Here is a 119,757-nt window from a genome sequence, read left to right as displayed (position 1 = left end):
CTTTGTCATGTGGTTTATTTTGAGCTAAGGTCATTTGAGCCCCTGAACCCTCCTGAGAGGCTTTTACTATTCCCTTACCTACCTAGGAGAATATAAATTGGGAGTCATGCCTAGCATTACCACCAGAAATAACTATCTGTCTGAACAACCTCCCTAGATGACTGGCAAACATCTAATTACAGAGTTTCTGTTCTCCATCTTCTGAGTCACCCTCTCCTCATCATGTAAGTTTCTTTCCTTTCTCCTTGAAGCCCCAGCGCCCTTTCCCATTGCTTTGGCTCAGGATATATACTCCCATTTTGCTGTCTTTGGAATATTCAGTCTATGTAGATTTCCTTTGTGTGTGTAATTATTTTTTTCCTCCTGCTGCTAAGTCTAATGTTGATTTGATTATTCTACCAACCTGAGAAGAACAGTGAGAACTTGTCCCCTTCTCCCCCCACATCAAGATTGTTGAGGTACAAAGGAAATCGTCCCATACCCTACTTTTCTCAGGCTGGACAGTCATCAAGACAGCCTCAAAGGATTAGCAAAGGAAAAAATAACATAATAACATACAGATGGAGAGTTTGCATCATTGTAAATTCTAAAGAATAACAGAATAGACAGGATATTTATCCTGTTTTTAGGGCCCTGAGAATTCAAATAGGTGGACTTTACAGAACAGATAAGAAGGGTTCCTCATTCTGAGAGTTAAAGAGTCTTAGGGGCCTCCCCGGTGGTGCAGCGGTTGAGCGCTGGGTTGTGAAGCTGCCCGCAGCCTCTGCAGCACCGGTTCGATCCCCGGCTGCTCCCCGGCCTCCGCCGGAGGAGGGTCCCATATGGCGCGCAAACCTCTCCTGCCGCCCGCTGTACCCAGTGCTTGTATAAATAAATAAATAAATAATCAATCTTTAAAAAAAAAAGTCTTAGGAGACGACATGTTCACTAATATACCTGCAACCGGATGAGACCCTTCTCCCCTCTCCCTCCCTGCACCCCTGCAATCATAGCCCTTTAGGGCAGAAGTTCTAGCAAGGGAGGCTCTCATCTTCAATTAGGGAGAAGCAATAGCTTCAGAGGGTTTCGTTGTATTAGCTGAACATATCCTAAAAGCCAGAGGGCTGCATCTTGAGATGAATTCTGAGAATCTTGGGGTGGTCTGATTTAGACACCTTCAAAACTATTGTTAAAATTATTTCAAGAGGAAGCAGTATGAACCTAAGACCAGGAGATGGTGGTAGTTCATCTACCAAGGTAGCTGCACCTTCAGTCACCTGGGGAGCCTTAAACGGCACTGATGCCTGAATCCCACCCTCAGATTCTGATAGTCTGGGCAATGGGATTAAAATAGTTCCCTTGGAATGCAAATGGCAGCCTAGATTGAGAATGACCATGCCGCACTTTCTGGGGATGATGTTGGCTCCAGGTACGTCAACTATTATCTAAATGCAAGACTGAATTCTGCTACTTAAAGTAAATTCGTGTGTGTGTATGTGTGTGTGTATCAGTGCCACCTATTGTTTCAGATGCTAAGCTTCATCCAAAATTTCAGAGCCAGTGTCTTCTTTGTATGATGTATATTCTCAGAGCCTGATATCCCTAGACAATGGAGAAAAAAATTTAAGACCTGAGTATCTCCATCTCACAAGAACAGGATCTTAATAGCCACTGAAATTTTTATGATTATTGATGCATTAAATCCTTACTACTGGACTGAGACATCAAAAGAATACTGTCTCTGTAATTTCAGACTTTTTGTGAATAGTCTAGGAGGATGAATAGTGTAAACAATTTTACCTGATCTCTGCTAACACAGGTGTCTCTGCCCCCATTTCCATGACCCTGGGGCAGTGAGCCTGGACAGTGGCTCCAGGAGTAAGCACAAAAACATTGAGGCACATCAGCTTTGCTGACTGCTACAAAAATTGCACTTGACTCCACTCCAGTATAATCATCAACCATTATCTGACTAGTTCTGCCCTTGTGGCACCTGGTGCTTGGACCAGTTTATTCACTGTCATTTGCTTTACAGTTCACTTATCCTTACAGGATTTAAATGAGTCATTTTACAACTTTCCTCCTAGATGGGTCTCTTTTTAACACCTCTGCAGAACTGACCTCAGTCTCTACCCCACAGCACTCCCACACACTAACAGGTGAATCGGATGTATTTCAGTCAGCAAAACCAGTTTTTTAAGGTACAAGAAAGAAAATACTTGCTGTATTCCTGGCCATAATCAGGAATTACTGGGTGAACAGATACCCATTAGCACCTTTGCAATAATTACTTTTGAAAACATTCTGAAGTTCACTTTCTTCATCTCTTTGACCCTTGCCCTCTGCTCATTTCAAGGGTTTGGACTGTGATAGCAGTTGGCCCCTATTTTTTGGTCTAAAGGAACTGCCTTTAATCTTTTACTTTATGCTACCCAACTCTTCGAACATGCCTGTTTTCTCAGTGCTCAGAATCTGCTTAGGTGGAACCCAGACACAGCATTCACTCTTTCTTCTTTCCTCTATTTAAACCAGATTGGCCAACAATCCCAGTTAGCTTCCTGTCTTTCCACATAGTCCTTTCGTGGGTTGGTGTACTAGAGATCAGTTTCTCTTTGGATATTTTCACTTAGGATTAAAAGGTTTGGACTTGCCCTTATTTCTGGGCAATTTAAAGCATTCCCCACCAACATATACCTCACACTGTAGAATGTTCTCCAACACAAGGGCAGGACGTAAGCCATGACTGTCCGTGACCCACTGTGAGGTCTATGGCATGTAACCTGCAACCAATAAGCATCAGTGTTTGCAAATGGATCCAAGGATATCCCTATCATACTACTACCTTCACTCCTAGGAATTCCTGCAAGACTTTTTGAGAGAGAGAGAAGGAGAATCACAGGAATTCTACAGAGCACTTCCATCACCTGCAGTCCAGGTCATTTATGTCACAGCCTTAGCCAAACCACAATAACTGACACTTTTACTGGTTATGGTGATTACACATGATTGCACAGATTCAACCTGGGTATATCCATAATGGCTTTGAAAGGTTCACAGCCATTGGCTCTTCATTAAAAATTGCCTATCACACATTTCTTGGGGGTGGTTATACCTATCTGATCTTTAAAGAGAGAAGAAGGCTAAGACAATATTAATCAAGTACATCAGAAAACTATTACCTAATAGACATATAATACACATTAGGTTGGACATGTATTCAAGTAGGGATGCTATATTGTCTGGACACTATGTACATGCTTTATTTCATTAAATTGTGACAATTCTAGCAACATTTCATGAAATTGCTTAAATCTAAACAAAATCCTCTGGTGAAGAAAATATTTCCTGATCAGTCAATTCTGCCAGTCCTGGCAATCAATATGACACATATCTCAGCTAAACTGCTCACATGCAAAGTATGTCCTAGGACAGCAACTCAGCCACAACAGCTTTCATTCTTCATGTATAGTACCACTAAATGATACCCCATCCACAGAGACATAAACCTTTGAAGCAGACAGATCAATGCAGACAGACAACTCCCAATTTGTCAATACCTTGAACAAGCCACCTAAGATCATTTTCTTCTGAGCATCGACTGAAGGGCCAAAGGGAGGGAAAACCCCTCATCACATGTGCATTGCATTTTGGGGGCTGCTAGTAGCTGTGATTATATTGGATACTAATAATAAATAAAAACATTGAAAACTTTAGTTTGGCTGGATGAAATGAAAAGGCAATTCAAGTTAACATTTATAATTTTAGTTTGTTTCACAAAGACAATGCTGTTTTACTAAGCAATGAACACTTTCATAAAAAATTTATTTCACACTTTTGTACAAATATCCACAGGTATTTTCTAATCATGAAATAACTTTACAATGCTAGTTAGTATAAAAATGTATCAAATGCAAACAGACCAGTGACTTGACTTGAGATGACATTTTTAACAATTATAAAGTTAACCACCATTACATTCTTTTTTCCTGTTGTTAAACCACCCTTCTACCCCTGCCCCACCCTCCCCTTTTCAGGACATTCATTTTTTAATACAGGTCTATAAGCACTTTTAAAATATCAGCTTCTTGGCAACCTATAAAGCCAGTGCATTGGGTTCCAAGTTACCTAAGCAAGAAACTGAGATTTTAAACATGGTTTATAAGCTGTTTTAAGAGAAATTCTTGTAAACAAAATAACATCTGTAAAATTATTTTTGTGAATGAAAAATTCAAAGTACAACTACAATAATGTCCTTAGTATCTTAAGAACATAAGATTTCTATACAGAAAAAATTAAAACTCCAAGCAACAATGGCACATATAGCTGAATTTTGCTCCTTGAAAGATCAATACACTACTTACACTAGATCCAAACAAATTAGCACCTGTTTGCTGCTGCTTCCCACATAACTTATCATGAAGCACAACTGGCAATTTGGCTTTCATACCTGTTCAGTCTCTATTTAGACTATAAAAATCATGTCTTCCTCCCTCCCCCTCCATTTTTACAATTAAAAAAAAAAAGTCAAGATTTTGTTAAAGTGGTCCCAAAGGAATTTTGGGAATAAATTGGGAGGGTGGGGGAACAAAGCAAAAAATAGAACACTGACACTGATTAAATGGTTCCAATAATATCTAAAAACTTAAAAGCCGAGACATTCTATCTGACTTTTGGTATCAGATAGTCAGTAGTCTTACACTGGATGGGTTAGGAGCCACCAGAGGCACTCACCACTTCTTTCAAGTCCTGAAAATACAGTATCTGCAGCAGTGGCTACACTGTACTAACGTTCAATAAACAAATCCCTTGATTCCAAGAGTTCCTGAAAGTGATAACAGGAGAGTCAGAAATATCAGAGTTTTAAACTCTAAAATATCCAATGTCTGTTAAGAATTAAATATCTTATGGTTAATCCTATTTCTTAAACAAAGCTTCGGGGTTTGGAGGGAGGCGTCAAGGCTCTCATGAAGGTAGATGTTCTAATAACTTAAATGCATCTATAAATGCTGACAACTCTCTGGTACATTTATAAAGAATAGTTTTCTTTTTGCAGTAAATAATTTAGGTCAAACCAATGACCTCCCACATTCTAATTCTGATGTTTTGATCCAACCTGAAGGGGTAAAGGAGAATCTTTGGCCTGTTAGTCAATAACAAAATTATTTGTAAAAAATAAAAAATAAATACCATGTACAAATAAGTATAACTAGCATTGAAATCTGTCGTGCCTGTGTGTTTTAGTGAAAAGGGAGAATGAAACCTCTTTGTGTTTGGTGTGAGCAAGTATTCACACATTTAGGAAATGGAGAAAAATGGCAGGATGGCAGCCTCACCTTCTATTGCACATTTAATCAAAGAAAGCTCTTGCAATTGACACACAACTGCCCCGATGGCATAGTCTTGCGATGTGCAACAGTTAACCAGCAGGTGCTCCAGTCCTACAGAAAGAATGTTTGCAGAGGAAGTGACGAGGTTAGCACGGTCACTCTGTTAGTGCAGTGATTGTGGGTTCCTTCTTCAGCTACACTATCGGGAGGATGTCACATGAGCACAACTGGGCAGGCTGTTCCCCAGCCACACCAATAACAAAGGCAACCTGGCAAGTTAAATTAAGGCAGTTAAAGAAAAATCCATCCAACAGTCTTAAATTTGGTTGTGCAAAACAAAGGAGCCTTAGGCTAAGTAACAATGTCCACAGATAAAACTGTAGGTTCGTACTGTGTGTAGTCTGTCTGAAATAAACATTCAGGTACTGAACGGGTTTATAAATCCATTTGAATTTCTGAGCTGGGAAAAAAAAAGTCGGTTTGGGTATTGCGTAGCTTTTTGTTTTTCCTCCCCTATGAGTAGCTTTCGTTTTCATTCCACCTTGTGATCCACTGTTTTTTTTCAAGGTTATCATTAAACTTTTCATCTTTGATCTCTCGCTCTTCTTTTCGGATCCTGACAGCATGGTACTTGGGAACGCTATCATCGTACCTAGAGCGTTTAAAGAATCCACACTGGAGAAAGGGAAAGAAAAACAGAAAACAAATTAAATCACCTCAAAAAAAAGCAAGTGCACGAAATGGGAATGTCTAAGCTTTCTGCTCAGCTATACCTACCCATGGACTAAGAAAAAAAAAGACATGGTTTTCCTATAAGAAAGAACTAAGAGGTCAAAAAGAAGGGACCCACAAAGAGCGGGGATAAGGGTAAAAGAAGAACAGCTGTAAAACCAGAAGAAAAGTCTGTTTTCATGTTGTCTTTACATTTTACACCAATGTGAGCTACCTCTTCATGACTAACTGAAGAGTTTATGAAACAGTGCTTCCATTTTCAGTAGTCACAAGATTATGTGTAGAAGACCTAATTTTCTGATGATCAGATTACTTTAAAGAACAATCTCTTTAAAGCTCATAAACCAAAGATTATTTCATGTTCCTCTTTCACTAACAAAATGGAACCCAAGTCCCATACTATTTAAATTTGACAGTTTGTTCAAATGGTCAATTTAAGAATCTTCTCTGAGTCTCCAGCACACATCTCTCATTAGCTAGAAGGCCATTTACATTACCTGGACTTGCTGTTGTGCTTCCAAACTAGGCTGTTTCATTAGTGAATCATGTAGTAACTGTGTCCTACAATAAACTCAATCATGTACTGAACAGAACTGAGGAAAGCATCACTAGATTATTTCAGAGCACCCTCTTGTTTTCTATTCTGCACAAAGACATTACATTGAAATCATTGATGAATATATATTTTATTTTAGAAAATATTCAATCTGACCCAAAGTAGATTTTTATTGAGAATATATCTGGAAATGTTAAAATCAGATTGAATTATTTTAATGAATAAAATATATATGCCTTTTTAGAAAAAGGGTATATTTTAAATTTAAAGATGCTGATAGAAGGGTGAGAAAGATACTTAGAATGGTAAATTAATGTGATTATTATGTGACATTACCAGGAACAGAAAATATTTATGTTGAATGACATGTCATTAAAATATCAGGGGGCACAATAAACTTACGTACATAGTTATTAGGAATGATGGACAATAGAACCATCATTAGGAATCAATAGGAATGATGGACAAAGAAATTCTATTCTGAGACCATTTCTACCTGAAATCGTTTATTATTCTGCCACCAAAAAAGGCAAAATACCTACAGAATGTTGACTCATTCCCTATTTAAACAAAGAAGGAAGTCAAGTGTGATATTGAAACTGAAATGGAAATGTTGGGATTCGTCCTGACAGTGCCATGTAGGGGATTACAGGAGTAATCCTCTCATGCCCACAGAAATGGAAAAAGGAATTGCTGCCAAATTCCTGTTTCCATGGATCTACAAATAAGAGAAGCAAAACATGAACTTAAATCAGCTGAGACTCAAGGTTGAATAAAATTTCTAGCACATGAAACAAGGCCAAACTCTATTACAACATACTGAAATTAAAACTGCACAGAATGTTTCCATACTAGAATTTTGTATATTGAGGTCACTTTGGTAAAAAACCATCTTCTGAAATTGCCCATAATGTCCATCATGCCAATAGTCATGGTTTGTTGTAATGGTCTTTGACCTGGAGTAGAGATGCAGGAGAAGGAGGTTGCATGCTTAGCTAGCAAAAGACAATTTCTGAGCAACAATAAAAGCATTTCAAGCCTTCCCCCATCACTTTATAGCAAGGAGATAAAAGATAACAGTGAGAAAGCCTCCTTATCAAGAGAAATGTTTTAACATGCAACGGGTTAATTAGGCAGTTGACACAAGCTTCTATCTGTGGGAAATTCCAAAATGGACAAGAAATCTGGAATGATTTCTCATGCATCTTTGAAATTCCAAGTGGGGTGCTATACACTGGTTTAACAACATACAGCAACTGGAGGCTTAAATCCTCCTTTTGTGTATACAGACTGTATTTTTCTTCATAGCTGTGGGTGATGTTTAACAACACAAAATAACTCACCTGCAACAAAAGATTCTTTGTGGATTAAAACACACACACATACAACTGAGATTTCAAGTGAAATAAAATAAAATCCAAGCAAGGCAAGCCAGTGTGGACATTTGGAAACATCTGTTAATGGGACACACACAGCAAGCGGTTGCTCTGAACGTTAGCCACCACAACCATAGCAGGTCCCACAGCTAGCAATTAAAAAACATTGATCAATTACCAATTACAGAAGTAGATCAATACTATGCATCAGAAGTAAGCCTCTCTTTATCAGATGGCTGAGCATGGATCTCAGCCTTGTGATATGTGGCATCATAATGATCTTTCTTATTTCTCTTGAAGAAACCACACTACAAGGAAGCAAGGTATTTAGTCAGTTTTACAGTTTTGTGTATAAGAACTAAACAAAAGAAAATCTCAGATTTTAACCTGTTTTCTATTTATAGCTTGTTTGTAAAGAGGCCACTCTGGAGCAAGCCAAAATGAACAGTCACTATATCATGTTCACTGTTATGAACAATCAACCCACCTCTGTAATACCTGGGCTCTCTGGTAAAATATTCATATGGATGACTACTGCCAACTAATTGACTTTTCTAACAAACATTGAGGACAAAAATCATCCCCAAAGGGGAAAATATACACATCTGATTATAGCTTCAGGTGATTTCTTCTTGCAGGAGAATACAGACTCTAAAACAGGCAAAAGATTGAATTCCACAGTTTATTGAGACAAAGGTTGAAGAACAAAGTCTCCAAATCCAAATAAAAAAGATAATAAATTTTTCTGTCTTACAGGAAATTTTAAGGAACAAATGGCATTTGCTTGATGTCCTTTGGAGATTTGTAGTGTAAATCGCAACACAAATTCAAACACAGCATCATGACAGGATGATTGTTGTCATTTTCCCAAATTCTGAACCACCATCTAGCCCTTAAGTGATATGAACCTATGCCCCTCAGGTTAGGTCACTCTAGACGAGTATAAAAGTCTAATTCCATTTCTACTATAATTTCCTTCATTCAATGATGGAGGACATTTTCTACTTACTTTTATCTAGTTCGTAAGACCATGGAACTGTCCTTTGAAATATAATCTGGTCAAATAAATCTCTGCCACCCACTCTGGTGATGCCTGAAGGTAAAAGTCCAGGTCTGCTTGGTATAGTATGGTAGCCACTAACATCAAGTTAATTTTAATTTAAAATTTAATACCTGAATTGTACTAGCCTTACTCAAGAGCTCAGTAACCATATGTGTCTTAGTCACTATTCATACTGGACAGTGAAGCTTAAAAACATTTCCAATACCACAGAACATTATACTGGGTAGAGAAGTCTAGAAGTTGATTGAGAGTAACTTAATGATTACTTGTGACTCTCAAATAATTGATGAAAAATACAATTGACATACCCAGTCAACTTTCAATAACACAGTCTAGTAAATAGGGTGGGAAAAGGAATGAACCAGGGACTGAGAATCCTGGTCCTGTCTGCAACTTGGTAACATTCTTAACATCCCCTGGGCATGAGCATCAAAATGAAGTGAAGCCTGGAGGATTTTTCTCTTTTACCTACAAACAAAATCCTATACAAAATCTCAACATACAAAGTAGAGACGAAACTGTTCTGGTGGAAGTGGAGATAGTGGTCCCAGCCCCACATTCCTGGCTTAGTCTTGACACCTACATAGATGTACAATATCTAGTTAAAGGCCACTGAACTAAGGGTCCTTTCTGAACCTATAATTCTGTGGTTTTAACACCAAAAAAAAAAAAAAAAAAAAAAAGATTGCAATTCAGAAAGAAGAGTATTAATAAAAAAAAGTAATTTTACGTGGGGGTTACAGAAGTTGTCTTCTATTGTTTTAGAGAGTACACATGTGAGTCTGGATGTTGTAGAGCTTCCAAAACACAACAAAACACAAGATCACTTAGTCTAAGCTACTCATTAAACAGCAAAGGTAAACCAATGCCCCAGGGAGGTAAAATGATTTCCCAAGATTACACAGCTTGGGTTTCTTGATTCTTAACCCACTGTTATGCTCATTCTCATTAAAGACTGCCAATGAGACCTGCTTTGAAAAAGGTCATCCTAGTGACCTCTTTTAGAAAGCTCAATTAGGCCATTCTCAATTATCAAACCTCAAATCAGTTTCTGATAGCAAAATTAATTTTCAGGGCATCTCCTATATTAGATGGCTGTGTGCCTGCCAGGGAAACCTTCTCAGAGGTGAAACTGGCTAATATGCCAAGCAAGGAGGAATTGTGGCATGACAGATACCAAGCTTCATACACATATTTGGAGACTAGGAGAAAATTATCTCAGACTGGCAAAAGAATGTTTCTTAGGAAAATGAAAAAGAGGTCCCATATTGGAAAGTAAGAAAATCCTTGTTCATTACACTTTGATTCCAAGGAAAGGATAAAGATGGTTTGAGGCTAAAGAATACTGCTTGAGGGTCATAATCCTTTATCAAAACTCTCAGAACACAACATGTTTGGAATCCCAGAATTTTTGGTGTTTTAAAAAAGTAATATGCTGCATACACTATGCCACCGTGATCAAAATATTAATATTTTTGCAGTGGAACTAATGAATAAAGGATAAAGATTATAAATAGCCTCTCTTCATACCATGTCATGTTTTATTGCCACATAAATTACTACAAACATTGTTTTCAGAGATTTTTGGAATTTGTAATTAGAGAGAAGAGACCGTAGACTTCCATTATTTACTGAAATAATCGTAAATCTACAGGTTGTAGTTTTTGCAATAGAAGTATGCATTCATCTTATAGACACTTTTTTGAATGTAGCCTGCTTACAAATAAAAAGCAAAAAGAAGAGACTGCATTTTATTTACAGTCAAAGGACCAAATTCCAATGAATGTGATATTGAACCCAAATCTTTCTACTGTTTCACACAGGCTATGACTCCTTTAAGATGGTGTTATTCACCTTTTCTTGGTTTTCTATCCCAATCCAGCTGTACCTATAACAAACTTAATGGCTAGAGAAGATTTAGCAGGGTTATAAGGGTTAACATGATATCCAACAATTTGATTTAGATCCAGAATTTGATTGAGATGAAAAAAATGCTATTCAAGTATTAGGTTGCTGGAAAAGTCATGACGTAATTTTTCTGTTTTCTATGCAAAAATGTGTCAATACTTTTCTGACAACCCAATAATAAAATTTAAAAAATTGTTATTTGTCAAGCATATTAAATTATGTGCAAACCAACAAAATTTTTACACTTAATAAATTTCTTATACAAACAATATGCTTTTAAACAAAAAGTATTAAGTCTAGGTGTTCATTGTACAAATTCTCAATTATACTCTAGGCTGGAAAAGTGTCCCAATAAAATAGGGGTAAAGAAGCAATAAAAATTAAAGGACATACACTATCAGTGTTAATTAACATTTTTAAAACACGAAATAAACTTTTTATCACAAAACTCAAATGTCAGAGATGACTTACCTTCCATAGTAAAAACACCAATAGAGCAAGCATCAAAATGCCAGCAAGAATAGCCACTAGGATGATCCACCAAGGAACTCCTGAATATTGAGCTGCAGTTTTTGAGGGAAACACAGTCACACGAACCTGTGGGACAAAGAGAGCAACGTCATCAAAAACTTCGGTGAGAGTTAATTTAAAATGTTTATTGTTCTAATTCTGCTTCCAGAAAATTTGGACAGTGCAATCCATGGACAAATGAAATGCCGTTTTGATGCAAGATCCTTTCCCTTAATAACAGAATATTGTTTCAAGATTCCTGGGAGATCTTTTTCCAGAATCTGGAAAATGCTGGACTGTGTTTTGACATGGTATTTCTTTGCTAACTTACCTTTAAAATTTTTTGTTATCAGCAAGTGTACAGAAATTTATATAGTGAGCCATTACTTATCACCAAGTTTCAACAACTATCAGTATATAGGCAATCTTGTTCCAACTATATAGTCTGTTCTCTTATTGGTTTTGGGCAATGGAAATAAAAGAGCCAGTTTATGCATAATTAGCTTACATTTCTCACTCAGCTTTGAAAGATACTGTGAAATATAAAAACAGATGGAACAACATGACTGGAACCATTTTAACTTTTCCTTAGGAAATCAAACTAAGGGCCTTAGAAACAACTTTCTGAAATGGCCTGGTGCCATCTTCTACAATGACATGCAAACTGGCCCTGAGATTCACGTAGAAGCAGCTTTGAGCTTTCAGATGAAGCGGATAAGAAGTTTAAACTCTAAGTACAGATAGTATTTATTCAGAAACCCAAAAGGTTTCTTACGGCAGTTCATAACTCAGATAATAGCTGTTCAGAATTCAGGTGGATTTCTGTGATGCCATGAGACTTTTTCAAGCACATAAAAGACCAGGTGATTACTATAAATGTGACTTTATAAACTACACTGATTGAGACCTACCAGTTTAAGGTTTCTGATATTTCTGAATTAATATAAAAAGTAAAATGCTTAGAGGAAGCACTTAATCCTGAGAAGTCAATATTCTATATTAGCACTGAACCCGAAAACACATCTATACGAAAATCTTTTTTGTTATCTCCTTTGTGCTTATGCAACAAAACAGCTTACCAAACTCATTTTATTTCTAAAAATAGCTAAAAGCAAAAGAACTGCCTTTCTTTAACCATTTCATAGGAAGGAATTCACATTAGTGCTTTCAGCACAAACACCTTTACCAGCAGCTGTGTTTCCTGTTATTCTCTCAGAGGCTGCCTTCAGGCCCCCACCCCAGCCTGGCTTCATGGCTCACTTCCCCCCATCGGTGTCCCAGGTCTAAGCCAAAGCAGCCCTTTCTTAAGATTACAAGGGTATCCATTAAGTAGAGAAGAAAGAATGGTGAGCATATACTGAAGAAATAATATAGCTGATGTGATGGGTAAGCTGACTGTTCTAAAACACGAAGAAACTTTCAATTGGTCTTTGATGTGGTTCATTTAACTTTACTTTCCTAGTATCAAGCTCAGGAGGCACATGGTAAGTCCTTGAGGGCAAGATGATGAAATAGGAGGGCTACCCTAACTTGCAGGAATAAGTTCTGATAAACTTGAACATACAAAGTAGAAACTGATGTGTGGCCACGGGAATGAGCCTTATAGTAACACCATGTACCAGAGCTTTTTAAATCTCTAGTAATTAGGGGAAAATCATTCCAATAAATGGCTGCAATCCAACAGACTAAGAAAAGAACAAGGTAATTTTTTATTTTGCAACCTGGGGCAGAAATACACCAGACAGGTAGAAATCTAGCTTTAATTCTAGAGCTTTAAGTACCTTTGAAACCACAGCCTGGAGCTTTTTCAAAACTGTAAAACAGGGCCTCCTAGGGGTTAAGTCTCAGTGCTATCACAACTATGCCCGAGTTTGATCCCTGGCCAGGGAGCTGACCCTCATGGCACAGCAGACCTCTCCTGTCTCTCCTGCTGCTCCCCTCCGCAATGTATTTCAGTAGATCTGCCTGTTCTGCTCTCCACTCTGTCTCTGGTGAATCCTCTTACCCACTGCATCTCTGGCTTACACCCTAGTTCTTCTACTCAATAAATAAACCTTTAAAAAAAAAAACTCCCGTATAACAACTCAGTGGGCATCGGCCAAATGACTGACACCAGGACCTGGGCTGGCCATCCACTGGGCAGATGCACTCTGCAAAGCCACTTCGTGAGCAAGGCCACTGTCTGTGGTCCAGGACAGAGAGAGACCAGTCAGCCAATTTATTGTTTGTTTCCTTAAACTGTCAATTGAAGTTTTTGGTATGACTTCCATTCTCTTCTGCTGGGGCTGGAAATTAGGAGGAAGCTGGCCTTAGAATCAGGGGAGACCCAACGGTGAGCTGTGGTTCCCGGAGTTTTAGGAAGCCTGGTCATCTTGTTATAGCAACCGTTACTGGTGGACAGAGACAGGTTAAGGGGAGCAGAAATTATATCAACATTTTTTTTTCCTGTTTCATTAAAATCAAGGCATTTCCACAGAGCTGATCTATGCACATGAACTTCATTTGTTTTGTTCCTGCAAGGGGAAAAAGTGCTTCAAAAAAAAAAAAAAGCTCTGTGGATGCATTACATTCCATCAGCAACAAGCATTGCTTAGACCACATTAGCTTGCTGCTGTCAAAATCATTTCCAAAATCACTCTGCTCTTATTGAGCAGCTAAGAAATCACCTGATGAAGGGATTTTCATGTCTTTCAAAAAAATCTCTTGTAAAGACCCCATTGCCAGAGTGAGTTCCCCTCATATCAGAAATCCATTTTATAAACGGATCCATGTCTCCAGTTCTCTACAGTTAGAGCCAAAAACAAAAATCTCATTCCCCTGAAGAATGATGGCTCTACTTTTGCTTATTATATTCTCTTTTTTCCTCTGGTAAACCAGGAAGCTTAGATGCTCTCTCCCTGCTTCCTTAGGAATGAAGTTGGGCATTATATCCAACCTATAAATAATCCTCCTCTGCCTCTAAGCCCTTGGCTTAATTCAATAATTCTCTCCTGGTTCACTGTCTCCTAGCCACAAAATTCTTAACAATTGACACTGTATCTTATCAAACTTTGTTTCTCTAGCATTTGCCAGAAAAGATTCAGTGTGTCCTTATTAAGTGCTTGTTAACTGGATGGACTTAATTGAATTGATGCTAAAATGTAATCATCTTATCTGGTTCAATTAGGTAATTAGCTCTCTGACTTTGTTATAACAATGTCTTCTAGACAAGTGAACACAAAGCTTGTGATTGGTTAGGTTATAACAAAAAGCTTCTCTCTCTCTCTCTCTCTCTCTCTCTTTTAAGACAGGATTAGAGTAAAAGCAATGGGAAGAAGTTTCAATATTAAGACCAAAAAACAACACTGAATTGCTTAGTCTCCTTTGTATCTATCTCCAAAGAAAAATGATAAAATGAACCAAGATAAAGATGACATTGAAATCTGTAGTAAGTTGAGGGAGTAAAAAGGAAAGCATCCTAACACTGGAATTAAGTTCAAACCTTTATGCCCCCCCAAAGTGGGCCTTAAAACTAAAGAAACATATTGACACGCTATCTGAGCTGTGGTATCTCGGAAATCACAGCTAATAGAAAAGGCATCAAAAGACGAGAGATAAGAAAATGTCACCTTTTTTTTTTTTTTATATCAGGAGAATGCCACATTTTTTTTTAAAGATTTATTTATTTATACATACAAGCACTGGGTACAGTCAGAAGCACGGGAGGGTGAGAGAATTCACCAGAGCCAGAGCGGGGAGCAGAGCAGGCAGAAGGACCGAAGTACACTGCTGAGGGGAGCAGCGGGCGGCAGGAGAGGTCTGCGCGCCATGTGGGACCCTCCTCTGGTGGCCGGGGAGCAGCCGGGGATCGAGCCGGCTCTGCAGAGGCTGCGGGCAGCTTCGCAACCCAGCGCTCAACCGCTGCGCCACCGGGGAGGCCCAGTCACCTTTTTTTTTAAAGAAAAATGGGACCTGTCAAGAAACTAGTAATCTCATAAAAAAATCTAACATTTATTATGTAAAGCAAATAGGATAGAGCAAAGTTCTAATTCCCATTAGTAGTCATAAGTTCACCAAGCCCTAAGAACATGAAATGACCAAGAGACACAGCCACTAGATTGGGCAGCAGCCTCCCCCCGCCCCCAACCCCTGTTCCATCATCTTCCTGAAAGTAAGAAAAATTGCAGGCCCAAAGTCTGCCCAAGGTCTCAATGCCACATACTGGTCCTAGGACCCTGAGGGAGACACCTTCTTCTGACTCAGTATTCTCACCTGCATTTTAGATTTGGGGACTTGACGAGGGTCAAGTCAGATAGCAGCTTAAAGTCAGACAGTTGCAGGTTCCATCAGGACCCCAGTGCCCTCTGTGCCTGACTTTCTTTTGTTTGTTTATGAAATGTGTATAATGTCTACTTTGGCATTCTTATGAAGTTTAAATGATAGTACATAGGTAGAACATCTAGAAAATTATAGACATTTCATTAAAGCTTTATGAATGTTAGTCCCTTCCCTCCAAAGTGCTTATTTTCTTTCTGGCTCTAAAAACTGATTCTCTCAGTTACTGATTTAAAGTTACAGAAAACTATTGCAGCTATCTTCAGTCAGAGAGGTAGAGAAGATTCTTGGGGGAGAAGTGGTTTAGTTGGCAGTCCCTTATGGTTCCCGATGATATGATGCAGAAAGCTGGGCTGAATGTGAGGTCAGGGTGACTAATGTGCACGTGAGCCTGAGGCTGGCCAGATTTATCCCACTTATCCCAGACCCCACCTACTTCAGCATCTGCTCCAGACAAAGGTATTCTGGTTTGGATGATAAACTGTAATGCCAAGCTCATTATACTTTAGAAACCAGAGTGAACGGGGCTCCCTGGTGGCACAAGCAGTTAAGCACCGCACTATGAAGCAATCCGCAGCATCTGTAGCACGAGTTCAATCCCCGACCAGCCAGGGAGCAACCCACATGGCACAGCAGACCTCTCCTGTCTCGCCCGCTGCTCCCTCAGCAGTGTATTTCAGTCAGTCTGCCTGTTCTGTTCCCCACTCTGTCTCTGGTGAATCCTCTCACCCCCTCATCTCTGGTCTGTACCCCAGGTCTTGTATGCATGAATAAATAGATCTTTAAAAAAAAAAGAAAAGAAACCAGAGTAATCAGGGAGACTCACTGAATTTTTAGCTGCCTAAAGGACTAAAACCAGAACATTTCCAGAAGCAGATCAGCAGATGAACCAAAGAACAGTGATTCACCATCTTTCTTTCTCCTTTCCATCTCTTTTGCAAATCATCCCCATCTATGACAGGTAGTCACTTTACCTCAAGTGTCTGATAAGAGCCCCACTGGGCTCTCAACCCCCAGAAGAACCCCTCACTAGGGGTACACCATAAACCTCTGTTCCTAGTCCTGTCAATATTTTCAGTGACCTGATTGAAGACGTAGAAGGCACACTTCTCAGTTTTGAAAAAGATAAAGCTCGCAAGAATACTAAGATTAGAGAGAACAAATGACCAAGGCTCAATAATTATATCATGAACTGAAACAACAGACCAAAAGCAAATCACATAAAATGTGGACATACATTTAAAGACATGTATTTAGATTTTTTAAAACTATTCAAGGATGGGATATGGGAAATATAGCTCAACAACAAACCCTGATGAAAACACTTGGCAGTTTTAGCAGAACACAAACACCAACCGCTAGAAAGGTAAACACAATCCTCAGTGAATATTTAAAAGCCAAACATGAGGCTGGACTGACAGGATTGGGGGCTGAGTTGGTGGGTGGTATGGACCCAGGCTAAGCCGACCTGGGGATCACACAGGAGTTTCTCTGCCCAACCCAGAGTCTCTGTGCCCAGAGTCTCTGTGCCTGAGTTAGGACTGGCCTGTGAAGGGAGAGGCCTGAACCAGTGTGGCAGTGCTGGCATGGCTGATAACTGAAAGCATGGTGCTGAGCTCTGCAGAGAATAAGAAAGACAAGTCCAAGGAGGCCTAAGATTAGCCTCCAGTTATTTCCATGGCTGCCACATAGCAGACATGGACTTGTTCCAAAAGAGAACTAGGGACTGATTTGACAAAATTCAATTGTGGATTCATATATAATGAGATCTCATAATGGCCGCTGACCACACAAGGCACTTGCGACCCCACAATGCAGTGAGGTTACCATCTTTGGGAGCACTCCAACAATGGCTCCAGCATTTATTAGGGCAATAAAGGCTTGGGGGTTCCTCAGAGCTGGATGTTGTTCTATTCTTTCACTGAGCCAATAACTCTCAAGTCTACCATGTGAGCTGCAGAGCTAGCTGACCCCAGATTTCTTTCTTCGGTGATTCTATTAAAATACAGTTTGGGCTAACTGCCCCTAAAAGACATGATTCTGATTTCTCTTTCATGAGGCTAATGGCAGCAGTGAGGGAAATGAATGCCAATGAAACCTGTCCTCAGGCCATGCACATGGGGAGAAGGAAAGAATGATTTGCTATGAACTGAATGAAGATGGGCAACCTCTCACTTGAGTGCCCATTCAGCCTCTCACCTGAGTGCCTGCATTTGGCAGTTTGATATTGTCTGTGGCAGCAATTACATCAATGGAAGCCCGCACAAGAATGTCCAAGTAGTTCATTTTGGAATATTCCTGTTTTGAGACAAAATCAGGAAATGCATGAGGGAGTGACACATGCTCTCGGAGATGGCAAATGACTTGTAAGGGACAGTCTCACGCAGGGCCACACCTCCAGAAACGTGCTGTTCCATAACCTGGAGCGCAGAACCACAGAGGCCTTGCTGTCCAGCCCCCGCAGTGGGCACTTGATGGTCACACAGTTCACGTTCACAGTACAGTTCTGGATAGAAAAGGAAAAGCAGTAGTTACAATGCAACAGTATGGGGAAGACCTACTCCCATCCTCTGTCAAGAATTCACAGCTCTCAAAATAGTACTTACAAGGGTCTGGTATTTTCTTTCAGAAAATAAAGAAAATTTTCTGATATCATCTATCTGTTTTTCAGCAATTTCCCGTTTTTTTCTTGTGTTGTGAGACTCCTGAAAAGAATTATATCCGAAACAGTTCTACTTAATGTAATTTTGTCACTTCTATACAAATCTCTTGCACATAACCTCTAAAATGTCACATTCACATAATCAATAATTAATATTCACCCTTTATCCATCACCAAAAGTGCATAAATAATTTAAGTCTAAAATCAGCAAGTGTTATTACAAAGCTCACTTCAACTTCACTATAGTAATTTATCCCCATCTTTGACCTTAACACTCAGGGAAAAAGAAAGGTGCTTTCTTTGGTCCAGTGTCACCCCACCAAACTATGAGCATCCTGAGATCAGGCCATCAGATCTCAGTCACTGTACCCCCAGCTCAGCACCCAACATATGGTTTAAAAAAAAAAAGTCAGCACACATCTTCAATTCAAGTGACAGTAAGAACAGGGAAAGAGGCAAAAAGAACTAGCTTATGTGACTTACTCAAAATAGAGTACTGAAAACTAAATCACATAAGATGTTTTAAAATTACATTTTCCTTAAAATAAGGATTATAAATAATAGGTCACCTTGTTTTTCAAAGATGATGGCTAGAGGATCATATCTATCCATGCTACTTTGTCACTAACTGTGAAGTAGTCACTATCACTACATGATCATACTAGTCAGCTTAGAATTTAAAATAAAAGAAACAGACATGTAACAACAAAGCAAATCTTCATCAAACTGGAGCATAAATGATAAGCCAGTTACATAAGCATGGAGCAGTAGAGTCCAGGCAGAGCTGCAATTGAATGCAGAATCTGTCTCTTCACTTCTAAGTGATTCCAAGCTAGTTAGTGTCTCCGAAGCTCACTTTTTTTCATCTCAGAAATGCTAGGGATATGAAAAATACCTCATAGGACTATCAGGAGAATGAAATAAGCGATGTGGTGAGCAAGCGAAGAGCTTACCACAGTGCCTGAGACACAGTAAGTACTCAAATATGTACCATTAAAAAAATAATAATGAAAAGCTTTCAATGTCACTTGCTAAAAGGTCCCAGCATCTTCTGTAATGAGCTAGATTTCCTGGGAGTTAATATTTGGCTGGCCCACCCCCAAGAGCACAGTGCATTCCTCCTATGTCATAGCAGATCATAAAACTTAAAAAAAAAAAAAAGTCATTTATTTCAAGAAGCACTGAATAACCTTGACTTAGGTGCCATAATGGCTGCTAATCAGAATTCCTCTCTGACTTGATTCATTGAGTAATAAAAGATAAAGTGTCTCCCAAAGAAAACATAGAGGAATATTAGTTTCCTGACAACAGCAATGATTTTTTCTCCTTCAAAGTTAGCTTCTCCTATTTATATATATGGAGACATGAGGTAAAAATCTGCCAACATACCTTTAACTTCAGGAGGTTTATTTCACTTTGTGGCTCACAAGCTATCTTTTCCAACCCTGTGGATTCTACTTTCACCAAGTAAAGCAACCATTTGCCATTGCTAATTTCTTTTGGCCACTGTATATTCAAGGTTGCTGTGCCGAGTCTTTTAAGAGGTTTGCCTAAGTTAATTACCTGTTAGAAAATAATATGATTATCTCAGTGTAATACTCTTAATGTAAAATTAAGCAACAGTTCCTATTGCCAAGAGAAAAAATGTCAAAATATCTGGCATAAAGCTATAATGAAAGCACAGCCTCCAAAAATGGACTATAGAAAGAGTATATAAAATAAAGATTTGTGCTTAAATATACTTGTCAATAAAAAAGTAAGGGGGAATAAAGGTCAATGTGAACCAGTTGCTCAGTCAGCCCAGGAGTAACTGCTGTGAGCAGGAGGATTTGCAGTGTAGATCCGCTGTGCTCCCAACATGCTCAGGTCACATCTGTGAAGTGCTCTGTGACCTCCTGTGTGGCCGATGACCAAGCCTGTGCCAGCAGGGTACCAGCAACCTGCTCCTGAGAAACCCTACACACTTTGAAAATGAAGCTGCTTTTGTGCTCTCTACCCAGGGGAGACTGGGGACAACAACTGAGAGATTCTGCGTAAAACCATTACAGGAGCCATGAAAATGTGATGCTAACCTGGAGACAGAGTAATTTCCTGCAGCAGAAGGCAAAAGAGATAAGGACTCTGTGTGGAGGACTGCTCTGGCACCCACAGCCTTGTCTTTCAGCCACACTTTTTTCAGGCATCATGAACACCATCACTACCTGTGACAGCTGTGTTTGTGATGCTAAGGGACACACAGACGAGAATTCAGTCTCTCCTCCTGCTGGAGTCACGTGAGCCTCTTCTTGCCATTTTAGACTTTCAACCTCAACAGTCAGTATTTAGGAACATGATTTGAGGTTACAGGGCTTGAACTCATGAGTGAGTTACAAGTCAAATGTGTACTATGCATTTATGTATGTTCAAGTGGTCTTAAGAGTGCTTGTAAATCAGGACAGCCATTTTAGAAAGCAGTATGGAGATTCCCCAAAATATTAAAAATTGAAATTCCACATGATCCAATTATCTCACTTCTGTGTATTTACCCAAAGAATATGCAATATTAATTCAAAGAGATGACATGCACTCCCATGTTCTTTGGAGTGTTATTTATAATAGTGGAGAGCTGGAAACACCTAAAAGCCCACTGACAGACAAATGGATAAAAATGTGCTATATCTGTATATCTATATCATATATATATATATATATGATATATATATATACACACACACACAATGAAATACAACTCAGCCATAAAACAAGATGAAATCCTCCCATTTTCAAAACGTAGATGGACTTGAGGGACTTATGCTTAGTGAAGTTAAATGAAGAAAGTCAAACACCCTATGATTTCACTCACATGTGGTACATAAAAAATGAACTAAATAAAAAATAAACAAATTGGGTTTATGAAAGGTAAGAGAACATTAATCACAAACTTTAAGAGAAATGACCTTACGAAAGAGGAAGAAATCAACCATAACACACTCTAAAGTCAAATATCAGTTGCTTTGAGATTTTATTTGTTTTATGGCTCTGGGAGGGGGGAGCCAAGTGCTGTTACTCTGTCTCCACACTGCATATATATACACATTCTTTAATAAGAAAAAAGACCAAACAGAAGTGGACTTGAACAAAGATTTATATTGAATGTGTAAAGAACATACTATAATATTTTTGTGGACATTTATCATAATTATATTACTGATTAAAATTACATATTCAAGATAATATATAGTATATGTTACCTCTGGTATATTTAGTAAACGGGCCAACTGCTCCAACTTACCCTGAATTCATACTCTATTAAACTTCCCACTTCATCTTCAGATGTCATAGCTTGCTCACCAACAACTGTACCTCCAAAATACACCTGGGAAGGTTTAGCAACTCTGTTAAATTAAAAAACACCAGTTTTAGTGAGGATTATAAATGGTCCTTTCAAAAACTGATTTGTTATGCTAAATACAAACACTTACCCAGAGACCGATAAAAGCAGTTCAATAACCACTTTTGCTCTAGCTGTAATTGAAGCCAAATTATCTTGATTGCTTGTTCTGAAAATGAAAAGGAAACAATAGGGTTTTATTTTAACAGTCAGTTCTCTCATTACAATTACACTTCTTTTATGATTTAGATCAGGGCCAATTCATCGACTGCTATGTTTTCATGAAATAATTCTGAATGGAAAGGTTGAAGTAACTCACGTTTCCAATTTCAGATTAATATCCAGATCTGTGGTGTCAAAGGTGACTTCAGTTGTACTTAAAATCAAATAAAAAGTGACCTAAAAAGTAGATATACCCGTTAGCACAGGTCATGCATAGCAACACTGTAATGGTATTTAAAACAGTCAAAGACAATATTTGGCGGCATCACCTACACTGGAATTTCTTTTAAAAGGGTTTCCAAGCTCACAGTCAACTTGTGAGCCATTCTGGTTGGCAACACAGCTCAACTGTTTCTCCTGTAACAGGAAAGCACACTAAGTCATAATGTGTCCACTTAGCACGCTGTTGGTTTTCCCTCCCGCCTGGTTTCTAAAGCACTTACAGGGAAAGATCTCAGTTCCCTATGTGCAGAATACGTCAAGGTATCTGGAAACGTTGCAATGAGTTTAGCTTCGTGAGCATCATCACCATCCTTTGTGGGATCTGCTGCATTGGAAGGGCTGTTTGTCACGGTTATTTCTAAGGCAATGTCCTTCTGATCTTTCAGAACTAGTTCAGGTACACCTTTATGACTATAAAAAACACACACCAAAAAAAAGGAAAATGACTGAGTCCTGAAAACATTTCAAAAAGCCACTGCAAACCCAGTCATATTTGCTAGTGCTACAGAGTGAATCTTACATTGGTAAATAAGAAAACTTGTCTTGATTTGCTTCTCGAGTACAAAATTTGTATTCTAGTTTAAGGTTGCTGTTACATACATTGTCATCTCCACATCCCTCTTTTAAGAAGTGCACCTGTAGGAAAATAAAATGAGGGTAATTTGTGCCACTTAGGTCTCAGAAAGGCATCTAAATAGGTAACTGGCTGTTTCCATACAGTTCATTTCCCTGTGTGACAATAACCATAGTAAAAGTTGAGCTCCCAAAAATACTCTGCCATGTATCTAATCCCACTCTGCCCTTTTACAACTTGTTTTAGGAACTTTGTGGCCAGGGCATGGAACTAGGGTGGTGAAGCAGTGTGAGCTGGTAGCCACACACATCTATGTTCCAAACCTGAACCTGACATTCACTTAGCTGTGTGGCTCTGGGAAATTCACTTAACCTTCAGAGTCTGAATTTCCTCATAGGAATATGGGGATGGGCCTCCCCAGTGGCGCAGTGGTTGAGCGCTGGGCTGCGAAGCTGCCCGCAGCCTCTGCAGCACCAGTTCAATCCCCAGCTGCCGGCAAGGGTCCCACATGGCGCACAGACCTCTCCCACTGCGCCTGCTGCTCCCCTCAGCAGGGTACCTCGTCAGTCTGCCTGCTCTGCTCCCCGCTCTGGTGAATTCTCTCACCCTCCCGCGCTTCTGACTGTACCCAGTACTTGTATAAATAAATAAATTTTTTAAAAAAGGAATATGGGGATACCACCACCCTACCCTACGGATTACTGTAAAAATGACCAGTAATAATAATGATGCTACTTTAAGACATGATTATATATTTTGACTCACTTAACCTTCACAAAAGTCCTATGAGGAAGATACTATTATTAGCCCTGTTATACAGATTAGAAAAACAAGTTTAAAGTCAAGAAATCAAATGGCATAGTGTACCTATCTAGCACAGTGCCAAATGAGAGCTTGATAATCTCACTGAGAAATAATTTCCTGTTATGTTTAACATGGCTACCGAGCTGGGAATACAGACAAATATTCATGTGATAATGACATCAGAAGTATAAAAAATATAAGGGACTATTATTAGTGACAATTAAAACTGACAATGTGTGAGGCACCAGTTTCTAACCTTAATGCAAGTGTCACTTCTGAAAAGCAGTGGCCAGCAGAACCAGAAGACTCACTGGGGACACTCCGGCATCAATTGCATTTTGATATCAAGTGCATCACACCAAATCAATGTCACAGATCCCCAGTCTAATAGTACATCTCATCCTAAATCTTGCAGATAGACCCTACCACCTTCTGTGAGATATACAGAAAGCCATATAATATAGATTTCCTTTCCTAAGATTGCCTTGGCTACAACAGGTGATAAATAACTATTTCATTGCTGATATTTATTTGCCTTGATGAATTTTTGTATTTGTTGATTTTAGTGTTCAGATTAACAACAGTTTGGTTTCTACTTTAATTATCTCAGTTGTAGAATGCCATATATTTTTCTCTCTACACACATCTAAAGGAGTAACTTGATGTGAGACTAATAAGCTCTGCCAATTACAGTCTCAACAAATAGCACCAACCAAAAATCATGAAGAAAATACTCTGGTTTCAAATTCTATTCTATAGTCATTGCGAACTTGGGAAACAAATCTTCTCAATTTTTGCATATATTTTAAGGAGCATATTTAGTACAAAGGGATGGACTTTAAAGCCAATCACTAGTTCTACTGCCTTCAAGCACATCTGATTCAAAATAATAATGTGGTAAAAATTTTGGCAAAACAAAAAAAGTCAGAAAGTCTTACATCTGTCTGCACTGTCTTGGGCTCGTTTGAATTCAGAATTGGAAGAACTTCTGGAAGTGAATTCACTCTCCTCCGAGCATTTGACTCCTGGATCTCCACTGAAGCAGTTATGGGAATGGGACGCAGTTTATCTCTGATATTTTCCTGAAGAGTATGTGGAGATATAGTTAAACATGGTATAAATGCTACTGAGGAACTCCAAAGCCATGTTTCATTTTTTATTGAACAAAGGTTGCTAGCATTAATTTCAAGTATGCACATATGAGCCATAAAACCCAACTTCTGTCCCCTTAAAAAAAAGGGAATTGACTTTAGCCTTCACCTGTAGCCAGAGGGTTTCTTCCATGCATGCCTTCTGCTTCTGCCTGGTCAGAGTTAGTTCTTTAGTGTATTTGGACTCAGAGCCATAGTTTTGAAAATGAACTCGTGAAGACAGCCCAGATTTCCTTCTTTCCTTTTCAGCCTCAAGTGTGCCCACAATAGCTAGACAGAGAAAACAAAAAACATTTATCTTCATATTTCCTAATCATGTACTTGTTGACTGATTTATGATGTTTGAAATCAAGCTGTCCTTCCCTGCTCATTGCTATTACCAATGCTCTGAAGGCAAATTTTCATTGGGCCACCTGGGGGAGCTCGAGAATAAGTCAAAACCTCTGAGCAGCACAGACGATTCAGTTTCTGGCTTACAGAATATTAAGGATATTAAGGATAACAGAAGGGGATCAATACTCTCTAAGGGCCTAAACTGCCTTTTCCCCTCAAGCAGTCCGATGTTTGAATGGTCTAGTGCTTGAAATTCAAAGCAGGTTTCTAGAGCCAGCAGCTCCTGAGGTGATAAAAATGCAGACCAGGTCCTAGCTAACCTACAGAAGCAGAATCTGCACTTTAACAGAATCACTATATGGTTCTTATACACATTAGGAAGCACTGATAAAGGACAATTGTCTAAAAGAGTAATAATATTAGAAAAATGTGGACAACAGGATGAGACTTGTCACTCCAAAAAAAAAAAAGGTAAAACATTCCTTTTAGCAGCTTTGGGCCCATTTGTTCACAAATATAGCTCCCACAAGCAGAGTTCCAACCTTAAGGCCTAGAAGGCACCTCATGATCCTGATTACCTACACTAGTGGAGATTGGAGGTGAGCCAGGATTGGGATTATCAAAATCTCATTTTTGACTTCAGAATGCTTTCTTTGTTGTTCACTGGAGGTAGCTGCTAACGATGTTTTTTAATGGGCCAATACTTAAATTACTTACATTCATTAATCACTCACTAATCATCAGAAAGGAGAACAAACCAAAGGGCATAGAGGGCCAGAGAAGGCAGGCTCAAGGGGAAAAAAATATCTGCTCCAGAAAACAGAAAATGAACAAACCAGGTCCTAATATTCACACTAGATTTGGAAGAGACCTCTTGAAAACATCCATTTTAATACAGTCTTCTTGTAGATGAAAAAATGGAGCTCCATAGAAGTAGGTGACTGGCTTAAGGCCATACAGTGAGGGACAGAGGCAGTGCCAGCTTCCAAGTCGCTGTCATAATCACAGAAGAAGACGCTTTATAAAGTCTCTTCAATGCTGACATTCCTGCTTGCTTTAGCCTCTGCATGAGTCACTCTCTCCCTCTGCCAGCTGGAACCTCTTCCTTCTCCTATCTCCCCCTGACTAGCTAACTCTGTTCCTTTCAGGTTTCAGCATGGACATCACTACCCCCAGGAACCTTCCTGAGCAACCTCCTGGGGGGACCCAGGGTATTCCATTTCTCCAATCAGTACACCTAGCCAACTGTGCTAAGCCATGGACAGGGACCTCAGCGGCTGTTCATCACCATATTCCCAGTAGCAGCACAACACCCGAGAGCGATATGATTTGAAGACGAGCGATATGATTTGTAGACTCCTGATCAGAAGCAGGAATGACCGGCAGCACATCAACTTACAGATCAATGCATATTTGTACACACACACATATGCATGCGTGTGCACGCGCGCACACACTCACACAAGCATTAAGGTATTCCTAGGTGAAACGATAGCTATTCAGATGTATAAGACCAAAATTTAGAAACACTGACAGTTTCAGTAGTAATTTCTGTGTCCATCTGAAGAATTCTTAAATGTCATGGCTGCCAAATGGAACACTCCTCCATCTTAGGCCCTCTGTAGCCTTGACATCATCCATTTAACAGTGACCTGCTAACTTCACCATGAACCAGACGAAGGCTCACATGCTGAGTGCCCCTCTCGGCAAAAGTAAGGGAGGGTGTGGGTGCATTAAAACCGTTTATCTACCAAACCCACTCTAACCTTCCCTAACCCTCCAGACAGTTCACATCATCTTAAAATCCTTGCAGGCCACCTTTGCTGACCTTTTGAGGGGCAAGCCAAGTAGAATACTCATTAAGGCTCAATTATAAATATCTGTATGTATGAAACACCACACTGAATTAAAATGGCCTGGTCAAACAATAAGCTCACATTCTCAGACACTGGGAACAGATTTTCCATGTATTAACTTATGCAGCTTTGTGGAAGTTCTGTTTAATTTTATTTAGAATTTCCCAATAGAGTGGAAGTTCAGGTAATGAAAACAGGTTTTCTCTAAATGTCTTCAGAGATAAAAGTTCCATCCATATCAGACCATCAATAAACACTTGATTAACAGCAGTCACATAATATAAAAATCAACACATGTACTGTAAGCACATAATTAAAGCTAGAAGAAAGTTTGTGATTTATTTCAAATAATGATTTCAGGGGAGACAAGGAACACTCACAATTGCGATGAGACTGCACGTCTGTAGTCAGACTGAGAATGGTTTGAGACAATGACAGACTAATAGAATAAAAATGTTTTTCCATTTCCTCTCTGTGCCTAGTCCGAGAATCACTTTACCCTTGTCCTACAGTTCACTTCCTAACACAATTGCAAAAGGCCAGGCATCCAAGTGGACAGATGTAAGATTACATTTGGGTAAAAATAACACAATCAGCCCTGAAAGGAAGACAGATCCCGAGAAGTCATAGAAGGTATCTACTCATCATTGAAAGCCACACAAAGAACTGTTTTCTATACTATAAGATGCCAGCTGTGTCAAAAAGCAAAGTGAAAGGCCACCATGCGCTCTATGTACCGCGTTCTAATACAAGACCCAAAGCACAGTTTGCAGACCCCCTGAGGGAGGCCGCACAGGAGAGGGCCCAGGAGAAGGCACCTGAAGAAGGTCAGGGGGAGGAAGAAACCACCCAAGGACAGTCTGAATCTCAGGGTGATAAAGGTTAAGTGGGTCTAATACAGTGTAAATGGGATGAAGGGAGGCTTATTTGCCAAATGTTGAGATAGTCAAAGGGACATCATTTAAATAAACAAGGGGAAACCTTAAAGAGAACCCAGTACCTCCAGGTAGAGAAAAACCTGGGAAATTCTTAAAGGACAGAACCACTTTGTCCCTCAAAAAAGCAAAGCTGCCTGAAAAATGACCACAGCCTTACCCAGACTGCAATTCACCCTCCCGGTCTTTGCACTTCCTCTTTGAAGTAAGGTTTATTTTAAATTCCCATGCCCCATTTTCACTCTGGGCACATGGCTCACACCTGAAGAGGTGTGGCTGGAAATAAAACTTACCAGAGAATGTCTTGGTCATAATCAGTACTATTAGAGTATCATTAGCCCTCAGCCCTGTCAAAATTTGTGGCAAAATCCTGTTTGAATAATAAAGAAGCAAAGCAGAATAATACCTTATAAATGACAAACTGCTTTCACCACATTATTTCATGTAGTTTCCCATCACAATCCTACTAGAGGCAATTTTTTGCTGATGTGAAAATAAAAGTTCAAATTCTAAGAGACATGCTTTTGCTACGTTGTAGGGTTTCAGTCTACACCAAAGCTGGAAGCAGGCGCTGAGCCCAAGTGTCTGAATGGCCAGGGCCAGACTTCAAACCCTCTCAGGGGCCTGCACTCAGGCACACAGGCTGGGGGTTCTGGGCCACAGAGGCCCCTCTTGGAGGGCACCAGAGAGAAAGGAAAGTATAAACTGGCGATTATTCTGTGCAGTACTCCGGCTCCCGCAGTCACCCAGCTACAACCACCACCCACCACCTTACAACCACAAAACCAACTTTCCACACTGCTTTTCAAAGACAGAAATAGAGGAAATGATTGTGGTAACAAATGAGCCCTTTTCCACGGCAGTCTCTCCTAAACCATCTGCTCTGGAAAATTCAAATGGGGACCAAATGGAGAGTTTTCCCTCATGTGCTGTTTTCTCCTGATTAAAGAGAAGACAGACACACTTAATTCTTTAAATAAGAATTTGTGGCCACTTTGGTCATTGCAGTTTTATTTTTGTTATTTATGCAGAACTCTCAACCTGGCAGACAGAAAAATAAAATGTTTTTAATGTAGAGGTACTTACTTATTGAAGGATTATAACCAGTGGGTTTGGCAGTATATTCAAAACAGGCCTTAACCTTGAGGCTGTATAAAATCAAACACATATTTCTTGAAAGATGCATTATTACAGTAGATAAAAAATAAATATGTTTCCCAGCTTTCAAATACCCCCACTGCCCACTGGTGAGTAAAATGCTGGATAGTCACTTAACAGATTCCCCTTTTTCCTTTGCCCATTTTTCTCTTAATCTTCCCTGTGTCTCCTCATGGCAACAGGGTCAGCACAAAGAAGAGGTGTAAAAGCGACGGGATCACCAGAACACAGCTGAAATGCTCACCATATCCCACTTGGGGCCCGGCAGGATGTCTTCTGGTGGAGGTCAATTCTGTTAGGTGTCACAGTGACAGTCTTCTGAATATTAATCACGGGCCGGGATCTAAAGACAAAGGAGTAAAATCCCAGCTCAGCTTTTTGCCACTTTGACTATATAAGAGGAATTTCATATCCTAGACAGCATCTTAAAAACCACAGGGGACAAAATGTTCCCATGTGATTGCCCCCTGCAATGTTAAAGAAAATGACTGTTAACAATAATAATTTTAAAACTAATTATATGGTAGATATTAGAAGTGTTTAATATAACATGTATTTAAAAATATAAGATATTTTGTAGTTTCAATATTTGAGTTTTGAAATTGAAAGTGTATTATCTGTAATACGTAAAAAATTCGTTTGTGGGCAAATATTATGTCCCTGTCACCAAACTCCCATAGCCTTGTATATCCTTCCGGATATATATAAGTCTGTGTTTATGTTAAAAATATCGACAATTATATATAAAAATACACATATAATTTTTCAATGTAAGCTTTTTATGCATATTGTTTGCATTTTTCCCTCACTTGTTAATATTTCAGAGGTCTTATATCAATTCAGAGGAACCTCATTGTTTTTTACAGCTTTGTATTGCACCATACCAATGTAATATCATTTACATAATCAGTCCCTAATCAGTAGACATTTATATCATTTTTAGGCTTTCTGCTCTTGTACATATACACAGGCATCCTGTGTACACACTCCTTACACACCTAGGCATCCTGTGTACATACACCTATCTAAAATGTAGGAGGAATTTCTAGAATTTTTGAGTCAAAGGATATCTGTAGTTTTACCAAAATGTCCTCCATAATAGATATATAAACCTGAACCCATAAAATACTTAAAGAACAGGGAGAGAGAAAAGGCAGTAGGGATTTGGAAATAGAAAGGACACCAGTACTGGAACTTTGGTGGAGGGTGAGTGAAGTATGTGCACACACGGAGGGGTGAAGTAGACTCTCAAAATTATATAGTCAGGTAAACAACTGCCAAATAATAATGCGATAATAAAAAATCAAACAAACCAAAAAGCAAAACACTCTCCAAAGAGGTCACACTAATACCTATCTAACACCTGGATGCTCACCATCAGGATTTCTACCAACAATGAACTTCAGTAATGCAGGTCATCCGAATGTGTCCATCTCACAGACCTGTATGCTCCCTAGCCCCCCCTCAGAATTTCCCATTCCCGACATGAAGTCATTGTCCTCTCACTGTTAGAACTGACTAACTGCACCCCTCAATGTCTCTATAAGCAAAAACTTAACCCTTAACTCTTCCTAGCTACATTCTGCCAGACCTCAACTAACCTCTCAAATACTCAAAAAGTTGGAATTACTCATCTTTAACCTTTCTTACCATTTAAAAACATCTTTGCTCTCCCTTACATATATTATTGCCTACTCCCCACAGCCAAAAGGGTCACAGTGGGCCTTTAGCCTAACTCCTGCCAAAGTCAAAAAAAAGTAAGTCTGTAGTGGCTGGGGTGAGTGTGGAATGGGGGAGATTGCACTTCTCTCTCAGGCACTCCTCAGCCAGAACTCAACGGGTTCTGTGGTTTTAGGACCACACGGATTCAGTTAGACTGACTGCAGTGGGCTTGAGATAAAACTGGCCATTCTAGAGAAGTGTTTCTATATAGGAAAACCGCACTCCAAATCCCAAATCCCTAGCTAGCTTGAACTTCTGGAATCAATCAGTAAGCAGTAAGGGCACAAGTACATGCATGTGTTCTCAGGAAAATGTAGGCCATAAGAGAGCAAATGCTGCCCACATTCCTTCTTTTTCCTTCATTTCAAATATTTACCTTTCTATTGTTATTTTACATGTAAACTGCTCCTAGTTTCTAAGATACTAACTAGACACATTCTTAACATTTTAAGAGTATATTTAAAAGGCAAAAATTCAGAAATATTTTAAACCTGTCGTTACCTATACTGGAGTGTTTTACATATCATGACATTAATGCCATTGCGTGGCATAAATCTCAAAAGGAAACACTAATACACTAATAATGGGGTCTGCTTAGACCCCATTTTTATTTGCTTTTAGGCACTCTACATATACACACAATTTTGAGTGCACAGTACAAATGAATCATGAAAAATATGCTTTAACTCATAATGACTCAGCGGTCTTTTTTATTTACTTACTAACTTTATTTATTTACTAACTACCCCAAAGTCTAGTATGTTTTAATGGGAAAAACTAAAAAAAACTAGGATTTCCTAGGACAGCAGCTGGGATCCTATTCTAGTAGGATGCAGGCTTAAAAGTTCAAGCAAGTCCTGGGCTTCCATTTCTTCATGTGCAAAACAAGGGAGTTGGTCCTTTTGAAGTTTACTTGTACATGATTAATAAGGAGGAAAAAGTTTACAGGGTTCACAGCCAACCCACTCATAACGATAGGAAGTAAAGAATATTAAAATAGCAATTACACACAGAGGCAAATATTCAACTGATTAAAGATGTGCTATCTGTTGGAGAAAATTAGTAAGTAAATTCTGGTATAAGAAGTCAAGTCTTGACACTGGAGGGTCACATTTCAAGATAGAACTATAAGTTCAAATGCTTTTTGATGGAAAACTTGCTAAAATAATTAAATGCTATATACTCTTCTATCTTTTGAAAATGTTTTCTATTTTAAGGCTAATACATATATAAACAGAGAGGAATAGGCAAAAGCACTATTTGTGGAACACCAGATAGAAAATAATCTGAATCTTTATTTAACTTAGGAAGGTACACAGTGTGACAGCTCAGGAGATAGGCTAGTTTCCAGGACTAATACTTATCAACTCCAACACAAACCACTACTGGTCTATCATTTTTTCCTTAGCTCTTTTCCCAACCATGCACATGTTATTTAGTTAACTTTATTTTTTTCACTTTTTCCTCTGATCTCACTCATCCCAGATAAGTTTTTTCCCACTTATTTTCACTTGTTCTACTTTCACATCTAGGTATTATAAAATGACAAGGTTATAAGACAGTATGTACATCCTGGCCTCAATTATGCTAAATAAATATATACATTCACAGAAAGTAAAAACTAGAAGGATATAAACCCAAATTTGGAGTTTAATAATAAATGATGCTAACAGGGAAAATTTATTTCTCTCCACATAGTCTTTATACTGTCAAATTTTGTTTTTATCAAAATAAGTTTTAAAAATATATCTATGAAGTAAAAATTTGTACCAATTCTGATCTATCTTTTCCTCTGTTCAAAATTAGCAAATTTTATAAAATCTTTATACTATTACACCACTTATTTTCAAAAGAAAAATCTTCAAAATTCACACAAGCCCTTGCCTGTGAAGCACAGACATTATACATTTCAATTCAAAGGGTCAACATTTTAGTGTAACCTCACTGCTGAACACGCTTAACCAAAGTCAAAGGCAACGCACCTGAAAACAGTTACTGAGTCTGAGAGGGAACCAACAGCAACATCAGGGTAGGAATTTCTATCAAGGTCCATATTTCCAGCAATTGAATATCCAAAATAAGGCGTTTTACCCTCGAGAACCTGAAATAAACAAGTCAACAAGATGGACACATACAAGTTTCTTTTACACTGACACTGACATTTAAGATTTCACTCATAAATAAGTTATAATAAACTATAAGCAAATTATAAACATGTGATCCAACACTTCAGACATTTTATATCTTAAAAACAATCTAATTTATATTGCATCTCAAAGGATAAAAAAAAATCCATTTTGATGCACTAGTTCACTACATTAAGTCAGAGTTTTTCCAAAACATTTTTTTCTATCTTCCCTCCAAATGTCTTATTCTCAAAAACAAGGTTTAATTTTTGGTGTTAAGTTCACCACGCAGTTACAATACTCTCTTCCATTTGTCCAGTATCATCTACTTTAACATGTTACTAAAGGAAATTTATCACATTTCCATCAACTTAAGCTGTCAGGGTAGCATAATTTCTTTGGAATACCTTGATTCCTAACTTATCTGAGAAATATTTCAATTAAAACAGACAGGCTGTTGCATTTATATCTATGTCCAAGCTATTTTCTAATAATGTTTTTAAAAGACACAAAATTCATACTATTGTAGATTTATTAGTAAAAAATGATTTGTGTGAAACTTCACATAAGCCTAAATAGTCAATCAAAAGGCAAAAAGCTGAGACTGCTATTGCAGAAATCCAGGTTACTTAGTTACCTGCGTAGGTTTGGTGTTGATTCCACTCGCAGACCCGTGATAGATAAATACCTTTCCCATGTCATCATAGGGAGCACCAACTGCAATATCTGTTAACAACATCACATTTTAACAAGCATCACATATTTAAAACATTCCAATACAACATTTTAAAATAAGATGCATAACACTCACTATTGCAGATAATCAAGCAATCTATAAATATCATAACCATCTCACAGTCTGCTACGTACCTGGGTAGCCATCTTGATTAATATCCCCAATATTTTTGACAGCAATGCCAAACATAGAATCTTTAGTTCCATTAAGACGGATTGGCTTGACATTTTTCCACCTGCCTTGCTGGTTAATGTAGATATAGACTGCACCTCCAACTTCTCCATCTCTATCAAAATACTGTGGGGCTCCCACAATTAGATCTTGCCACCTAAAAACAATGATGGGAAGAACTGAACCACCAGCTAAAGTATCAGTGAGCTTAGAGGAAATATCACTAGCCCAGGTATTAAGAACATAAAAGAGAGATAATAGAAAGGACCGCAAATCTGGAATTGACATCTTATAAACTACAATTTTTTTTTTAATTTTAAAACTACAACATTTTTAAAAACTAAAGAGGCCTATAATAAGTTGCCCAAAGTAAGATACTGAAGAACTAGAAGTCAGTTTTCCAAGTTAGAACTACAGTGCAGAGAGAATCTCAGTAAAGACCCTCCCCTCCCACCTCAATTGGCATCACACATTTACGTTGTGACTTTGCCACTCATACCTACTTTTAACACAAGAGTCTGGATGCTCCAACAGTCCCTTAAGAAGCCACAGAACAGAACCATATAGGTGTCATTTTTCAAGTAATTCCACCCCCACTTTAATTCTCACAGACCTATGATGCCAAGACAGCAATAAAAACTAAAAACTGAAGGTACAATCCTGAAGCCTGGGCAAGATGATGAGCGTCTACTGTCAAAGTAGAAGTGATAAAAACACAATGGCATGGTGGAAACCTGGCAGCAAAAACAGTCTTTGAATCAACTAATCTGAAAGAATGGCTTTTCTCAAGACCTACAGAAACCAAAACTGCAATGACATCTTTGTAAATATAAGATAATATGGGATACTTACCCATCTTTGTTAAGGTCCGCCACTGCCACGTCATAGCCAAATGAAGAGGCCAGACCTTCCCCATCAAATATGTGCTCAGGGAGAAGATGTGCAGACTTTTGGTCTCTTTTTAGCAAAACCACAGCTCCACTGTGATTGGCCCTTGGAGCACCAGATACAAAAGTAATCTCATCTTTAGAAACAATACCTTTCCCTGAATCCAAAGAAAAGCCTAGAAAAATGAAACACAGTTCACATCAAGCCTGTATTTCAAGAGGTACCCAATGCTGGTAACTCCATTGCTATCTTCTCCCTTTGTCTCCCACCCTTCCCTTTCTATATATATATATATGTATATGAACAAGAAAGAGTCACAGAGCTAAGAGATTTGACACAAGTACCAAGCAGTAGGCTATTTCCATTGCTTTCTATGGATACTGACTTTATTAAAAAAAAAAATCCACGTTATTTAGCATTTGTGTAACGTGAATTGTGAAGCATTCATGCATCTAAGAATCACTTCTAGTCTCATTTTAATACCAGAATTGTGCTAAAGGAGATCAGCTAGATACTGAATTACGGTAAAGTCACATCATATACACAGAGCTACAACCTCACATAGCAGAACTGAGTGCACAGACAGCATTTCATTATTTTAGACCAACACAGTTCTCAGAGACAAACATGCAAACAAAATCATGATTGATGAGCCAGTATTTGAGAACCTGGTATAAACAATAGAGGTGAGCAAGTCGCCATCTATATCAATTATGGACTTGTTCAGAGGGTAGAAAAACGAAGAACACTCAAATATAAAATATCAGGTAGGATGTCAGGTTACAAAAGCTGAGATTTGGTAGCAAGCAACTATAAATGCCCACATGAAAACCATTCAGATTAAGTAGCATCTGTCCCTATACAGGTGAGACAGACACACAAGAGTATAAGCTGACTCTCCTCATTGGGCTTTATTTATGAAAAGCTTCACCACTACTGTTGCAGTTCTCAAATTGTGAAGTGAGTTGAAAAATATGAGCTTCAAGTTTACAACAGAATGATATAATCGAATCCAGCTCTGAAAACCACCTGGCAGCAGAGCCTAACTGTGGCATGCTTTTTATGTGTGCTTCACTTGAAATGAAATAGAAAATAAAAAGATTTATGCTCTGTATGGATCAAAAAAATTTTTAAATGACCATGACCAGGACAATTTATTTGTCATCTCAGAGGTCACAAACCTAGGTAGCTATTCATCATCACATCGGGGGTTGTGTCGGGCTGCTCCCTGGGAGGCTGTGTTTTATAAACAAACTGATCGGGATCTGTATAGGAAATGCTGGTCAAAAACAGCAGGCCTGCACACATGCATGGGGCGAAGAGATGGAAGAAAAAACAATTACACTTGGTAAGAGGCACAAGGGCTACTGCCTTTCTCATTGTGGGATGAGGCCAAACCTGCATCTGGCCAACGCCACCTTCTGTGCCAGCTTCCAAAATCTCGAGATCATTTTATTCCTAAAGCCCACTGATGTTTCAAAATGACAGATTCACAGATCGTATGACCATCTGAAATGTAATATGAACTTGATTTTTTTTGTGTGGCATCCACATTAGAGGAAGTCCGTTCTAAAAGTGGCAATAAAAAAATATTCATTATTTTCAACTGTTCCAATAATAAATATTGTTTATTTGATTAGTGGGTACATAAGACCAAAGTCCTGGTTTCTTGACCAGGATCATTAAAAATTAAATACTTCTCATCATAACTAATCCCTAAACGACTCATTTGAAAGAGATTGTCTGTTAAAATATATTTAAATGAATTACTGGTTTGTTGATAAGACTTACCTTGTAATGGATTCTGCTTGAAAAACCATATTTGAGACTGCAAAAGACGGTGGTGTCCCCTTCCTGTCTTGCAAGGCCACTCACACCATTCATACACCTAGCTGCTTCCCACCCAGCTCCAGTCACTCTCATAAGAATTTCTTCCCTTGGCTTTATGAGTTATGTGGCCTTGGACTAGGAAATTAATCTCTCTAGACCAGTCTTTTTCATCGGCATAAAGGAGATAACATACTTATTTTATAATATTGTTGGGAAGATCACATAAGATCTGTAAAACAGTATGTAAGTACTTAACTTACAACACATGGCAGATGCTTAACCCAAAGTACAAATTTTCTCTTCCCTCTTCTATGCTTTCACACAAGTTTTAGGCTTACGGGGAGGGAAGAGTGTCTGAGAAGTTTTTTTAATTGTAGTACTATTATATATTTTTATATATTTATACATGTAAACATTTATATACAGTTAGAATGCCGTATTATAAGAACTTTCTAAGTATATGTTTACTAACACATTGTTTAGTATTATTCACATATGCAGTCATGTATACACACACACAAACACACCTTTTTCATTTTTATCTTCCATTGTTCCAGCATTATCTCTTGCATATGGGTATATCTCTATTTTTTTTAACTAGGTTACTATTTAGGTTTAGAAGATTTTTTACATTTTTTTCCAAGAAATGCACAGTAATTATTCTTTATGTCAACTCATACCAAGAATTAAAGCTTTTAAAAGCCTTTGTGTAATTACCATAATGCACATGAATAATTTAGGACACCCATTAGTAATGCAAACAAGCCTTAGGAGTTAAGGAATTGGCACTTAGACACAATCTGGGTGTCCTCAAAGCTGCTTTAGCAGTTCTGCTCAGCCTCAGTTAGAAAGCCCCTTGCCACCCGCCAGGGGCCCTGTGACATGGGAGCCCCAATCCAGAAGCCCGTGTAGAATGGTAATCACAGAGGAAGGTCCTGGAGGGCTTGACCTGCCTGCCACTTAAGAATAACTTCATAAATGTAGCTCTTAAAAGTATCTCTAGAAAGAAACACTAAAGGGAGAGGGAGGCAGTTCAGTTTACAGCTAACTTTCATGCATTTTTCCACAGCTGCATGTATGGCCTGTTTCAGGTGAAGGAGGCTGACATTATCTCAGAAAACAGGCTTCTGAGCAGGCAGGCAGACAATGGTAGGAGAGAATAAATTCGAGGGAGTCCAGATCAGAAGGAAAGATCCCAAGGACCCGTCAGGTCACCAAGGATCATCAAGACTTAAAAGCCCATTCATGCAGCCACAGGCCCCTGGCTCCACCTGGCCTATTATCGACAGGGAAGTCCAGGCTCCTGTGAGGGCAGCATTACAGAGACATGGGAAAGACAGGCATGACAGCTATGCTCGTTCCTACCTAAGTAACTGTTAGCAGGAACAGGAACTAGACTTTCATCATGGTCAGTCTCTCCACCAACTTCATAAGGCCCATCTTCAAAGATGTTCATGTCAAAAAAAGTATTATTCTTTTGCTCTACACGAACAATCCCTAAAGGAATCAAATGATAAAAACAACCAAAAAAAAAATGAAGATGAAACAAAGTAAAATAGATGGTTCTAATGAACATTCCTCATGCTATTACTAAGTACAGGAAGAAAAGTCTTGAAGAAGAAAAGGCAGAAGAGAGAGATGATTTTGGGGGTTATTAAAGTTAAGAAGCCACGTTCATGTAAAATTTTAAGTCAAAGACATTTGTTCTAGTAATCAAAAAATTCCTCATGCATTTTCATGAATTACCTTTAAAATGCCATGAAACTAGATGGAAAATGGAATGTTTACTTAATGAAACTTTTTTAAAAAATTTTAAATGATATGGACCTGATATATTTTATATTCTCTATAATCCTAAACCAAATTAGCTTCTTTACTATAGGGTAAAAGTGAAATTAATCTTTTCTTCCAATCATTTTCAGATCTTTCAAACACTCCTAATTAGTAACTAATTGAACACAAAATCACTGTATGACTTTTTTAAATAGTAACATTTTAAGTCAGGCTTTATAAAACAATAAAACTTATTTCCCATCCATTAAATACACATAATCAGGGTCTCCCTGGTGGCGCAAGTGGTTAAGATGCAACCTATGAAGCTGTCCGCAGCCTCTGCAGCACGAGTTCAATCCACCCGTCAGCCAGGGAGGAACCCACGTGGTGCAGCAGACCTCTCCTGTCTTGCCCACTCCTCCCCTCAGCAGTGTATGTCAGTCAGTCTGCCTGTTCTGTTCCACTCTGTCTCTGGTGAATCCTCTCACCCCCCCACCTCTGGCCTGTACCCCAGCTTTTATATGCATAAATAAATAACTCTTTAAAAAGATACACATAATCGGTGTTTTTTTTTGTTTTATTAAATATAGCATTCTAGTTTTGCTACACTAAAACTTTGCAAATTCAATGTGCAATTTCAATTAGGTCAAATAACCTATGTTGTGTCAAAATAATTGTTATGTTCAAGATTTGGATGGGAGGTAGAGGAGGCTGAAGAAAATTATTCCAAAAGGTTACTATGGCTGACAGTAGTATGATCTCGAGGATCATTTCTGATGGGAATTAAAACTTAGAAAATTTTTAATAGAAAAGGAAAAATTTTCCTGACTGGTAAAATGTTGTGTAACATAGTATTTAATTCAATTTCTCAAAAAAAAAAAAAAACCTTATGTCCAAATCAGATGCATTTCTTTTCATTGTAGATTAGAGTTGGGTTACCTATCCTTTATAGTACAGTGGTTTTCTATACATGCTTAATTTCTTCTGAAATGCTAAACTTTTATTATGGAAATTGACCAGGTTCATCTAGTCCAAAAAAAGGTAATTTTTCCCCCTCCCTAGGTCCATCCCCTATTACCTATATCACAGTAACAATAAAACAACTTTTCCAGAAGTTATCTGAAATTATCTCAAATTCCCTAATTTGTCATCTGCCCTTCTAACTTTACTGCTTCAACAGAATGTGGCCTTTTAAGAAAGATATACAATAAATATTTACATTTATACACTTACTTGTATTCAGTACCACTCAATTCTTCTCAGTTTTCAAATTACTACCTTAAAATTTAATCCTTCAGCTTCATGAAACAGGCCAATGTAAAGTAGCGAAAACTACTAATATTAACATTTCCTCTAGAAAAAAAAAGCTAACTACTATATCAATGTAAATTACTGGTGGAGGGGGAAAACAATCTCTTACAACACACTTCTATCCTTACTTGTTTTTAAAAATCACAATTTAAGAGATTTTAATATTCCACCCAGCTTCAATAACATACAAGTGCCTTACAACACATTTTGTCTTAACTTGAAACATACTTAACAATTGTACATATAAAGAAATTATATAGTTATTCGAACTTCTATTTCTATAAATATTCACATCATACCTTTCCAGTTATATGTGCCTGGGGCTCCAAACACAATGTAATGAAAGTCTTTAGTAAAAGTAGCAGCTACACCTTGCTGGCAAGAACCAAATTTCTCATGGCCTCTCAACCTGCCATCACAAAAACTCCAGTCTCCTCCATCCATATCATCTTCAATCTTGAGATTCTGACTCAGGACATAACACCGTCCAAAGATGTCCCTGGATTCCTGCTTTGTATTAACATGCTGCCTTTTTTCGTATCGATGAGCACATGTCTGCAAACAAGTAGAATAAAGTAACCCATTCATGTCTACAAACCTTACATTTTTTTACGAATTTATAAAATGATTAATAATAAAGAGGTTAACTCTGCATCCAATAATTAAGCTTGTTCTCATCCTGGCATCTTCTCTAACATGGCACTATCTAGCCATATTAGGAGGCCATTATCTAGCATATAGAAACCTAGGGCTACTGTCTTCTTTTCACCAAGAGAATAATGCTGAGTCCAAACACTACCTGTCAATCTGTAATCCATAGGCACATATTTATCTGTCACATAAACAATGGGGAATACCTTATTCCATTTCCAAATCTAATTTTTTTTAGTGGTTGTATAAATCTTCATATCAGTGTGTTTGTGAAAACAAATATATTCTGGAAGAAATAAATCATGGACATATTTTCACAGGTAAAGCAAGCACAGCTAATGCAAGGACATGTTCCTCTTAGCCATTCTATTTCCTTGTAATCAGTCCTAAATTACATTCTAAACTCAAGATTATATCCCTGAATATGTTTATTTTTAAAGGCAAAAAGACTTATACTGCTGGAAGAGATGAGATGTTCTCTACCATTTCTATTCATGGCTACCCTCCATGTAACACAGGCTGAAATATTTATAATAGCCAAGACAATTGCATAGTTCACCCTTATTTTAATAAAAATTCAATGTTCAATAAAACACTGATTTCTCTCAAATTCTATATAAATTTGTTAGAGCAACCAGATTTTTAAAGAGACACCAAAAAATCATCATATTCCAGCTTAGAAGGCACTTTCAAGGCCATCTAGCACAATCCAGCTAGCAAATTCTCTTTTCTTTGCTACCACTTCTACTTAAAGCGGTTCGGGAAAAAGAATTTAAAATGATCTGATTAAAAAAAAAGAAAAAAAAAGATCTGATTTTACGTTCCATGACCATATCCATATTTCCCATAACTCAGCTATGAAAGCTATACAGTTCTTCAGACAGAAACCATGTCTAGTTTTAGTGTTGCTTTCTCAAGGCTAGACTTGTAGTGATAGTCAATGTTTATTAATAAGTTATTTAAGTCTGAGTTCTACAAAAAAGCAGGTTGTATGATTGAAATTATATCAGGAATCACAGGAAAAATAATGCTTTGATTTCTTCTTGACATCAATTCCAGCTTTAAACTTCTTGACATCAATTCCAGTAGGTTTGCTAGACTGTATACTCCATGCAGGCAGGGCCTCTGCCTTCTTTGTCATCGCTGTAAGTCTGGTGCACATAAGAAGCACCAAGCACTGCGCAATCATCATTTCTCTATACTTACCACAACTTTGCCCCCTGGACCCTGACTCTGGACAGTGACCCCCATCCATTGATCTTCCTTGCTTTCGGATAAAGGGTCAGCTGTGGAGAGAAGCACAGGTAACACAGTTAAAACTTCAGTGACTGATACAGATTATGAACTAATAGATGCACAAAAATCATTCCAAATTGCCTTGACCCCAAGTTTGGCTGCTCAGTAAATTTCTTATCCTAAGAAAATAGGTATGTGACTATTGGTAAGACTCTTTCATAAAATTCTTTATATAAAACACAAAGTCTACCTGCAGATTTGCTCTGATACCCAGGGTCCGGAGGACAGAGGCATTTGAAAATTGTAAGACTAAAGTGTAGCCTTCTAGTATATTCCTTTTATAGTAACTACGTAAAGTAACCAACTACCATCCAAGCTAATAAAGTGGGCATATACATATACACACACATACATACACACACACTCCCAAATTATTTATATAACAGCAAGAACTGTTCTTTCCTTTACTAATATGGGAAACAAGGGCCTCCTATTCACTTTAAGTCTCACAACTGGCAAGTTATACCTACCAATGCCAGAAAGAATGTGCTGTATCCATTTTACCCTCTTTGTCTCCCCTCCCCCAAACAGAAACTACAAATACTAGCATCTGCTTACTTCAGTATCAGTTCAAACCCCTATATGACCCTAGATCCAAATTTTTGCCTTCTACAGTGGGAAGCAAAGCAGCATAGGATGTATCCCAATGTGATTTAGAATTTCAATCTTGAGTCATTTAAAATATGAAAAAATAGGGCCTCCCCTGGTGGCGCAGCGGTTGAGCACTGGGCTGTAAGGCTGCCCACAGCCTCTGCAGCTCCTGTTCATTCCCCAGCTGCCGGCGAGGGTCCCACAAAAAAAAAAAAAAAGAAAAAAGAAAAAAATAAAGAACTTTAAGCAGAAGAAAAAAATAACAAAATGCTAAGTAAAGGGTGATTATGTCTAGATTACCATGGGTTTTGTTTTTTTTTTCTTTATAGGTCTATGTGGTTAACAAGTTTCCTATAATTAGCACATGCTATTTTCTGATCAGTAAAAAATTGAAAGCAAGTGTTATTTCTGAAAGATGGAAAAGATAAGAATATCAACATGAATCGCAACTCTGCTTAGACCAAGCAAGCCCAATTAGGTCTGGTTGCTCAGTAATTGCTGTACCCAATATACCACGTTCTCACCAAAAAAGCCTGTTTCTGAGACATTAAGGCAAGTTTAATCCATGTGGCCAGCTCTTATTTCAGAGAGATCTGATATTTAAAAGAGACTTTCAGCCAAATATTTTAACAGCAAGTTAAGACATTTTGCTTCCTGAGTATAAAATATACATTTTCAATTTTCTCTGAGGGCTAAATTCAGGTTTTCTACAACTTCCTGTAGAACCTCAACATGTCACTAGGTGGCAGCATCAACTCACCATATCAGTTTAGAAACCACAAGTAGGAGAGGCAAGAGGATGCATCCCAATGTGATTTACAAAGCAAGTTTTCAGAGCCAACCAAAAACCAGTTAAAACGGATGGAATTAAAAGCGGCCCTCTCTCCAAGAATAAATGTTTCTATGCCCTTTCCTTCCTCATGCTAAGGGCAAGAGGAGTACTGACGAGCTGGTGAAGAGAACGCAACGAATGCAAAGGAACGCACCATCGTTATCAAATTCGATCCTCGTGCATGGCCCCCGGGAGGTGATATCACAGCTGTACAAGCCTCCCGTTCTGTTGGCCCTCTGCAGTGGAAGGGCGACTGCCCGGGGCGCCCCCACGAGTAACCTGTTGGCAAAACAGAAAATTTGGAGATTTGAGTTTAATATATACTTAACATTTCCATTTGGTTAGAACCAAGAGATCCCAGTATTATTTTTTGCCAGGGAGTCCACTCGCCCCACTTAGGTGGGAAGGTAGAGTTCTGTGATCGGCTTATGCAACACACACAACTACACAAGCAGGCACAAGAGCAGTACTGAAAGCAATTGCCATTGCTCATTGTATCAGCAGCCCTCTACTGAACCTGATCTTGGGGTTTAAGGGACACACTCTTTTTAAAGTGAAGGACAAAAGTAAACCAAAAGAAACCCTTAAAATCTGACGGCAGAATTGAGACCACTATGGGAGTCAAAGAGCCCAAAGGCCTATGGTGGAAGATTATGGGGGCACTTGAGTGTACTATCCCACCAACACACCAATAACCCTAAAACATACACAGTGTTGGAAACCAATGTAATGCAATAAAAGAATCACAATTTTTTAAAAAGACACTTTTCATAGAACATGACCCCTAAGCCTAAGCCAAGGTCATCACATGTAACTCAACAGGCAGAACAACACACATTGCCACACTAGAGTGGAGAAGGGGGTCACATGATATTGATCAAGTGATCAACATCTAACACTATGACTTCCTGAGGTTTTTATCAAGGGTACTTTGATAGTTCAAGGGTAGAGAGATTAACGGTTTATATACTATTAAATTAATTGAACTAGTAAGCCATCAGACTGAGATGCCTCTGCAGCTGCCTGGTTAAGATGTAGGCAAACCAAACTCTAACCTGTAAATACCTGAAGGTTACAAAATTAAACCCTAAAGACAACCAGTCACAACCAACGAGGCCTTAAGCTATAGCCAATCAAGTAATTTCTTTTCTTTGCACATTTTCCCCAGCTCCAGTCCACATAGCACTTCTAGTCTAGTATTGCCAGATTCAAATCATCTGTGTTCAAATAAATTCCTAAGATTTTTTTTTAATAGAGGCATGTTTTATTTATTTATTTGTTTGTTTGTTTTGTTTATACATGCACTGGGTACAGTCAGAAGCACGGAAGGGTGAGAGAATTCACCAGAGCCAGAGCAGGGAGCAGAGCAGGCAGAAGGACCGAAGTACACTGCTGAGGGATGCAGCAGGCGGCAGGAGAGGTCTGTGTGCCATGTGGGACCCTCCTGTGGTGGCTAGGAAGCAGCCGGGGATCGAACCGGCGCCGCAGAGGCCACGGGCAGCTTCGCAACCCAACGCTCAACCGCTGCGCCACCGGGGAGGCCCTCCTAAGATTTTTTTTTTAATGCCTCAGTTTATTTTTTCACTCTAGTGATTTTGAACCTAATCTTTGCCCAAGGGAACTCAGCTAACTGTTATCTTTTGCAGCTTCAGCCTCTTTCCCAATATCAATTCTTACCTCTGGACACTCCTGTCATCTCCAACACGCTCCTCCACTATCCCCCAACCAGTCTCACCTAAAGGATTCACGAAGGGTCTGTATAGTGCCCCTTATGTACGAGGCATTATAAATATTTCTGCTTCCCACCCATTATTCCCAATATTCTTGTTACAGTATGTAAGACGAACCTTATCCAAACCCATGATCCTCAACGTTTCTCACCCAAAAAGGATCTTAGGGACTTGTTACCTTTCTGCCAATGATCTTTACTCACCATCAGTTTTATAATCTCTAGAGTCTGTTCACTGACATAACGAGGAAAAGAAACAAAATGGACCTGCCCTGGCAGACCCAGAGAAACCAGGCAAGAACTGGGAAAAAACACTAGGTATAAGACTGTCAGCAGATAACTCCACAAACTGAAAACAAGCCACTGCTGGCCTTGAAGAAATCCACAAATCCTCAGATAGAAAAGCAAAAACAAACAAAAGAAAAACCCACAGACAAAACAGTCCCTTCCACCTGTCTCTGATATGATCCCAATAAAGAATTTAGCACATTTTCTTTACTTTAATTTTTTAAACGTATTGTTTTTTTAAAGATTTATTTATTTATACAAGAGCTGTGGTACAGGTCAGAGGTGCAGGAGGGTGAGAGGATTCACCGGAGACAGAGCGGGGAGAAGAACAGACAGACCAGAAACACTGCTGAGGGGAGCAGCAGGTGAGACAGGAGGGGTCTGCTGCACCATGTGGGAATCTCCCTGGCTGGCCGGTAATCAAACCCATGCTGCAGAGGCGGTGGACAGCTTCACAGTGCTGCGCTCAACCCGCTGTGCCACTGGGGAGGTCCCAGCACATTTTTTAAACCAGTGCAACCCAGCAAATGCACAGAGAAACAAAAATACACTCAGAAAACAGAAAAGGGAGTCAAATTCTGTTCAGGGTGAACAGAACAGAACAATTGTGCCGGTGACACAAGGTGCCACAGAATGGTGGGAGAACACTGTCCTTGCACTGTGATTCCCCCCAGGCTCCTGGACGGTGGCTCAGTCAACTTCCACTTCCAATACTGCCCACATTTGAAGCACACACCCAGGTACATAACTTGGATGGGGACTAAACAGGATGCAGGCAGGGTCCTTGGTGCCTCAAACTCCTGGGCAGAAGACAAACACAAGGTCAAGGGCACCAGGATCACAGGACCAGCCCACACCTATCGCAATTATTTGTCCCTGATCCCAGGGCCTGGCACAAGTATCTGAGAGGTCAACTAGTCTGAGTGAAGAAATTCAATGACCTGGCAGATTCAGGGACGGAACCCTGTCCCAGGTGCTGGAGGGAGAAGCAAGGTGCAGGGGCAGAATCCACAGGAAACACCCAAGTTCATCAAGCCTTTCACGTTCACACATGAGGCAACAGAGGCCTGGGTAGGAGGGTAATTCCTCTGCCCCTAAAATCTCACAGCTAGTTAGCAGCCAGGACAAAGGATACCTTGGAGCAAGGTTCTGTACATGCCTTTAAAATGCTGCCTAGGAAATAAACCTGGGGATTTTAAGGCGTTTACAAGCTAACTGAAAGGGCAAAACCCTACACAAATGAAACATTGAAACAAGAATTGCTCTAATGGATCTAATGGTGGAAGGAAAGGTTGAGGAAAGGTGGAGTCACAGAATTATTGCAATGGGTGGAGTGAAGGGAGAAGAGAGTTCCAGTAACCAACTTGGGGTGGGGGGCGCAAAGAGGGCCCTAATGAGCAGCCCTGGAGTTCCAAGGTTATTACTGTGTCTGCTCTAACCACTTCCTCCCCTAGTTCACACCCAAGGAGGCCGGTGTGTTGCTACTCAAGGCAGGTATTTGTTATTTCCTGTTTACTATCTCACCCATTCACTCATTTCACAACATTCAAGAGACTCCTAGGAAGAACATGAATTGCCTGTCCCCTTTCCACAAACTCTGGCCCCCCAGGGACATGGGAGGCAGGGAGGACAGCTCCCTAAGCCGGTCTCTAACCACAGGAGGTAGAGGTAGAGAGGGCAGGACCGAGTACTGTCCAGAGGAGGGCGCCATAACCTGCCCGGAAGAAGAGGGACCCCAAGAGAGGCAGTGGCGCTGGAGGTGGCCAGGTGAGGGTGGCCGGCATGGACACAGGCTCAAGGGGAAGCGACCAGAGGAAATGGAAGAGTGGGAATCAGGATGCAAAAAGACAGGGTCGGCGATGTCTTCGGGTTCCACTCCTGGCTGGAGCGGGAGATGTGTACCTGCTGAGCCACTGGGACAGCCACTGGGAGCTACTGGGAGATGTGTACAAACACCCCCACCCTCCCCCCATGCTTCCGCTACCTGTTGTGCCCCCAGAGGACCGGTGCTTCCTGTTGTTTAAAAAGCTGCTAATATTGTTCCATTTACACGGACGTTCCTACAGAACGGCCCCTTCCTCCAGCCTCTTTCTCCTGGCTGTGCGGTAGGGTCTCTCCTTCCTGTCATTTCCATCTCCCACTTATTCCCTTTCCCCTTAAAGGGTAGCTCCTTCAACATGCTGTGACATACTTAGTATATAACTGCAGTTTGCTGGCTGGTGTTAAGGGCTATGGCAACAAAATTTCGCATGTGTTAAACATGCCAAGCTCTTGCAGAAGTCCTCCTGTTTTACTTGTGGCGGTTACTCAGATGAAGCTGACCATACAGTAGGATGGAAGCAGCAGGAAGGTTGGGGAGGGGGGTGTGGCAGTGGATTCAACACATAGGAAGAAAGAACACTGCCAAGTCAGAAAAGTGCATCTCTGGAGAATCTTAGCTGCCACCTGCCTTCCTGTGGGCCCCACCCATAATGTTTCTAATACTGTCCTTCCCAGGTCCCTGAAGAGTGGGCACAGGAAGCCCACTTCGGAATCTGTCCTATTTCGAAGGGAATCAGGGGTGCTCTGTAACCCTTGGCAGATCTCTGCAGTCTATTCCCTAAACCACAGAAGGAAATCAGACATGGAAAGGGGGGCACCTCTGCTTCAGCTGCACCCCATTCCCTGAGACCACACCTATAGGAAATCATGGAGATAATGGGGAGGGGCATGCAGAGTTAAGTTGGTAGATTCAAGTCATAGAAAAATAAGGAAGCACCTTGGCAGATAACATGGTAACCCAAATCAAATTCAACAATCGGCAGGTATCTTAATCCTCAAGGTAAAGCTGCCCTCTCCGGTTCAGGAAATAAACTCTCTGAATTCTGCCTGGAACCAGCAGTAATCATAGGTGGTCACAGCCTATTAGCTGAGGCTATGTCTGGCAGGAACAAATAATTGAAAATAGAGCTTCCTCCAGTCACAGCCAGTGTCCCTGGTACAACCCACTACTACCTAATCTAAGTCCTTTAGGCCCTGGCACTGGTCTAAGCCATTCTGAGGGCAACTAGCTTCTAAGCCAGCAGAGTAGATGGCGCTTTAAGAGGGCATCTGCATCTAGAGGAATCTCCCATCACCCCCAAATCAGGGTCTGCTAGAATCCCAGCTTGTCCCCTTTACCCATAATGTCCACTGATGCTGCATTCTCTGTGAGCTGCAGGACCTCTGGGCACTGCAAGTTCTAGTATCGAGGCAGCAGCAGTCAGGTTGTTCAGTTCAAAAGCAGGGACAGCAACTGCTTTTATTACTGACCAGTCCAATATGCATGGAAGAATCCCCAACTCCAGTAACAACTCACATTCAGAGGAACAGGGCCAAGTCCCTAAGTTGTGGCCTTCAAAGGGAAAGCAACTAACAGAATGGGGCCTAAGAGGCCTATTCCCATTATTAGGGCAAAGGAAGAAAAACTGTATGAAGGAAGGATGGGCAAGAATATGGATTCAAATTAAGACTGCTTGACAAAAGAAGAGGGAAAATTACTGTCCAAGTTGCTTCCCAAAAAAACCATGGACAATCACCAAATATTTTGATGTGGCACAGAGGGAAGGAAAAAAAAAAAACCTGCCAGGGAATTCCAACAGATTGGAACCCCACATTTATAATACAAAACTCAAAAGTTACTGAACTACATACACTACCTTCTTTAAAGGTGAGAAACACAATTTGAAATGTTAAAATACAATGTGAAAGGCTAATTACACAAGTGTGACATTAAAGAGGTGTTTGCAGGCCAGATCAAACTTCTTGGCACAAAGACACAAGATCCACTATTGTGTTATCAACCACAGGTCATTTCAAGTAGGTCACCCGAGTCATATACTCCAGTTCTCCCCCAAATAGAGCTGGCAAAATTTGCCGAATACCTTCAGTCAAAAGTCCTAAACACTGAGGACACTTTTAAAACTCTAAGGACAACAGCAGCTTTGCTTCATTGTTTTTGGCAATAATTCATTTCCTCAAGGATTAAAGATTCTGCCTCTAGCTAGGCAACTTTGTCCCGGGAAATGCCAACTATTGCTTCATTAGAACAAGGACACTATTATTGCTTAATTTGAAACACAGCTTTATTGGTTTGTCCAAAGTAAGTCTTAAAAAGTTAGCAGATGGCATTGCCGTGGCCATGTGTCACCTCTATCTTTAACACATCTTCAAGCCCAATTTTCAAATTTTTTTCAAGTAACAAATACAAATGATAAATCAAGAAGAAAGAAACTATAATGGACAAAGCAACAGATTCTAGACTCATCTGAAGACCCCATCTCTGGACCAATCTCTTTCATGGTGGATTTGCTTCTTCATAGCTTTAGACATTATGCTTATATATTATTTCTTGATTTATCAGCCTTGGCAGTAACTGTTGATTCCACAATAAGATAAGGAAAGAATTTAAACTACTTGCTTACTTTCCCTCCTATGTTTAATAACTGTATTTCTTCAATTTTTCTATTTGCTACCGTTTAAGTTTTCAACAGTGTATTTAAATCTCTATTTTCCCTTCGACTTTCAATCTCAGTTGGTGAGACGACACTACGGGCACCATCACCCTTTCTCCCAAATCCTCCTCTTGCTTTCCCTCCCATCCATTAACTACATGTGTACACTGTCACCAGAGTTATCACTGCTTACATTTTGTCTTACAACCACATCCGGTCATGTCTTCTTTTATGTAGCCAGGTAAGTAATCTTCAGTGCTGAACCAAACGACATTGATGCCATCCTCTTTCTATCTGGGACCACCACCAGAAGTCTTTGGCCTCAAAAGAAACTGTTCTTCATACCAAGGTCAGAGAGATTTGCTTTTCTTGCATCCTACCAATTGACTGGTGTACTTCACATGTGGAGTATGACTATCTTTTTTTGGCATTTCTCGTTGCCTTTTTTGTTTTTATTTGCCTTTATTCTAAACCTCAATCTTTTCTACACAAATGGACGCAATCACGCTTTGTATTAAATCAAGGGCTCTTCTTTGCTCAGGACCCCCCAGAGCCCTTTGACCATCTGCTACTATGTAGCCCAACTGCACCTTCTGACCTGCTGGACAGGGTTATCCTAGGACTTCTCACTGGCCTTCCGGGCAGATTTGCTTTTACCTCGGATCCCAGGTTCTCCTCTTATTTGAATTATTTTCTTAAACAGCATCCTAAGGAACAATGCGTGGTAAGTAAACTGAGTCCCCTCATGTACAAAAACACCCCCCTCTCCCCTTGACCATTAGTTTGGGTATAGGGCTCTAGGCTGAAAAACATTTCCTTCTAAACTTTCATGTCACTACTCTTATTCTAGTATCCAGTATTGTCAATGAAAATCCTAAGTCCAATTTTCATTTCTTTGAGGCAAACTGTAGACTCTCCACTTTACCCTAGGTATTCTACGCAGCACAGCAGTTTGTCTTTATTCACTTACTGCGCTCTGTGTGTGCTCTTTGAATCTACAGACTTCAGACATTATCTCCAGGAAACTCCTACCATGGATTGATCACTTGTTCCATTTTATGTTCTTTCTAGAACTTACTCTGTTCACTATCAGGTATTGGACCTCCTAGATTAATCTCTCTTTCTCTCATTTTCCTTACCTCTATGATTCTGGATTTTTCAGCTTTATTTTCTAGTATCTGTACTCAAATATTTTAAACTTCAGCAGTTATATTTGCAATCTCCCTTTGCCCAGATCATGCCTTTTACATAACAATGTACTCAGTTCTTACCTTGTGGATTTAGCATGTTCTTGAATTTCTGAGCATCTTACATAGAAGTTTTTCCCTCAAGTTCTTTCTATTCCTGGATTATCTGTTTCTTTCAGTTTTTCCTTTGGTTTACTTCAGCCATTCCGTTTTATGCCACTAGTTCTCATCACATGCTTGGCAATCCTTGTTCTCTTGTTTTGCTGTTGTCTAAAAAGGTCCATTTCTGGCTCAATTTTATCCTGAGCAGGCATTCTGAAAGGAGTCCTGGGTGGGGCCTGCTGACCGCAGGATTCACTTTAGGCGGAGTGGGGTGAGGCTAAGTGGGGCCTGTGGCCAATCTGCAACACCTCTCTTCAAATGCCAGGGAAGGAAGGCTTAAGTCCTGGGGTGTCCACAGTCACACTGTAAGGCCTGGCCTGCCCTCACTACCTTGTCTACCTCTACAGGAATACATTCTTTTTCATTCCCTTTTTTTTTTTTTAAAGATTTATTTACTTATGCATACAAGAGCTGGAGTACAGGCCATAGGTGTGGGGGTGCGAAGTTTCACCAGAGACAAAATGGGGAGCAGAAAAGGTGGATCCACTGAAATACACTGTTGAGGGGAGCAGCGGGCAAGACAGGAGAGGTCTGCTGTGCCATGTGGGCTGCTCCCTGGCCACTGGGGACCAAATTCATTCTGCAAAGGCTGCGGACAGCTTCACAGTGCTGCACCTAACCCCTTGTGCCACCAGGGAGGCCCTCTTTTTCATTCTTAATTATGCTGTAATTCATTTAAACTTTATAAAACATTCAGTGTGCTAAAGGTTTTATGTTTTTGGTCTACGTGCTAAGTGGCAGCCATCCATATGCTGGATATGAGGATTTCCAGCGGGGCCACAGAGCAGACCATCTCCCTCTTCCCCAGGCACAGAATGATGGACTCCAGATTGTGGCTCCTTCCTTGTTAGGCAGACCCCATCTGCTTTCTGCCTTTTAGTAACCACTCAGCCACAGTGGATCCCTGAGGAGCCTGGACGACAACCTGTATACCCAGTCAGCCATCTGGAACCCAGTCAGTGCTTGAAGGAATCTGACTTTCAGCCTAGTCTCCCTGCAGTTTGAAGTAAACCTCTTCTCCCAGCTGTCACCACAGTGTCTCTATATCATCACTTCCACCCGAGACACCATCTATGCCCACATATAAAACTCCCTGCATGTTATTTTTTAAAAGTCTAAAAGAGACTTTGGGTCGATTTGTCTGTGTAAGCTTTTATGAATGTAGATCAAATAAAAACAGACATTTGATCATTTACGTAAACATTTAAGACATGATGTTAAAACATTCATTGAACCCTTTGCACTCCGCTGTCCCCTCTCAGGGGACATTGGTAGCCAATGTCCAGAATGGTTCGGAATGCAAAGGGTTAAAATAATAGTCTTACATTTCATGAAGCCATTTTAAATCCGATTCCACATGATTCTTTGACAGTACTCTCTGGAAGCAATGTTTCTAACCCAGTTTTCCAGAGCATTTCAAGGACATTTTAAAGTTTATACTAACATCCAAAACTTGTCATGAGGATATCCAATCCTAAGAATTACTACTGGAATGTGAGCTGCACTTCTCTGCCTCCTTCTTTAAGTCAATTTACTTGATTTTAAGTATTTTAAAATCGAATTTGACCTCTATCAGCATCCACAATTAAAACTGATTAAGGTCCTTTTAGGCTAATGTGTTTATAACAGAACTTTTTTTTTTTTTAAAGATTTGTTTATTTATGCATATAAGAACTGGGTGTAGGCCAGAAGTGCAGTGGATGAGAGGATTCACCAAAGAGAGTGGGAGCAGAACAGGCAGATCTACTGAAATACACTGCTGAGGGGAGCAGCGGATGAGACAGAAGAGGTCTGCTGCACCATGTGGGTTGCTCCTTGGCTGGCAGGGGATCGAACTTGTGCTGCAGTGGCTGGTGATAGCTTGATAGCGCTGTCTTTAACTCCTGCGCCACCAGGGAGGTCCTATAACAGAACTTTTCTGTTCAAAATAAAATAATCAAGGGGACAGCTCCCATAAGAACAATTTTATAAAGACTCAGTTATAAGGTGGAACAATTTGAGGGTGGGAAATATATTTTGCCTTATAGTCAAGGGTATACAGAAAACTATTCTTCAAGACCTCCTAGTGGAAAAGCTCTCTGTGCTGTGGACAAACATCTGAGAAAAGGTCCTTGGGACACTCCATCCCTCCTTCTTGAAAGTCCAGGCCCTTCCACACAAAAGCCATGTTGTACTGAATTGTTTGGGTCATCAGACAATCTACAAACGATTAAAGCTTCAGCCCTAGGCCTGGCTGGCCACAGATCCGGGTGCCCTCAACATGGTCCTAGTTCACAGCTATTGTGTCCTGGGCCGCCTTCCTCTCCAAAATGTCCTAGTTTGGAAGACAAATTCTCTGACCACCCAGCCTGAGGGAAAGCTAGCAGTGAACCCTGACTAATGCAGTGGCCTAAGTAATGCCATGCTTGGTGGTGGGAGAACTACGGGGACTATATCTGAGGGGAGAAATCAAATCCTGTCCAAAAATTAACAATGAAAGAAAATAAATATGAATTTAAAAAAATTTTGCAAAAGGTGATTTGGAGATTTTTAAAAATAATAATAATGACATGCTTGAAATTCCAACCATGTGGTTGGATTTGACTGGGCTCACAGGCACACCCGAGTTGTTTGGGTCTGGGATAATCTGCATGATCAGGCACCTGAGGGCCGCTCCACCTGCCCTGCCCGGTAAAGGCCCATCTCCCTGCCCATGCTGACTCTCCAGGGAGTCACTGATAGAAGCACTGTCCCTCCTCTGGCTGCAGAAGCAAGCGCCTGCTTTCCAAGGGCCAGCAGGGAACATCCACACATTCCACAGGAAATGTCCACACCCCGCTGCCATCCACCACCCTCTGGCCACCAGCAGCACACAGGCCCGCCCACCTAGGAATTTTGCCTTTTTCTCTGTTCTCTTTAAAGGACCCTCTTCTCTTCCCTTCCTTTTTCCACCTAGTGAGGAAAAGAGGCGGCGGCATGAAAGCTTGCTTGTGGCCTCTGCTGGGCCAAATTCCTCGCGGGAGAAAGGGCCTGCTTCTGTCCTCTGCACTTAGAAACCAGTCATCACACGAATACCCCACGACAGCTTTCCAATCAAAAATATCCTTTATAAAGTATGCTTTTATATTTTATATTACATATTTTGTATGACTGTCATAAATATATATAAATTTTTCCAAGTTTGAAATATTTTTAAAGTTTGAAATGACTTTCCCTTATTTTGGCAACTAGTTAAAGATCTAAAAATATGCCTGAGGACTCTGCACTCAAACAAATTTATATCGAACAGCAATGAGCTATGTATTAGCAAATATTACTATATTTATGTGTCCCATTGTATCCATCCTGAAGAACATTTCAGAACAGCCTAGAAGGAAAACTTTTTAAAGATAAATACATTGAGTAAAACTCTAGTTTTCCTACTGGGAGTTAAGAGAGGAAACTGACTTCTTTTTCAGGAAAGTCATTGCTATTCACAACCATCCCCCAGGTCTGGCTGGGTGCTTGGCAATGAGATCTCCAGCCTCTCCGACCCTCTGTGCAGAGGGCTGTGATGCACCTAGAATGAAGGTCCACGAGGACATGTGCATCTTGTTCTTTTTATCCACAGACCCAGCCAAGCTTCTACAGCAGGCTCCAGCACATGGCAGGTCCTCAAATAATTACTGAAGGATAATCATACCTCAACCACCTCGAGGGTATGAAGCCTGTACTCCCCACTGCTCTGAACAGTCAAGTATCAGAGGTCGTCACTACCAAGTGACTCCGAGGCAAAAGCCATCTGTACAACTGAACCTTGAGTTGGCCAGGTGCATTAGTTTTCTAGGCTGCTATAAAAAGTTTACAAACTTTGTGGCTTAGAACAGAAACTTGCTATCTTTAGCTTGCTATGGTGCAAAAGTCCAAAATGGGTCTCAGTGGGCTAACGTCAAGGTGTCAGCAGTTCCTTTCTGAAGGTTTTAGGGGAAAATCTGTTCCCGTGCCCTTCTCAGCTTCAAAAACTGCCTGTGTTCCTGGACTCGCAGCCCTCCTTCCAACTGCAAGGCTAGCACCCAAGCATCCTGAAATCTCTCCTTCCCTCTGCTCCTTTCTGACACTGTAAGGATGCTTGTGATTACATTGGGCCCCCTGGATAATCCAGCACAATCTCCCAAATCTTACTTAGCTGATTAACAACAATAATCCATCTGCAATTTTAATTCCCCTTTACCACTTCACCTCACACATTCACAAATTTGAGGGTTAAATATAAATGGTCTTTGTAGGCATTCTGTTATCACAGCAGGAAATCTAAACAGTCTCCTATTTAAGTATTCAGACACCAAGAACTTAAATTTTGATGACAGCCTCAGCAAAAACATTTTAGGCTGTTTCTAAGAAGCACACTCTGGTTTTACCTACTTCCTCACTCACATAACCGTTTAACTACACTGGGCTCCTTTCATATCCCATCCAATCACTACACTCCTGCCCCAGGACCTTTGTACAGGTTCTCTGTCCTTAGGATCCTTCTACTCACCTTTCAGGCCTCTGTTTAAAAGCCTCCCCTTACCTTCTAGACTAGGTCAATTCCTATTCCCTTGTAATCTGTCATTTGTCTTTTCTTCATAGCAGCAACTCTGGTTAGTAATTACTATTTGACAGGACTTGTGCATTATCCATCTCCCTCACCAGGTCACAGCTCCACAGGGGCTGAGGGTGCATCTGTCTGCTCACTGCTGTGTCCCCTGGTGTTCAGCTCCATGCTTGGCACTTCAAGGACACTGAGTAGGTATCTTGAATGAACAAATCAAGTTCCTTATGTATTAATTTACAGTTAAAAGCAATTTCATTTTTAAGAATTTCAGTGCAGATTTAAATGTGAGACCCTCAACCATTTCTACAAGTAATCCTTTAGAGGCAAAGAAAATGGAGAGTACAGCCTGCTGATCCCCTGGGCCCCTACCTCTCAGTCTAACACCAGCAAGTCAGACACAGCTTTGAAGTTTCTAGCTTGTTTTGGGAAAACAAAAGTCTGCATTCTATTTGTACTGTGATTTTTATTTATTTATTTATTTATTTATTTATTTTTAAAGATTTATTTATTTATTTTATACAAGCATTGGGTACAGTCAGAAGCGCAGGAGGGTAAGAGAATTCACCAGAGTCAGAGCGGGGAGCAGAGCAGGCAGAAGGACCGAAGTACACTGCTGAGGAGAGCAGCGGGCAGCAGGAGAGGTCTGCGCGCCATGTGGGACCCTCCTCCAGGGGCCGGGGAGCAGCCGGGGATCGAACCAGCGCTGCAGAGGCTACGGGCAGCTTCGCAACCCAGTGCTCAACTGCTGCGCCACCGGGGAGGCCCTTGTACTGCAATTTTTTAAAAAATGGATGTAAAAGCTTTGCTATAATTAATGTGGCAGTATTTTAAATGAAGCTATCTCTATAGGTAGAATGCAATGCTGGCTGCCAGTTTGAGAGCACAACCTTTCACTCATCTGTTTCCTTTAGCAAATATTTCCCAAGCTCTGCCTTATGCTATGACTGAGCCACCTCCTCTCCTCAACCAGACCTACTACTGGAGTTGGTGGTTTTATTTCCAGCAACTTCCTACAAAGGAAGCTGTTTTTTTCAAAACTGAATGCTTAGCAACCCCATCTGCTGACAGTGGGCTTCAAGGACCCACACCAGCAGTCTAGACAACAAAAGGAGGGGACTCAGATTTTTCAAAAGATAGCTCTAAGTAACTTGAATGTCCTGACCTAGAACTTCCCAGCTAAAACAAATACCAAAATGTACCCTCCTTAGATGAGTTTTGAGAGAAAGCTTTAGAAACTCAGACTTGTAAAGTGAACTTTGAATTCTGATTCTGGTTTTACACATGCAGAACTACTAGTTTTGGAATGTCTTCGCTCCATCCATTTTGGACTTTCCACGTGACTTCTCAGAGAGGAGAGCTGTAGGACAATCACCCTACTCCTAGATAGGGGTCACCATCTGGAGCTGGTCCTGTGACACTGCAACCTAGTGACCACCACCCCATCCCCCCTCGTCCCTGCCTAAACTGCAACCAGACCAACTGAACACTTCTTTCTAAGCTCCTCATTTACACTGCCACACTCTGCAATGCTGGCAGCTCCTTGCACAATGTCTGGCTGTCTTACCCCCACCCCTCCTGGAGCACCACCACCAGTGATGATGGGTCCTTTCAGCCGCCCGGGGTGCTGGCAGCCTGTATAGGGTAATGGGGTATCCCTTTGGGTAGGCCTGCTGCCCACTGACTCCCGCCAGTGGTTTCCTGAAGAACTTGAGAAGCCCAAATGATCTGAGCTCAAGTCCTTTACTTTAGGGAAACAAGAATGAAGGTTCAAAAAGGACCTGGCTAGGTCTCATGGTCAACTAAGCAGTTTGCATTTAAGACTTTAAAAGTAAAAACAGTCACCTGGAAAGAGGAACTAGAAGGTCAGGTTTGGACAAGGAGACTAACTACATTTCACCTCTTTCTGAATCAAATTCAGAAACATTTCAGGACAAGGTTTGAGTAGTCTCCAGGTTGTCAAATTCCTCCATAATCTTAGTGGGGAGGTTAAGCACAAGCGGGGGAGGGAGGTGTCTCTTCACTGTTAGAGCTTTAACGGCTCACTCTAAGAGGGTACCATATAGACAGAGCCCTCTCTAGCTGCTTCTCCTATGTAAATAAAAGTGTACCACTACCTACCTGTCCGTCAAGGTCAGGACCTTCTCCACTGTTCATTCCTCTCTTCCCAGCAAGAACAACTTTAAACAGTGGACTCACTTCCCTCATTTAAATGAGAACTAGAATCTGATTTCCCCTGTCTGGTTCAATTCCGACCCTCTAGCCCCGTCCATTCAGGTACTGGACAAGTCTGCGCAGGTCATTCGGAAGTATCTTCCCTGGGCACCTGCTGCTCCCCTTCCCTGCTGCTCCTCTTCCATCGGATCCTCCTTGGCCTCTACATACTTTTATCCTGAGGCTGGAAACACCTTCCACCTACAGAGGACGTGCTGATGTTTTTTCAGCACAGATGTCTTCGTTCAGCTCCACACTTGCATATCCAACTGCCTATAAGATGCCTCCACTTAGACCTCATATTTAATATGTTCAGAAAAGAATGCAGTTTCCACCCCCAGCCATGATCCCCACAAGGCTTCCCTGTCATGATAAATGTGTCCAGTTGACCCTTGAACAACTCAGGGGTTAGGGATGTCCATCCCTCACAGTCAAAAGTCCCCAGGTAACTAAGTTCCACATCCTAGGCAGTGTTCCACATACTGGGATGGTTCAATCTCAGTGCAAAAATCCCCATAGGGGGAAAAAAAAAAACCCTCGCATAAGTGGGCCTGCAGACTTCACACCTGTATTGTTCAAGGATCAGCTGGTCCATCTTACCCAGGTGCGCAAGCCAGAAACCATGGAGTTACCATGCCTTGCTTTCCCTTGTACCCCAAGCCCAGTGCATTCTCTTGGCTCTGCCTCCACACCTGAACTTCACCACATCTCAGCAGCTCCATTACTGTAGAGTGGTCTGAGCCATCACCCAGTCAAACCTGGCCAAGCACAGTGTCAGTCTTACTTGTCCACCTGTTTCCATTCTTGTCTTGCTCTGGCCCAGCCTCCACAAAGCAGCTATTCATCTTTCTACATCTTAAGTTACATCACACCTTTGTTTCCAGTTTCCTGATGGGTTCCCATAACCACCAGAATGAAATCCAACTTCCTGCCATGCTCTACAAGGGCCCTGCCCTTTATCTGCCTCTCCAGCCTCATCCCCTTCAGGTGCACTCCGCTACCACATGGGCCTGGCTTGTCCTTGGAATACACCAACGTGGTCTCCAGCTCAGGGTCCTGCAGTTGCTTCCTTTGACTCAGAACACTCCTGTGTTAGATCGTTGTGGATTACATCCTTAGAACCCTCAGGCCTCAATTCAAACATCACCACCTTAGAGAAGCCCTTCCTTTATCATTCTAGTTAAGTTATTCCTAAGTCATACTCAACAATACCCATGTTTATTGTAAACATCCCTGGACTAGGATTTCTCCCAACTCTACTTCATTTAGGCTATAAACTCCTTGAGGTAGGAATCTAGTCTCATTTTTTGTAACCTCAGGGTGTTTGGTAAAACAAACCAAAAAAAAAAAAACAAAAAACCCACAATCCTACTTAATTATACTAACTGGCTGATCCAGTTGGGAAAGTATGAGCAAAAATTCAGTGGAACAACTCTGTTCACCTCCATGCCTCTGGCTTTCATGTTTATACAGATAAGGGAGCTTCCGCCTTTTAATCATCTAACTACAATTTCAATCTTACTTTCAGAAGACTAGTTACTAATAACCTTCCAAGAAATCATATAACACTTATCCTACCTGCAAATAAACACAAACAAGCCATTATTATTAGTAATACCCTGACAGCTATCATCTCCCATTGTCTTATATTAGAAACTCTTATGTTGAGTTCATTAGAGTAAACATTATTACTAATACACATTTTTCTAATGTGGATGCAGGTTCAGAGAGGACAGTAACTTGCCTAAGATCGTATAGCTGTTACGTGATAAAATAGGAGCTTATTCCCAACATTCCCTGATCTTGTTCTATACCACAGCACCCACAATCTCCTTTCTGTTTGACTGTATAAAAACACCAAAGCACTTCAACCTGCCCACCTTTTGAAAAAAGTATTTTACAAGATCATGACCTGTTTTAATTAAGGTCTACAAAGGGCTTTGAGAGCCACACCACAGAGGCCCAAAGAATACGTATTCCCTTTATCTGGATCAAGAAACCAGTAATTTTGTCCCAGCCTCCCCAAAATTTCACAAGAGACTTTTTTCCTGTCTCCTTGGAGAAACATGCTGGAACTAAATCCAGCCTCAGTGACTATGAAACTCCTGTGACGCAGAGCCTGAGGGTTCGAGTTCTTACCTGACTCAGTACAGGTGTGTCTCTGACCAAGAACAAGGGAGCTCATGCAATAAAGGAACACCCAAAACTGAACGTGTTTATTATCCACAGCATTAAACTCCTTCTGCAGCTCAGAAAGCTCTACCATCTACCAGGACAAAGCACACATGAAATCATGCCATCAATGTCAACTAAGCAGAAAGCCAACAAGAGTGATGAGGGTAGCAAAATTCAGAAGAGTGCTTCTATGCTCACCATCAGTTTTTGGTGCAATTCCACACATGCTTCTGATCTCCCAACAAAAGAATTTAAATAATCTCAAGGAAAAAGAATACCAGTAGCATCTGACAAAGTAAAAAATCACAATGGACATTGGCCTAGATTTAAAATACCTAAGAATTCCACTTCAATTCACCAAAAATGGATGAAATATAGGTATAAATATATAACCAGTTCATTTAAAATATAAAGTTATTAGCTGAGACCATGCAACTCATACCAATAAGACATTACTCAGCATGACAATAAAAATGCGGTTATCGGGCCTCCCTGGTGGCGCCAGGGGTTAAGCACAGCACTATGAAGCTATTCGCAGCCTCTGCAGCACAAGTTCGATCCCTGCTGGCCAGGAAGCTAGCCTACATGGTGCAGCAGACCTCTCCTGTCTCACCCGCTGTTCCCCTCAGCAGAGTGTTTCAGTCAGTCTGCCTGTTCTGCTCCCTACTCTGTCTCTGGTGGATTCTCTCACCTCTCACACCTCTGGTCTGTACCCCAGTTATTGCATGCATAAATACATAAATCTTTTTTAAAAAATGCTATTTTCTACTGCAGTAAGAAAAGGTATAATGAAAGTCTCCAAGCAGTTCTGTTCTTTTAGTTTTACAAAACACTGTCAGACCTTGTCAAATAAGGCATTTGATCACTTCCTGTGATCATCCAATACCTAACGTGCCAGTATCTATACCACAACTGTCGCTCTAGTGTGCTGTCCTTTCAAGGAACCAAGTCTAAGAACTTGTATCAACTAAACGGTGAGCCTACTCTCCCTTCTTTGACCTTCACAGACTTGGCACATAACAGATGCTCAGTAAATTTCTGTTAAATGAAGTTCACTGTATAGTTAATTACTCATCATATGTAAGAGTTTTTAATTTGAGTATATTGTTACCAAGTTGGTTTTTATATGCCAATATCTTGAGCATCAATATTACCAGCAGTGAATCTTATTTAGAAGATTTCTTAAAAGCTATTACCAAATCGCTCTTTTGCAAAGAAAAATGTGACTTTCCAAGTTCTGCCATTTTTTCAATAAAATAATTTTAGTAAAAACCAGGAAAATAAAACGTACAATTAAAGCACTCATATCTGGTCGGTCACCATATCAATTATATTATCCCAATAGGAAATGCAAATTTTCAATGTTTTGGAAAGGAAATATAATCACATAGTTTACTTTCTAAATGAGATAGCTGGTACAACAGGCTCAGCAGCTATGCTAGAGGCTCCTACCTACTAGGAGCTCTCCCCTTTTTCCATAGTGAAAGAACTTTTAGTTGGGCAAAAATAAGGCCACTCTGAATAAAGACTACCCATCCTAGCCTCTCTTTGAGCTGCAGGTGCCACATAGCTTATGTCTGCTGATTGGGACACTGACAAAATGTCACACTACTGCTGCTAGGAATCTTTAGGAGGTAGCACACACGAGCCTTTGAGTCTATGCATTTTCTTTGTCCCTTTCTTCACCCTGCCTAGAATACAGGTGCTGCCATCTTGGAGTATGAGGTTGAGGTTACATGTGGTGAGTAACAGGAGAACGGATTCTGGTTTCCTGACACTTCAAACCAGTCACCCAGAATTTTTTATAACAGGATAACAACAAAAACACAAGAAGCAGAATCTTTCAGGTAAAAAAAAAATTTAGAAACAGGATACCATGAACAAAAATATACAATTTTAAAAATATACAATTATATATTTAAAAAATATATAACTAAGCATACAAGTATTTATGAAAGGTATATATGTACATATACATAAACATTTACATTGTTTTCTGCTGCTCTCCTGCATTTACAGACAATATTTAAAAATATGTAGTGACTGCTGTGACTTGGGCACCAATTAATCAGCACAGATAGGGAATGTGGCCCTGGAGCATATGTGCAGAGGCTTGCAGTATTAGGACATTTCCCCGTTAGCTGCTAAGCCGTGGAAGTGCAGCAGGGGGTGTCCTAGAGGCAGAGTGGGCAGTGTTGAGGGACACTCAGAGGGGTTGAGGCAAAGCTATTTACCAGTCAGAAGTATTTCAGCAATCTAACAACTAGCACTACGCTGGCATATATGAGTTGGCATATGATTATCAGCCCTACTCGGGCCTGCTATTGTCAAAACATGGTACATGCTTATAGTAGCTACTATCTCCCGAGAGTTCACACCTTACCTACAAGCCAAAACTCAATTAGAAATACTGAGAGAGTTACAAGATAACTTGTGGGTTCAAATCCCAGTTGTACCATCTACGAGCTGAGTGCCATCTGGTAGGATGGATTATCTATAAAACAGTTCTAAGCTTTTCACAGGGTACTATAAGAATCAAATGAAATTATGTCAAATCATTTTGTAAATGTGAAGATAGTGATGAAACACACTACACACAATCTTCTCAGTATCTGATGAACACACATTCCAACCAGTCATTCTAATTTTAACAAGCACAGGTATGGGTAGGGCACAAACACTGAAGCCACCAGGGACCCAACAGCTTGGGCGTAAAACTGTCCACTTTATTGAAACGATTCTAGCAACCCCACCAGTTTAGTCATCTGTGGTAACATGAGATGGTAGGATAGCTTGTGGTAGAAAGATCAAGAAGAAGATAAAGGCACTCCCCCACAAACAGGCGTGGTAATTAGACAGAACCTGGGCAAGCTTCTGCACTAGGAACTGATCCTAACTAACTGATCCTAGCTCCACATAAGTGAGCTGAGACAGACAGTTCTTCCCCGCAGCACTTTTATCAACTGGTTACATAAATCCTGATTTCTCTTTAAATCCAAATACTATGAGCTCACTAAAAATACTGAGGAAGCACTGTATTGACAACATCAAACAAACTCTAAAACACACTAGAGAGGAAAAAGCAAGGTACACAGGAAAAAGATAATAAGGCATGCTGCCTATGTGTAGGAAGTCTATGCATAGATTTGCTTATACATGTACAGGTACCTGTGGAAGGAGGCACAAGCTATAAAACAATGCCTGCCTGCAGGAAGAACTGGATGACTAGAGAGCCAGGGGTGGGAGAGTGACATCACTCCTCATCTTTTTGTAGCCTTGATAGACGCTGCCATGTGACTGCATTGCCTATTCAAAAATAAGTTTAAAATGTAATTTGAAAAATGATGTCTGTCAGTGGACCGAGGTCATTGACAGTCTCACAGAGAAAATGACAGCTATGTAGAGGTTAAACTCCAGGCCCAGAAGACATGAAGAAAGCAAACCCTGTATTGGGTAAGACAAGCTCACACATGCTATATTTATTGTAAGCACAGACAGACAAGAGTCAAAGACTGATTTTTACAGGCATTCCAGGAGCATGACAACATAATGACGAATAGAAACCTGTACCTACTGTGCACCATGAGCTCTGTGGGGCCATCCGGGCATTACAGCAAAGTGCAGCTGGATCAAGGGCAGAGGTCAGAATATACTGAGAAAAAGTCTGAACAGCTGAGTGGGTAGACACTTCCCAAAACAGAACACCAGGGTCAAGTGAGGTACAGAATAAAATGCAATGGCATTTGCATATGAATAGCTCACTTTCACTGTAAATGTCTTTGGCATTGACACTATTCAGGGGAACATCTCAACTCTGGAAAGACTTCAACATAAAGTCTTCACCCTCTTCCATCCTTCTTTCCAAGGGTAAATCTGTCCAGTTCAGGAGTATACCAATGTGCAGTGTGAACTTGTGATGAGAACTGTTTATAAGTAGCTGCAGGGCTCAACTGTCTCAGCCTTGGATGCAGTGGACACTGCCCAACCCACCTGCCATGGTCACTGCCTCCGGGAGGAGTAGAGTGAGTCAGGCCCAAGTCAGTTACCTCGCCTTTCATGTAATCTAAAGCATGAATGAGAGGTGTGGAGGTGACCAGAAACATGATAGATAGGGTGGGGATCCACTTGCGGAACAGACTGTTTATGGATATGGTTCAAAGGCGAATCCAGGCCTGGGTCCCCTTGGAGAAACGCTTATCTCAGGAACTCAGGATGGCACGAAAATCTCCCTGTGAGATTTTCAGGCAAGTTTTGTAGGGCATGGACAATTCTGCTTGAGCTTCTGGTGACGTTTTATAAGAATAGACATGTTGGGTAGAAAGACCTCTGCTTGGGACAAGGGGTGGAGGTAGAGAACAGGGTTTCAAGCAGGAAATCAAACAAAGATCTCTGGACACGAGGGGAAGGGGATGGAGGTACACTTCCAAAATAGTTGCATTTTCGAACTCTTGCAGGTGGTAAACAGTGTTAACGATAAAGAAATCCACAAAAGCATTATTAGGTAACACTACTAGAATACACCCACTATATTTGTACAGCTGAAAACACCCATGGCTTACGTGTGGAGTGTAGATTTTTATTTTGTTTAATTTTTGAGGAATGACTCGTGCCAGGCTCCACATTAAACCCTCTGGGTAAACAGACAGATCGTATCAACTCCTTCCTGCCTTCAGAGGGCCCACAATACAGAGCTGTCAGTAAGTTTCTACTCCCTCAGTGCTCAAATAGCTTATGAGAAATTTCATAATGAAAACATCAGTAAGAATAAAGAGAACTTATTAAACTGCACGCCATAGGATGTGGGCAACAGAGAAATTAATCATTAGAAAACCAAAGAGGCAAGGAACAGAAGAAAACAAGGTGCTGCCAGGTAACCAATTAACATGACTCCAAAGGAAGCCGGGGGTGGGGCGATATGAGCAAGTATTTGCAGGACAAGCCAAGATGGTCTTATTGCCAGGGACAGCTGTTGGTCTAATCTGGCGTTCCCTGAGTGGACACCCACTTCCTTGCAAACTTTGACCGGTGAATGTGTCTCTATCCTATCGTCCCTCATCTTCAACCTGTACTCAGTGGTAACTGAAATCCTTTCTGTTTCATTTTGAAGCTACCAAGAGAGAGGAAAGAGGAGTAGCAAGAAACACACATGGCCAGGCTTTTTATCCACTGCAGTTTTCCCTTTTATTCACAAACTTAAGGCAAATGACTTAGGCCCCTTGAAGGACATGGGTGAGGAACCCTGGAGTCCCACAGGTGGAGCAGGTGGGCAGCTGCTGAATTAAACCATTAATTAGCCATTAATTTGGCTTTAAGCAAATTAGAAAATGCACACTAAGCCATGAGACTACTTTTAAGTTCTATTGTAAGTTTACTGAACTTTCACTTCTTTTGCCACTAATCTACGTTAGAATATATGGGATACGATTTAGCACATTACCATTTAACAATAAATGATAAACATTGAATAGAAATATTTAAATGTTGGGCCTCCCCTGTGGCACAGCGGTTGAGCACTGGGTTGCGAAGCTGCCCTCAGCCTCTGCAGTGCCGGTTCAATCTCGGGCTGCTCCCCGGCCACCGCAGGAGGGTCCCACATGGCGCGCAGACCTCTCCTGCCGCCCGTTGCTCCCCTCAGCAGTGTACTTCGGTCCTTCTGCCTGCTCTGCTCCCCGCTCTGGCTCTGGTGAATTCTCTCACCCTCCCGCGCTTCTGACTGTACCCAGTGCTTGTATAAATAATAAATAAATAAATCTTTAAAAAAAAAAAGAATCTTTAAAAAAAAAGAAATATTTAAATGTTATTAATGCTATAATTCTCTATATAGTTACATTTAGCTTATCAATATTTCACGACCTCATATGGACATTCAGACTTCTGGGTGCTCCAGGATAAGTCTGAGAAATAACTGGGGTGTTCACAACCATGCAAATATTTAATACAATTTTTAAAATAAAGTTGCAGTGTCCGGGTGTAGAGCATCATTCTGAAGAAGTGGTCATCCCATTTGTCATTCTTTAGACACCGTCAATGTATTTGGGAAATCAGCTCAAAGTGCTCAACATACCTATTGAGCACCCACTTCTATGTATTATATTATAATGTTTTGATTAGTTGTATCATTTAATTCCTGAACCCAAAATGGACAGACTGCCAGCTTTAAGAGCTCACAAACCAGCAAGACTGATACCCATCCAGCAGATACTTGAGAAGCAACTTCTACATGCAGGGATCTAGCCAGGCCAGGAGGGGAAACAGGCGGTGTATGTGCAAAGTCTCTACACAGCACAGCTAAGGGATGCTGACCTGGGGAATTCTGAGACCCGCCTGAGAAAGCACCATGATCACTGGGAATGCCTCCCCTCACTGAGCAGGGGACAGGATGACAGTGGCTTTGGATTTACATCCTGATTCCAGGCCGTTGTGTGGGGAGACATTTAAAAACCTAACTCAACACCCAACATGCAACACCTAAAATGAGTCTTGCAAGATACTGTTCTAGAAAGGGCAAGAGTAAGTAGCACAGGTTTAATTCCAGGAATGGGCGACTTCACCCAAAGGTGGACTAGGTGCAGCAGGCATCAGGCAGCTGGTGTCAGGGCCCACTTGCCACTACCAAGCTGTCACTAGATTCTTCTGGTCTCTTTCATCCCTCTACAGAGACAAGGCTGGGCTTGTTTTCAACCTTTTCCACAAAAGTACTGACAGAAGCAGCTGAATATGATCAAGGACATAGACCAAAGTGATCCCCAAAAGCCTATAATGTCTGTAAAAGTCTCGTGTTTTATATTTAGAACTTACATATTGCATTCTGCACTATGAAAAGGTAACTTTTTAAAAAATTAGTCACTGCCATGATACCTCATGAAGAAGTTCCCTAAATTTCCCTAAATTTGTAGCACATCCTAGGGAAATGGATGCTAAGATCCTGATGATCCACACTCTTGACTAATTTTAAAAATATCCTATTACCTTTTGGGTTCAGACTTACCTCAAGCAATTCTTTTGCCTATACTACTTATCTTGAAAAAAGAGGATGAAAACGGGCAGCATTTTAGAACCCAAATGCTATTTAGCCGCATTTTCTACATTCTTGACAATTCAGCCAGGTCATGTGCCAACTTTTCTCAATACACGCAGTGAGATGCCTGGTGGCTAGGATTACAAACCCAATCACCAGGCCAGCAGGAGCAGGGAGCAAGGCCTTGGCCGCTCCTATTGAGTTCCCACACAGCACACGCACCTGTCAGTGCCCTGGGGTCTAGCTGGCACGTGGTAGGGACACAACACTGTGCCTTTCAAGACAGAATCAGGTTCTAGAACTGCAAATATGGCCATGTGGGAAATCTTTACTCATCACCCAAAATGAGTCCTGTAAGGACTTACAATAAGAGGCTGGGTTCTCTGGAGCTCATACATAGCCTAAGGAACTGGATCATTTAAGTGCTAACATGGGCTGCCTTCTCTGCCCTCTTCCAAGTCCCTCTTTCCCCTCCCTCTCTTCTTCAAGACAAGGCAGATCTCCCATCTAACTATGAACTGCCCTCTCAACCCTGGCTACAGCCCCACCCCAATGGGGCAACTTTACCTTTGACCTGACCCTCAAAAGGGGTTCCACTAGACTATAACAAGAGAGCAAAAACCAAAAAAACAAAAACAAACAAACAAAAAAAAAAAACAAACAACTTTTCCTGTGTAAGGACATTTACTCATTTTACTTTAAGGAAAATGTAAGAGGAAAGGCTGATGTTTACTGGATGTGCCAGGCCCTGTGCTAAGCGCTTTATACTCATCATATCTAATCTTCACAACCCAGCATAGGTATAATTAACATGACCATTTTACAGTGAGGACAAGTAACCTGTCCCAGGTCAAATCTATAGAATGTGAAGGTGGAGTTTAAACCCCACATTCTTCTGCCTGTAGAATGGAGTTCTTTCTTACAAGACAAACATCTACATAGGTACTAAGTAACTTAGGGCTAATAATCTATTATTACTCTCAGAGAAAGTAGAAACAACCAGAAAAAAAGCTGACTGTTTCCCACAGTCACAGGACTACCACCTACATGAATATGACCCCTCTGTGGTGTGAAAAGCCACCCATGCTCCAACAACCAGGCTAGCTTCTCTGCTGGTAGATCCCTCTCACCTCCTGGAAGACTTCACACCAGCAATTCTTCTCTCTCCTACATTCACTTTTCCTTTTTTACTGAATCAAATGCATCAACAAACCAGTTCACTGTAAGTTTCTCCCACCTTAAAAAATGTTTCCCCTTCCAGCTTTTGTCCAATTGCTTTGCTCCCCTTTTCAGACAAACCCGAGTCTCCCGTTCCTCTCTTGTTCTCTCACCAACCCACTCCAAGCAGGCCTTACTCCTCCATGGTGCTCTGATAAGTTTTCCAACGCACCTGCGCTGTTGTTGATCCAGCCATCAGTTCTCAGCATCATCTAACACAAATGACCCATCACTTCTGCTCTGAAACACCTTCATCTGTGGCCTCTGTTCTCCCACCTTCCAGGCCATTTTTCTCAGTCTCCAGGGCTGGCTCCTCTCACTCGCTAACCTCCAGGCAGCAAAAGCCACAGCTCCGTCCCTATCACCCTTTATCCTCACCCCCTTGGAGGTCCTACAGTCCATCACTCCAAATGCATGACCCCAGAACTTGAATCTCCAGGTCACACATTCCACCTGAACTTCAGACTATTTTCAAATTACGACTCAACAACTCTGTTTGCTTGTCTAGACTTCTCAAACCTAACAAATCTAAAAGCAAACTCCTGTTCTGCTCCCAAAATCTATTCTTCTAGTAGTCCTCCCCAAACCATTATGTGACAACTTAATCCTCAGGCCAAGACCCTGAAGATATTTATTTTTCAAAAGGGCAGGATTATTACAAAAAGGGAAAGAGGAATAAAGGACATGTACATAGACACAGTGGGCAGAAAGAACTGCCCTGGAGACATTTTTTTTTTTAACACTCTCAGTCTCTTATACTTATTATCTAGTCCCACAGAAAATCTCTACTTTCAAAATACACTCATAATCCAACCACGTCTTACCATTTTCATTGCTACCGCTCTGATCCAAACCACAATCTTTTTTTTTTTTTCCACAATCATTTCTTATCCATAATGACAGGAAGCTCTAATTAATATCACTACCTTTACCCTTGCCCTTACACACAATCTATTCTCAGCAGTCTAGCAGCTAGAGAAATTCATTTACAATCTAAATCAGGACAGGTCACACTTTTCTCAGAACCCTCCAATGGCTTCCCAACTGGATCAAGAGTAAAAGCCGGGCCTCCCCGGTGGCGCAGCGGTTGAGTGCTGGGTTGCGAAGCTGCCCGCAGCCTCTGCAGTGCTGGTTCGATCCCCGGCTACTCCCCGGCCACCACAGGGGGGTCCCACATGGCGCGCAGACCTCTCCTGCCACCCGCTGCTCCCCTCAGCAGTGTACTTCAGTCCTTCTGCCTGCTCTGCTCCCCACTCTGGCTCTGGTGAATTCTCTCACCCTCCCGTGCTTCTGACTGTACCCAGTGCTTGTATAAATAAATAAATAAATCTTTAAAAAAAAAAAAAAAAAAAAAAAGAGTAAAAGCCAAAGTCTGTCAACAGTCTGCCCATAAAGCTCCACACAGTTTGCCTCCAGGAATATTACTGACCTCCTTGCGGCACCTGGCCACGCTTCTGCCTCAGGGGCTTTGCACTGTTCTTACTGCCAGGAATACTCCTCTGCCCCTGCCCAAAACTGAACATGGCTTTCAGCTTCGCCTTCTCAGTGAAGTCTTCCCAGGTTGACAGTTTGGCCAACTCCCCACCTCAAGCTCTTGCCTTTTTCCACTTTTTCTTTTTTTATCACTTATTACCATCTAACATAATATACACCCATTTATTTTGTTTGTCTGCTCCATCAGAACCAAAGGGACTTTATCTTGTTTGCTGCATTATCTCCAGCACCAAACAAATGCCTAATACATAATAAATGCTCATTGCATATCTGCTGAATGAACAACTTCAATAGGACATTCCCAAAGAGCTACTTATGGTTTCTCTAGCAGGTCCAGAACACACTCGCCTCCAAGTTTTTTCCTGTTTCTCGTGATCAAATAAGGATAAAAATCCCTATTCCTTTTAGGTTGAATATCAAATGTAAGGATGCACATACACATACACACTGCTGGTAGATCCCTCTCACCTCCTGGAAAACTGCACACCAGCAATTCTTCTCTCTCCTACATTCACTTTTCCTTTTTCCTGAATCAATTCTTAGATAATGAAAATCTTCTCAGATGGCTTCTGGCTGCTAGTGCTGCTAAGCTTTCCAAGCTTAGCAAATGAGGGTCCCCAGGATGCCTCGCCACACTCTCACTGCCCTTTCTCAGTTAATTTCTGCAGCAGCCACAGGCCCTTTCTAAACATAAGGCTTAGAAAGTACTTTTCTTTCTCAACTGGTTCATCTGATGGTTTTACCATGTTCTGGGCAGTAAAACACTACTGCAGTTGCCGCCCCTCCCAGTCCACCCTTGAATGTGAAGTCTCCTAATTCAGTGGGCCCCTCCTTCAGCTTTCCCCAAGTCCTCCAGAAGGCCAACAGTATCCCAACCCACCTCCTTTTGCTCTTGCAGGTTCAGGTGAGGCTTCCTCATCTCCCAGATCTGAAAACCCACTCCATTTTTTTCCTGAGTATTTTCCTAAATTGGCTCGAGTCTCGTCTCACAAGAAGTCATGAGGCCTCAGCAGCAAATACCATTTTCCTAGAATTATGTCTCTGTATGTTTACCTGGTCACATCTGAGTCTCTTTTAATCTTTTGTTTGAAGACTCGTGTTTATTTGTACCTCAGCAAAGCTGGATTATTTAAGCCCACTCAATGCGTTTCAACACCTCACGTTCCCCACAGGAATTTCAACATCTTTTTCTACCCATCTCCAATGTCTCCAGAGCCCTGTGCTTCGCTCTCTAAATGTTTTGTTCTCACTAGTTCAAATATCTTGGCTCTCAAGGACAGTCAGAACTTAACTGCCAGGGGTCAGGTCATCATCTGACAAGCTGTTATCAGTGGGAAAGGGACCCAGAAAGGATTCCTTACTCTCCTCAGCAAGGAGGAAGGAGACTAGAACTTCAAGTTCTCAGTGCTGCTCAATGGGCCACCCGTGCACATCAGGGAACAGCCATTTCACCCCCAAGGCTGTGATTACTTTGGTGAGGATCCTCTCATCTTGACATCATGCTGCTTTATGAAGACCACAAGAATCAATGGCAGTGCATCCTGAACAGGACGACTGATTCTGCAAGGACAAAGGGGTCATTTGACTCAGGAGGCTTACAGTTCAGTGAAAGCCAACCCTCCGGGTTTGAAATGTTTACTGTCGTCTATATGATACACAACTAAAATGGGTCCAGTACAAATGAATGTCTTTTCAAAATGAAGAAGCTACAGTGACATTAATAGCTCGGAGTGAAGCAAACAGACCTTGGGTAAACAGCACCTCCCTAGGCCTTGTTTATTCTTCATATCACTAACCATGTTCCTCGTTCAAATTACTCCATGGTTTGTTTTTATTTCTGTATTCCCAGGCTCAGAGCGCATATTTCTCTAAAAGGTTTTTCTGACACTATATCCAAAATGACTTCCTCTCAAAAAGGAATCTTTGGACTGTATGCCATGCAAAACGTATCTAACTGGTTGGCAATACTTATGTGAGCAGACATGCATGGCTCCACGTCACTTGGCTTTTGCCTCCTACACTTGCTTCAGTTGCACTTTCCCAAGCCCCCATAGTTCAGAGCAGTCTTCTTTACCATTTAATTGGTTTTACATTTTTTCAAGATTTATTTATTTATGCTTACAAGAGCTAGGGTACAGGCTAGAGATGCAGGGGGCGCAGTGAGAGGATTCACCAGAGACAAAGCAGGGAACAGAACAGGCAGACTGACTGAAATACACTGCTGAGGGGAGCAGCGGGCGAGACAGGAGAGGTCTGCTTCGCCACGTGGGTTTCTCTCTGGCTGGCCAGGGATCAAACTCGTGCTGCAGAGGCTGAGGATTGCTTCATAGTGCAGTGCTGGGAGGCCAGGATTAATTCGGTGTGTGATGTAGGGAGGGTCTGCCCAATGTTCTGTGGCCTGCGAAAGATTCTGTTCGGCAAACACGCCAACTGTGGAACAGGTAACGTGACTTGGAATTGAGTTGTCTTGTTTATTTAAACAGAAGAGCCAGACAGCAGATTAGATGGTGATCATTCTACCCTGTTATTAGGCTAACAGGGACTGACACTGGTGAAGAGCCAATCTACCTGTTCCAGTTGAGGGTTAATTAACAATTAGCCTCTTAATTTAGTTTCACAAGATCACTGTTTGCTATTCTAAATGCCAGTTTAAGAAATAAACAAAAATCTGCTGAAACACTATTTCCACACTTCATTCATGCATCTTTCAACCTTAGGCAGTTTCATCATTGACAATCAGAACCAGCTTGCACAAGCTCCTTCTTACCATACATTTATGTCAAAAGACTAAGAAAAATACATCATCAACCCTGCCCTGGGTGGAGTGCAAATTACCCACCTCCCAGGCAGGGGATACTTTCAGAGTCAGAGGTCAGGGGAGGCCTGGAAACCAGACAGAAGGTATTCCTTGAGAATAACCATCCACCCTCCTCTGGCATCCCACCCACAAACTCTGCCTGTCCAGAATCTCATCATGCTCACACCTTTCTCTTGTGTTGCCCATTTCTCTCCTCTACACACTGAAACCCCTAGTATTTTTCTATCCTAGGCAACTACCAAGAGGCTACAAGGCATGTTTCTCCTGACATGTACTTTACTGCAGGACAGACAGAAGGGAAGAAGTACACTTAAAACATTATCAAACTAAGCCCAAAAGGAGAGCACATACACCCCAGGTTAGGAAGCACAGACACCCCAGGTTAGGAAGCACAGCAGATGTGGATTCAGAACTAATTCTTCCCTCATGCTGTGGCCACTTCACCTCTACAGCCTTGGTTTCCACATTTAACAAACACGAAACATTTGCTTTGAGCCAGGACTAGCCTAGTCTAAGGTATCATTATCCTCACTCTAGGGTTGAGGAGGGAAAAGCCTGGAGAAGTTAGATATTATGACTTTTGATAATATGTATTTGGTTTTATATCAGCTGTTCCTGGCAGAGCTCCTAAAACCCTTGAAACTTCCTAAGTGATGAGAGCAATAAAAATGTCTTGCTATGTGAATGAGATGGCTAAGGATAGGGGCTAGTGAACAAAAGAACCCTTGATGAGAGGACCAGAACTGGCAGTGTCCCCTGGGAGCTCCAGAGAAGGCAGAGGAGCTGGAGGTTGAGTTCACCAGTGGCCCTTGACATAACCATCAAGGGCCTATGTAATGAGGCCTCTATAAAAACGCCAAAGGAAGGAGCCTGGAGAGCTTCTGGGTTGGTGAGCGGGTGGAGATGTGAGAATAGCGTGATGAAGCAGGCATGGAAGTTCGGTGCCCTTTCCCTATACCTTGCCCTGTGCATCTCTTCCATCTGGCTGTTCCTAAGTTATATCCTTTTAATTATCACCAGTAATCTGGTAAGTAAAATGCTAAGTTCTGTGAGCGGTTCAGCAAATTAATCGAACCCAAGAAGGTGGCAATCGAATCCTTCTGTTGACAGCTGCTGGTCAGAAGCCCAGGTGACAATCTGGACTTGCAACTGAAATCTGAAAAGAGGTGATGGGGGACAGTCTTGTGAGAGTGACCGTTAATCTGTGGGATCTGACCCTATCTTAGTGTCAGAACTGAGTAAAATTGTAGAATGTCAGCTGGTATCCAAAAAAATGCTTGTTGCTGTGTAGGGAACACATTCCCCACACATTGGAATTGGGTGCACAACTGTATCTCACACAATGCCACGGCCAGTAAATGGCAGAGCAGGACTGGATCCCAGTTAGCTCTAGACTCTAGCTGGACTCTAGACTCAGGAGTCTACTTTGATACACTGTATTATCCTGTCCCTGAGAAAGGAAACCTAATCTAGTTCAAACCTAGAAAACTTTTAAGATCAGATTCTTGAATCGCACCAATTGATTCTTGAATTACACCAAACTGATGTAACAGATCTGGGCTGAATCTAGTTGTATTTTTTATAAAGAGACTCCCCAAGTTCCCTTGATGAGGTTTAAGAACCCCTGTGATTCCTTCCAGCTAAAAAAGTTATTTGATTCCACAATTGTACCCAAAGAGAAAGTGAAAATGAACAGTGGGGGCTGGCCCTGTCCCCAGTGTCCCTTTTGTAGGGTTTTACTCTCCCCTCCCAAAAGGCCTTGGAAACTCCAGTTCAGACTGGACTACCCGGATCATCATTCTCAAGCTCTCAGGATCTCCACTGGAGGGGGTCAGCAGTGTCCCCATCATTCAGCCTAGAGTTACATAGAGATTCCCTCACTACTCTTGAGTAACTAAATCTTAAGCCATAAATTCACAAGTGCCCTCCAATCCTCACTCCACTTGATCCCCAAACCCTTGTCAGGATCTCTATTCTACAGCCATACTTCTCTAACTAGTCTCATTATAACAACCCACAAATCCTGAGTATCCAATGCAGTACAAGTCAGCCTGTGTATCTGGGGTTAAGTTCTAAAGCACGCCTTTAAGGCAGAAGTCAAGTATAATTCAAAATCACTCATGAAACTCTCTTAGCTGGGATCTGGGTCACTGGAAGCTCAAAAACCAAGAATTATGTCTAGTGTGTTTCTGCATTATGATCACAACTTCCCTTTCCCTGGGGGCAGCAGACACCAAGGCTCTTTGAACAAGAAAGGGCAAAGGGTTAAGTAAAGGGATTTCTCCCCCTCTACCCTGAGCTGGAGGAGCTGATTTCACAAACTAAATTGAGTGTATGATATGACTCCATTGTATTTGCAAGGGATATGCCAGGTGCTATCAGGCAAAGAAGTGAACACAAGACCCCTACCCTCACATACCCTACAATCCAACTGGGAGAAATCTGATCATTCTCTAATGGTAGATAACAGTTAAACAGAAACCATCAGAACTGTCAGGCACAAAACACTAAGTGCTTCAGACATTCAAAGGAAGAAATTGCTGTAGTGTAGATTGAGGTTGGCTCAAAGATGTTCCTGGAGAAATTGAAACTGGTCCTTGAGATACGATTATGTTCTTTCTCAAGATGGGCTGACAGCATTCAAGTAAAAGTGACCCTTTGATCTAAGCATATCACGATGTTTTCCATTATGTCTTCCATTCTCCCTCCTAAAAGTGCAAATAATTCACTGGTCATTCTGTCCACAGTAATAATGTTGAGCCAAGGCCCTAGAAGAATCGTGTTATAAACTCCAGTACCATTTGGTTACGACCCTTAAATTAAACCTGTATTTTAGCATACCAATATTGAGTATTATACAACTAGGAACACAGAGCAGCAGCTTCTTTACAATACTGGAGACTCTTACTATGGGAACATTTAATCTGACATTCCCACCAAATTATTCCTACCACATGAACACTCTGGCCCTTTGCCCCAACCTTAAGTCATTCATTACTTGGATGGTCTCACAACACCCTGTGTTAAAACTTGTTTATTTCTGCTTCTTGCAGAGTCCTAAGATCTCCCTACCCACTTTGGCTCCTTCTCCGCTCTTGCAATTCAAGGTGACCCAGCACAGTCCCCAGATGATGGCCCTGGGTCACGTGGCACTCTGAATGAATGCAAGGAAGCAAGTGCTTAGTACACATCCTGGACACAGCTCTGACCCTGACCAGTTACAGTCACCCCTGAGCTTTTTCAGAACTCGAGTGTGAGAGACAGTGACAGCATGTAAGTGACAGAGTATGAGTGAGTGAGAGGGCGTGTCAGAATGTCAGGTAAAGAAGACCCTGAGCTGATCCAAGGTCAGCAGGAATAAGGCTCAATAGGTAGAGAGACTAGGCACACATTATTTAAATAGATGGCTCTGGCCTTCATGGGAAGCAATTCAATCAATCCACATAATACAGTATATATCCAAAACTCAGTTACTGGCCAATTTCTCCAGGTCTGAAGGACATTTGTGACTTTTCCTTTCAGTGCTGGCAAGAGCACAAGTCAGACATACTAAACTCAAATCCAGATTCTGCTGAAGCAGTTGTGAGACTTGAAACATTTCCCAACTTTTGACTTCAGTTCCTTCATCCATAAAGGGAGTCAGTCAGACTAGATCTTTAGTTCATAAACATGATTTTTAAAAGTGAGAATATCACAGGTCTAAGAAACATCAGAGTCAAAACAGAAGTGTTGGCGGGGCTAGAGAGCCCCTGGAAAGTGGTGATGAACAGACAATTTCCAAAAAGAACATGGGACCTGGGAGAAATCCAGAATAACTCTACAAGTACCTCCCAGATCTCGTCCTTCCTGGTTCTGTCCTGTCTTCATACACAGACCCATACTTCCAGGAAGAGCTGAGGGATGACTCACAGGATGCACAGACCCACAGAAGTCATTCCATACTTTCTACCTGGGAGGGGGAATGACTCAATCTTAACTACCTAAGAGAAATCAAAGAATCGTGTGGAGCCCAGACCCTGACCTCTAACTAAGTCAGCCAACTAATAATCTTTTGGAGTCTGAAACTTTAACGCACAGCTTAAAATCCTGAGCGTACTTTTATGGTCTCTACTTCCGTTTTTTAGTCCCCAAAGTTTTAGGAACATCAAAATGTTCTAAGGCCCTCAGACCATTATTATTGTTATAAAATCTTAACTAGCCCTTAAGATGTTATAAGATATTTAAAAAGCATTGTAGAAAAGTTAATCTACAATATTCAATGGCAGTTTCTATAATACTGGATTTACCTGACAATTCCACATCTTTGATATTTAATTTCTGCCTCAATAAAGCCCCATGCTCAGTAAATTTATTTTTGTTGTAAGTCTAATTGAGATTGAGTACAGTTAAATTGCTTTGAAAAGATTTCATAAATGTGACAAGTTTAAAATATCAATTACCCAAACAATAATAACCTTTGACTTTACTCTTTCACAGTCTAAGAATCACAAATGTTTAACACCTGTACAGTAGCTGGTGCATAATAGGAATTCTAAATTAATCACCATTCACAACTACCATTCCGTCAGCATGTACCTACGCTAGGCAGGAATCTGGCACTTTGCAAGTTATTTTGTAATCCTCAAAACCCTATAAGGCAATAATAGCTTCATTTTACACATGAAGAAAACTAAGGTTCAAAGTAAATTAACAGCTGAGAGATGGCCAAAGAGGAATTTTAGCTCAGGTCTCTCTCATCAGTTCCCTGAAATACTCCCCCCTGAGTTTTTCCATAGAGTGAGGAGTTTAGGACACTGGACGAGAAGTTGTAGGATCTCATGTTCCCTGGCTGTCATTTACACCCACATCCTTTTTACTGACAAAGGTCACAACTGATTTGATATGGCCTATGTATGCTGGGTCTCCGGGGAGGCGCACTGCAGCTCCATCAGACTTGACCCAAAGAAAGCAGGGGGCCAAATTTGACCAAACCACAGCCCCGAGGTGGTTCCTGTCGCACTCTGAACTCTATGGAAAGATATAGTCCCTTAAAGCAGAGCTTTTCCCCATCTGAGGGTCTCTCTGTTCAGCTACCCCTCTCTGTCTCTAAAAACATTTCTAGAAAGCACTGGACCCAATCAGGTTTATTCTCACCCTCAGGAGGGTTAGCAGTAGCTCCACTACAAGACGAGTCTACCAGCATAACAAATTCTAGCAAGCATGCTACTAGCCATAGTGGCAACAGGGATTTCTGGCTAACAGCATCCTAAGGGTATTTTCTTGCCCCAATATCTCCCCTTCAAATGTCTGTTTCAACAAGTATTTCAAAGAAGCCATCAGCGTCAGATGTCTGGTACAGACAGTAGGCCAAGAAGAATGTACTTCGCTGCTGGCCCCAGTCATTTCTACTACAACAAGTTCAATTTCTCCATATGGGTGCACATCTAAACACTAAGTATTCACAAACACTAAATGTCTTCCATTAACTGAGTTAACAGAAACCACTTGTCACTTCATAGTTACAGCTTAACAATTATTTCTATTGGAAAAAACGAGTATAAACAGCTGCCCAGGCCTGCAGACCACCCTGCCAGGGGCCTTCCCCATCCATAACCAATTTCTTTGCTTCACTAGCAGGTGTTATCAGAAAATTATGACCTCAAGATTCAGGGGCCGACAAGATTCACCAACTACAAAATTCTTTAATTACTGAAACTGAGGGTTTCCCTCTGGCTCTGAATTCCCATTCACGTCTCATAAACACAAAGTCCTCTCTTTACTGTGCTTTGCTGCACTTTGCTTTCTCCGGTCTGTTGGTCCTGGAAGGATCTCAGTTCTACTAAAGGCCTGGGGGAAGGGGGACCTTTTGTGAGTTTATTTTTCAGTTGTACACATCAAGAAAGCAACCCCACAGCAATAAACGCGACTAAGTTCCCAAATGCCTTCTCCAGCCTAAAGAGCTTCATCGTGTGGGGACCAAATACTGTCCAAGAAAGAAAAGGAGCAACTAACAGCGCCTGTCAGTCTCCGCTTTCTCTGGGGACATGCACCGCTATAGTGGGGGGTTGTCACTTTCAAACTCTGTTTGCAAAGCCCCAGTCCGGATCGGACATTTTGCTTTAACCCCCAGGCTGGGCCTGTCCTATGCAGGGTGCCTGGAGCCGCCAGGCCGGCCCCACCACTCAGAGAGACTTGTTTTCTCAGCTGATCTAGTCTTGTGAACAGGTGCTTGGTTAGTTCCATCTTTTTAAAAAAAAAAAGGGGGTGGGGGGTTTAGAAAAAAAGGCTGTGAAAGTATCCCCTTGCAACCACACAAGATAAGATGAAAAGTAGCTTTCCAACTTCTCGGGGGCGCGCGAGTGTTCCTGAAGTTTGGAAAAGGCCTGGGTCTTCCTGAAGAGCGACCCGACATCCACGTCACCCCCGCCCCAAACACGCGTACAGCTCGGCAAAGCGTGCCACCTGCCGGGTTCCCAGCCAACGCGCCCGCAGGGAGGGACCGCCGGGAAGCACTTGGTTAAAAAAAAAAGTAAACTCTCCCGAGGCCCGGGGCAGCCCCGCCTGGCACCCGCGCCGCGAGTGCGCAGGGGTCGGCCCTGGGGTTCCCCTCCAGCCCCGACGGATGGGGGCGGGGGCCGCGCGCGCGGGGCGCCGGGCCCGCTGGGTCCCGGGCGGGGCGGCCGCGGGGCAGGGCCGGCGGGCGGGAAGGCAGCGCGCCCTCGCCCCTCCTCGCGCGCGGGCCGGCGCCCCGGTGGGGGTGGGCAGAGTCGGGGAACTCACAGCCGCTTGTCCTCGGGCTGCAGCTGCCAGTGCATGGCCAGCGAGAAGCCGAAGAGGCTCCCGCGGTCCCCAGCTTTCCGGATCACGTTCTCCTCGCGGGTGTCCAAGTTGAAGGCGGCGCCGAGCCGGGGCAGGAGCCCCGCCGACAGGTAGAGCAGCCACAGCTGCCCCGCGGCCGCCATGGGCGGGCGCACCGGGAGGCGAGCGGGAGTGCGGAGGCCGCCCTGCGCCGCGGCCGGGTTCGAGGCTGGGCTCCGCTTGTAGCGCCGCAGCCAGCTCCGTCTCCGCTCGCCGCTGCGCCCGGCCCCACCCCCGGACGAGTCGCGCTCCGCGCCCGGCTGCTCCCCCGCGCCGGCAGCTCCCGACCGCTGAATGAGCCCGTTGTTCTCTGGAGACTCGCAGGCGTTTTATCAAGTGACGAGGACGGCGCCCCGCCCCTCCCCTCCCCACCCCGCAGGCCCCTCCTCGCGCGGCCGCCGCTCCGCTGGCGGCCGGCACCTTCGCCACCCGCCCGGCTGCGGGGCGTCCCGGCGCGGTCCCGCCTGGGGCCCCTCTTCTTACCTGGCCGGAATGCCGCGCCCGGATCGACGCGGAAACTAACTCTGGGCTAAGCGGCCCAGCCCGGGAAGCCTCCGAGAAAGAGGCGCTGGAGCTGTGGTTGCCGCGCGGCTCAGAATCGGAAAGGTGTTTACTACCTGTTAGGAAAGAAGGTGCCAGTGGTGCCTCGGCCGGGATCACCTGAAGGGGCAGGTTCTCGCAGATCGAGGCCCACGTGCAAATGCAGACTTCATTCATTCATTCCACAAGTGTTTGTGGAGCGCTTGTCGCGTGCCAGCCACTTGGGCGCTAGAGCTGCCTGGATTGTTCTCAGCCCTCAAAGACCTAGCCATCGAAAATAATAATTGCACAAGCAAAACTGATAGTGCAGAATGATGTACAGTTTACAGCTGTATCTCATTTAATCCTCCTAACAATACTATGGGGTGGGTTTTTTGGGGGTTTGGGGGTTTGGTTTTTTTTTTGTAGTCTTGCCCCAGAGCACCCAGGGATCTGTGTCCAGGTGAAAAGGAGAGCTTGTGGGAGAAATCAGAGTCCTATTAGCAACTTAAAAGCTGTTTTCCAGGTGTTCAGATGCTGAGAAGCAGCCCCATCAGCATGAAAGGGTGGGGTATTTAAAGTAGCACCCAAACTACATCAAATTAAAGAGCTTCTGTACAGCAAAAGAGACAGTAACCAAAACAAAGAGACACACCAACGACTGGGAGAAAATTTTTGCACACAACACTAATGATAAAGGACTGATCACAAAAATCTACAAAGAGCTGATGAGACTCAACAAAAACAAAGTAAATAATCCAGTCAGAAAATGGGCAGGAGAGCTAAAAAGAAACTTCTCCAAAGAGGAAATGCAAATGGCCAACAGGCATATGAAAAAATGTTTAGCATCACTTGTAATCAGGGAAATGCATCTTACACCAGTGAGAATGGTACATATTAAAAAAAAACTAGCAACAAATGTTGGCGAGGGTGCAGAGAAAAAGGAACTCTCCTGCACAACTGGTGGGAGTGCAAACTGGTCCAACCACTATGGAAAGCTGTGTGGAGGTTCCTCAGTCTACTAAAGATAAAGATTCCAAATGAGCCAGCAATTCCACTCCTAGGTATTTACCCAGAGGACATTAATTCAAAAGAGCACCTGCACCCCTAGTTTATGGCAGCACTATTTACAATAGCTAAGCTATGGAAACAACCCAAATGCCCAAAAATAGATGACTGGATCAAGAAGATGTGATACATATACACAATGGAATATTACTCAGCAATCAAAAAAGATAAACTCATGCAATTTGCAGCAACATGGATGGAGCTGGAAGGGATCATGCTCAGTGAAATAAGCCAGAAAGAAAAAGAAAAATACCGGATGGTCTCACTCATAGCAGGAATTTAGAAAACCTAAATAAGAGACCAGGAAAAAGACTAATTATAATAAAGTAAAAATCAGAATCAACAAGCAACTATAAACCTATAAACCAGAGACACACTCGGGGGGGTGGGGGGGGATTAGAGACAAAATAAGGGGGGTGGGAATTGTATGGGGACTACAACCAAGATGAAAATGCATACATTGTGCAAAAATGAAAAATGATGTAAAAAATATATAAAATTTAAAAAAATGATTGCCCTTATAGATGGCAACATAAAGAACAACAACAAAAATAATAAATTAGCACCCAAGAGCTCAGGAGCCCTTCTTTCCAGCCTCCAAATCCCCAGGGCTAGGGTTGGGAAAACTTGCCCTCCAAGAGACAGCTTTGAGTTCTGTGTGACTCCTGCCTCCAGGACATGTGGGTGGTGGGGGTGGGGTTGCTCAAGAGATGTTGGCCCCTGGGGCAACTTTAGTCTGTAGGAGTTCTTAACCAGGGGAAAGAATATTCAGGGTCACTGTGAATTTGAATAACAAATTTTTTTAACTTTTTAATTTTCACTAACTACATTCCATTATGAATGTAGGAAGCACACAACAGTGGCAGCAGGATAAGAATCCATGTCTTAGTCTCCAGTAGAACCCACCGATTTTTTACATCACATCACAGTTGTAGCAAATATCACATATTACAGTAGTTATTAGCTAGAACCTCAGCTAGCTCTTGTTATGTAACATGTCAATTAAAACAATGTCAATTAAAAGCAATATATATTGCTATTGTGCAATTTTTAAACATTGTATTAACATAATATTTCCATATAATTGCTTTCTTTTGTAATCCCATGTATTTTATTTTATGCATTTAAAATCCTTGCTCTCTATGGGCTTCCCTTGTGGCACAAGGGGTTAAGCACCACACTGTGAGGCAATCCGCAGCCTCTGCGTCACGAGTTCGATCCCTGGCCGGCCAGGGAGCAACCCACATGGCGCAGCAGACCTCTCCTGTCTTGCCCCCTACTCCCCTCAGCAGTGTATTTCAGTCAGTCTGCCTGTTCTGTTCCCCTCTCTGTCTCTGGTGAATCCTCTCACCCCCCTGCATCTCTGGCCTGTACCCCAGCTCTTGTATGCATAAATAAATAAATCTTAAAAAAAATAAATAAAAACCTTGCTCTCTAAAGGGATTCATGGTCTTCAGGCCTGCCGCAGGGCCCCCATAGCCCCAAAGTTTAGAAATGCTGGCATGCATGGAGAGCCCTGGTGAGCCGGCATTCAATCTGACATCCCTGCGCTGGAAAAAGAAACTGCAGTCCTGTGGGAGAACTGGAGCTGTGTGTGTGCACACGGGGATGCAGGGTAGGGGTAGTGTGCCCGTTCATCTCAAGGGAGCAGTCTGTGCCACAGAGAAAAGCTGCCTGAACAAGCTTTATCAAGGGTCCATAGGTAGTAGAGGTTGCCAGAGTGAGTTTCTCAACCTAGCAGGGGTATGTCTCACTTCACTGCCAATCAGTAACTCCAGTCAAATACTGTCGAAAATGGGGTGCCTCAGGTTCAAATTCAGTAGACAAAGAAGTTGGAGATCATACTGTTTATACTAATGCTTAGTAAGCTTGATAAAGTTGAGAAACTATTGCAGACTATAATCTAGTGAACAAGGAAATATGATTTTTCATATATGCTTGCCTTTCTTCCTCAGGTTAGACACATACTATTCCGAGAGATGGGTCCAAACTATTATAGCTGTAAGTGTGAACCACAGTGGACCTCCCTGCAAGCTGGTGCTCAGCAGGAGCCACTGATGTGTCTGTAATATCACTGAAATATTTCTGAACTGTTTGAACTGAACGGCCCTGAGCTCCCCAAGTTCGACTACCACCCTCTCAGCCACTTTCCTAGTACCCACTAACTTCCCCACAATCTAACAACTTAAGATTTAAGCCCTGGCACTGCAAGGGCTTCTTCTGATTGGATGTGCCCATGTCACACCAGCTATCACACTTTGCTTCTAAGAGTAACTCTGTGCACTGTTCATTGCTTCTTCCCCCAAGATATGTTTAGTAGATGATTGTTGCATGGTCAGAATTATCTCCTTGATCCCAAATACCAACTGTGCTCAAATTGGAATTTTAATAAACTTAAATTTAAATATAGCAACTAAATATACAGTACTGCTAAAATTGAATGAAGCTAGTGTAGGGATAAAGGAAGAAGGGATAAAGGAAGAAGGGATAAAGAAAACAAGAATTAGAGACTTGTTCTGGAGTATAGCAAGTGCCCTACGCTGATGAAAAACCACACTTCTACCTTCCACCTATCTCCTGCCTAGGATGCCAGACATACTTGAAGTTGAATCAAACACAAAGACTCTTAACAATAATCTCTTGGAAGACTGTCAGCTCTTCCTGACTGATTAACAATCAAGTCTTGTGAATCAGTTGTCATTTCCGTGGTAAACAGAATTGGGCAGACATAAGAGAAAAGTGTCAGAAAAACTGAGATTTAGAGATCCTTTAGGATCCTGAGGACAATGGCAATCTCTGGGACCAAAGGCATGAAAGACTCAAGAAATCTAATTATGACACATACTATTCCCAAGAGACGGGAAATCATGACATAAAGACCTGGAGAGAGAGGTACATTGTTTAAGTGAAGAAAAAAAAAAAAATCTGAGAAAAGAAGATACTTCTTCGGGATCAGAGGGAGAGAGATGACTTAATGATAGAAGTGTGCTGGCCACAGGAGCTGCCAGTGCAGCTGTGTGCGTTTGCGTGTATGTACATGCATGCATACACATGTATGTGGAGGAGAGAGAGAGAGATTGCAGAAGGGATCTACAAATCAGTTATGTTCCCAGAGAGGTTGATTAGAAAACAAAAAGGAGGGCCTCCCCGGTGGCGCAGCGGTTGAGCGCTGTGCAGCGAAGCTGCCCGCAGCCTCTGCAGCGCCGGTTCGATCCCCGGCTGCTCCCCCTCCACCAGAGGAGGGTCCGGCATGACGCGCAGACCTCTCCTGCCGCCCGCTGCTCCCCTCAGCAGTGTACTTCGGTCCTTCTGCCTGCTCTGCTCCCTGCTCTGGCTCTGGTGAATTCTCTCACCCTCCCGTGCTTCTGACTGTACCCAGTGCTTGTATAAACAAACAAACAAACAAACAAACAAACAAACAAATAAATCTTTTTTAAAAATGATCATTTAAAAAAAAAAAGAAAACAAAACAAAAAGGAATACCAAAAAACACTATCATGAGAGCACAGAAGACACTTTTACAAATGGAAATGTTTAAAGAGATAGGCAATGAAAGCTACGAACACTCAAAAATATTGATCACCCAAAGTCTGAGGCACCCTTGTTATGCCTAATACAGTCTTCTTTTCCAAGGACCTGCTTCAATCATTTTTTTTATATCAGGTTCACTATTATATTGACCTCAGCATCACCTACAGCAGAGAAATCATATTTGCTGCTTTTAGGCAACATAGAAACTAGCTATTGGAAACATTCATTTATTCTCTTTCTGTGCCTGAAATACACCCACAGTTTTCGATGTAGCAACCACATATTAGAGGGGCTAGCACATGGAAGAACACAAGTCCATGTTGTAAATACTGGCTCTGCTCCACATTGGTCAGAAGACCTTAAACAACTCAGTACATCTCTACACCTCAGTTTCCCCAGCTCTGAAGTGGGAATAAGGAAAACATCTCCCTCCACAGAGTTGCCTAGACTTAAGGATTCAGAGTCAATGTGATCTAAAGCATTCAGAATGTTGTGTCAAAACCAGAACTTCCATCTGCCTACAGACTTTCCAAATTTGGCTTTTATGAACTATACATTGATCCATGATAAGACTATGGTTTTGTGGAGTCAATATAGTAAACTGTTTCAAATAAGAATTATTATATTAAATGGAAGGGGTTTTTTGTTTGTTTGTTTGTTTGTTTGTTTGTTTGTTTGTTTGTTTCAGAAAAAGAAATGGGACTTTTATACCTGAATATATAAATATTCAGAAAATTTCCTTCCACATTGAAACTTGATGCTTTTTATTTGACATTTCATTTGCTCTAAGATACAGCCTTTGGTTGGGATCAAGAGAATCCAAATTTCCAGCTTTAATTCATTGTTTCAGTTTCCAGTTTTAATTCATTGTTTAAGAAATAATTGACAAATAAGATTATGTAAGTTTGAATATACAATATAATGACACATATTTATGAATTGTGAGATTATTTACCAAAATAAGTTTAATGAACATCCATCACTTCACATAAGTACAAATTATTTTCTTGATAAGAAATTTTAGGATCTATTTACTCTCTTAGCAACTTTCAAATATACAATGTAGCATTGTTAACCACAGTCACAATTCTGTGTATTAAATGCCCAAAGCTTACTTATAACTAGAAATTTAAATCTTTTGACCACCTTCACCTATTCATTCCACCCCACCCTTCACCTTGAACTTATTTCATTTAAGGATTTCCTTAAATGAAAGGATTTCCTCATTTTTGATGGCTGAGTAATATCCCCGTGTGTGTGTGTGTGTGTGTGTGTGTGTATCCCACATTTTCATTAATGATTCATTCATCAGTGAACTCTTACATTGTTCACCCAGACCTTCCTTTAAAAATAAATTTCATCTGACTGTTTCTAATTCACTTACAAAGCTCATTAAATTGTTGTAGAGTATTTCACTTTACCATTTTAGGTGGATTCTTTTTTTCCAAGTGTGTTGTGAGAGAATTTTTAATCCAGCAGTACACAGTTCTCCAATCAGTCACAGATAAACTCAATCCCTCAATGAATCAAGTTAAATTTAAAACTGACTTCCCAAGGCTGAGGTGAAACCCCCCACTTGGAAAATCTGGTTTTCTACCCCCACCACCCCTCGAAGCAAACATGAAGCTATGTGTATCTCATGCCACACCACACAAAATACTGTCTTGAAAGCCCAAATTTGGAGGAAACATCTTTAAAATTAATTTCTTTAAAGAAAAAAAAGTCTTGTTTTCTATAAAAATACCTTCAGTGATAAAAAAAAAAAAGGCAAACAGGATTGTGAATTAGGACTTAAACAAGTGCTCCCTGGAGTCTATCCATTCAGGTCAAGGCAAACACTCAAAGCCGGCGGCCTCACCTCACCCACTTCCCAGCCGAGGACCTGCAGCAATTCCTCTATTTCCTCGGACTCAATTTTCTCATCTGTAAAGCAACCAGAATTTTCACCTCACCAAGTTGTTATAAGGATTAAATAAGATCATACATATGATATATATGTCTACTATTAAACATGTGCTGAATAAAATGATAGCTGTGAAAACGAAAGAGAAGAAAATATACAAGCAAATAAAACAAGAGAGGGCTTCAGAAAATAAGCACTAAAAACTGGGGAAGGGAATATGTAAATGAGGTCAAAACATCCCACTTTCACTTTATGTAAACAGTCAAGTTTAAATCATTACTTCCACTTATCCCTAGGCTAATAATCCCTGTTGTATCACAGTTTCTCAGTGCCTGAGTTCTGGGTGGAAGCCAATTTGTGCTTCACACCAAGTCCATCACATGCCTGTGTTTGGAGAAGCAAAAACAGGCCTTAATCTCAACATCCTAAATTCAGAAGAGAAAAACAGTTCAGAAAACTGGCCATCTAGGAGTTCCAGTGAAAGAAAGAGATGAAACCAGAAGGGTGTTTCCAAAGGTGTCCTTATGTTCTCTTTTTCATTTTCTTTTTTTTTTTTTAAAGATTTATTTATTTATTTATACAAGCACTGGGTACAGTCAGAAGCGCGGGACAATGAGAGGATTCACCAGAGCCAGAGCGGGGAGCAGAACAGACAGACGGACAAAATACACTGCTGAGGGGAGCAGCGGGCACGGCAGGAGAGGTCTGTGCACCACATGGGACCCTCCTCCGGTGGCCGGGGATCGAGCCGGTGCTGCAGAGGCTGCAGGCAGCTTCGCAGCCCAGCGCTCAACCGCTGCACCACCAGGGGAGGCCCACCTTATGTTCTTTTTACCATATGTTCAGTCAGGGGGAGAATAAGTGCTAAGGATTATCCCAAATCATGACCATTGTAAAAATCATTGTTATTTTAAGTATCACCTTATTGAATAACTTTGCTGTTAATATTAAAACAGTTTATATTATTGTTGCAGAATAATTAGGAGAACATACTACTTGAGAGGGAAATCAGATCTTGAACTTCAATTTTTTTTTTAAAGATTTATTTATTTATGTATATAAGAACTGGGATACAGACCAGAGGTGTGGGAGGTGAGAGGATTCACCAGAGACAGAATGGGAAACAGAACAGGTCGATTGACCAAAATACACTGCTGAGGGGAGCAGCGGGCGAGACAGGAGAGGTCTGCTCGCCATGTGGGTTGCTCCGAGGCCAGCAGGGATCGAACCAGCACTGCAGAGGCTGCGGACAGCTTCACAGCGCTGTGCTCAACCACCTGCACCACCAGGGAGGCCCTTGAACTTCACATTTTAATTCAGAAAGAGAGTCGTGATAATTAGATACTTACTGTATTTACCAAGTCACTCCTACTGGCACATTAACAAGACATTTGAAGGCAATGTTATAAATTCTGTACTGTGAACATACCACTCTATAGAACAAATGACAAAAAAAAAAAAAAAACCACCAAAACACACACACAAATAAACCACACACAGAAATTTGGAGCACCCACTAGCTGAGACCTAAAACAATGACTTTGTTGTCCCCAATCATGTGCCCAAGAGTGAAGGACTTAACGGTCTGCATTATACGGTGTATTTTGGAGATTCCCTGGATAAAAATGGGTTCAGTGATACTTACGCTCCATTTCATTTTCAAAAACCTCTAGAAAGTCAGTACAAGCCCACATGACAAAAGCCCTTGTCCTAACTTTGTATCTGGAGACATAGAAGCAGGAACGTTTCATAAAAGAGAATGTCAGCATCTTCGCCAAATTAAGACTCAGGATTTCCCGACTTCTGATCTCATAACTGAGACCACACCTTCATACCCTTATTCAGCCCTGGCTGACAAATGGTCCACTGAGACCAAATTTCCTGTTTCCAAACAAGGAATTGTAGCAGTTCATAAAGTATGATCTTGATCAAAGGTGTTCCCTGGCAGGGAAAAAAACTACCAGTAACACTGAATCGGGTGTTGATACATAAACACCACTTCTTATTCTTTCCCCTTACAGACAGCACAGGAAGGCTAACCAGGAGGATTTGTGCCCTACCTGGTAGAATGAACCAGGGTGAATTATTTTTTCAGTCTTGAACCCTACTAAGAAATAGTCTCCACCCCATTACTCCAGAAGTTTACTTTCCCAAAGTAGCCAGCCCCTCATAGGTTGCTGTTGGTTACAGAAATGGTTGGGTAAATGCCACGTTCGTTGAAAAGGAGGTAAGAGTATGGGAGACAGTCAGCCCTTTGAATTTGAAGGGCTATTAGAATTTCCTAATTTATACTCTGTAAATAACCAAATATATCTATTTCTCTGAGACTTTCTTTATGTGCTGACTACAGTCTGTTAGTGATGTCGTTAGCGGTTATAAACAGTTTCAACGTGTCTTTTAAAAATAATTCAAATGCAGGAAAATAGTATGAGTGTAATATGCATTTTTTAAAAAAGATTTATTTATTTATACAAGCACTGGGGTACAGGCCAGAGGTGCGGGAGGGTGAGAGAATCCACCAGAGACAGATCAGGGAGCAGAACAGGCAGAAGGACCGTAATACACTGCTGAGGGGAGCAGCAGGAGAGACAGAAGAGGTCTGCTGTGCCATGTGGGAATCTCCCTGGCCAGCCGGGAATCGAACTGGTGCCATGGAGGCTGTGGACAGTTTCACAGCACAGCACTCAACCCGCTGCGCCACTGGGGAGGCCCGTAATATGCATTAAAACATTCTAATGTTAAAATATTTTCAAATATTAATTGAAAGGATAGATTGATAAATATTAGGATAGATAAATAGATAAGGAAAGATAAATAAATATATAGACTGCAGCCTTTAGTAACTATACTCAAATATTGATCCTAAGTGACTAAGAGTAAGCATTAAGTGAGAAGAGTGGGCGCTAAATAGACCCTGTCCATTTGCCCAAGAAATACCGTCTCAGATTCAATTAACATTCAACAAATGCTTCTCTCCTACTTCAAATCTAGTGATACTCTGTATTCTGTTTGTATGACTATCTGCTGCTAGACTGTTTTGTTCCTTCAAAATAAGGACCATGCTTTATTCATCTCTGTATCCCTAGGATAAATAATTGGCCCAGAATAGGGAAACTACTAAAAAATAACTAACTCTGGGACCTAACAGTTTTCACCAAGCATTCCTTTCATACAGTTGATTTCTTTGAAGCTGGTGGGGTTTTGTTTTTTCGGTTTTTTGGCTTTTTTTTTTTTTTTTTTTTTTTTTCAGAAAATGTGTTGTCCGTGTATTACATGTTAAAAATTAAACATCTTCAACAGTGCACTTTATTCAGAGTACCAAGATTCCCAATCTAGATTCTTCTAAAGATCAGTCGTAGTTTTCATGTAAATGGGAAACCCCTGCACCAAGTCACTCAATCAACAAGGCACCATTTTAGAATCAATATCTCTGATGCTCTAATTCTGCCATCGAGACAGCTAGGAAAGAAGTGAAAAAGGACAGCATAATCTGAAGTGGAAATTCTTAGCACATGGTTTTAGGGAGAATGGAGGGGAAATGAAGAGGATGACAGTGGATTGGAGAGGAAAATGTGATAGCTGAAAATTGGATGTCCTTCAAACAAAGACAGTGACAGGGTTCTAGGATGGCTAGGTTCCCTCTACTGGAAAATATATTTGTCTCACTCTTTACTGTCCCAAGGAGATAACAATGCTACCACCTTTTATGCATCTCATTCTTTCTTTCATGTGTGTGTGGGTCATCTGCATTTCCTCTATGGAGAAGTGTCTTTTTAGCTCTTTTGCCCGTTTTTTGACTGGATTCTTTATTTTGTTTTTGTTGAGTTGTGTAAGCTCTTTGTAGATCTTTGATATCAGTCCCTCAACAGTTGTGTGGAGTGCAAATATTTTTTTCTGTAGGATATTTCAATCTGTAGGATATATCTTCATCATGGTCATTGCCTCTTTTGCTGTACAGAAGCATTTTAGTTTGATGTAGTCCCAGCTGTTTATCTTTTCTTTCATTTTCTTTGCTTCAGGGGATAAGTTTTTAAAGGTGTTTCTGAGATGTTTGTCATAGAGTGTTGTGCCTCTGTTTTCTTCTATATAGTGTATGGTTTTAGTTTTACATTCAGGTCTTTTATCCATTTTGAGTTGGATTTTGTGTGAGGTTGTAGTCCAGTTTCATTCTTTTGTATGTAGTGGTCCAGTTTTCCCTGCACCATTTATTGAAAATACTGTCCTTGTTCCAGTGCATATTCTTTTCTCCTTTGTCATAGATTGGTTGTCATATATTTGTGGGTTTACTTTTGGATTTTCAATTCAATTCCATTGGTCTGCATGTCTGTTTTGTTCCAGTACCATACTGTTTTAATTATTATGGCTTTATAGTATAGTTTGAAATCTGGGCATGTAATTACTCCATTCTTCCTTATTCTAGTCAGCATCCTCTTCTTTAGTCACCAAAGAAAAGACATGGTGACATGAAATAGCAAGGTTCAGGTTATAGACTTCCCTTACCGACCCCCATGCCAGACCAATTATCCAAAAGTATGTAATGGACTCAGTCTCTGCATCCTGCCCTCTGCCCATTCCAACTGTACATGCCTAGGGGGAGGAAGCTCAATGCCTGCTAAGACTTCTCAGGAAAAGATTTCTGGAAGAAGGCATGAACTGAGTTTCATAGCAGAGCTGATACTTAAGAACTTAAAGCAACACTACAGAGGTGACCTTTTTTAACAATGAAAATGAAAAGAGTGAAGAAGGTAGGTTACTATTTGTATCTGTAAGGATTATATGGTATGGTGTGGTTCAAAGGCACAACTATAGTTTACATAGAACTCTACAGACATAGGCAGTATGTGAGGGATGAGGGAGAATGGTTATAGCTATAAGATAATAAACTATGAGGTAAAGAATGGGAAAAGGTATCCAATGTATGAGTCCTAGAGTTTAATACTTACACACTGAATTATCTTACATAAACATGAATTTTCTCTATGATTTATTCAAGGTTGATGATAAAATTGTGGGCAAGAGTTACCCATATGGAAACCTCAATCACATTCCATTTAATGAATCTCTCAATTGTTACTTAATATTAAGATTTAGTAATTAGGGTTTGCTAAAGATTATTTAAGCAGTCAGCACATATATACAGGGTTTTTTTTTTTTTTTTTTTTTTTTTTGGACAGGTTTCTTCTATTTTCTCCCCATCAGTGGGAAATGAATTTGAGAAATGACTTATAACACTGAATTCTTTCTCTTAGTAACAAGAAAGTGTTTGAGGCAGATTCAAGATGACTGGAGATTGCTGACATTCCTCTCATTGAGAGGTAGGTCTTTTTTTTTTTTTTTTTTTTAATTTTTTTATAGAGGCGTGTTTTATTTATTTATTTATTTTATTTGTTTGTTTATACATGCACTGGGTACAGTCAGAAGCGCGGGAGGGTGAGAGAATTCACCAGAGCCAGAGCGGGGAGCAGCGGGCGGCAGGAGAGGTCTGCACGCCACGTGGGATCCTCCTCCGGTGGCCGGGGAGCAGCCGGGGATCGAACCGGCGCCGCAGAGGGCGCGGGCAGCTTCGCAACCCAGCGCTCAACCGCTGCGCCACCGGGGAGGCCGAGAGGTAGGTCTTATTTCCCTTATCATTGACTCTTAACTGGCCTTAGTAACTCTCTTGATCAATAAGAATTAGCGGAATAACATTATAGGACTTTCTAATTTAAAACATAAAGAGCCTTATAGCTCATCCTTCTTGGAACTCTTAGAACACTTATTCTTGGACCATGAGCCGCCATGTAAAAAGTCGAATTTCATGGGGAGCAACCATGAGACTGTTTGGAGATGGGGTGGTCCAATTGATCCCAGCCTTCCAGCTGCCCATGCCAAAGTGCCAGGTATGGGAATGAAATTTTCTAAGACCCTACAAACCTAGTGTCCAGCTAAATACCACCAAGTAATCCCTGCTCCCTATATGGTAGAAAACAATCACCCAGCCAAGCTCTGCCTGCATTCCAGCCCCACAGAATTGTGAAATATTAATAAAGTGGTTGTTGTTTAAAGTCACTAAGCTTTAGGGCAGTTTGTAATGAAGCAATAGATAACCAAAACAGATGTGGTATAGAGTTCTCACATGAGACTCCTCTGATGATGGGCATCAGCTTCTATTCAGCCAGTCCTTTGTCTACCATCTTCTCAGCGGGAGCAAGTCTATAAGTTGGCAAATGAATAATACTCTGAGAAATGAGATCAGTTATACTTATTTAAAGGTGATTAAAAAGAGTTTTGGCATGATGACTCATGGCTCCAATCACAATCACTCTTAATAGTTCCAAAGCATGTGCAAATGGGGTTGGCCGTTAGCATGGGGGTGGGGGGCGGACAAAATGGATCTCTGTGTGGCATTGTGTGGTTGCTGATAGTGTCCACTGATCCCCATGGTGCTCTCTGACCCATCGAATCTTTATTTTAAAGAGTCTTTTCTAGTCCTTCATTGCCATTAGCAAGAAACATATCCATCATCAAAACAAATTTGAAAACGGCACAGGAAGATTTCTGGTATGCAAAAGCACAATTCCCAAAATGTCATTCTAACGCTGAACAGCAGAATCCCAACATAAGGGAGACTTTGTGAAACCTTAAAAGATCCCCCACCAAGTCTTCTCACCCTCCCTCTTCATTAAAAGCTTTGTTATTTTTTTTTCCCCTCTCCAACTCTAGTTTCATTCTGTGTAAAGGTTCACTGCCTTATGTGCCATGAGAGGGCAAGCTTATCGAATGAACTGTAAACCTAATCAGTTTGGCACAGGGGTTTCATGGGAGCCATGTAAACAATAGCTGGAGTTGTGTTAAGCTTCAGTGACTCCAACTGATTCCCAGTTTTGTTCATTTGTGCAGAACAGTTGGAGGTACAAAGCCAAGCCCATTAATTTCCAGAGAACAGTTCTAACAGAGAAACGAACTGTCAATCCCCAGGAGGTTTTCATCCAAGTTGTAAGTACGGGATTTTATTTATGGCATAAGGTGTGTCTTTGAGTTACCCAATTTCCTTCCATTTCCTCAATATTTTGTATTTCTAAGGAGACCCTGGAAATTCATGTTGAAATTGGAATCCTGTGGAGATATGAGCAGAGAACGTCTCCAAGTTCTTATGGTCCCTCATAATACTGATCAAAGTGTGGTGCTAAATCCCCACCCATGAGTTTTTCAAGTAGTTGTGCCTCAGGCTACCTCTGGAAAATGAACTTCATTTGTTTCAGCAACTAATTCAGTTCTATTCCTCATTTGTATATTTTTACAGCAACATATCCATTTTAAATGTGAGCTACTCTCTCAAGATTGTAAAGTTTATGTAGTTGCAGTGCTGAAGTCACACCAGTTTTCAATCTTCCAAATCACATATGCTTAGTTTCCAGATGGAAAAATGAATATTCACCACAGCTCCGTTAGGAGAGCCAATTTCCCATCACTCCCTAGCGTTGGGCAATGCTGTTATAATACTGTGTTAATTTAAGACATTTTAGGGTTCTCTGAGCCTGTATTTACATACTAGCTAAAATTGCAGGTGGAAATGAATAGGGATGATGATATTTGCCTTATCTCAATTTTTCTGTGTGAAGGAGAAAAGTACTTATGCTTGAAATAAACAGATGTGAAAACACTTCTCACTCATCAAAATGTTTACCACTAGGTTAGGAGAGGCTGCCTGTTTAGAGGCAGTGAAGCTGATATGTACACTTAGCAAGATGAGTGTGTTTAGCGTGCCAGAACCTTGGAGTAGAACTTCTGCAGCTTAATTCAAGATGACCATTCACAACACCATATTGCTTGTTGATTAGACTTTTGGCAGTTCATGAGCATAGCTTCAAGTCATTATATCCAGAAGTAATACAGGCAGGGAAATATAAAACATAATGTCACTACAGTAGTCAAAGTGTAAACTTTATAAAATATTTTCTATTAAAGAAACCTTAATTGAAATAAATTAAATTAAATAGCTAATATTCTGGGAGACAACAAAAACTGTGTAATTGCTCTGAATTTAATCCCAGGCAGTTGAAAATAGTCATAACAGGAAATTCATGAAATAATATGTACAAAGATGATGGAAAATTACCAATGTGATTCTGCAAAGGTTGGTATAGCGAGTCAGGCTAATTTATTTCTGTAAAATAAAAGCATGGCCACATAGGCTGGTGGAAACTGGCAAGACATCCATCTGTATTTTCTTTGATTAATACTGACGTCGTTATAAAATTCATAGAACCCTACCTGATACTAGCTTAAGCTATACAATTGGTATTCAACAAAGATTATAGAATTAATTATGATAATAATAACTTACATTTATGGATTGTCTCCCCTGTAGAAGGTACTGTTGCCAGCAACTATTTTACATTGATTAACCTATTAAATCTTTTCAACTACCTGCATCATGAATATTCTTAGTCATCCCATTTTGTACAATAGTAAAGTGAGGAGCAGTAAAATCACACAAGTCTGTCTGTGGTGTTCTGAAGAAAGTCCCATGGGGCCCATTCTCACCATCTGTCTCAGTCATTATCAAAATTTATCAGGTAGAGAAAATAAGTTTGAATATATACCCTCAATTTTTATATGATAATTACTTCTTTGAAATTGTTACTATCCTGGAGGACAATGGAAATTCAAACTACCTCTCAAAAAATGGAGGAACTAGTTCTGTAAAAGTTAAGCCATTCACTTTAGATGGACCAGAGACATCACTGAACCAGAGTGCCAGCTCAGCCACCCTCTGTAATGACAGCCCCACTCCTACCAAGGAGATGACTGGCCCCAGGCAAACACTTGACTGGACATGTTGAGCCACAGTCAGTCCACAGGCTGAGTGGAAAGAGAAGCACATCTATCAGATCCACACTTGTGGGAATTTGCTAAGGAAAACAAAGTGACCCAGTTGGTGACAGTAACAGTAACAAACAGTTCAAAAGTTATGATATAGAGAAGGGAAAGGGGAGGCCATTGTGGCCATGTGCCTGTTAAGCCAAAGCTAAGAGGGGAGCGTGGGTAAGCAGAGCAAAGGGGTCACTTTAGAGAGGAGAATGAAGCTGAAACACTTTGTCAGAGAGAAAGGGGAAGGAGGCTATTTACATGAATGGATGGACATGAGAAATCAGAGGGTGCTGTGCTTTGAGTGCTGCAATTTCTAGTGATTCTTGGCTTCCATCGTGGTCCACAGGTACTCTTAGAAGCCCCCTGGTCTTAATTAGCTCAAGAGGGTCTTTGTTCTCTGCAAATGGAAAAACCTAAACCAAAAATCCAATGACGAAAAAGCAATTCACATATGGACAAAATCTCTCTTCTCCAAAATAGGTTGGGGAAATGATGCACAAAAAGAACAATGGGCCCAAATTAAGTATTAACCTATGCAAAATTGATTTTAAAAAAGGAACACATTTATAAATTGGGATTTTTAAGGAGCAGGACTTTACATTTTTTTCCTGCTCTATTTTAATAAAATCTTCCTTGGCACACAGTGTCATTTCTAGACATGGTGTTAGAAGTTAAAGCTACTGGCAAAGGTTCCTAGAATAATTAAAAAGATTAAAGTAAATTTACAAGGAACTGTGAGGGCTATTTGTTCTAGAGAAAAGAAAGCTAAGGAACTACCTTTTATTGTTTTTGTGAATGTGGGAGGTTCTCAATCACAATTATGTCTTGTATTCACAGGAGTAAGAAGGATCTTTCGGCAAAACTTTTCAGTCAAACCTCAGAAGAGGTTGTTGACATGCTACAGAGGAAAACCAAAGACAGCCTAGTTCCATAGATGTTCAAAAGGGAATTCAGAAACACTTGGATGGTCTGGATGACCCATAAAGCATTAGGGGAACAATCAGGATCAGATCTCTAGACTCCCTAATCTCACCAAATCTTTCCTCCAGCAGACCAAATTAGAATAGAGTAGCTTGTTCTTTTTCTCCACAACTCATTAGGATTTGCAGGACTCTGGAGTAGAACACAACCATGAAGATGATATTTGCCCAGAAATCAAAAAGTCGTAAAACAAACACTTCACAGAGGCTGAAACAATTCTATGACTATATACTCACCACATCATTCTACTGAGATGGAGCCTGTCTGCTTTAATAGGGTACAATGGCTACCAAGCAGTCACAGCCACCCAGGTTCCATAGGAGGCCTTACAATCTCCCTGATCGCATACCAGCTCTAACCCTTGGGTTTGGATGAGAAGAAGCCAAGAGAAAGCATGCCTCCTGCTCACAAAAGAGGCTGTACTGGGCACTGTGTTTATCTCCATGAGTTCCTTCTGAAGTATTCAATTCAAGCCAACTTATTCTAACATACTTGGAATCCTACTCGCTCTTGGCATGAATGTGAATCCAGAGTAATTTTTCATACACAAATAAAATTATCCTAAATAAAAACAATATTAAAAGTTAAAATATGAGTCCCATGCTCATTAATAAAGAAACTTAGACAATGGAAGTATATAAAACAGAAAGTGACATTTTCCACCCTGTCCAGTACCACTCCCCTGAGATAATCATTGTTAGCAGTTTGGTTTGCATCCTCCCTTTTATGCATGTAGGAACATGTTTATAAATATTTGGCTTCAAACCTTGACTAATGTTAAGAATCTCCTTATTAAAGATCATAGGTCAAACTCCCTGTAATACTGGATCAGATCCTTCTTTGGGGAACCCTAAAAAACAAACAAAATAGTGTAAGAATGGATGAGGGCAGTCTAGCTTACTGGGTCCCAATTTCACCAGGTTACCCCCAAATGTGCAAGTAGGTCAAATCGGGTCATTTTAAAAACATACAAATCCAGTTCTTACTACAGTTAATAATAACAACTATGGAACTGAAATTTTTCACTGCTTTCCTGCTGAGCTGAAAAAAATTTCAAGCACAGGAAAACTCTATTTAATCCTAAATGTTATCTTATTTAACACAAATTAGGAATCTACTCGGCAGTATCTTTCTGGTGTACTATGTTCTTTGGTGCTTTATTTCAGTTACAATGGTAACTATGGCCAGGGTGATATTCCCCTGATACCTGGGGAGGTGATTGTAACTTGGTCAGATTTAAAGGAATATTCTCTCCTATAGCGCTATGACTAAGGCAAGTTCACACCCAAATACCTGAGGGCTGTGCCTGCACATGCTGCTGTTTATCTGAAGGGCTCCCAAGCTGCTCAGTACCTGGCAGCCACTCAAGAGGGGACACCCGTCCTTGGGAAAGGATACTGGCTCTCCGTGGTAAGCACTCACCCCTGGAGGGCCTATAATTAGAAGCAAATGACACCTTGCAAACTGACTGCTGGCTCTCAAGGTCTCAGACAAGCTACCCACTTCCATTTAGTTCCTTGCATCTGAACAGGACATGGGGGCCAAGGTACTGTGAGTATATTTAGCCCAAGTGCTTGCAGGCTCTGCTGCTGCGGTCTGAAATGCCAGTGAGTCCCGATTAGCCAAAAGAAAGAAAAATGAAGTAAAGAAAAATGAAGTCTCAAGGAGAGTCAGAACAAGCCAAGACTGAGCAATTTGTGTGATCATACCCCACTTTTCCTCTCAATTAGGCACAACCTTGACCTCTAATCTAAATTTCACCATGACCTGATCTGAGTCCCTGGAGTGTTGTTCTCTGCCTCCATTTCTTCTCTGCAGAGTAGGTTGGAAGTGCCTATCTCCAAAGGAGGATCAGTTGGTTCATGTCCAAGAGAGGTGTTGAAAATATAGATGAAGGTCATGAAAATCTCACTGACAACCATCACAAAACATTGCCCAATTTCTTCTATTACCCTGGAATTTAAAAAACATCAATTACTACTTGAAATGATCAAGGGCAGTAATTCTCAAACAGATTCACAGGTTCGGAAGTAATATTTGTATTTGATTTTTTCGTTTGGCTTATGATTTAAGAAATTCTAAGAGTGTTCCCGACCGTGGGGATGAACACCTTGTGAACACACACAGTCTTGAGTTCAGCACCCGAATTTGTGATTCCCAGAGATCTTGCACTAAATCTTCAGTGTTTCATACAATACTGTAAACACATTTTGCACAAGACAATGTTCTAATTTGATGGGACAACCAATATAATGGATCAATGGATAAAATCCCACATACAAAAATGAAAATAACAGACAATAAAGTCTCACATAATGATCAACCATATTCAAGTTCAAAAAATATAAATCACCTAGTGAAATGTAAAACAACTAAACACACCTTCCTATTCTTAAACCCAACATCAGCAATTCTGTAAAATACCATTAGTTGCTCACTTGACTTTTAATGCTTTTTGTAATTATGGATACTTAATGAATAAAAATATTTTGGTGTTATGCTTCCTTAAGTGTCACAAGCCTAATATAACTAGTTTAGTCTGTGACGATATTTAAGCAATATTATTTAGAAATAATCTGAGTCATTAGTTGGCTAATAAGAATTTTTTTCCATGAAAAGCAGTCTCTAATCTATTTGGAAAAGCGCTGAATAAAGACATTAGCTGCTGTTTGGTGACCTTATTAAATAAAAACATCTCAGTAACTTTCAAATACAAACTTAAGGCCGATCTTCCTAATATTATTCAAAGTTTTCTTTTTCAATACATATTTATTCATATACTCGCTGGTTTATCAAACACTGACAACCTAATATTTTCCAGGCACTGTGCAGGAATGAGAAGGAGGAATTTAATAGTATCCGTGTGTATTTTCATTTATTAATATCAATAGTATTCTTACTATCAGGGTTCACAGCATAGTTGATAAACTAAAGAAATGCCTAGTAGAAATCCATCCATTTTCCTAAGAGAGGAGATGCCTCTTTTGTTGTTGTTTTTTCAAAAGATTTATTTTTATTTATTTATGCATACAAGTACTGGGGCCAGAGGTGTGGGGGGACCAAGAGAATTCACCAGAGACAGAGTGGGAGCAGACAGGCGGATTGACTGAAATACACAGCTAAGGGGAGCAGGGGGCAAGACAGGAGAGTTCTGCCTTGCCATGTGGGTTAGCTGCCTGGCCTGGGATCAGATTCATGCTGCAGTGGCTGATGATAGTTGATAGCACTGAGACTTTAACCCCTGTACCACCAGGGAGGCCCCCTAAGATGCCTCTTTTGGAAGAAAGACACCAGGCATAATTGATCACCTCTGAGCATGTCTGCCAGCTTGGTAGAGTGATCAGATAACTTATTTATTCCTATGGTAGAACCATACTGTTTTAAACAAAATAACTTTGATACATTTGAAAGCCTGATCAAGTCCTTCATCACTATTCTAATTTTCCAGGATATTCCTAGATACTCTTACACAGATTTTTCAGATGAACATTAGTATGTTTTTGTCAAGTTCTCGTACTGTCTCATTGGCATTTTCACTAGGAATGTGTTAAAAACCAGGCCTTAATTTTGAACGATTGACATATTGATATTATTTCTTTGTTGACAGAAATCTAGAACATGTTTCCCCATGTATATAAATTTTTTATATATAAATTTTTGTATATAAATTCTTTTGTATATAAAATTTTATATATCAATTCTTTTATATATAAATTTTTACTTGTCTCAAAAAAAGGAAATTGGTTTTTCTTATGTAGAAGCATATTTCTAGTTTCTTATATTTGTTTTTGTATGTCTATATCTTACTAGGAATGAGATCTATATTTTTATCATATTTTCATCTATTGCTTGCATACAGGAAGAGTGTTGACCTACATGCTTGCATACAGGAAGAGTGTTGACCTACACATTTATTTTGTAACTAATCCTCCTAAATATGTATTAGTTCTGATAATAAACTTTTCCCATGAATGCCCAGAATGGCAGCTGCCATTTTAACTGATGTTATTAACTCAAGATTTTTAAAAAATATCTTATTTTTTAACATCTGCATTCAATTCCTTAATATGTTACAATGTAAGTAAATTTGGAGAAACACTTTAATAATAAAATTGAGTCTCTCGAGTGATGTGTCATGCATCTTTCCCAGTACATTCATTCCAAATTGACAGGCATAGCTTTTCAGTTGTTTCTCTTGGTTAGGACAGCCTTCTAATTTTTAATAAGGAGTATTTTATCTCCTTTTAGTATGTATCATTCATAAAATATTTTGTTATAACATAGTAATGTAACAGGTTTTAAACCTTTATGCTGTACTTTATTTAGGCAGATGTCTTAAGTTAACTTTTAATTTAGTGATACATTGAATAATAACACACTGTTTCATATTTCCAAACAGTGACAGGTCCAAAGCAAAAATCTGGTTACTAATCTGCTATGCTTGTGCCACATCAAACTCTGGCTTTTAAGCAGCAGAATTTTGGCATTTTTATTCTGCTTGCTCACTGCTTTGGCCCAAGGAAATGAGTTGGATGAGTGCCTTTCTTTTTTATTCAGAGATGCCATAGATTAATTTTAAAGACTTCCTTTCATCTACATAACAGAATGGGTTCAGATAGCCTTTTAAGCTATTATCTGCAGTTTGGAACTTAGTGCTGGAAAGTCATAGCTGTTATACAAAAGAGATCTGTTAAAAACACTGAACAATGAGAGTTTGACATTTTTCTCCTGCCTCCAGAAAAGAACCAAAGCAACTATTTTACTGCATTTATGTATTTCATAAAAGAATGCAAGGTTATATTTATATGCTAGCGAACTTCATGGAAATGACAAAACTGCAGCTTGTTTAAGGGGAGACTCTGATTAATACCTCATTCCCATTGAGGTAGTTGAAGGAAAGTGACAGCAAATTACTCCATGCATTCTACTGGGTGCTCAAACTGTGTATTTATTTAAATAGAAGAAAAATAAGGAACAATGTTGACTCTAGGAGGAAACTCAGTCTTACTTGTGGAGAGCAGGGAGGGAGAGGGAGGATAGTAAATAGCATGCGACATAGTTAGCATTTTGGCTGAAATGAGGCTTGTATACAAATATTCCAAACAGAAATTAAATCCCCTCCCCATTTCCTTTTGTCTTCCCAAGTAAGTGCTCCTTGATTACATTAGCTTGTTTTCTGTTCTCTCCCTCAACTTCATTGATTTTGTGTGAGTCTACATACGTGTACCTTCTCGGAATATAAATTGCTTTAATTAAAAACCACCTGAGCTCAAATGCTCCTCCTGCCACAGCAAATTCAATTCTCAGTTTAACGGGGTGAAGATTTAGCAGAAAGTTCCATGCCCCATTTGCCTTCCAAAGGAGCTGTGATTTTCCAGGACAATCTCTCCTTTGAACCCAACATGAAAACACATTAGCGCTCTTTTTGGAACAAAGAAATATACATAGGAAATAAAGACATTGTTTTTATCAAATCATCATCTTCTACTCTGACGTAAACTGGCTGGGAAAGAAAGTGCCTCCTTCCAAGAGGAAAGTGGAGAGTCTGTTTTCTCCATACTTAATCCTGCTAAACGCAATTGGTACCATAGGAAAACAAAAGCGAATTTTCCCAATTTTTTTTCCCTGGAGCTTCACCCCAATCTTTCCTTATTTACCCAGCGCAGGTTCTGAGCCTGCTGCCATTCCACTAATATGAGTCATTGACCAGTAATACAGGCCGGGTCTGGGATCCTTCATTTGAACTGCTGTGACACATTATTAATCATATTATTTAAGCTGATTCTGCCTCATTCTGAGATAAGAGGAGCTTTTGCTGTCAGAATCTGGGCTACTCAGAACATAGACAAGAACAACAACCCTGCCTTATAGCCCGTCTTTCCATAGGTGGCCTCCACTGTATCAAGCCCCCAACCTGACTGAAACTAGATCAGGGTACACTAGATCAGGGTACAATGACACACCGAGTGCATCTGTGGTGGCCCTTGAGCTCACGGCTGCTCATGGTCAAGAGGTCAACTTTTTCTGCACTTTCAGAGTTCAACCATTGCCCCGATATGTCCTCTCCACCCATTGACTCACTTGCAGGTTTGCCATGACAAGGTCCTTGCTGCCTCCAATTGCCTCTGGAAATCTTCCCAGTTCCTCCTTTCAGGGGTCTCTTTAGCTTCTTGTCTTTGCATTCCCTACCTGGAATCCAGTCCTTGCTCTCCACCCACCAGTGTGCACTAGATACCAGCCTTATCACACCCTTGTTTTGGGCACAATCTCCAGCCCCATTCACCTCCATTACCAGTCTGAGGTCCTGGGATTCCAGCTCAAAGGTTTGGACCCCCTCTGCAATGCACCTAATAACAGACACATCCCGGAACATAAAGAGGACTGCAGGACACAAGAATTCCCAGATTATGCTCACAGACTCTCAGAGTTCATTCTCATCCTGATATCACGCTACTTAATGGACAGGTACCTGAGGAATATCCAAAGCCAGTGTTAATAAAAGTCATATTAGTTCATACTAAACTAGTCAAGCACTTTAGTAGATACAAACACCTGGGTGTTTAATAATCTGCTACTGTGAAACTTCTTAATTAAAATATATGTTTAAAATAATTGTTATACTTAGCCAGCACTTACTATATATGCTTGGTATTGGAGTAGGCACCAGATAACAGAAATGCATAAAGATATGGTCTATTACCACAGTTTACAATGTCACGGGGGACCCAAAACCCATAAACAGATAGCAATGGCGCTGTAATCTATGTGTGTGCAGGGATCTAGGGACCTGTAGCAGAACACAAGACTCTGCATGGAGGGCTCCCTGGTGGCACAAGGGGTTAAGCACAGCACTGTGAAGCTATCCGCAGCCTCTGCAGTACTAGTTCAATCCCCGACTGGTCAGGGAGCAACCCACATGGCCCAGCAAACCTCTCCTGTTTCGCCCCCTGCTCCCCTCAGCAGTGTATTTCAGTCAGTCTGCCTGTTCTGCTCCCCGCTCTGTCTCTGGTGAATCCTCTCACCCCCTGCACCTCTGACCTGTAACCCAGTTCTTAGATGCATAAATAAATAAATCTTTTTTTTTTTTTTTAAAAAGAAGACTCTGCATGGAGATGGTCATTTTTCAAGAACTTATCAAAGGCCTACTATGTTCCAAACACTTAGAATTATAAGACAGTCCATTTTCAAAGAGTTCACCATCTTCTAGGAAAGCAAGAAAAACAGATGATGACCAATTATGTGATATAGGGCATAGCAAGGATATATACAGGATGCAATGGGACTTGGAAAGGGAGGTCTAACCATTGATGTTACTCAAAATATATAACTGATCCATCAGAACTGTCACCAGCAGTAAACAGTTGGCTCTATAAATGGCTACACTGTCTGATTAGGAAAGAACCGTGTCTCTAGCCCAGTCTGGATGTCCAGGGAGCTTCCTGGAGGAAGTGATAACTGATTAGACACTTGAAGGACAAGTAGAAATCGACCAGGCAAGAGCATTTGAGATAACAGCACAAGCACATGTCTGGTGGAGGGAGCGCGCAGTGCATATCCAGGAGAACTGGCAAGCTTTCATCAATACCCCCAGCCAGCGCTCAGGCCCCGTGTACCCAGTGGGGCTTATCAAAGTAGGGCAGGAGACTGTGCCCTGTGAAAGAAGGCAGCCTACTTGCTAAAACCATCCAGAAGCCATCAGAAGTGACATTTTCAGATAGCCAAGACTGGAAACATCAGACACATATACACAAGACGAAGGTCCAAGATATACCTTGGACAATAAAGGCCTGAGCCAGGACAAAAATGGAGCAACTGGGTACATAAAGAAAAGTAGATCAAGGGATGGAGATTGGGAAACAAGAACACAGGCTACCTCAGAAAAGACTGAAAAGGTTTCCCAAAGGAGGGGTGGGATGTGGGGATAAAGTAGAGTTCAGGTCATAAAACTGCTCTACTAATAATCTAGTTAGCAACTGAAATTAAATGAAAGCAAAAATGAAAATCAAACGGAAAATGAGCAAATCTAATGTAACCAGTGTAGTTGGCATCTGTTCTTTCAGCCTACCCAGGTCCACACCCAGGAGCCAATGGAGCCTGCTTTTCCTGCAGTGGCCCCAACCATGCTGTTCAGGTGGACCTGACCCTCCTGACCGAGTATGAGGTCTAAGCAGGGCCTCTGTTCCCCCCATAATCAAGAGTGGGTTCACAGGTGTCCAGTTGATTTAGGGTCCACCAGTCAGTCCCTATCTACTGTTTGCCAGGAATTCCCTGCTGGAGTCCATGTAGAGTCCACTGGGAGTTGGGGGCAATAGTGCGTGAGTTTCAGGGTGCTGGAAGTCATCTTCACTAGTGGTGAGAGGTGGGGTCTTGGTTATATCATTTCAGTCCCTGGAGTAGATATCTACTCTTGGGTTTCTCTATTATTTGAAACAATTCCTGTCTTTGATTTTGCTAATTTGAGTTGGATCTTGTTACTTGTAGTCCAAAAAGGTCATGACTAATTCAAGAAAATTCTCAGTGACAAAAATAATGGTTTCAAGCGACAGACATTGTGGCTAGTTACCAAGGACTCCCCTAAAGGGGTAGATCTTACACACACTGAACTCTCACAAATGGAAGCATTGGAGGCGCTAGATAGCACTCACAGAAAATACTTGGTTCTGATTCATTAAAGAATTTCTGGTACAAAAGTTCATGCCAGCAAAAAGTACTGTAGTAAGGTATCCCCCCCAAATATTTTACATGAGTCAGAAACATTGCCTGATTTATTCCTTCACTCCAGCACACACTTCCTGAGCAGTTTGCAGGTCAGACACCAGGCTCCATGCTTGGGAGAAACAGTAAGACATTGTCCCTGCCTGAAAAAGTTCCCAATCCTGGAGAAACACACATTTGAACACAAGCAGAGGAAGAGAAGTAAGCAAGGAGAACAAAGGACTGTGGGCACTCAAAGAAGAAGGCAAACCCCTGCCTTTCATCAGAAGTAAAACTAAACTGTCCATTTCAGTGGAGAATAGATATACTCACTACATTCACTTTAAACTTATTAATTATGGTGGAGAAGATCCCTCAAACTTTGATAGGTTCCCATTCAAACGGAAGAAAGGAAACCTTTCTTTCCCACCCTGGGTCAAGCATGGTTCCTTTATGTCAACTCAGAAGAGATGGTACACAGTGGTATTACAGAAATGCCAGGGCCATGACATGTTCTAAGACCATCAAGAAAACAATTCAACAGCTAACTATGTCATCTAACAGCACTGGTGTTTAAAATGCTATTGACACAGTCCAGATGTATGGGGACACCAAATAAGTCAGTAATCAAAGTTATTATTTTAATGTAAATAGCCCAGAACAAATTATCAAAATATTAAATAAAAACAGAATCAGACTTTGCACTGGTGTGACTCATTCTCACTGCTTGCTGTGGCCTTCTCCTAAGACAGTGGGTCTATGCACCATGTAAGGTTTGTCATCTCCTGTCTGCCTTTCTGCCTAAATAGCAAACAATCCTTCAAATGAGTGTGACACATGTGCTCATATTTGGGGACACCAAGGTAATCTGAAGTCAGAAATTGTACCTGAAAACTGTGCCTCCTTTGGGCGCTAGGAGTAGTAGGAAAGAGATATATCCTACAATCTAGGCTTGGAGGAAGGGGGAGAGCTAGTGTGCACATGGACTCCTGTCTTCACAGGGAGAGGAGTTAGGAAGAGGATGAGGGACAGTTTGCTCACCTCACTCATCAGCCCCTCCAGAATGATGGCAACCCCTTGAGTTCAATGATGGAATTAGCCAACTCCCTCAAGACTTTTGAAGACACCAATAAATAATGATTGCACACCATTTCCCCTATTCCCTTTCCCTTTTTAGCTTTTTAATCCAGCCCAATATTCCAGGAGCTTTTAGAGCCCTTGTCCCAGTTACAGAAATATCCTCAGCAAGCTCCATGTAAAGCAAAGGGGAAAAGGCAGAAGTAAGACTCAGCATTGGGTCACTGAAGAGAGCGAGGGTAAAGATCTTGCCAATTCTGCTACTAAGTCGTCACTCTTTTCATCTATTAATTGAAGATAACACTTCTTACATTGCTATATTAAGGCATTCCTAAATCATAAGGATTACAAAACAAAAAAGAGCTTCAAATATAAGAAATGATTCTGTATATTCATGGATGGAAACTAGACCTTGGCTGGTGGATGTGGTGTGGTGCATACAGTGGTTAAAGTGTGAAGCAGCACACCTGAGACTTACATAGTATTGAAAACCAAGGCAACCTAGAAAAAAAAAAAAAAAACAACAGAAAAAAACAACAAAAGGAAATCATTCTGTATATTTAGCCATAGGATTTTTCAGACATTTTTCATTTGCTTAATTACAACAAAAGGGTAGGAAAGTTCTTAGTGTTAGTTGTGACTTGTATTGAACAAGGACACAAATCACCGCATTATCTATTATTTTAATAAACAAAATAGCTAACATTTCTATGCCACACACTGTGTCAGGTTTATATATGTTAATGCATTCAAAAGTACAGTTTCTTAAAATAATGGAATTCAAAGAAAATGAAAGGGAATTTATATATTTTCTGTTTATTAAAAGAATCTTTTTATCATCCACCTGCTCATTTGACATATACTTATGGATGGATAAATGAGCATAGTCTTTTTAAGTCTACATGTTTAAGGTCTCATAGGATTACTTTATGTTATCTTAAGAGACTTAGAATCTTTTATGTAAGACAGAAAACCGATTTAGCCATTAATTGAATTATACTGACACCAAAAGTTAATTCAGGCTTTGAACTCACAGTCAAAAGCATTCCCTGTACTGATACCTTAAAACCACGCAGTTTTTGGCATTTTGACTCTTGGTGGTCTCACTTTTGCTGGAAAATCACCAAAATGACCTGACTTAGTTCATGCAGTCATTCAATTACCATCTAGTTAACACCTATGATGTGTGAACAAGTATGTGCTGATAGTTGCTGGATTTACAGGAACAGACAAGGCACAGATCTCACCCTTAATCAGACCTTTAAGTGAAGAAGTACACAAACAACTGTAACAGATCCCTCTGAGGCAACAAAGAGAAAGGCACAAGATGCTGTGGGCACATGAAGGATACAAAGTGTGGATTCCAGTTCCTCCACATTGTAGAAACAAAAAGTCCAAAGCTCACTTCATCATGACACAGAGGAATGTTTTCAGATGATCAAGAGAAAGATCTGCCACCAAGTGAGAAAAAAACCTGTGAAGCGTAGTGTTTGGAAACCCTATCAGGAAGTATGGATTATCACACACTTGAGAGATGTCTTTTATCCCAGTATGCAAGTCTTTTGGAGTCAGATGGTGAAATCAATCATTGAGACATTGGATTCTGAAGCCAGCTGGGACGAACTGGCTGGAATCCACCTCTATGGAATTGTCTGGGAGGGGCAGTTCTCCGGATAGGCATCCTGCACTATTATCTTAAAGCCCTTCTGGCATGTGCTGTGAGCAGCAGCTGAGTGGAGAAGGGCCCCTCCCGCCTCCATGACTTTCCCAGGTGCTCTGGTAAAAACCTCCCTGGAAGTCTTTGAGTCTGGGGATGGGGAAGGGGGAGAGAAACATATAGCAACAATAGACATTCTCATGTGAGTTAGAAACCTAAATTCTCGCTCACCAAGTCAAAGAGGATCCACTTGATATACCAATTCTGCAATCAGGGGTCTACAATTTCTTCCCAAGTAGCCCTTTATTTTGGCCATGTCACCATGAAATAAAAGAAATGTCCCCTGTGTGCAGTTAAGTCACTCACAAGTAGCCCCCTAACATTCTTGCCAATAATTGTAGTTATTTTCCCACACACACGAGTTATAGGAAGGCTATTGACCATTGATTTTATCCAATGAATAATTCACTGAATTGAAAAATACTGCGGTTAGAAAGCAAGGTAAATATCCAGTCATGAGAAATCCAAGACCAGACAAATGAATTGAATCGTCATACAGAGAGTCAGTGAGAGAATAAATCTAGAAAACCGCAGTTGAGCTCTAGGCTCCTGACAGAGGGCTTGGGTCACAAGATGTCACGGTAGTGGTGAACATCATGTAGTATATATAGACAATGGTTTATGATGATGCACACCTGCAGCCTACATAGGTTATAAACCAATGTTACTTCAATTAAAAACATTTTTAAATGATTACATGTATGTTATCACTCTAACCAACAGAGTAATATCAGAGAAGAGAGAATAACAGTGTTTACATTTGTGAATGTTTTTCTGCATATTAACAAGCTTTCATTTCCATTTTTTTCTTAGCAAGACTGGTGTCTCTTCAACTCAGATCCTGATTGTGCTTCAGTCTTTGATGCAGGGAGATTGGCCCTAAAGCTCAGCCTGGGGGCTCTACTTGAGTTCCCTGGTCTCCCACCATCTGCAGTGGGAAGTTTGGCCTGTAAGCCAACAGGGTAAGTCTTCTGAGGGTTGGGAGAAGATACCACCCAGGAGCTCTGGGAGGCTCCCACTGACTCCAGTGCGCATGTGCTCGCAGGCCCCAGGGGAGCCCATCGCTGGAATTTAGCAAGAAGCCTGCAGAATAATTACTATTGCTGTGTGCTGACAGCTGTTAAGGACTCGTGAGGGAGTGTCAGTTTTCCACAGGCAACTGCATTTCTGAGAAAAGGGCCTGACCTTTGGGGGAAAAACACTAGCAGATATTTCTATTTCAAGAGAACAAGTTGTTGAATCTGAAGTGGCAAGAGAGTTCACAAACGCCTTGATCCTCTACTTCTGGCATGTTCCATTCACTTTGGACAGAGATATGGGTCTGGAATATAAAATAAGCGCTTGATCAATCTTCCATCCCTTCTCCCAAAACACATACTAAGAACATTATGAACAGCATTAGTGATTCCTCACAATCAAGGAGAAAGTTGGGAAGCTAGGCTTGGAAAGATAAGACCAACCCGTTATGGCACATGCTTGGATGTCCATTAATAACCTGGTATTTGGGAATGCCTGTCAGTGCATGTACAGTGGCTGGTGCTTTGGAAGAAATGAAAGAGACATCAGATACCACTCCTGATTTGAAGGAGCATCCCATCTGGAGTGAAAGCTAGTCCCTGGGAAACCACTGAAGACCAAAACAAGACTGAGTACCTCGCATGATTCAGAGATGGTTATCTTGTAGCACACATGGTTTGGGAAGCAAAGAGATCACTAAAGACTGGTGTGTGGGCCTCAGTCTCCCTTTCTTCAAGGCCTGTGTAGATGCTGCCTCCTGAGGGGACTACCCTTCTTGTTCAGTCTGACTCCTAGGTCCTTGGTTCCCAGGAATCCATTTTAGGACTCTCTCAATTGTTGCTGAGGCATCCCCGATTTGAATGAGTGAAACTCTGTAAGTCTCCATCGTAGCAGTACAAAATTAGAATCACCCAGGGAGCTTTAAAAAGTACCTATGTCTGATCTAATCAAAGACTAATTGAATCAGAGTCCCAGGTGAGGGCCTGCAGGATCAGATTTTGATTAATGGTCAACCTGGTTGAAATCACTGGTTTAAGGGGTTCTGGTAAAGGGTAATTTACAAACTGGCAGAGGAAAAACCACAGAAAGGGCCAGGTGGAGCTGCCCTTAGGGACAGCTGGAACCAGAATTTTGACGTGGTTAAAATCTTCTCTGTTCCACCAGTCACTTCCCCCACATATCTGTTGTATCATCCCGGGCCAATTTCCTTGTTAGATGGGCATCTTCATAGAAGGATTCAGGTTTATACCCCGACAACTAGCAAGAATAGATGTTTCCTGCTCTCTATTTCATATTGAGTCTTCCTCCCCCTAACTTAAAAAAATTGGCCTCATAGGGGTTACGTGACAGCCCTTGTCCTGTGTGCAGAAATTGTCATTGGTCCAGTTCGGTTCATGCTCCTGCTCCCACCCCTGGGAAGGAGTGCTGGGGAGACTGAAACAAGCCTTGAACAGATGCGTAGGCATCACCTTGGAGCTTATTAGAAATGGAAGTTCTCAGACCCGCTGATTCAGAACCTGGTGATTCGTGTGCACATACGGCTGGGAAAACTACACTGTGCTCTGTGCGCCGGTATCATTTGCCCAAGGTTGGCAAGAGTGAATGTATTCCTTTCTCTTGCTTTTCATATCAAAGCTTCAGAAAAAGGATGCCACCCTTCCTGTCTACTGTTTCCGACAGCAGTAGTACCAATGCCAGGCCTCGACCAGGAAAACCCAAACAAGCTCTCTGCACTATTTCTTTTTTCTCTTCTTAAATGCTGGCTCTGACAGGGCTTGTGGGACAGGGTCTGTGGTTTTGCTGCAGTAGCTGATATGAAGAGGAAATAGCTCTCTGGGCCAAGTAGGGGCCAGCAGCTGGTGCTTATCAGTTGCACCCTGCACTATGCGCAGATATGTCCACACTGACCTTCCTGGTTAAGGACATGTGGGAACTTGGAGCTTCCCATGGGAATGGGTGACGGAGCAAGGAAGTGAGAAGGTGATGTAGGTGATGTAGGTGAGAGCACATCCTGCCAGTTGCCCCTAGGTACAGAGGCTAGCACCTCTGTGAGTCAGCAAGGGGGAGAGGGATTTCCCTGAAACCTGGAAGCATGTGGGTAACACAAACATATAATCTAGGTGTGTGGTCACTCTGTTTGCACAGGGATGTGCTAGGTCCACCCTGGAGGGTACCATTTTCAAGTCCCTAGGCCACAAGCCCCACCTGTATCCAGACAGACAACTAGTTTCCCCCTCACCTTTTCATTCCCCTCTTCATTTCTTTTCCCACTGTAAGGGGAAAGATGAAAATTAGTGGGCACTCAATAAATGTTAGTTGAAGAAAGAAATAGATGAATAAATAAATAAGTGAACTTTTTCATAATTTTGGAAGAGAAGTTGAACTTGGCTTTCATCTGGCTAGAGGGATAAATAGCTTCATTTCTGGGAAACTACATAGAATCACCAAATAAAAACCATCACTTCATTTTGTTTATATCTCTCCTGCATCTCCACCCTCCACAAATAAGAAATCCTCCATGCATTTGTCCTCCAGAGCCTCAATTTCTTATTCTCCCTAATGTGAACTACAGGAAAAGCCTGCTTTGATCTTAATAGCTTCTTACCAGCAGTATCTTTGGTAATTCCCCACCCCCACCCTTTCATTTGATGACTTTATTCCAAGAAGAAATAGACTTCTATCCCCTCATTCCAGATCAGAATTATAAGTAAGAAGCTGACCTAACTGCTTTATTTTGTAGAGGAGATAACAAATCTTCAGGGAGGAGACTAATCTGTTGAAGACCACACCTGCAGAAGAGGTTTTCCTGAATTCAGGTATAGTTCCACACTAGAGTGTAAAAGGAGGGCAGCCATTGACTGCCCTCAACTTGGGAGCAATCTCCTGTGACTAGAATGCCACCCACTCAAGGCCCCTTAAGTATTAGGTCCAGCAGCCCCTCCTTTAACTGGGGCTGGGGAGGATGACCAAGTAGGGTACCGGTGACCAGTTCCACAGCAGCCGCAGTTACAGACCTGATTTTCCAAAAGCCCAATTTTTGTTCTGTCTCCTTTACCCAGCCCAAGCAGCAATAGAGTGGATTTTGCTCAAATTTTCCAAAATAACTTCCCTTTGGGCTGAGACCAAGCATGTGCAGCTTCAGGCCAAAGGAATACTGGGACGTTTATGAGCCCCTAAAAATAGACAGTGACAACAGAAACTCCCTCGTACTTCTGCCATTTTTCCTGTTGGCTACACAAATACAGAGGCAGACTCCAGCCCTGAAGGGTGGGAACAAGCAGCACGTACTCCCAACTACAGTGCAGTCAGACAGGAAATATGTTTAAGAAAGAGCACTGCCATTTCAGGAATGGGTCCGACCCAAATAGCACACCTGGAAAGTAGAAGACCCACCCAGGCATCCTCTGACCTTGAACTCTTCCTCCCACAGTCAGAAGAGAGCAGAGGCAGGAGTAACAACAGGATGAACCCACAGCAAAAGTACAAAGCCACCTTGCGCCTCTGATCATTTGCAGGCTCATCTTTTGGGGGGATGGAAGCCAGATTTAATCATGGTGTTGATTCAAGAACATTCCAGAGCAATGTGAATGGTTTCTTTGAAGTGTGTTTGAGCTGGTTATATAAGACTCATCCCTTGCCTCTGCCTGGACTAGGTCTGTACCTCGCTGATCTGAAGATTCTATTTCACTTTATTCACATTACAGAGCCTGGAAAATAACCAAGTTAAGTATGACCCTGAGGTCTCAGTGTACCCATTTTCCTGCCAGCTGCATACCAAGAAATCCTAGAAGTACCTGCCACTGAGGTAAGGACTATAGCTTAGAGCCTTGGGGGAATCGAGTGCCCAGTAGGCCATATGGCACTCCACTTGGCACTAGGATGAATTCCAGAATTCCACCAAGAACAAGGCTCAACCTAGTCCTTCAGAGAAGGACTATGTTTGGTTGGTCCAGGACTTTCCTGGCCCTCTGTCTGTGTACTTATGCCGTGAAACATTTGAAGTGACACAAAGTAAGGAACAAAAAATAGCAGAGGTCTGCAGAGAGGAGGCACATCTTTTCCTTTCTCTTTGTCCAGAAGTGAGTGTGGCCCTGATGTAATTCTCCAGAGTCTAGTTCTCCTCCAAAGGAATAATTTAAAGTCATGCATGCGCCAAGCATCATACGGGCACTTCTTGTACTTGAACACTTTATACACGCTCTGCACAGAACAGTGACCCACCGCAAGATGGTTTTATGCTTCCCTACCTTCAAATACTACCTTCAAATACTTCCAGAGAGGGGGAAACAGAACCTTTCATTACTGGCCATTTTAATGTTTCAACAACTCTTTAGAGAAAACGAAAGCATCCTTACACTGAACCTATGTTCCTTGCTGTTTGGTTTTTGGTAAAGACAGGAAACACCTTTCTGTGTTCCATGTTATCTCAGGTTTTCCATTTTATTCTTTTTTTTTTTTTATTTTCTTACCCACTTTTTTCTGAATCCTCTCCAAATTCTTCATCTTCCCTCATTTTGAAGCCCAAAAGTAGTTACGTACTTGTAATTAGACCAATGCCCATAGTATAAACTATGTATGTACACACATATATATAATTTTTTAAAGATTTTTTTTCATGCACTAGTTCATTTGAACCTTGAACTCACCATTCTATGAGATAGGTGGGCAGATATTATTGTTTATATTTTGTAGATTATATTATATTGTAGATTATATTATATTTTGTAGATTGTCCCGCTGCACCTTGCTCACACTGCGTCAGAACACATGAAACACCCCCTTCCACTTGCCTTTTCCTCTGGGAGGGCAAAGACCAAGTCTAACTCATATCCATTCCACCACTGTACTGAGCGACTTGGTTCCTATTGGTTCTCAGTAGATGTTAAGTAAAATGAATGAGTAACAATTGATGTAAATCGAATGAAGGAATAAATGAATGAATGAGTGACAAGCATCATAAGGAGACATAAAGATGTTTGTGCTATTAATTCCACTATCAGACAAAAAGACTTAACTGAATAAAAGTTACAGATTTTTTAATGATCACTAAATAAAACTTATATGATGATAATTTTCATGAAATAAGCTCTACTCACCACAGCACATTATCCATCCTTGTAACATTCAAATTATAAACAAGTCTTGCTGTGGCTATAAACTACTAAACGTATATGTAATGCAAATGTTAAAAATGAAGTCGACTATTCCGAGTCACCCCAAGCCAGGAAATTCTTTTCTCATGCTAACGGTTGGTCATGTTCTCCATGGCAAAAGGGCTCCTCCCTCCCCTCCACCCACCCCCAGATCATTTCCAAACAGTAAATGTCTAATCTGTCACTAAGTACATGGCAAATATTTATTGCTCACTTTGAGGGGTCACATTTTTATTCCTAACTTCCCATAAAGGCTCTATAGCATAAGTTAACTTAACATTTATGGGGCCTAGCCATCACTTTTTGTCCCATAAAAGGTAACAGTATATTAGAGGACCCAGCCTCTGTTTAGAGAGTGACCTGGCTTTTAACTTCTTTGTGGCTTGGGAGAAGTTAAAGTTTAGATAGCTAAAGCTAAATATAGGAGCTATGGTTCACATCTAAAAGCATAGTTTTAATATAAACACTTCATAAAGCTGGGAAATGTATGTCCCCAGTGAAAGCTCTAAAATGGTTCTTATTCTCTGCTTGAGGAAAACAAAATACTTGCATTTAGTTGCCTTGTCATGCAGGGTTAGCAAATTAGGAGCCAGCAAGGGATCAAGAACAGCATCTTCTCACAGCTAATGTAAGCCTTAAAAACCATGTACTTACAACATTTAAATATTCTTCCTATTTTTATTCACTGTGAAAACTGAAGAGAAACAGTAGTGTTTCATGTTATTGTTAAAGAACCATTATAGGATTAAAGAAAAAAGGCAAAGGCTGAGTAATTGTTTATGTAATTATTTATGGCTTCTTATCTAAGATCAAAAAATTTTAGGTCCTCCAAAGGGAGAAGGAAGTGGTTGTTTCCTGTACACAAAACTTGCTTTGTCACAATCAACAGCTTGGAGACCATAATAGGCAGCAGAGGATTTGATGGTTTCTCTACCAGAAGGGATAGCTCCTTGAAGACTTTGAACTGAGCTCTTTGACTTTGACAAGCCCAAACTTTCCTTGCAGGCAGGCTTCATGGTGCTCCAGTATGCACAAGGAGGGGAACTTTCTGGTATTTTCAAATCTTACAAGTTGGAGATTCTCTTTGACTGAGAGAAGATCAGTGTGCAGAAAAGAGGGGACTCCCACTAATGAAAAATTTGATTTTAAGCTAAAATGTCATAACTTGGACTACAACTTGGTACAAAAGATATAGAGCTCTAAGGAGATCACACACAATAATTGTTGAGAGCTGGCCAGGCAGAAACTGTAGGTAATCAAAGGCTGGCTTCTTCAAAGTACTACATCTGCTTTCTATAGGGTGTTGGGCATTTGGGAGGTCACTCTATCATTCTGTCACAAGACTTTTGTCCAAAGACTTAGCTAAGGAAGTAAATGAGAACCAGAATGCTATATGATGTTCAGTGGAAGTTCAGCACTCGGTTAAGACAAATTGACCCTCAGGTTTGATAGGGTTCATGAATGGAAAGTTAATGGACATGTGCAGGCTGCAAAGAAAAGAAAAAGAAAGAGAAAGCAAAGATATAGATTAGTTGTCTGGGTTCAATGTCCAATCTTTCAGGCTGAGTCATGTAAGAAGCATATTCTGAGAATGCGCATGGGTCAAAGTTCATCAATACTGAAAGGACGGGGCCTCCCCTGGTGGCGCAGCAGATGAGCGCTGGGCTGCGAAGCTGCCCGCAGCCTCTGCAGCACTGGTTCAATCCCCAGCTGCCGGTGAGGGTCCCACATGGCGCGCAGACCTCTCCTGCCGCCGGCTGCTCCCCTCAGCAGTATCTTTGGTTCTTCTGCCTGTTCTGTTCCCTGCTCTGGCTCTGGTGAATTCTCTCACCCTCCCGCGCTTCTGATTGTACCCAGTGCTTGTATAAATAAATAAATAAATCTTTTTAAAAAAAAGAGTATATTACCTGGAAAAAGAAATAAATAAATAAAAACTGAAAGGATAAGGAGGACTAGACGATACCCTTACTAGTTTGCAGTTCAAGAATTTGGGAGGCACTGTCTGGGCCCAGAGCAATGACTGAAGGGTGTGAAATATAAACTGGAAAAGGCAGAAATTTATGCATTTGACCTCAGCTCACCACAACAGTCTCAAACCAAAAGCTCCAGCCATTTGAACACTTTGCTCCTTTTCTGAAGAAGCGAAGCTTCTTTGCATTGCTTCTGGAGGTATCTACATGCTGTTACCTCTGCCTACCTCATCTCAATCTACCCACACTCAAGGATCACATTTTATGGAAGGCTTTCCTCATCCAGGTCCCCCCTCAATACTGGATTAGGTGCCTTCCCCGAGCATTCCTATCACATTGTTGGAACTGTTTATCTCATAGGGTTTCAATCCTGTTTATCATGCAGAGGAATTTCTCAAAAGAAATCTGACTCAGAACCCAATGCAAAACAGCAGGTACTCTGAGGAGAAGGAGAGAGCCAAGGCCCAGCCTACTTGGCCCCATGGCTTACCCAAGGACGTCACCCTGAGAAATTTCCAAGGAAGGGTTAAAAGGGGCTCCAAAAATGCTTTTAAAGTCCAGGCCTAATATATAGATTGATCATAAATAAAATACAGGCATTCTTCATTCAAAGCAGTTCCATGACAGCGCCTTTAGATTAATAGAGTAACATTTTTTAATAAACTGAAATAATTTCCAATCTGTATAGCATGGCCACCAAATGCTCAGAAATATACTAGCTAATAACAACCACAGTAGCTGTCCCAGTGCATACTGATGAATGGAAGCCTGAACACATACAAAATTTTTCCACTAGAAATACTCTATTCATGTATTTTTTCTCTACAATCTGCACCACTAGCCCTCAGCTACACTCCCCTAATGTGGCCTTTCTTCCTGCCCATCATTTTACTATACAGTGAACACCTGTCATGGCCCATAAAGTGTGAGATGATGAAGGTGGGCCTCCCACGAAGCAATAGAGGTGACTTATGTAGTGTTTGGAATGTAACTTTTAGGGTGCCTCATGTCACCACCAAAGAAGTGATTGAGGAAAATTTAAGTATAAAGGTATAGTAGGCAATTAGGGATTACTACACATCATAAATCTCACAGTAGCCTAGGAAGATGAATCCATAGTTGTACCAATGAGAGTTTAAAAAAATGAAAGTGGGTTTGCTAGTGTACCAGGACTGAGACAGAGTGCCATGGGGACCCTGATGTGACTGTACATGCACTGTTTCTAGCAGAGTCCCCAAGTCCACCATATGATCACCCCCCGCTCCAGACACCAGGGTCTGCTTGTGTGCATATCCCTGGTTGAAGTGAGTGGGGAGGGGGGCTAGAGATCTGTACAACAGGAGTGGGAATGAAATGTTTCACTGTGTTTCAAATGATTTGAATTTTATATGTCCATATAGAAAAGTTATTGTTTTTTGCTTGTTTCTCTGTCTCTTCCATTAAACTTTGAGGGCAGAAACTATGTACTATTCATCTTAGTATCCCTGATCAAATATAGCACCTGGTACGTAGTAGGAAGGTAATATGTGGATGAATAGATGAATAGGTACCTGAATAGATACATGGGTAGAGGGATAAAGGCATAGACATCTGCAAAACCAGCAGGTTTAGTGCCAAGGAGATACGATATCGGGGGCATGGATGTGAGCAAAGAGCTCAGGAAAGAAAGATATCTATAGAACTGAACAAATGAGGATAAGAATCTAACTGCAGAGGGACAGGAAGCAGGAACAGAAGAGTATGGTGGCAAGACTGACCCAGAAAGAGAAGGTCTCCCTGCCCAGAACCAGAGCTGGACACAATCCAGGGCCCTAACTCCCCCAAAGACTTGGAGTAAATGCAACTACACTGCACACAGTAAGATTTCCAGGAAAGTCAACAGAGGGACACATGAAGCCCATGCTCAGTATTTGTAAGATACTTATCTGTCTCTGACTTGAGTGGCTTTTCAGCCCCTAGAAAGAAAATGAGCACTATGAAGGGCCTTAATTGGCCTGGACAGTGCCAATAGTAACATGTTACCATGGTAGCTAATGCACACACTTCCTTCTCCATAAATACCTCCTTATCTGCTGTCTAAAGAAAGAATGAATGAAAGAAGAAAAGAAAGCAAAGCTACCTCCTCCCCCTGCAAAGGATGCCCATGTCCTTCTGTGGAGTCTAGCTGTTGCCTGAGAAGCTGCCATGTGATTATTTGGATGCCAAAGAGCAAACAATCCTTACTCCATACCAGATGCAGAGAAGCCGTGCAAGGGAACATTTTACTCTGCTTGACTGCTGTCAGGTGGGGAGCATTTTGAGGCACCAGGGGAATTTGGGTGAATTATTCAGAGTCCACTCATAATTAAGGGTGAAGGAATGGAAAACATGGAAGACGTCTTGAAATGAATTCTCTCTTTAAAGCGGGAGGGATGATCTTACAAGATGTCAGGATGACTTTATGTGTGGATGCTTTTTAAACCTCCTTGGTGAAGGCAATCTGGAATCAGAACCCAATTAAAGATTAAAGGACTAAGGGGTGGAGGGGTATGAACTTCTTTCTTTGTTTCATTGGATCAGCTCCAGTCTCTCTCCTTCATAGAAACCAGACACAGGAAAAAAAGTTCTGAGGTCATCTTATGGATGCCCTGCAGGGTCAGCGCTGGTCTGTTCTCCCTACTCTGAGTGAAGTGCTTTATTCAGGCAATTTTGAAAGAATTTCAGTAATGCAGTTCACACCATTTCCTTTGGCAAAGTTTAGTATTAATGGTCTTGTGCAAAGGTTTGGAGTTGTGTTGTTGTTGTTGTTATTGTTTGTTTTACTTTTTCTTACAAAATGGCAGGCAGATCATGACTGGCTGTTGCTTTCAGGCCAGCAACCTGCAGGCACTGCTGTTGGTAGAAATGACATCCACATAATAGGAGCCCGCAAAGAGCAGACTCCCAAGACACTTCATCATCAAGGTTGTTTATAGGTTGTTCTGAAATGACAGACACTTTCGTTTCCTTCCTTTTAAAGTTTGATCTTATATTCTAACAGGAATCATCAATTCTGCAAGTCCACAGTCCTCCTCTAGGGAAAGACCCCTGGACCCCAGCTCTGGGACAGTAGACAATCCACAGACTGATTTGTGGTCCTGCATGAAAACCCCTGTCCAGAGGATTGTTGGTGACCAAACCAGGCCAGTTGGATCCTGTCTCTTATAGAATCTTGACTATATGACATAGGAACCCTGACAACAGTAAGCAGAGAGAGTTCACAAGTGAATCAGTTAGGAGTCAATGGCAGCCATGTGTATCCCTGACTTAGAAAAAAGACCTATGGGATAGAGCAAAGAAGAACGCTCATACCGCTTCCACCTACTGGTCCTTTAATCTTTAATTGGTTTGGGTTCTAGATGGTCCCGACCAAGGAAGTTTTATCTTATCTATTCATTTATTCATTCCTCCATTTATTTTTTCAAGCTATGTTTACTGAGGAAATGTTGGTTTACATTGTTGCATCTTTGGGGGTTATAGGTTTAAACCTCTATGAATGTATATTTTCATACCACGCCCACCACCAGTGCCCCAGAAATTCTCTACCACGTTCCATCAAGTTTTAAAAACATCCACACATAAAGTCATCCTGAAATATTGAAAGATTTTTCCCCCCACTTCAAAGAGAGAATTCATTTCAAGAAGGCGTCCCTGTTTCCTTTTCTTCTCCCATCATTACTGCAAGTGGTTGGATAGCGGGAAAATCCAAGCAAATATGGAAAGAACTCTCTGCCATGTAATGATAGACATTTACTGTATCACCCTGAGGGAGCAACAGATTAGGTTCTGGAGAAATTTTAGCTCTTTTCCAATTCCTGAACTCTTGTCCCTCTTCTATGAGGATGCTCTGTCCTGTGTTCTGGGCTCTTGCGAGATCCCCATCTCCTGCATTGCTGCATCTGTCCTAACAACACCCACCATTACTGAGGCAAACTGCAAGACTCTCCAGGCCCCCACAGCCTGACCAATCAGGTCTCCCTCAAGATTCCAAACACCTCAGACAGCACATCACTGGACTTGGGCCAAATCGGGGTGCAATGAGAATAGAGAAAAAATTCTGGTGGAAAACTATAGGACATGAATTACAGTTGAGCATTCTAAAAACATATGCAT

The 119,757-nt window shown here is 41.1% G+C and overlaps 1 protein-coding gene across 2 annotated transcripts; it reads right to left on the bottom strand.

Annotated features, from left to right (window-relative positions):
• Positions 1–5,813: 5,813 nt before the first annotated feature.
• On the bottom strand, positions 5,814–79,439 carry ITGA6 (integrin subunit alpha 6). Of its 2 annotated transcripts, XM_037523543.2 has the most exons (26): positions 79,066–79,278; positions 43,134–43,258; positions 41,467–41,546; positions 39,909–40,164; positions 37,891–38,022; positions 34,660–34,870; positions 33,771–33,964; positions 33,538–33,626; positions 32,757–32,875; positions 29,297–29,395; positions 28,981–29,042; positions 24,880–25,040; positions 24,558–24,701; positions 22,762–22,877; positions 22,463–22,652; positions 22,293–22,376; positions 22,117–22,196; positions 21,889–21,966; positions 21,699–21,801; positions 19,817–19,990; positions 18,372–18,470; positions 18,161–18,271; positions 17,965–18,063; positions 11,413–11,538; positions 8,149–8,278; positions 5,944–5,981 (listed from the first exon to the last, which is right to left on the bottom strand). In XM_037523543.2, the coding sequence occupies exons 1-25, from the start codon at positions 79,245–79,247 to the stop codon at positions 8,171–8,173; spliced, it is 3,222 nt and encodes a 1,073-aa protein (XP_037379440.1). In that variant the 5' UTR covers positions 79,248–79,278; the 3' UTR covers positions 5,944–5,981; positions 8,149–8,170. The 2 variants fall into 2 exon arrangements, with proteins under 2 accessions (XP_037379439.1, XP_037379440.1); XM_037523542.2 differs by lacking the exon at positions 8,149–8,278 and having other exon boundaries at positions 5,814–5,981; positions 79,066–79,439.
• Positions 79,440–119,757: the final 40,318 nt, after the last annotated feature.

The sequence above is a fragment of the Talpa occidentalis genome, unplaced genomic scaffold, assembly GCF_014898055.3.
Source record: "Talpa occidentalis isolate TD23 unplaced genomic scaffold, MPIMG_talOcc4v2.1 talOcc4.3, whole genome shotgun sequence".
NCBI classification, from domain to species: Eukaryota; Metazoa; Chordata; class Mammalia; order Eulipotyphla; family Talpidae; genus Talpa; species Talpa occidentalis.
The sequence above is the reverse complement of the archived record's forward strand: the minus strand, read 5'-3'. Positions and strand labels throughout refer to the sequence as shown.

Excerpts from the sequence above, each read along its gene's own strand:
- ITGA6 (XM_037523542.2), bottom strand. The coding sequence starts at position 79,247 with ATGGCGGCCGCGGGGCAGCTGTGGCTGCTCTACCTGTCGGCGGGGCTC. Across the intron at positions 29,396-32,756 it reads GACTCAGTAACTGTTTTCAG|ATCCCGGCCCGTGATTAATA; the intron begins GTGCGTTGCCTT and ends CTTTGTCTTTAG. Across the intron at positions 21,967-22,116 it reads ATTAATCTGAAATTGGAAAC|AACAAGCAATCAAGATAATT; the intron begins GTGAGTTACTTC and ends TTTCATTTTCAG.